This window comes from Barbus barbus (genome assembly GCF_936440315.1).
Source record: "Barbus barbus genome assembly, chromosome: 33".
NCBI classification, from domain to species: Eukaryota; Metazoa; Chordata; class Actinopteri; order Cypriniformes; family Cyprinidae; genus Barbus; species Barbus barbus.
In genome coordinates, this window is record NC_136761.1 from 7,192,717 (window position 1) to 7,315,577 (window position 122,861).

The 122,861-nt window shown below is 38.0% G+C and overlaps 10 protein-coding genes across 25 annotated transcripts in view; 2 read left to right on the plus strand and 8 right to left on the minus strand.

Annotated features, from left to right (window-relative positions):
- The window catches only part of LOC306853285 (C-terminal-binding protein 1-like), a 22,617-nt gene extending 13,720 nt beyond the window's left edge, over positions 1 to 8,897 (minus strand). The window contains exons 1-3 of one of the 4 annotated variants that reach the window (XM_079390570.1): positions 8,631 to 8,897; positions 7,261 to 7,318; positions 6,904 to 7,063 (exon numbers count right to left, since the gene is read on the minus strand). In XM_079390570.1, coding sequence (XP_079246696.1) covers positions 6,904 to 6,961 — 58 coding nt within the window. In that variant the 5' untranslated portion in view covers positions 6,962 to 7,063; positions 7,261 to 7,318; positions 8,631 to 8,897. Of the gene's footprint in view, positions 1 to 3,596; positions 3,730 to 6,832; positions 7,064 to 7,260; positions 7,319 to 8,621 lie in introns of those variants that run through there. The other 3 variants (XM_079390571.1, XM_079390572.1, XM_079390573.1) reach the window with 3 other exon arrangements.
- Positions 8,898 to 11,777: 2,880 nt separating this feature from the next.
- Positions 11,778 to 31,001, minus strand: LOC306853617 (ankyrin repeat domain-containing protein 13D-like). The gene is made up of 16 exons (XM_079391154.1): positions 30,110 to 31,001; positions 29,894 to 30,029; positions 27,953 to 28,077; positions 27,760 to 27,805; positions 27,381 to 27,524; positions 27,117 to 27,306; positions 25,378 to 25,444; positions 25,192 to 25,273; positions 24,971 to 25,032; positions 24,068 to 24,198; positions 23,819 to 23,976; positions 22,742 to 22,855; positions 22,493 to 22,665; positions 19,683 to 19,762; positions 19,371 to 19,595; positions 11,778 to 12,285 (listed from the first exon to the last, which is right to left on the minus strand). The coding sequence occupies exons 1-16, from the start codon at positions 30,191 to 30,193 to the stop codon at positions 12,222 to 12,224; spliced, it is 1,881 nt and encodes a 626-aa protein (XP_079247280.1). The 5' UTR covers positions 30,194 to 31,001; the 3' UTR covers positions 11,778 to 12,221.
- A 1,286-nt stretch (positions 31,002 to 32,287) lies between these two features.
- Positions 32,288 to 46,070, minus strand: LOC306853618 (lysine-specific demethylase 2A-like). 7 transcript variants are annotated; one of them, XM_079391160.1, is made up of 23 exons: positions 45,871 to 46,070; positions 44,945 to 44,983; positions 44,147 to 44,285; positions 43,834 to 43,912; positions 43,701 to 43,747; positions 43,415 to 43,593; positions 42,969 to 43,075; positions 42,759 to 42,852; positions 41,325 to 41,478; positions 41,124 to 41,239; positions 40,915 to 41,041; positions 40,563 to 40,831; positions 40,391 to 40,468; positions 40,041 to 40,307; positions 39,122 to 39,259; positions 38,963 to 39,043; positions 38,548 to 38,811; positions 37,405 to 37,437; positions 36,365 to 37,254; positions 35,174 to 35,337; positions 34,945 to 35,091; positions 33,330 to 33,542; positions 32,288 to 33,235 (listed from the first exon to the last, which is right to left on the minus strand). In XM_079391160.1, the coding sequence occupies exons 2-23, from the start codon at positions 44,978 to 44,980 to the stop codon at positions 33,054 to 33,056; spliced, it is 3,804 nt and encodes a 1,267-aa protein (XP_079247286.1). In that variant the 5' UTR covers positions 44,981 to 44,983; positions 45,871 to 46,070; the 3' UTR covers positions 32,288 to 33,053. The 7 variants fall into 7 exon arrangements, with proteins under 7 accessions (XP_079247286.1, XP_079247287.1, XP_079247284.1 ...); XM_079391161.1 differs by having other exon boundaries at positions 39,128 to 39,259; positions 45,871 to 46,056; XM_079391158.1 differs by having other exon boundaries at positions 36,365 to 37,284; positions 39,128 to 39,259; positions 45,871 to 46,056.
- A 392-nt stretch (positions 46,071 to 46,462) lies between these two features.
- On the minus strand, positions 46,463 to 76,217 carry LOC306853116 (syntaxin-3-like). 5 transcript variants are annotated; one of them, XM_079390309.1, is made up of 11 exons: positions 75,850 to 76,211; positions 64,925 to 64,999; positions 64,731 to 64,830; positions 61,582 to 61,656; positions 61,244 to 61,314; positions 61,058 to 61,166; positions 60,803 to 60,876; positions 57,800 to 57,934; positions 54,079 to 54,189; positions 48,219 to 48,298; positions 46,463 to 47,124 (listed from the first exon to the last, which is right to left on the minus strand). In XM_079390309.1, the coding sequence occupies exons 1-10, from the start codon at positions 75,877 to 75,879 to the stop codon at positions 48,221 to 48,223; spliced, it is 858 nt and encodes a 285-aa protein (XP_079246435.1). In that variant the 5' UTR covers positions 75,880 to 76,211; the 3' UTR covers positions 46,463 to 47,124; positions 48,219 to 48,220. The 5 variants fall into 5 exon arrangements, 4 of the variants coding, with proteins under 4 accessions (XP_079246435.1, XP_079246434.1, XP_079246433.1 ...); XR_013782710.1 differs by lacking the exons at positions 46,463 to 47,124; positions 48,219 to 48,298 and adding exons at positions 51,398 to 52,099; positions 57,559 to 57,658; XM_079390307.1 differs by lacking the exons at positions 46,463 to 47,124; positions 48,219 to 48,298; positions 54,079 to 54,189 and adding exons at positions 51,398 to 52,099; positions 52,389 to 52,480; positions 54,339 to 54,449 and having other exon boundaries at positions 75,850 to 76,217.
- Positions 76,218 to 79,008: 2,791 nt separating this feature from the next.
- On the minus strand, positions 79,009 to 82,683 carry LOC306853349 (GTP-binding nuclear protein Ran). Of its 2 annotated transcripts, none has more exons than XM_079390665.1 (7): positions 82,351 to 82,683; positions 81,762 to 81,830; positions 80,568 to 80,652; positions 80,329 to 80,454; positions 80,061 to 80,248; positions 79,485 to 79,655; positions 79,009 to 79,390 (listed from the first exon to the last, which is right to left on the minus strand). In XM_079390665.1, exons 2-7 carry the CDS (start codon positions 81,792 to 81,794, stop codon positions 79,346 to 79,348), a joined length of 648 nt encoding a protein of 215 aa, XP_079246791.1. In that variant the 5' UTR covers positions 81,795 to 81,830; positions 82,351 to 82,683; the 3' UTR covers positions 79,009 to 79,345. The 2 variants fall into 2 exon arrangements, with proteins under 2 accessions (XP_079246791.1, XP_079246792.1); XM_079390666.1 differs by lacking the exon at positions 82,351 to 82,683 and adding an exon at positions 82,000 to 82,324.
- Positions 82,684 to 84,750: 2,067 nt separating this feature from the next.
- Positions 84,751 to 86,499, minus strand: LOC306852911 (NADH dehydrogenase [ubiquinone] iron-sulfur protein 8, mitochondrial-like; the record flags this gene model as incomplete). The annotated part of the gene is made up of 5 exons (XM_079390028.1): positions 84,751 to 84,882; positions 85,063 to 85,191; positions 85,482 to 85,544; positions 86,300 to 86,364; positions 86,457 to 86,499. 5 exons carry the CDS (start codon positions 86,497 to 86,499, stop codon positions 84,751 to 84,753), a joined length of 432 nt encoding a protein of 143 aa, XP_079246154.1.
- Positions 86,500 to 91,438: 4,939 nt separating this feature from the next.
- On the plus strand, positions 91,439 to 102,370 carry LOC306853380 (uncharacterized protein). Of its 2 annotated transcripts, XM_079390739.1 has the most exons (11): positions 91,439 to 91,535; positions 91,803 to 91,915; positions 92,425 to 92,521; positions 93,907 to 94,014; positions 94,092 to 94,198; positions 94,318 to 94,432; positions 95,661 to 95,726; positions 95,814 to 96,003; positions 97,402 to 97,562; positions 99,059 to 101,408; positions 101,451 to 102,370. In XM_079390739.1, the coding sequence occupies exons 2-11, from the start codon at positions 91,803 to 91,805 to the stop codon at positions 102,200 to 102,202; spliced, it is 4,059 nt and encodes a 1,352-aa protein (XP_079246865.1). In that variant the 5' UTR covers positions 91,439 to 91,535; the 3' UTR covers positions 102,203 to 102,370. The 2 variants fall into 2 exon arrangements, with proteins under 2 accessions (XP_079246865.1, XP_079246864.1); XM_079390738.1 differs by having other exon boundaries at positions 99,059 to 102,370.
- Positions 102,230 to 107,329, minus strand: LOC306853382 (cell cycle checkpoint control protein RAD9A-like). The gene is made up of 11 exons (XM_079390741.1): positions 107,082 to 107,329; positions 106,902 to 106,972; positions 106,698 to 106,820; positions 106,361 to 106,475; positions 104,778 to 104,877; positions 104,442 to 104,548; positions 104,261 to 104,367; positions 103,612 to 103,676; positions 102,921 to 103,028; positions 102,645 to 102,843; positions 102,230 to 102,553 (listed from the first exon to the last, which is right to left on the minus strand). Exons 1-11 carry the CDS (start codon positions 107,113 to 107,115, stop codon positions 102,431 to 102,433), a joined length of 1,152 nt encoding a protein of 383 aa, XP_079246867.1. The 5' UTR covers positions 107,116 to 107,329; the 3' UTR covers positions 102,230 to 102,430.
- A 46-nt stretch (positions 107,330 to 107,375) lies between these two features.
- LOC306853126 (uncharacterized protein) lies at positions 107,376 to 116,038 on the plus strand. The gene is made up of 3 exons (XM_079390322.1): positions 107,376 to 109,159; positions 114,059 to 114,310; positions 115,357 to 116,038. The coding sequence occupies exons 1-3, from the start codon at positions 108,335 to 108,337 to the stop codon at positions 115,555 to 115,557; spliced, it is 1,278 nt and encodes a 425-aa protein (XP_079246448.1). The 5' UTR covers positions 107,376 to 108,334; the 3' UTR covers positions 115,558 to 116,038.
- On the minus strand, positions 115,647 to 120,607 carry LOC306853125 (P2X purinoceptor 3-like). Its single transcript, XM_079390321.1, has 12 exons — positions 120,365 to 120,607; positions 119,481 to 119,616; positions 119,305 to 119,376; positions 119,138 to 119,207; positions 118,888 to 118,984; positions 118,692 to 118,769; positions 118,333 to 118,474; positions 117,212 to 117,348; positions 117,040 to 117,133; positions 116,887 to 116,952; positions 116,730 to 116,807; positions 115,647 to 116,647 (listed from the first exon to the last, which is right to left on the minus strand). The coding sequence occupies exons 1-12, from the start codon at positions 120,496 to 120,498 to the stop codon at positions 116,504 to 116,506; spliced, it is 1,248 nt and encodes a 415-aa protein (XP_079246447.1). The 5' UTR covers positions 120,499 to 120,607; the 3' UTR covers positions 115,647 to 116,503.
- Positions 120,608 to 122,861: the final 2,254 nt, after the last annotated feature.

Sequence of the window (122,861 nt, forward strand, 5' to 3'; positions counted from 1 at the left end):
ATGTTTGTGACCAAAAAGTTTTGGTGTCTGTCCATTGACTTTCATTGAAATGAAAAAAAAAAAACTATTACACGAAGACGTTTCTCAAAATATCTGCTTTTGTGAAGGTCAGTCATTCAGGTTTGGAACGAAATGAGGGCAAGTAAATGACAATTTTCCTTTTTGATGAACTCTCTCTTTAAGATGTAAATTTCAACATTTGTGAGCCCTGCATTCTATTCTACTCTATTACATTATATCTTGTGGTAAAATAAGTATTGTGCACCTCTCTTTTCATAGTGATATCACTACAATAATGAAATGCCTCAAGGTCTGAAAGCTACTTAAAGCTACTTAAATCAACAGTCAACAAATTGTAATATTGTAATAATTTTAATATCCAATTTAAAGCACAACTGCTTGAAATGTGTTTTGAGGCAACTTTAATTTTAGTGTGATAATCTGCAGATATCGGTTTTCTGTAAAGACCATGAAAGTTTAGTTATTTGGCCTATTTATTAGCTGATGGTCTATCAATAACGCAACTAAAGGTCTGCACTCACCTTCCATACACCGCTAAGAAACATGTTTTATAAAGAATCTAGTGGCCCATTTTGAGTACATGCCTACTAAGAACCTGTCACTTACAAATGCATCTCTGCACATTAAAGCATTGTTGTAAACAGTTGTTTTAGATTGAATTGAGAGATGCAGACAGGCTACAGAACATAATAGTTGGCAACATAGTATAAAAGACACTGACAATGCAACACAGCATCACTACAAAACAGAATGCCAAATTAAAGAGAATTGGTACCACAGGCAAAAAATATTTTTAACAAACATCCTTCTCACAAAGCAGCACTGTATTCACTGCATATATGGCACATGACAGGGACTATGTATGTGAAAGCAGGTATGTTAGTACAGTCACAACTGACTGCAAAAAAGCAGTGATGGCTTTTTTTTGTTAATAGTTGCACATTCTTTTAAATCAGCAGGGTAAAAAGCTGACATGTCAGACAATGAGGAACTCCTGCCTGTCACCGCCAAACACAGAACAACTACAGGAAGGACATTTCTGAGCAAATGCAAAAACAAATCCAGCCTGGGACATTTCCCAAACCTACGACTTATGCAAGAGAGCAGGATTCCCAGGATGAGACACGAAAGGATGCAATAGGAGAACTTAATTGATCAGTGCCACCAGACTCCCATCATGCATCAGGATGGTTCTGTGCACCGCGATCATTAAACTGCATTACATAACAAACAGTGCAACAAACGGCAAAATTCATCATGGTATCACTGAAACTGCCCATTTTAAGAGATGCAATGAGGCGGCTTGTACCAGAATTATAGCACAACGAGGTGTGAGATTTTGTTCATCATATAATTATGATCTCATTATCACACTTGTCTAAGAATAGCAGTGTGGAAATTGGTGTTGAACCATTCATCCAAGAACTCACAAATCCCAAAACCTATTTCTGTAAAACGATGCAGGCGTAAAACAGGAGGGGATAATGATACGCTACATTGTGAGTAAATCACATCAAGCGATCTGTGCTATCGTTCAGTTCATCTGAATGGATGCACAGCGCACCTGTATTTGACATACTGTAAACTGCAGTGTGAAGGTGCTTTGTCTCACACACGCGCAAAGAAATAAACAGAGCGAGAGTCTTACATAACATGCAGAATTGACGCGCTACATGTAAGTGATGCTTTTAAGAACTGCAGGGTTCTCCGGTAGAGGGCGGAACTAATGCGCAAACGACCATCTCATTGGCTGGTGCTCACCTATCATCGTCCCCGTTCAGCAAATCAGTTTGAGCGAACGCACACAACCTGGTTAAGATTCATGAATCCAGCAGCTCGTTAAATCCTTAAGAGCGTTTTTATATTGCTCTTATTAGTAGAATTTATTATTATCATCATCATCTCAGTATTATTGTTAGGTTTTTTTTTCATTTTTTATAAAAACACTGAATGACCAAAAAGGAACCACCACAAGTCCGAAGTTCAGTTAAAATGACTAATATGCATCATTCTATCATTAAATGTGCCATTTAACAAACATTATTTAAGGGGCAGTCGTGGCCTAATGGATAGAGAGTTGGACTTGTAACCCAAAGGTTGTGGGTTCGAGTCTCGGGTCCGGAAGGGATTGTAGGTGGGGGGAGTGAATAACCAACACTCTCTCTATCTTCAATACCACGACTGAGGTGAGACCCTTGAGCAAGGCACCGAACCCCCAACTGGTCCCCAGGTGCCGCAGCATTGGCTGCCCACTGCTCCAGGTGTACGTTCACTACTGTGTGTACACTTGGATGGGTTAAATGCAGCGCCATACTTGGCCACACACCACTTCCTTTTTTTCTTATTTTATACAACATACTAATATACTGTGTGCGCGCATATATATATATATATATATATATATATGTGTGTGAGATAACTATTTGAAAATCTGGAATCTGAGGGTCCAAAAAATCAAAATACTGAGAAAATTGCCTTTAAAGCTGTGCAAATTAAGTTCTTAGCAATGCATATTACTAATCAAAATGAAGTTTTGATATATTTACAGTAGGAAGTTTACAAAATATCTTCATGGAACATGATCTTCACTTAATATCCTAATGATTTTTGGCATAAAAGAAATGGATAATTTTGACCCATACAATGTATTTTTGGCTATTGCTACAAATATACCCCAGCGACTTAAGACTGGTTTTGTGGTCCAGGGTCACATATACACACACACACACACACACACGTATATATATATCCTATACACACCGTCCGTAGAGGGTTGAACAGCCATGTTACATTCTACGATTTTGAGACTCAACGCCCCCCTTCCATCACTGACAGGTGTTGCTGCACTGGCGGGTAAGATGGGGGTGGGGTAAGACGCCTCCGTGACGTTCACTAAAACGCACACTCGTGTTATCACACTCCCCTGCACGGCAAATGATTAAGGGGTATTAAAAGACAAATATTTGCACTCTTTCCCTGCAAATCAGTGCTGTGTGGAAAAGCACACAATGTGATGGCGGCAGAAGAGCACGTAATATATAAAACAGGCAAGAGGGGGAGGAATAAAACAGCTGAGCGGCAAAATTCAGTCGCAAGGAACAATGCAAACACTTATTGCTGTAGGGTCAGGGCGAGAGCGGCGCTGAGAGCACAGATGCCGTGTGTTGAGTCCGCGCCAGGCTGCATGAGAAAGAGAGAGGGCCGCAGCACAAGCATGGCCATGCAAACAATGCCATTCATTCAGCGCTCGTTTCTCCTCCGCTTCACCCCCCTCCCAAACCTTCTCTCGCTCTCCCTCCCTTGCCATTTCACCCCCCACATGGTCCTCACACGGTCTCAAGGAGAGGGGGGGAAGGGTGGGTGGATAATACAGCTGCACCACACCCTGCCTCCTGCTTGGCCAACACACACATACATACACTCTTACTCAAGCTGCAAGGACACGCACCAGACGCGGCAAAAAAGAAAATCATGCCTGCTTCTGACACCACACCCATGTGAATTACTGCATCTTCGAGGAAACACACACACACACACACACACGTAACATCAAACAGGTACATGTAGGTCCAAACCTTGCATCATGAAATCCACGCGCCTGTCTTCTCTCCCCTCCTCTCCTTTTATCGCTCTCTCTCCACCCTTTACAATCAGTGTCAGGCTGTTTCTGCCTGGCAGACTCCCATCTCCCATGTCACCCACACTGGCCCCTCCCCCACACTGACGGGCCAATCAGAGGCCTGGGCTTTGAGCGCCGGCCAATCAGCACGAACCTCCACGGCATTGACAAGCAGCACTAGAGGCAGTTAAACAGTTGTTGTTTTTTAAAGAGACAGAGCCTCGTTCTGCTCACATCTACATGACCCCGCTCTTCTGAAGAAACTCCGCGGTTATCCTCATCACCCGCCCCCTCCGCTCTCTCTTTTGCTGTCACTTGGATAAATATCACTGCCATCTGCAGCCATAAAAATGCATTTAAATATCAGGAAAATTATCAGCAAGATTTTTTTTTTAAAACAAGGCTTTCTGCAATGCAAAAATCATACTCTCTGTGCAAATGACACACTAAATATTCTCACAGGATGTTATCTGCATACAAAACGACTCGCTTTGCTTAATAGAAAGGTTTGACCCGAGGCTACTGCTGATGAGACTTGCAACAGACAGTGAAGCTGTCGCTTACAATCTCCATGTAAATTGCTTAACGCCACAAGACACTCTCCCTATTTGAATTAGCATTTAAAATGCCACAATTAAGCAATAACATACAATAGGCTGTGCCATATGGTTAACAATGTCATTTTCAAAGGGCACAACAGGAGCGAAGGTCTTCTGCTCTTGAACGACTGCCTTCAGTCAATGTGGAATTCTGTATTCTTGCATTCAGTAAATGCTTAACCCTCAATGTTAAATACCGCACAACCTTTTAGGCCTTATTACTTATAAAATGGTTAGCACAATAATAAAAAAAATATATATATTAGGGACACAAATTAAAACTCCTAACAAGCATCATCCAACTGCCAGAACATAGTGTAGTAACTGTTATAAAATACAGAAGCAACTGAGCTTTTCTTCTTGCATTTTGACGTATATCCGATTATTAGGGATGTAACAATTAACCGCGAGCCCGTTGAAAATCGATTCAAATCGGTTGAGATGCTAACCAAATTGCGATTCAATTAGGGGTAGGAGTTTATATATGAATGCATGTCTGAGAGGAACTTACTGTCTTTAGAAAAGTTTAGATGGTATTTTTCTCTTTTCATCTTGCCTCTGTATAATGCATATTAAAGTTCATAAGTGTAATGCTGCTTGTTTACAGCGCAAACCAGTGGTTTACAGTGGAAACGCTTAAAGCGCCACCTATCAGGTTTCACGCTGATATTTTGTATGTATAGTTTCACAAAACTGAAGTCAGAGCATTCGGGTTTTTGCTTCAAATTTCTAAATTATACAATCTAATTAAGATTAAAAACAGCTCATGTTGCATGTCTGCGCATACATCTTGATTAAAATGCAGTGGTTGCCTCTAATTTTAAATGGAAAGAGCATAGACAAAGCGTTATTTTGTTTATTTGAAGAGATTTATTTTGTGTTACTTATTTGATTTGGGGCTTGTTTTAAAATTTCAGTTTAGTTTTGTGTACATTTACATTTTGTTATATAGCAGACATTTATCCAAAGCGACTTACAAATGAGGACAATAGAAGCAATCAAAACCAACAAGAGCGCAATAATATGCAACTGCTATATTAATATATTATTATAGTGTTATATTTCAATTTCACAAAGAAACGTGCAGCCTTTTGTCCAAGCAATAATAAATGGACACATTTAATTTATAATTTGTCTTAAATCTCATTTTGTAAAAAAAAAAAAACCGAATCGAATCGTTACAACCGATTATCGAAAACAAGAAAAAAAATTAAATGGCGGGAACTTGGTTCTTAGATGCGAGCGTTTCACTCAAAAGTGGAGGCAGATGAAGGAAAGATCGCAAGGTTTTTTTGCGGACTACAAATGACTGGGAGACCCAGTCATTTTGATTAAAAAAAAAGTCAAAGTTTTTTTTTTTTTTAAATTAAACATCAATAGATGTATTAGACTGATGTTATTGTGAACAGGTCATATAGAAAACAGAGTAAAATTATTTCATTCCATGTACACTATTCATATGGTGTGTAAAAAGATTGGTCCCATTTTTTATTTTAACAGGTAATTTTTAATGCCATTTATCTCAACTGCAAAGATACAGGGCATGCAAATGCAGGCCCAAACCTGAAATCACAACACGCAGTTTTGAAGTTTCCCAAATTGCAACTTTACATACAGAATTACATACAGTGTTCACCTAAAAGTCTTTGTTATGCCAAATTGATACTGCACATTTCACTAATCCGATCAAACAACTACCCATCAAACACTGGGGCCGTAACTAAGGATCCATCTAAATTTTAGCGAGCATGTCTAAAAACAACATCTACATTAGTGGCTTCAGAATTCCTCTTTGAGGAGTAGCTGCACCTGCCAAAAAACACAAAAGGGACTGCAATATACAGCCTGCCCCCTCGCTGTTCGTTACACTCCTCCAAATGAGCATCTTTATGAGATGAGACTACATTTGCCAAATCTAAAGAGCTAGCTTTCCCTAGATTGTATTAAAGTGTCAAATGGACAGGAACTCCATTCATTCAGTAGTAATGAGCTATTTAACACAGTACTCACAGGCACTGTTTTTTATCAGCATTGTGTCGCCGCACACAGACAGGAAGGAGAAAAGATAAGAAAACAGAGCTCAAACTGCCTCGCATCTCCTGTACCTGCCGGACAAACATGCCAAACATTCGAGAAACAACCATATCACCCATCCATGACTCAGTGTCTGTTAGGTCACAGGACACACTGACAGTATTGACAGTGCCAGACAATTCAATCAAGGTTTACAAACATAAAATAATGAATCACTTCTCTATAAACATTTGAATGAGAATACATTCAGGGCAATACATGTGTTGAATAAAGTAAATCTGATTAACTACAGCGGCAAATTACAAATACATAAGACTACTAAAAATGCAATGCTGAAAGCCAAGATTACATTATCATCAGAGCACATCAAACCAAAGATATAAATGATGTTATCAAAACAAAATATCTATATATACAGGTGTCTGTGGTTAATGGATAACTATGTAACGCCCACGTTCAACAAACCCAATCAATTTCCAGATAAAATCAAGTCCCACCCTCAGTTTCTCTTTTCACATTATGGATGTAAAGTGGTGCAAATGATGACTTTAAAAGAGACCTGGGTTGCTGAGAGTCATTAAGATCTATTTTTATCCATCTCATCTGATTGCAGAAGTCTTATCTTCTCACCCTCACAGATGCGGTCCAGTCTCTGCCGCTTGACTTTGTGTTTGTCCATCAGAGCCATCGACTGGCAGTTCTTCAGTAAGACCAGCTACGGCCACAACACGACGAAAGAGGGGGCACAGCACCGAGTTCAGTCCAGAAACCACCCAAATCCTTGAAACACCTGCAAAGATCAATTTCACACGTTAAGATTGAGACCAAAAGCGTTCTGACTGAGCTACTAAACACACCACATCCTCATGCCAAATGCATTTCATCTAGTGTAAAATACTACTTATGGGAAAGGTTACCAATCACCCACATAAGTTACTGATACCGAGAAATAGTGTGGGGAAAATGTCAAACAACGAAACTGCCCACCTGATGACGTCAAAGCCAATCAACTACTCCGCTGACGTCACACTCTTTATAATGGCAGCTGAAAACAGAGAAAAATAGTCTTCAAAGATGGTTTTTTTTTTTTTTTTTTTTTTTAAAGGAAAATCCAAAGCTATTATCTGCTGAATATGTAAATTCTCATATTGAATGCAAAATTCTTCATTCATAAATAAAAATGGCTTAAATCGCCTTTTTCTTGTTGAATTGGACTCTCGTTTCATCTCTTATACTTACAAATAACAAAAAAAGTGTAATTTATGTATTAATCGCAACTTTCCGAAAAGGATGCAATTTTATTTTTGTACTTGAAAAATGTATAGAAAAAACCATAATATGACTAATACGCAAATCCAGAATATTTGTTTTATTATTTTTATGATTGCTCTTTGTTGGAATATGTCTCGCTTCCCTGTTTCTGTATGTTTCTATAAGTTTTGCAATAAAAAAATAGTTTAGCATTAGTTATAAACAGGAACAGAGCATATAGTTCAGAGCACAGTAAGTGTTTTTTCGCTATTTATAATAAACCTAGACACGTCTAGAGGCGTCAGAAAGGGAAATAACGCCCATTTCTTCACGAGCGTTAATGTTGTAGCTTCATCTAGTTTTAAACTCACTTATTTAGGACCAATTCACTGAAATTTCATACTTAAAAGTTCTAGATAACTTTGTAAAACGAACGTGTTTTCAGAAACAACATTATTTAACCTGTTTTGAGCGCTCGGTTGAGGAAACCCGCATCACTTCTTCAACTTGTGTCTCATTTCTTTGAGTTATTTCTCTCATTAAGCAAGTCTGTGAGAAGTAGCTCAGGACTGAAGACCACAGAAAAGCGCATAAACTGTGTGAAATATTTATAAATCCTGCGAAGCGTCGTATCGCCGCGCCGCATCTTGAGACAGACGGATAAGTTAACGGTTTAAACACTCGAGTAAACCGATTAAACTAGTACTTTTGGTTGGTTTTAACTTTTAACGGAGCGTTTTAGTTTTGTCGCGTCGCTGCAAGTTCTTCAGTTAGCGCTGCGCTAGCTAATTAGCACATGCAGCAAGACACACAATTAAACCCCAAAAGCATTATATAAAACACTCGTACGAGCTTATTTGTGGTTTTTAATCGCTCTTATAACTATATTCGTCTCTTGTAGCGTTGCTCCTGTGAATGAACACACCGAGAAAGGCGCTTAGACTGGTTGCTAACTGAGCTACCAAACATTAAACACACACACAGTGTGTGAGAGAGAGGTACACAGTCATAATAACACACGGCAGTCTCTCTCACACACACTCGAGAGTCTGGTGCGAGTATTGTGTCAAAGATGAGCCAGAAGCAGGGAAACGCACCGCACTCACCTGGAGAAAGCGGCTCGGTGTCGTCACGGTAGGCGAATCAACTCTTCCCCGCTAACACTCGCCATGAAACCCGCACAGAAAGGAAGTCGAGGCCGCAGACAACGTGCTGAGGAAAGAGCGGAGACATGAGCGCTGCACAGACGAGCGCCTCCTACAGGCCAGATTGTGACAGTGCGGGGCCCTGGAGCCACTTGGGCCCTGAGCCTGAACTCACTTCCTTTCTTTATACATCCAATTTATTCCCAGACTGCTATGTAGGAGATGGAGGGGCTAGATAGGCGAGCAGTCTCGCCCCCTAAATTTGCATTGTGTCACATGATCATATACTGTCAAACCAAAATTATTCAGACACCAGATATCATTTTTTATATATTTTTACTAGTGCTGTCAAACGATTAATCGCAATAAATGTTGGTTTACATAATATATATGTGTGTACAGTGCATATTTATTATGTATATGTGACCCTGTACCACAAAACCAGTCATATCTATACATCATATGAAAGCTGAATAAGCTTTCCATTGATGTTTGGTTTGTTATGACTGGATAATATTTGGCCGAGATACAACTATTTGAAAATCTGGAATCTGAGGGTGCAAAAAAATCAAAATATTGAGAAAATTGCCTTTAAAGTTGTCCAAATGAAGTTCTTATTACTAATCAAAAATTAAGTTCTGATATATTTATGGTAGGAAATGTACAAAATATATTAATGGAACATGATCTTTACTTAATATCCTAATGATTTTTGGCATAAAACAAAAATTTATAATTTTGACCCATACAATGTATTTTTGGCTATTGCTACAAATATACCCCAGCGACTTCAGACTGTGGTCCAGGGTCACATATATAAATACACGCACATGCATGTATATATTTAATAAAAATATGTAACGTTTATATATTAAATATATTTATTTATGATATAAATTATATTAATATAAATATATACATGTAAATATTTTCAAAATATACACTGCATGTATGTGTATTATATATACATAATAAATATACACAATACACACATTTTAATTTAAGCAAAATGTTTATTTTGGTCTTAAAATATACCAGTGCCTTTGTTTTGTCTCAAGATACACACCTGGGGGCTGTTTCATAAAACAGGTTTACCAAATAAGTCAGGTTTATTTCAGTTAGTCTGACTTACTGTCAATTGATTTGGTTCAAAATAAGTCTGACTAACTGAAATAAGCTTGGCTAGTTTGGTAAACTTGTTTTATGAAACAGGCCCCCAGTAATGTTTTTTTCTAAGCACTAAGGTGTTAATAAAAATTACCTAAATGTCGTAATTGAACAATGGCCTAATCCTGGCTTAGTCTAAGTCCTGTCTGTGAAACCGGGCCAGATCAGTTATGTAAGTGAGGATAGCTAAATAAAGTGAACTGTGACATATTATACCCAACAATTCTTCATACAGTGGACTACCAGTAAAATGTATAAGAATTTGCAAAGACTCTTAACAGAAGGACGGCATTATCAAGATGAATTTGTTCTGACAGTTTAACTCTGAGTTCTTGTCATATTTTATTACCATTTTCTAAACTATAGCGAATAAACTGGGATAGTGTGAGAAATGTTGAAGGTGTCTGAATAAATTTCGGTTTGACTGTATTTAAGGCACTCATATAAACAACTGGCTGTTGAATCCATTTTTATGCTGGTGAACTGCACCAATGTATAAAAGCGTGTAAATTAATTTGAGCATGAATTATTAAATGAAGCATTTCCCCTCAACCGTAGCTGTGGGTTAAGAGTATCAGACGCTTGAGGTAAAGTGTGTCAGTGGTTCAGCTAATAGTGATGGTAAGCACTGTATTCAAAAACAGTAAATACTAGGATGTAAAGTTGTTCTCAGAGAGTATTTTTAAGATGCTGTGTAAATGTTTTATAGAATATTAACTAAATTAATTTGAACTTGTTAATGAATTAGCACGCCACTTAAACCATGAATATTTGTCTATATCTTTAAACTATAACAGTTGGTTCTGAACCTTTTTGACTTGAAGGCCCCCCATTGCTCAACACAAAAGATCCTGATATTTCCTCTGATGTTACTGCTTTATGACAACGTTGCTTGCTTTATTCAAACTTTTATTAACGGAAACAGGCAGTGTTGACATATTGAATAATGTTAAATAATTTAAACAAGATTTTATGTGATGATTCAAGATTGCGAATTCAGAATGTTCTTATTTGAGGGAAATTTTTTGTTTAAATCTCCACACACACAGCTATAATTATGGGGACATTCCATAAGCATAATGATTTTTCTACTGTACAACCTGTATTTTCTACCCCCTTACCTAAACCTACTCCTCACAGAAAACTTTCTGCATTTTAGATTTTCAGAACACTTCATTCTGTAAGATTTATAAGCTGTTTTCATCATTTCTTCATCCTTTCATAAATTGCAGTGACTGCCCTAAAATATGAGATTCCAATGTTTCAGGAGTTTAGGACAAAGAATAGGACACATGCTTATTCGATAACTGTTTTATTTCCTATTTGGGTTTATGCATATGCTTTATTTCTTTAAGATTAACTATTTTTGCCAATGTTAGATGCCAGTGTTTCCTGACATAATTATGCAAATATTTGATTTCAAAAACAGTATCATAGCTACTACACTTATTCTTGTTATGGTTTTAAATCTGTATTTAACCTCAGAATGATCTCAAAGTAAGTCTGTTTTTGTGTTTGTAAGTCTGTTTTTAAATTCCTTAATTTAAACAATGTTTTAATTAATTAATTAAATAAATAATTCCAACCACCATGTGGCCCCTTGAAATTTTGCCCACTGATTGAGGACCACTGACCTAGTGGAGAATACCTTTTGATTTGTTGATGTAACGGATGATTCAGTTGTCTTATATAACAAAATGACAGTGGTATACAGGAATAATAATAGAAACACTGTATTACGAAGGAACTCTGCAGCTAAATCACACTACACATGCATGGTCTGTGTGGAGAGCAGCTTTTCTGAAGGCAAAGGCTATTCGAATCCCCATTACATAAGTGACACTAATATATTTTAGGTGTTTCTGTCAGTTTCTTTGTCTGCTGTATATGTGTTAGATGGTTGCTTCCCCATGCACACAAAAACTTCATAACGGAGATCATTGTTGTGAAAGTGTTTGAGCAACATTTAATACTTATACTTTCATGTTTTGATCATCCACCATAAGTAAACTCATTATTTTATGCAATAAAATTTTCAGTACTTTACCTTTATGCATTCTCATAGTCATCAATGTTCATAATTTATATTCACATTTTCATCTGCATCATTATACGATGAAGTTAAAGTTGACCTTTTATCACTCAAAAGACAGTGTAACTGAGAGGATATCATTTACATTTTCATGCTGTGCTCTTTGATTTATCTTATGAATTGTTTCAGTCCTGGCACACACACTCTCTCCGATTCCTCTTTCTATTCCATCTTTATTATTTTGGAAAAGAAATAAAGAGCAATGAATCTAGAAGAATAATAATTTAACATTGCAGAAAAAAAACCACAACCAATAAATTACTCTGTTAAACCCACATCAAGCATTGCTACAGTTACTTCTCTGTGAGAGACAGCTGTAGTATCCTCTCCAGCTCTTCCTCCTCTTCCCTCCTCTCCCTTTAGGGAACAAAAAGAGGAGCGTGATTGGCTGATACAAATTAGGAAATACATAAACTCTGTTCCACAGTTTCTATATGAAATTAAGATTTTCTCTACTGAACCCATGCAACGACACGTGGTATGTGGAAAATTCATTGAAAATATAAAGAACAACATTATAATAAGTGTTAATGTTTTTGTGACTGGAATAGTTCCTGTATGTAGAAAAGGCCAGAGGAAAAAAGCAAAACAAATTATTCTTTTAGATGAAAAATGTGTCATAAATGTGCTTGTCATGTTTTATATAGTATACAAGAACAACAAAAACAAAAATCTTGAACAAAAAAATGTACATGTGCTTGTCAGTTTGTATATAGTGTAACAAAGCAAAACATAAAATTAAACAAAATACAATAAACTTTTTTTATATAAATATGTATAGTAAATGTGCTTGTCGTGTTGTTTATAGCACAACAAAACAAAAATCAAATGAATTTCACTTGGATGAAAAATTGTGCTTACCAGGTTGTATATAATGCAACAAAAAAACAAACATAAAACAAAGACAAAAATGACAAACAAAACAAAATTTTCTATTAGATAAAAAAAAATGTGCCTCTCAGGTTGTTTATAAAGCAACAAACTGAAACAAATGAAAAAAAAAAGACAAAGAAAACGTACTCTGGTACTAACGTAACCTCGGTTTCCTGAGATACAGGAACGAGTACTGCGTCTCTAGACGCTATGGGGAACAAATACAATCCCGCCATGAAGAGCAACGACTGATACAAACTGGCCTTGAGCAATAAGGCTCAGAGGGACCAATTATGAGCAGGAAGAATCCTGCAGGAGGCAAAAGGACTGAACTCCTAGAGGTCAGCCCGGCCTAGATAATCATTCCAACGGTCATAAGTACAGCCTCAGCACTAGCAATAGGCCTAAGTGGTTTCTTGAAGAATCAGGCAATGCCTGAAAATAGAACGCTTAAATAGGCGTGCCAGAACCTGTAAGGCCGGAACATCCAAGTTATAGAACCTGGCAAATGTGGATGGCCCAGCCGGCCGCCGCACAAATGTCTGCCATGGACACACCACTAGACCACGCCCAGGAAGAGGCCATGCCTCTAGTGGAATGGGCTCTAACTCAAATGGGGCTCTGGAGGTCCAGGGAGGAGTATGCTAGTGCAATAGAGTCAACCAAAAATCGAGATATCCTCTGCTTTGTGACCGGAGACCCTTTGATGCGACCGCCAAAGCAGACAAAGAGTTGTTCCGATTGCCTAAAGGGTGCGGAATGCTCGATGTAAGTTCTCAATGCCCTGACGGGGCTGAGAAGGTTAAACCCCTGGTCCTCCTCAGAAGGGGGAAGCGCAGAGAGTGTAATAACCTGGGCCCTAAACGGAGTGTAGAGCGCCTTAGGGACATAACCATGTCTTGGCTTTAGAACGACCTTAGAGTCGTTAGGCCCAAACTCAAGAAGGCAGGGCTTACCGAGAGAGCCTGCAAGTCACCAACTCGCTTCACCGACGCTAGCGCCAGCAGCAGAGCGGTTTTGAGCGACAGTGTTTTTAAGCTTGCAGATTGTAGTGGATCAAAGGGGACGCCTTTGAGGGCTCTCAGGACCGTGGGCAGGTCCCATGTAGGGACTGTGAGGGGTCGGGGCGGATGGAGCCTCCTAGAACCCTTCAGGAAACGGACAACCAGGCTGTTCCGGCCCACCGACTGTCCAGTTATACGAGCGTGAGAAGCTGCTATAGCTGCCACATAGACTTTGAGCGTGGAATGGGAACGGCCCTTATCCAACAGATCTTGTAAATAGGACAATATTACTGATATGTCACATGTTGTCGGTTCTTCGCCGTGGGCCTCACACCAGACGGAGAAAACCGACCTTTTAAGGGAGTAAAGGCATCTCGTAGATGGGGCTCTAGCCTGCGAGATGGTATTTAGGACATTCTCAGGGAGATCTATTGATTCCCATCGAGAGCCCAGAGATGCAGGTCCCACAACTCGGGCTGGGGGTGCCAGATCGTTCTGTTCGCCTGAGAGAGGAGATCCCATCTCAGGGGAATGGGCCACGGAGCCGCTATTAGCAGCTGAGATAGCTCTGAGATCCAATAATGGTTCTTCCAGAGTGGGGCCACCAGGAGCACTCTGTGCTTGTGCTCCCTGATTCGTCTGATTACCTGATGGATCAGAGCGATCGGGGGGGGGGGGAAGCATACAGGAGGTGGTTGGGTCATTCGTGGGCCAACGCGTCCTCATGCTTCGAAAAGTAAGTTTGGCAGTGAGTCTGCCAGATTTTCTGAACCGTCTGTGGGTGGAGCATCCACTCCTCTGAGGGGACGTTGTTCCAAGAGAGCATATCTGCTCTTTGGTTCAGTATGCCGGGCACATGAGCTGTTCTCAGTGAATGCAGGTTGAGATGTGCCCATTCCAAGAGGCGCTTTACCATCTCAAAAAGGCGTTTCGAGGTGAGCCCGCCCTGGCGATTTATGTATGACACCACCATCATGCTGTCTGAACGGACTAGCACGTGGTGTCCCTTCAGGACTGGCAGGAAGATCCGAAGAGCTCGACATACTGCTGTCATTTCGAGGCAGTTGATGTGCAGCTGGCCTTCCGCATTTGTCCAGGAGCCGAAGGTCGGTCTGCCATCGCACAGAGCCCCCCAACCTTTGTTGGAGGCATCTGTCGTGACAACCTTTCTTCTGTAGACCAAACCCATTGTCACGCTCGAACCACCGTAGGTCCTTCAAGGGGGCCAGGGCTGACACGCAGGCCTGATCCACCCTGATGCGGATGCGTCCATGACGCCACGCATTGGGTGGAATTAGAGGTTTCAGCCAGTATTGAAGGGGTCTCATTCTGAGAAGGCTCAACCGAAGTACTGGCGATGCGGAGGCCATGAGGCCCAACATCCTTTGAAACGCTTTGAGTAGGTAGGAGGCTCCAATTCTGAAGGAAGCTGCGAGCTGCCGTATAGCCAGTGCACGATCTGGCGCAACTTTCGCCCTCATGCGGGCTGAGTCGGAAACTGTCCCCAGGAACGAAGTTCGTTGGCTGGGGAACAGAGAGCTCTTGGCAAATTTGATCCTGAGTCCCAGGCGCTCCAAGTGACTGAGGAGGAGGAACCTGTGGGTTATTAGCTCGGCATTCAACTGTGCTAGAATAAGCCAATTGTCAAGGTAATTCAGGACACGGATTCCCATCTGTCTCAGAGGAGAGAAGGTTGCTAAGCCACTCCCTCAAAGGCGCATCACAAGAAGAAAAAGTAAGCATCTTTCAGATCGAGTGAAAAGAACCAGTCCTCTGGGCGAATTTGCGAGAGGATCTGCTTCAGTGTGGTCATTCTGAACAGCCGTTTCATGAAGGCACGGTTCAGATGCCTGAGATCGAGGATGGGCCGGAGGCCGCCGTCCTTTTTGGGGACAAGGAAATAATGACTGTAGAAGCCCGACTCGCTCTGAGCTGGAGGAACTATCTCTATAGCCCCTTTTGCCAGCAAATTCTTTACCTCTGCTCGCAGAACGTGAGCGTTGCTGCTCAGCACTGAGGTGGAGGCCACGCCGCTGAACCACGGGGGTCTTTGAGCGATTTGAAGTGTATAACCTCATTCTATAATGCCCAGGACCCAATGAGACACTCCGGGGATGGCCCGCCAGGCCTCGGCCCATGTGGCAAGGGGTTGGAATAGTTTGGGTGGTGAGTCGCCTTGCGGGGACTCGACACACTTGGTAACTAGAAGAGGAAATTTGCTCTCTTTTTGAAAATGTTTGTTTTTAATTTTTCTCGCTATAACAGCGGCTGTGTGTGAGGGCGCTTTTGGAATGGACCCGTGATTTTTTTTGTAACAAACAAACTGCCATTGGCACCCGGAACCGAACGGGGCGCTTGAAGGCACAACAGAGGGCGTTTCAGGGTTGGTCTGGCGTTTGCGAGACTTTGCCCCCTCTTCTTTCTTTCCAGCAGATCAGGACGACGCTGGGTGCACAGGGTCCAAGGTCAGCTTGGGCTGGGGTCCTTGTTGCTTAGGAAACGGGTAGCGCTTGGCAGAGCGGGAGCGCTGTCGAGGCTCAGGCTTCTGAGCGGGCGACGGCGCAGGTTTAGCTGGTTGCTGCGCTGGAGCAGGGGTTGGTGCGACTCGTGGCCGTTGCAGAGCTGGACCGTTTCGGCAGGAAGTGTCGCATGGCCTGGGACGACTTCTGAGCCGCGGTGAATCGCTCCGCAAATTCCTTGATGGCAGGTCCAAAGAGCCCCGTAAGGGAAACCGTGGAGTCAAGGAAGGGGAACTTGTCAGCCTCCTTGATTTCGGTGAGGTTTAGCCATAAGTGGTGCTCCAACACCACTAGGTTGGCCATTGACCTCCCTATGGCCTCTGCTGTGGCCTTGGTGGCCCTCAGAGCCAGGTCAGTAGCGCTGCGCAGCTTCCTGAAAGCGGCATCAGGTCCGGACTCATCCATGGTCTGGAGGAGTTTGGCCTGAAAGACCTGGAGCACAGCCATGGAATGAAGCACTGAGGCGGCCTGCCCGGCGGAGGAATACGCTCGTCCAGCGAGGGCAGAAGTCGTCCTGCAGAAAAGTTCAGAATCCATCCCTGGCTTTGAGTCGCTGGGCTCGGCAGACGATGAAGGGGTGGGGTAAACAGTAAAGCCCGACATCTCCTCCACGTCTGATGCTATTAGAGACATGCTGGACCAACGTCCCTCGGCTGGTGTGAGTGACGTTGGTCCGCGTGCTCGAAGAGGACGGGAGAATCCTCTCTGCTTTGCGGGGGCGAGGCACGCGGGATCTGAGCCGGTGTGAGCTGAGCACTTAGTCCCTTTGCCCCGCTGTTTTTTCCTCACAGGTCCCTGGGAGGGCATGAGGGGGCGGCTTTAATCTCTAAAAAGAAAGCGATCCGAGCGCACAGAGTGGCGAGACTCATGTTCACGCAATGTGAACATTCCATCTCGGTCAGAGCGGCTTCCGCGTGAGGTTTACTCAAGCAGGAAACGCACTCTGTTTCTGAATGAAACCAAAAACAAATCCAAATTTTCTCTTGAATAAAAGATGTGTAGTAAATATTCTTGCTATTTTGTGTATAGTGCAATCAAACAAAACTAAAAAATGAAACAAAATAACAAAATTTTGTCTTTGATGAAAAAATGTCTAGTAAATGTTTGTCATGTTGTTTATAGCAAGCGTAAACATACGTCAAATATCCTGTTTTTGGACCTAAAAATATGCATCTGGCCAGGATTTCTAAATCACCCAAAATGTCCAGGATTCAGCTTTTACTTTCAACAGTTGCCATTCATTGTTCGCATTTTTGTATTCAAGCCCTGCGCAGCACTGTTTTCTTAATCCCACTCTTGCTGAGTTTCTGAACATTACTGCCTGCTCATGCAAACATTCTAATATTGCATATAATTTTCTGGCATGAGGGAGCCGCTATCAATATGCAAAGTATTTAAATCTCTTCTGAATGAGCGCTCACTGTTCACTTTCACTTTCAATTTGGTGATCACACTCACTCTGTGTAAAGGGAGCACATCTTATAAGATCAGATATCTGCTGAGAAGCAAATCCTTCAGCATGGTCTGTCAGTCATCTCTCCTTACTCTCAACCATGATCAGACTCCTGCAGCTTGTGTTGGATACAGGCTTGCCAAGTCTGCGTTTTTTTGGGCTATTGTTGCCATAGGTTGATTTCCTCCCATGGGTTAAAGATTTGAAATATTGCATAAATTACATTTGACAGAAATGTTTGTAATATTGAAAAATTTAGCATTCTACCCATGATAAACTGTGGTAGATGTTAAGTTTTGTGAAGGATTGCCACTGGTAAGAAGCCTTTTAGCTTGTTTATGATCAAGCTGCATAACAATGACTGCAAAACATGTATTTTAGGTATGGAAATGACATATTTTGAGTTTTAATATTATATACGCCACCCCCTAACCCCCACTGTCCTCTTTTTTTGAAAATTGAAATATGGTCACCCTATTATAGCACAACAAAACAAAACAAAACAAAAATGAAACAAAAAACAACAATAAACAAAAAAAATTCTCTAAGATAAAAAAGTGCTTCTCAGGTGTTCATAGAGCAACAAAATGAAACAAAGACAAAAAAAAAATTATCTTGGATGAAAATGTGTAACAAATGTGCTTGTCAGGTTGTATTTGGTGCAGCAAAACGAAAATATGAAACAAAAAACAAATCCAAATTTTAACCTGGATGAAAAAATGTGCAGTAAATGTGCTTATCAGATATAGTGCAACAATATTTAAAAAAAAAAATTCTTGGATAAAAAAAAACGTGTACAAAATGTGCTTGTCATGTTGTATTTGACAAAACAAAAAAAAAACAAAAAAAAAGCAAAAAAGAAACAAAAGAAAACAATTTTCTCTTTGATGAAAAATATGTAGTAAATGTCAGGTTGTATATTACTGCAACAACAACAAACAAAAAAAATATTAATTTTTTTTCTTGGATAAATATGTATAGTAAATGTGCTTGTCATGTCTATAGCATAACAAAACAAAACAAAATGAAACAAACAAAAAAAAACAACAACAAATTTTCTCTTGAATGAAATGTGTAGTTAATGTGCTTATAAGATTGTATAAAGTGCAACAAAAATAAAACAAGAAACAAAACAAAATGAAAACAAAACAAAGGCAAAGAAAACAAAAAATAATTATCTTGGATGAAATGTGTGTAAAATGTGCTTGTCAGGTTGTTTATAACACAACAAAAAAACAAAAATTAAAGAAAACAAAATTGTCTCTTTGATAAAGAAAAAATGTGTAGTAAATGTGCTTATCAGGTTGGATATAGAAACAAAACAATAACATAAAACAAAACAAAATTAAAAACAAACCAAAAAAAACAAGAAACAAAACAAAATTTACTCTTGGATCCATGCAACACTGTCTTAGAATTTAGCCATAAAGATATTTTAAGGAAGCATAAATATGCAGCCAGCTGTTTGCTACAGGCTTCGTGTCAGGAGCCAACGATGCCCCTGAAATCCCGTCTAGATTTTAGCTCAGTAGATTTAAGAACAGAGCTTATGTTTTTGGATCCTGTCATTTTTTGCTCCTCCATCATTCGTACCTGTCTAACTCCTCCTGTTCTCTGCAGGAAAGCTCCATCGCGATGCGTAGCTGTTCATCAAAACTGGTGGCCACAGCAAACGCCCCCGGCACCCGAGGCTCGGTCAGTGAGCTGTAACACGGAGGTGAGATGGGTGCGGGATCAGACGGGGATAACGGCGGGCCAGCATCGGACTCGCCACTCTCCCCTCCAGCCAGTGACAAAGACAGAGATTCCTGAATCGCCCTGTCAGAGACACAATCACATTTCAAATAGCTGAATAATTGATATGCACATCCTCACACTCAACACTCAATCCACACACACACACACCTCTCAAGCTGAGAGTCCTCCTCATAAAGCGGAGGCTGAGAAACTGGACGAGTGTTAGTGAGAGCCTCCCATATGGTCACCTACAGAAACGCACAGGAAAAGAAAGAGAAATGAGGGAGTGGGTGGAAAGCTGTGGAGAGAATGATGAAAAGTCGATGTCTGCTAATTGTTTAGTATTGACTAGAGCTTCACAATTACTCATAATAATTATAAAGACTATGAAAAAGGCGTAATCATGAGAAGTAAAGGATCTGTTTAGATCTGGGGCCAGACGTATAAACATAGCCATGATGTTAAGACTGTCTTTAATTAATAACTAGTATAACCAGCAAAACATTTAGATCACTAACTCAGACAAGTTGTAGCAGTTTATGCAACCGTGTTTTTTTGCAGCATAGAAATGCCTTCTGTGCATATTTATGATTTTTAAAATTAAATTAAAGTTGTAAATATTTAGACAGGTTGAATATGCGGTTGCATTCTTGGTTATAGCACAAAAAATCAGATGGTGGTTAATAAATGATTCACAGGTTTATTATATAATGTTTTAGTGGTTGGTAAGTTTAGGTGGCTGGTTTATGGTAACAGCTTATTCTGGTTAAAAATGACTAAAAATTACTTCAGAGATAAATACTGTCAGAATATCTAAAGTGAATGAAAATTTTATTTTGCATGAAAAACTGGGAACTGGGAACAGAGCTTATGTCTTTGGATTCTGCAATTTATATATATATATACAGTTGTGGTCAGAATTATTGGAACCCTTGGTAAATACGATCAAAGAAGACTGTGAAAATTAACCTGCTTTGTTAATCCTTTTGATCTTTTATTTAAAAAATTCACAAAAAGCTAACCTTTCATTGGATAATAAGAATTTAAAATGGGGGGAAATATCATTATGAAATAAATGTTTTTCTCAAACACACGTTGGACACAATTATTGGCACCCCTAGAAATTCTTAAGAGTAAAATATCTCTGAAGTATATTCCCATTCATATTCACAATTTTGAGCACTCCAGGGTGATTATGAACATGAAATTATCCAGCCATGGCTTCCTGTTTCACAGAAATATAAATAGAAGGGAAAACAAAGCCCAAATTCCCTTAATCATCCATCACAATGAGAAAAAACAAAGAATATATTTCTGATGTGCAGCAAAAGATAATTGAGCTTCACAAATTAGTGAAGTGGCTTTAAGAAAAGAGCTAGAGCAGTGAAAATCCCCATTTCCACCATCAGGGCAATAATTAAGAATTTCCAATCAACAGAAAATGTAATGAAACTGCCTGGAAGAGGACGTGTGTCTATATCGTCCTAATGCACGGTGAGAAGGAGAGTTTGAGTGGCTAAAGACTCTTCAAGGATCACAGTTGGAGAATTGCAGAAAATAGTTGAGTCTCGGGGTCAGAAAACCTTAAAACAAATTGTCAAACAGCCCCTACATCACCACATGTTGTTTGGGAGGATTTCAAGAACAATTCTCCTAGCTCATCCAAAAATAAACTCCAGCATATTCAGTTATCAGACAGGACTGGCACTTCAAATGGGACTGGCTTCTATGGTCAGATGAAACTAAAAAATGAGCTTTTTAGCAGCAAACACTCAAGATGGGTTTGGTGAACACAGGGATAAAAAGTACCCCATGTGTACAATGAAATATACTGCTGTATTTGTGATGTTGTGGGCCTATATTTCTGCTGGAGGTCCTGGACATCTTGTTCAGACACATGGCATCATGGATTCTATCAAATACCAACAGATAAAAAAATCAAGTGACTGATTCTATTAGAAATCTTATAATGGGCCATGTTTGGATCTTCCAACCGTACAATAATCCAAACACAAACCTCAAAAACAACACAAAAATGGGTCACTGAGCACAAAACCAAGCTTCTGCTGGCCATTCCAGTCCTCTGACCTGAACCCTGTAGAAAATGAGTGAGGTGAACTGAAGAGAAGAAGCACCGTCATGGAGCTGGGAATCTGAAGGATCTGGAGTGATTCTGGATGAAGGAATGGTCTCTGATCTCTTGTCAGGTGTTCTCTAACCTCATCAGGCATTATAGGAGAAGATTTAGAGCTGTTAAACTGGCAAATGGAGGTTTCAAAAAGTATTGAATAAAAAGGTGCCAATAATTGTGTCCAACGTGTGTTTGAGAAAAACATTTATTTCATAATGATATTTCCCCCCATTTTAAATTCTTATTATCCAATGAAAGGTTAGCTTTTTGTGATTTTTTTTAAATAAAAGATCAAAAGGATTAACAAAGCAGGTTAATTTTCACAGTCTTCTTTGATCATATTTACCAAGGGTTCCAATAATTCTGACCACAACTGTATATATATACACAATAATTTAATAATCACATTGCAGTATCAGTTTATGAGTGGCTTAACAGAAAACAAACCCAAATCTGACTTTCTTTTCACCCAAAAATAATGTGTAGATTATTTCACAGTCATAGGGGAAAATACAGTTCTAATAGCAGGAATCTAGTTTACTTGCAAGTTAGTGTCTGAATATGAACTCTGAACATCATTCTTCTAAAATAAACTGGATATCCTTGAAAAAATACAAAAATAAAATAATCAAGTGATTCGTGCTCTTTCAAATCATATAAACCTAGCACCTTGGAAAACATCTGTTTCCAGGCAGACTGATAAAAACATGCAGCAACTCTCAGAAGTTGTGTACAGCCAGCCAATCAGAACCAGAGCTTGCTAGATCGAGAAAGTGCAGGGAATATTTTGTGTGTAATGCATTAGAATGACGATCCATGGACATACCATGTGATGTTATGCCATTACCTGATCACTCTCTGTTCCAGCGTCCAGCAGGCTCTGCTGTATGGCGAACTGGAGTAAATTATCATCCTCATCCCTCATCGGTTCACTGCGGCCTGGTCCGAGTGTGGTGTATTCTGGGGGAGGCTCAAACACAGACGGGTCCACTTCACACTGCAGAGGAGGAGGAGTCTGACCTGAAAGCAGTGAGGTGAGGCTAAATACCCGACACAGTCACAGTCAGAGCAACTTTAGACCTGAAGAGATGCTTACCGGCCTCTGTGGCTCCTTGAGGAGATTGTACAGTAACAGAACTGACCGGTTCATCGCAGCCGCACAGATTGCTGAATGTCACTCGAGCATTCAACACATGGAAGAGAGGAATTTCTAAGAGTCAGGACAATGATTAAAGTCAGTTTAAACTGCCGTTTACAACTATTTTTGGTGTAAAACAGGAAATTTCTTGAGAAAATAAATTAAAGGAACACTCCACTTTTTTTGAAAATAGGCTCATTTTACCACTTCCCTAGCGTTAACCAGTTGAGTTTTACCGTTTTTGAATCCATTCAGTCGCACTTTTAGCTTAGCTTAGCATAGATCATTGAATCTGATTAGACCATTAGCATATCGCTCAAAATGACCAAAGTGTTTCAATAATTTTCCTATTTAAAACTTGACTCTTCTGTAGTTACATCGTGTACTAAGATCGGCGGAAAATGAAAAGTTGCAATTTTCTAGGCCAATATGGCCAGGAAGTATACTCTCATTCCGGCGTAATAATCAAGGAACTTTGCCGCCGTACCGTGGGTGCAGCAGGCGCAATGATATGACGCAGCACCTGAAAGTAGTCCCCAGCTAGGTAACTAGTTACGATATAGCTGGGGACTACTTTCAGGTGCTGCGTGACACACAGCAGGAATATTAGACTGCTGTCACTTTAAGAGCTTCCCGGATCCAGTATACTGTTACATGCGAGTTTTTCCTTTCTCGGCTGTTTTATTTCACTTAAGACCTAAATTATTGTGTTTACGAGGAAACTTGCAAAGACGTGCATTTTGACACATACAAGTGTATGTATTTAACACAGTTGAGGCCTTTAAAGCAGTAAAAATAACTTAATGGAAGTCAATGAAGTAAACAGTTAGCAACTGTTTGCTAACCAATATTCTTCAAAATATCATCTTTTGTGTTCCACAGAATAAAGAAATGAGTAAATGATGAGGGTGAGCAAATGATGACTGAATATTTGGGTGGACTGTCCCTTTAAGAAAGTAAATAGCAAACGATTTTGATTGCATGTTGACTTTAAAGATATAAAATGATCAATCAACTCGATGTGACACTTCTCACCAATCTTTACAGGAAAGCCAGGTGGTAGGCGTAGGGTGATGAAGTCACGCAGCTTGGCAAAGTGGGCGTTAGAAATAGCCATGAGGTCAATGATGGGCGTCACCTGCTCAGCCAGCGAGAGAGGATGAACTTCACTCAACCACAGTGTGGCCTTAAACCTGAGCGAGGTAACGAGACAAAGCAAATATTCTTAATTCACATGCAAACGGTTCAAATCATGACACTTTTGAGTTGCCATAGAGACGGTACCTCTGCACTTTGCTGGTGAGCTCAATGGGCCGCCCGATATCTCTGCCATTCAGATTAAACTCTGCATCGAAGTACTCCTCCGCTGTGATAGCTGTTGGGTTATGAGGACTAGCGCACTGAGAAACCTGACTCTAGAAACACAGTGAACAAATGAATCAGTGGTATCTCCAAATCAGCACATTCACAAATAGACTCTGTAAACAATATATTTAGTTTTTAAGCTCACCAAGGCTGCATTTATTTGATCAAAAATACTGCAAAAACAGTGAATTATGTTGTGAATTATTATTTTCCATTTAAAATAACTGTTTTCTATGTTAACATATTTTACAATGTACTTTCTTCCTGTGATCAAAGTTAAATTTTCAGCATCATTACTCCAGTCTTCAGTGTCACACAATCCATCAGAAATCATTATAATATGCTGATTTCAAGAAACATTTCCTATTATTATAAATGTTGAAAACAGTTGTGCTGCTTCATAGTTTTGTGGAAACCATGATAGATTTTTCAAGGTTTCTCTGATTAAAGTTCAAAACAACAACATTTTAAATGCCTTTCATTTAAATCATTAACCATGCTCAATAAAAAATACATTTCATTCAAAAACAACAAAAAAATCTAACTGATCCCAAACATTTGAATGGTGGCGTATATGTTTTATATATGTTTCAGGCTATTTCTTTTAATGATTATATTAATCATTAACATTTTCAAATAATTTTTTATCTTTAAATATGGTGTTAATTTATTTCTTATATATTTATCATTTATAGTTTTGTCATTTTAACATTTGTTTAGTAAATGTTAAAAAAAAACTAAATATATTGAAATTCTAAATTAAAATTAAGATCATATGCAACTGAACTGAACTGATATGTACTGATCAGGGATCACACTCACCCCAGTATTAGAGATGTGCTGCTCAGCAATACCAAGAAACGACTGTAGAGGAGTCCTAGATCCTGACAGAACAGAGAGGCCAGGAGTGAGTAGAAGGTGACAGCACAGAAAGGGAAATGCATTTGAGAAAATATATGTATATGTACATAACTATATGTACGTGTATTTATTAGTGAAATTTACTGTCAGCATATTTTTTCTGTTTGTATGGGTTTAAGTACCTTTACTCCTACACTTGTCCTGATCAGAAAGGTGTTCAGTCCGAGAACGTGTCACTAACTCCACATTACTGGCACTGTAAACCTACAATCATACAAGTATAAAAAACAATCAGGGAGGTCATTTTGTCCTCTGCACAGGTGTTTTTAGCAAGGCTCAGAGTTGAATGCCTCTTAAAGTGGACCCACCTTTGCTTCATATCCACTGACAACCTCTGTCTTCTCAGAGCGCCATCCCCAAATCCCAGACTTATTTCTAGAGTCAGACAGAACAGGGAAATAGATATTTACCTTTCCAGAGGTAAAAACTATAAAACTCACTACCTAGAGAAATAGATTTTTAATGCTAAATTATAAAGCTTGAAAGACAGACCAACTGTGAGCTTTAAAGGGGTCATGAACTGAGAAATCAAAATTCCCCTGATTTTTTGACATTTACGAGGTCATTGTACTATACAAACATCATTCACGTTTCAGAACTCAAAACTTTCTTGTTAGTCTAAAAACAGCTTATATTGAAGCCAGTCTGCTAAAACAACAGCTTGTGGAATCAATGTGCCACTCTATGATGTAATAGTGTGGCTAAACACCGCCTCTGCAGAAGATGATCAACACCTGCTTCTACATCGCTGCCTGTTTAGCCCCGCCCACAGACTATACATCGCTGCCTGTTTAGCATGTCTACACAGAAACCAAACAATAAACTTTATTTGATGAACTTAATTTTGAATGAATATCCAGACAGCATCAGTAAGAACTCGGTCCTTTGTTCACTTTTACAAACAAGGCAAAATTCGATGCAGGATTTTCAGAACGATTAAAACTAAAAGACGATGCTGTTTCGACTATATTGAATCAGACAGTAACGTCACAACAAACAAGTGTGAGTAACTGCTTTTATTACGTGATCACTACTGCTTTGTCTCTTCTTACAGATCACTTGATATGTATTGCATTATTGAGTTTTTAACCTAAATTACAGCAGCGTCCACAAGGAATGTACGCTGCCAAACATACACAACTGTAAGCCAATCACAGCAGTGAGCGTTTACTTCCGAGTCTTCAATCTTCCATGCCTATTCAAACAGAGCATTCTGATGAGGGGTATCGAAAAAGGACAGAAAATAGCCAAATACTTCTAAATTATGATGCTTTTTAAAGTAAAAATCTTGATAACATTATAAGTGGACCTCAGAGAACAGTACAAAATAATAAAAAAGGCAGTTCATGACCCCGTAAGGTTGTTAAATCGATGATATATGCTTCTGCTGAAGCCATCCTTTGTCATTATTTCAGTTTATTTGTAAAATAACAGTTGAATTTAACAGTTGAATCTATTGTGATGGGTAACTACATTACCCATGATGCCAAACTGAAAATTCCTCCAATCAGAGAGTCGTGCAAAACAAATAAAGCCAAATAAGCTTGCAGGAATGAAGCACCACAAATGATGTAATCGAGTTGTTGCCACTATGCTGTCACAATACTGTAATATTTTGCGTATATATGCATATTTTGCAATAAACTTATAATAGTTTATTCATAAAATAATATATTATAATATAATGACATATATATATATACTTAAATAAATAGTTGCATATTTCTCCATCGTTTTTAATTTGTTATTTGCAATCCTTCATTAAAGCCATTAAGTACACAGTCTTGTACGTTTTGTCTTTTTGTCTGATTTCAAAGTATAATTTTTTTTGCTTCAAATAAAGCTTTGTAATGTTGTGATTCTCCTCATAGCTGGCTGGTTTGGCTCATGGTTTATAACACTTTACCAAAGGCTTTTTAAAAATCCCTATGGGAAAAATGAATGGAAAAAATCTCCAGAACCAGCGCCACTAAAAGACTGGCCAGGCTCTAATGCACTCCATACAGACTTAGACTAATTAAATCTGTGGTAAAGCCTCTTCCTGTACCTCTCGAAGGCAATGTTGCGTGTGTTGAGATGAGTGGACACTATAGGAGAGGTGAGTCTCTGGGCCGTGTTCTCCTGCGAGGGCAGCATGGCGGCGAGCAGAGAGGGAGCGTCCCGCGGAGACAGAGACAGCGGTTCTGTATACACCACCTGCTTCTCGTGGTCCACCTCCATCACCATGGCCCCGCTTTCTGCAAAACACACAAACCACCTCAAAGAACTGAACTCTGTGTGAATCCTGCATGAATGTGTGCTGAAAACTCACCTCCACCTTTAAAGATGTAGCTGCGTCGACCCTTAAGCCAAGTCATGTGCTCAAAGCCCAATAAAGTGGTGTCGACCCTCAAACACGAACCGCTTTTCCATACACGATACACATCGCTTGGACAAACTTTCGATACTAGAGGAACTGAATAATTGAGACAGGACATCAACTGACTGTCAGGAACAATTGATCACAGGAGCTGAAACGGTTAAAGCTGCCATATAGGTTGGCTTGTTTGGTTTTATTTAAATTTCTTGCCATATCAGCTTCTCAGGGTATAAAATGACAGATACAGATTCAACATTTAATATACGTTGAGACATAAGTAAAGGTGAAAGAGTTTGTGGGTCTTTCCAAACTCTTTAGTTTTCAAACTCACCCCAGCTAGTAAATTCCCATTTCATCTCCACGTAGAAATCGCGTGCCTGCATGAAAGACAACATGTTAGAATGCCTTCTGAAAGAGGATGGCAAATCAAACCAATACTGTACCTGATAAATTTATGAAAATTTACCCAATGAATGCACATCAAATGCATCTTCAGTCAGGGTGTATGTGTGCATGTGGATCACCTGTCTCAGTTTGCTCAGCAGCTCAGGAATACCAGCCAGTCTCTCTGTGGCTCTTCTGAAGTCTCTGTACTGAAGAATCAGCTGCACCAGCTCAGGGTCTCCAGTGCTCACTGCCTCCTGCAAAACTGCACACACAGTTCAACACAGCCATCACTGCCATGCACCACACCAATGAGATTTACTGAAGATGCATATGTTGGAAGACAAGGAAAAGTTCTTAAAGGACAATGAAAATTACAGACGAATGACCTTTTTGTGTGATTCCAGACCTGTGTGATTTTCTCTTTTTTTTTCTCTCTGACGAATATAAACAGAAATATTCTCCAGAATCCCATGGCAACTCTTTTCAATAAAATGAAAGAGAAAGGGGACTGGGGCTGACAAACTCCAAAAATGAAAACAACAACAAAATAGAAGTATCAGCTTGTGTTGTATATTCCAAGATATACCACAATAGCCATGTTTACATGCACTCTAATAATCCATTAATAATCCGTAATTGGACTAATGTCTCAAATGGACTAAACTACCTTGGTGTAAACGCCGCAATTGAGCTCTTATTGAGCTAGATTTAAATTGAATTTTAATTGGATTGAAAGAGGTGGTGTAGCCCTGAAATAATATGATCAAGTGGAAAAAAAATTAAGCATTGAATGCATGCATTTTCTCAGTCGGATTCAAAGACACCGTGCACATGGTGCAGTGTTGAAATGTGTATGAGCCTTTTTATAAGTAGCTATTGACTGAAATCTCAGTCTGCACCTCACACAAAGTTATAGTAAGGCTTTACAAGTCATTGTTATTTTTTTTGACTATTCATTCTATTCTTTGACTATTTTTATGGTGCTTTTGTTATTTTTGAAGCTTATGTTGCAGATCACTTTGATACAGTTCAGTTTTTTGAGTTGTTGGATACACTGGTTAACTAACCTATCATGTTTTTTTTAACATTTTGTGACTTTTTATCATTTAAGGTCATGAAAATGCCTGCAAATATGTATAGTGGAATGCGTGTACAAAATGTCTATTAGTATTATGATGTTTGTGGGTTAAGCTGCTCAGACCGAAATAAAATACATATATATATACATCACCATTCAAAAGTTTGGGATCAGTAATTTAGTTTTTTAAAGAAGTCTCTTATGCTTATCAAGGCTTCATTTATTTGACCAAAAATACAGTATAAACAGCAATATTGTGAAATATTATTACAATTTAAAATAACAGTTTTCTATTTTAATATACTTTAAAATATAATTTATTCCTATGGTGGCAAAGCTGAATTTTCATCAGTCACAACAGTCTTCAGGGTCACATGATCCTTCAGAAATGTGACCCTGGAGCACAAAACCAATCATAAGAGTAATTTTTAAAGAAATTGAGATGTATACATTGATGTTTGGTTTGTTAGGAGATACAACTATTTGAAAATCTGGAATCCGAGGGTGCAAAAAAAAAATCTAAATATTGAGGAAATCGGCTTTTAAAGTTGTCCAAATTAAGTTCTAAGCCATGTACATTACTAATCAAAAATTGCATTTTGATATATTTACAGTAGGAAATGTTCAAAATATTTTCATGGAACATGATCTTTACTTAATATCCTAATGATTTTTGGCAAGATAAAAACAATAATTTTGTCCCATACAGTGTATTTTTGCTTATCACCACAAATATATCCCATCACAAATCATTATAACATGCTGATTTATTATGAATTTTGGGTGCTCCTTAATATTTTTGTTGTTGTTTATAATATTTACAACTGATAGATTTTTAAAAAATATGAATAAAATTATATATACTTTTTTCATAGTGATTTTTTGGTGAAATGTATGGAATCCAACTAGCTTTTGAACATAATAAAAGCCCATCTCTTCTCTTGCTTGCTTGAGTAAAGTCACACAGGTTTGGGAGATGCACGGATTGATGAGCGTGTACCTGTCCAGCCCTGTGTGTTGCTGTGTGTGGGATTGGCGCTGTGTCTCAGAAGCACGCGCGTGGACTCCAGGTGCCCGAGACACACTGACAGCTCGAGCGGCGCGCGCCCGCGCGGATCCAGCCGCTCCATGTCATGCTGTAACACACAACACAAGGCTTTACAGAGGAAAACACCCATGGTTTAAGACACTAAACAGCTTATACAACTCCATGTACCTCCTTTTTCTGAAGCTCTCGGTCCAGTTCTTGAAACTGGTTGTTCCACACCAGATAATGTAAAGGAAACGCCTCTTCAGCCATTTCAGTGATGCTTGATTTAAGTTTTCAGTTGTTTTTATTTTATTTCACGTGGTTACGTTTTATTTTTGGACGCCGAGTAGGTTTTTAGGAAATGTTTGTTGGGTTGCGGCCACCTTGGCATCTAAACAGATAACTACACAAGCGTTTATTTCATTTGATAAAACGTGTCGTTTAATCTGCTCACTGAATTAATTCCCTCAGGTCTCCAGATGTCTCATTTACACTCATTACCGTGTTATTCTGCTGTAAATCCTCCCGTTTGCTGAAAATATCCACTGACAGTCAAGCCAACAGCTGCTTAGCTAGCGAAGCTAAGTCAAAATGTATGCAAGTCTTTATAAAATATCCTCTTCGAGGCTAAAAGGATTGAAAATTGATCGGTAAAAATGAGCGGGGTTCCGTTAAATGAGGTAAAACCGAGAGCACGGATGAGTTAGAGGTTTATTTGCAGTAAAGCATCCTTGCGTTAGCAGATAGCTTCCCAGCATCCTCCTCAGGCTAGTGCTGCTGGACACTGACACATGATGTTAACACTATCCTCTGAAAGGGAAAAAGACAGCTTTCCATTATATTCCACCCGGGCTGAGCTGAACCGGTGGGAAAATCCGGATAACCCACCGCGGAAAGCGAGCAGAGGCCTAATTTCCATCCATGTTCATGTGAAAAATGCTTCGGATGCAGGCTTGGCTGTGCTGATACCCTCGGTCTTCATGGTGAATGAGTAACTCATTAACATCAGCATGCACTGAATATATAAACTCAGCTGAGATCAGATAGCATCACATGCTGAATTTCTGCTAAAAACATCTAATGCAGCTGAGATGAGCTTGTCTGAGGTCAAACCACATTAGATAAAAATTGTGTTAAAGATCAAATAATGTCAGATGGATGTGGTATATTTTTAAACAGTTTATAAACTCAACTGAGATCAGATAGCATCACGTTGCATGTAGTTATCTGACATTTAGAGTGCAGTTTATAAATTTGATATGAGACAGCATCAAGCTGAATTTTTAAACTTAACAGCATCAGAAACATTTATCTGACATTTAATAACATCAGACCGGGATGTGAATTCATAAACCTTTGAGATCAGACAGGATCATGTGAATTTATACACTCAGCTGAGATCAGACAGCCTTGTATTCTACATGTCTGAAACCACACAGCATCACGATCACAATTTATAAACTCGTCTGAGACGAACCAGCGTCATGCACTAGAATTTAGCACCAGAAACAGAATTGATCTGAGATCAAATAACATTAAGACAGACACGGGAAACCCTTATGAGATCAGACAGGATCATGTGCTAAATTTCTAAACTCATCTGAGATTAGATGGCATCGTGTCTTGAATGTATAAACTCATTTAAGACCAGATACAGAATGGCATGTCGCTGAATTTATGAACATTTGATATCAGATCGCAGCAGACCAGAATGTTTTGAATTTATAAAACCACCATAAAATAGACAGGTTGTACTAATGAACTTCGCATTTGACCAGTTTATAAATCAGGTCTGATCTGAAATCAGACGGCATCACGAAGCAGATATTTATCCCAGACCAAATAACATCAGACAGGGATTTCTTAAAAATCCCTGTAAAAGACAGGATCATGTGCTGAGTTTATACACTCATCTGAGATCAGACAACATTGTGTCCTGAATCTACAAACTCATTTAAAACCAGACAGAATCTGAATGGCATATTGCTAAATTTATCAACTATTTTGAGATCAGACTAGGATCTACTGAGTTTAGAAAGTCTTCTGAAATCAGATTTTTACACTAGGCAGAAATAATAAAAACCATAATCTTTTTACCCGTTGATGGTTGAATGAAGACATTTGTTCGCTAAAGGACTGGCTGCCAAAATTCTATAATGAAATAAATTATCATATGCATTATATGACTACACAGGGCAGCTAGGTCTTAATAGCCATTGCACACATTCATTTATATCCAGTGTTGCAAGTCATCTAAACCAGTCGCACAGCATTTAGCTAATCAGTTAACAAAGCAAAAACATTGTAAACGTTTTCAACAAAACAACTTCAGATTTCAGTATCTCCAATTAATTCAAATCAATTCGAGCTCACATTTGTATCATTTTTATTTTCTTGGAAAAAAAAAAAAAAAAAAAAAAAAGTGAAAAAGCTTCTGAAAATAATTATAATGCTACAGATTTCTTTCTGTCGTACTACAGGAGAGGAATACATTTACACAAGGGTGTTTATATATTTATATATCTCTATACTCTCAGGTATTAAGGAGGGAGAGGACTTAAGAACAAAAAGGTATTCCTCAAGTAAAATGATATTTAAGGGGGTGAGTGGGAGGGGAAAAAAAAATGCAATGCAATACCTCCACACTGCTGAGGATAAATGGATCTGCGTCAAGATGACAGGATCTGGACAATGGATTAGAGTATCGTTCAACAGTAGAAGCGAAGGTTTTTAAAGGCAGACAGAAAGCTGCTCTGAAATAGAAATCAAACTGTAAAGGAATAGCACCTGTTGATCTCTTTAATAGAAGAGTCCATGGCATGACAGGCCTGAGAACCGATTTGATTGCCAATTGCAGTGTTTGGGTGTACACAGAACAAAGGGAAATAGTTAACTACAAAAGGATACTCATCACCCAGAACTATTTATACATAAGCCCCACCCTGGATGCTTTGAGCTCCTCCCTCCTAAGCCGCTATACATGAAACCCAGTCCTCTGTAAAAACAAAGCCTCCCTACAGACCTACAGAAGCCATCACACACACATACATACATACAGACAGGCAGACTGTGTTCCTTCTCAGTCACACAAATATTCACAAAGTCTCTCTCTCCCTGAGGAGGGCAGGTTTTACGATATCCTCTGGATGAGCTTGTCATCTGATAGGCAGTAGAGGGCATTGACAGACAGCTCGGAGATAAAGCTTTCACATGCCTGCCGCGAGACCCCTTTGCAGCCGCGCAGGTCCAGTACGGAGAGACAGGACAAGCGCCGCAGGTACACCAGACACCGGTCTGTCAGGCGGCAGCAACCTGATAACGTCAAACAGGGAAGGTTTTTTCATTCATGTTTAATGTTTGACGACTCAGTTGAGAACTGTAAACGGGTTGGTGTGTGTTTGCGCACCTGCTAAGTTGAGGTGTGTGAGCGTGTTGCGTGTGGAGGAGCCCACGGCGCTGAGGAGGTTGAGAGCACCATCTGTGATGGGACAACTCGAGAGCTCCAGACGAGTGAGCAGAGGCATGTGTCTGATGATCAGCCTCAGCGTGGCTTCAGTCACCTCCAGACCGCACAGCCACAAGCACTGCATGTTCTTCATCTGGGAACGGTTGTCACTGCCTATGGACACATACACATGGGTTTCAAGCAGGGGTCTGCGATATGCATCGCTTACCATAATTTCAGTTTGCACATCATTAAAAATTACAAGCTTTCTTGAGCTTTTGTGTCATCTCCAAGCAACATTGGGGTGCTTCATTAGTGAATGAATCTGAACAAATCAATTTAACAAATGATTCAAATGAATCAGCCAGCTGAATGAATGATATGAACAAATTACTAAAAAAAAAAAAAAAAAAAAAAAAAAAAAGTTCATCCAAAAATGAAAATTTGCTGAAATTTACTCACCCTCTGTCCATTCCAGCTGAGTTTGTTTCTTCATTGGAACAGATTTTGAGAAATTTCACAAAGCATTTAGCTTTTCACTTCACAAGACATAAATTGATGGACTGGAGTCCTGTGGATTACTGTGATGTTTTTAATCAGCTGTTTGGCCTCTCATTCTGACGGCACCCGTTCACTGCAGAGGATCCATTGGTGAAATAGTGGTGTAGTGCTAAATTTCTCCAGTTCTGTTACCATGAAGAAACAAACTTATCTACATCTTGGATGGCCTGAGAGGGAGTAAATTCTCAATTTCCTTTTTTGGGTGAACTATTCCTTAAAGACAGTGACTTGCCACCACCCACTAGTGGTTTGTTTCATTCTTAAAGTATTAATTTTCTTAAAACCATTTCATAATTAAATATTACATTTTTTAAAAACGCAGTTGCAAATGCATGCAACCTACTTTTGAGCTGCACCAAAGAGTCTGTGTAAATAAATACATTTCCAGATGCACCTTCTGTGTCACCGCTGGAGTGCAAAGATTAATTTTGTTGATTTCATTTTATTTGTACTTACTACTTACTTACTCCTCTTCATCCCATGAGAGACATGAGACTGTGTTTTATTTGTAACAGTGTCTTATTCTAATTGAAATGATTGTTAAAAGTAACAATTTGACAAAAGATGATACATGCATGTAATAAAGTATTTTAAAAAAATGCCCATAAAAAAGGTAAAAATGTCCTTTGAAATTAGTTTAGGGGACAAAAAGTGCCTTGTAGTGGAAATTTGAAATACTGCTGTGAACTGACCACTGCACATAATGACAAGCTTTGGCAGTCAGCTGTTCATGACAGGCCTAAACCAGCCATGGCACCAGCACAAAAACACACTCTGCTAAATACTGTCTAATTATCATTATCATCAAAATCCCAGAAAATACTGAAATATTTTTGTCAATATAGCACACCCCTAGTTTCATGTAATATAGGAAATAGCAATAAATAACAGTTGAGCTGTTTTAAGTCCCGTTCACAGCAAGAATAATAACTATAAACATAATATTAGCATCCACACCAGCGAACAATATCTTTATCGTTATCGTCCTTAGTGTGAAGGGGGCCTTTGGGATTACCTGGTGGGTTCAGCAGCTCCCTGATTTGTGCATCTTTGATGCCATCGGCCCTGCTCAGGTCTAAAGAGCGTAGTAAAGGACAGCTTGGAGAGCTCAGTGCTGAGACCGACACCCAATTACACCCTGATAGCACCAGATCTTTAAGGCCTGTGAGAGAGCTGCCTGTGAGTCACATCATAAAATGTACAGTGTATAAAAACAGATGTAGTGGTGATGTGAGAATAGGCACCTGGCAGGCGGTTGATGAGCCAGCTGAGCTGCTTCTTGGAGATGTTGGCCCAGGAGAGGTCCAGGGTGACAGGCTGCCGTTTGATGATGCCCGTGAGGGCCTGAGGATTTATAGAGCGGCAGCGGCTCAGACTGATCCGTGTCCATAAACGCTTGTCACAGCCCCTATAATCACACCACTGTATTAGAACACACACACACACACACACACACACACAACTTTGCTCTGTTCCAAAGACTAGTGAGCTGCCTTCACAGGCAACATTTAAAGGCATCATGGGCAAGGTATCTTGTTTGGGTAAAATTCTGATGCAGCATAAAGTGTATACTTCATGATGAAAGTAATTCCAGAATGCATTGCATCAAAAATCAAAGATGGCCAATAAAGAGAGGGAAATGTTGATTATAAATAAACATTTCATGCAATGCCGAAAGATATTGATGACTAATTTACACAATGTGTATGCAGTATGTTTATGATTAGAGTGGCATGCTGTTATCTTAGCAACATGTTAAGGTCAGATTTTTTGCAGAAAAGTATTTTAGGGCTGCACAAGTAATACGAAAAAGATCAAATAGCCTAATTATTTAATTGCTATGGTTGTGACTTAAAATAATATATTCACTGCATGTTTCAGAGTGAAGCGTGGCACTGTGTTTATTTACACACGAGTCAGTGTTTTTAGCATCAGAGTGGCTCGGTTCACTTTAATGGCTGCTCTACACATACTCCCATCTCTGCATCAGTTTATGTGCACTTGAAAATGCAGCAACCATTTTCCCAAAATTGTAATGATAAACATAAACTGCCCATTATCAATGTAAAGAGAAGCTTTAAGGGTTCCTTGCATTTTTCCGCCAAAATAATTGCTTGATGGCTTAATGTTAAAAAATAAAGACAGCCATATTTATTAGTACCGTCATTTTACAGTTGTACTGTAAACATGTTTAAAAAGGTTTTGTTTGTTTTTTCCATTGGAGAAATATATGCAATACAGATAGTCCTGGCAAAAATCAAAAGATCCTCCATTAAATAGCATTTTTTAACAGTGAAATTACAATAGCTATTATTTATTTTAAAAATATGCACAATATACAAATAAGTACAGCATACACAATACATTTATGAAAAGAATTAAAAACAACAACAACAACAACAATAATAATAATAATGTGGTAATTGTGTACTCACCATTTGTACCAATTCTTGCAAACAGCCATGCAAACACACAGCTCTGCACGGGTCAAGTAGCGGAACACGGACACCCAAACCTCTCTCTCCCAGCCTGGCTCATTCCCTCCGTTCTGCTCCGTCGAGGGCCGCAAGGTGGAACTGGGGCAAGAGTCTGAGGATTTCGCCTTTTCCGATCGAATCTTTTTCCCAATTCTCTCTCGAGTCAGCCGGTGAGGGGAATCTTTAAAGTTTGATCTCAGACTCCGCACCATGTGGGAGTGTTTGGATGCGCTTCTGGTCAGAGTGTGTGGTGATGATGAAAGAGCATGTGATTTGTTTACGTGCAATCTGTCTGCAGGTGAATGAGGACCGTCTGAGCGAGGGGTGCCGTTTCGCAGTGGGGGACGGAGCAGGGCTTTGTGGTTTTGCGGAAGGCTTCTAGAAGACAAGTTGGCTTCCAATTTGGGAACAATGGCGCTAGGGTCGCGCCGACCCCTCGATGGCTGTAACGTCACTGTGACGCAGGACCCCTGGCCTCTGACATCATCATTTAGCACCACAGAAGTGTCAGATGGAGTCGCCTCTCCTCCCTCACTGCTCCCCTCGCTCTCTCCGTTTCGATGACTTTCTCCGTTCTCGTCTTCACCAGCTTTACCCCCTCGTCTCTGAGGACGGTTCTCTTTACCATTATACTGTCCGTTCTCTTTCCTCTCCTCCTGTTCTTCTTCCACAGAGTCATCTCTTTCAATCTCCATCTCCATTCTTTCTCTCAGGCCTCCCCCTCGGCCACCGCCTCGGAGTCGTACCCCTCTTCCACGACAGGAGGACATCCCTCGGCCACGGGAAATGCTCCGTCCGGGTACCGCTCTGACTACGCCCCCTCTCTCCAGACTCCGCTGACGCAGGAGCTTTGGAGAAAGAGAGACAGACGAGCGGGTCTGAGAGACAGACAGAAATAGAGAGAACGAAAGCACAGCCGAGAGCGTGTGAGAATGGTAAAAGCAGGATTAGATGCGCTGCGATGAGGGAAGCAAATGTTATAGGCTCAAAACACTCACCGACTGGAGGATTTTGTTCCTTTCTAATTTTATCTGCAAAAGACAATAAGAAATCAAACATGCATTACATGCAGGGTTTGACAATCACCATAAAGCCTGATTCACATTGCAACTTAATTTGGCACTGGCCACTTGAGACAAGAAGGAAGCGTCAGGCCAACCAGAGTCATTTATGTTTTACGTGAAATTAATGGGCAAGTAAATCTGAAAACAGATTTAAGTTAGAAGAGGTAAAAAGCAAAAGACCCTAAATATACAGGTGTACTTGATATCTTGTTGTTTGGCCACAAGGCTTTTTTTTATATATATATTTCTAATAAATATGAATATATTTATTAGAAATGTATTTATTAGTCTTTGGAAAATATTACTACTTAAATTGAATATAATATACAATAAAATAAATTCCCAGAAACTATGTGAAGTAAGCCAATGAGATTGGAGCTTGTAGTTTTGAAAAAGTGCCTTTCATTTTTGACTGTCTATAATAATGCTGTCGGTTCTCATACTGTGTTCTAGTATGTTTTCCTTTTAATTTTTAAATTAATATTTTGATTCAGCAAGGATGCATTAAATCAAATCAAAAGTAACCGTAAATATCTATAATCGTACAAAAGTTTTACATTTCAAATAAATTATCTCCTTTCAAACTTTCTATTCATCCAAACAATCCTGAAAAATATGTATTAAAGTTTCCATAAAATATGCAGCACAATGGTTTTAACATTTATAATAACTGGAATTGTTCCTTTAGGAGCAAATCAGCATATTAGAATGATTTCTGAAGGATCATGTGACACTGAAGACTAGAGTAATGATGCTAAAAACTCAGCTTTGAATCACAGGAAAAAATGACTTTATAATATATTTAAATAGAAAACAATTATTTTATATTGTGATAATATTTAATTGATTTACAGTACTTTCGATCAAATAAATGCAGCCTTGATGTGCATAAGAGACTTCTTTCTAACACATTTAAAAAACCTTACATTATCATTCAAAGGTTTGGAGTTGGTCTCTTCAACTTTTGATTATAAGGTTGTCAAACATGTTGTCCAACAAATGTAAATATAATGAATGGAAAGCAACATCATATCTGTAAAACACATGTACTGTATGTGCACCTGTTTGCATACTTACCCTTTTCCTGAGCTGTAACTCCAGCGCTCCTGCTCTCCTCCTGTTCTGCTGGTGCTGCAGCAGGAGTCTCTGGGAAGGGGGCGGCTGTCGTCTGGAGCGGGTCAGAGGCAGGGATGGGGGGGAGAGGGGCCGGCGACCTCTGCGCCCTATACGCAGACCCCCCACCCCAATCCCCTCTCTGTATGCCCGCTTAGCTGGAGGACCAGACAAGCGACTGCCGTTAGACACGCTGCTGTCTGTCTCCTCCTCACTACTACTGGAAGACTTCAGGGGAAAAAAAACAAATACAAATTACACAATTAGTCTTCAGATCCAATTATCATCTAAAGAGTAAGTCAAGCAAAGGCCTGTTTAAACAGGTTGACTTGTTGCAAAAAAAAGAGAAAAAGACAGATGGCAAAAGCAGAAAACATACCTCTGTTTTCTTGCCCTGGACACATTTTGGACATTCCCAACAACTGGGAAGATCCTTATTAATAATACCCTCACCGGGCACCTGCAATATACACGTGGTATTAACACAGTACATATAACAGCTAATTCCATACAAACAAGATGTGGGACAGACACGTACATGTACCTTTATACATTCTGGATGAGTGATCTGAGCGCATTCGGAGCATTCCATGAGTGTTTGGACGGACTCGGAGTCTTCAGACTCCTGATAGCCTTCCTTACATATGGCACATACTGCAGTAAGAGGTAGAGCCGGCTAGAAACACAACACGAGTGTGAGACACAACACTCTCTAACATAGCACAGTGTACAGAGTTCATTTTTACGCAATTTATATTTTTTTGTTTTAGTTTTGTCTTAGTTTTTCTTGACAATCCTTTCCTTTAGACAACATTAATCAAACTGTAATCATTCATTCATTAATAAGTCAATTTTTTATATATATACACACACTATACCATTCAAAAAATGTTGGGGATGATACATTTGTTTTTGAAATAAGGTCTCTTATGCTAAATTCAGGCTGCATTTATTTGATTAAAAAACACACACAGTAAAAATACTAATGTTATGAAATATTATTACCATTTAAAATAACAGTTTTCCATTTTAATATGCTACATTTGAATATTATTTCTAGTATTAAGTCTTCAGTCATCGGTGCCACATGATTTCCTTCAGAAATCATTCAAATACCCTGATTTGCTGCTGATTTTTTATTATCAAAGCTAAAAACAATTGTACGGCTTAATATTTATGGAAACAGTGACACATTTTTTCAGGATTCTTTGATAAATAAAAAGTTCAAAAGAACACCATTTATTTGAAATAGTAATCTTTGACAATAAATGCCATTACTGATACTTTTCAATAGATTAAAAAATCTATTGAAAATATCTTACGGACCCCACACTTTTGAAAGGTAGCGTAAATGTAATGGACAAAACTTTGACCAAATTTTCTAACACTAAAAAAAACTAAAAGCCTTTCTATCAGTAATTTCACTGATGACATTAACACTGAACACAGATACTCACTGCAAGACACTGACGGAGAACACAGCTCTTCTTGAGTCTGCCTGGTCCTCCAAACTTCCTCATGTCCCGACAGTAGTTGCAGTCGCCACACTCGGTGCGCAGACAGGCCTCGCAGCGTTTGCAGCGCACACGTCTGCGTCTCAGAGCCGAGATGGAGGAAGACGGCTTTACGGGTCGAGGAACCGGCGGCAAGATGGGGCCTGAGCCGGGAGCACGCGGGCGGTACAGCATAGACAGAGGCGCCGGCGGCGGCTCATACCACGAGGGCTAGACAGAAGCAGACACATTTTTACTTCAACTCACTACATCTGTACATGCTGTATGAACAGTGGTCATAGTGTATAACCTACCCTTTTGGGCCATTTGACGATTGGTTTTCCAGTGTAAGACAGTTTGGGGTTATCATTGGCATGTTCCTCCAGCAGCTTCTGTTGGGACAGAAAGAAAAAGAGAAATGAGCTTATGTTCCCAAAAGAACAACAACAACTATATTTATGTGGCCACATGGTGTTATGTTCACACCCGTATGTCACTGAGCAGTGCTGGGGCGTTTCTGATGCCTGATGGAACACATTTCTTGTGTGCTGGCAATTCCTCCAACTTGTGCAGTAATTCCCAAAGCCCTTCCAGCTCAAAGGGCGTCAGGTGAACTTTCACCCCTGGACGAGCAGGAGATGCTGCCTCTTCCTCTGGCTCCTCCGTCACCATCTCCTCCTCCTCCTCCTCTTTCATTACATTTTCTTCTTGACCATTAAAGCCTCCTTGTTTAATCACATCCTCCTTCTTTAGCCCTGTGAAGCACAGAACAGATGTGCCAATGTAATTACGGTTGTATTGATATGTTACTGTACACATTTATGGTTTGTGCACTGACCAATGCCCAGTGAGTGCTTCTGGAACTCAGGTGTCAGGTGAGATGTGTTGGTCAGACAGTACAAGTAACGCTCCAACACATACCAGCACATCTCAAAGTAGAAAGGGTAGCGGAACTTAGCAGGGACCTGCATGGATAAACCACAGAGACAGTCAGAAAAAGTTCACAAATGGGCAAAGGAATAATCGAGTGCTTGTTTGAGTGCTCACCCGTGTACGGTCTTCAATGTTGAAAATGTTGAGCTGCATGGGAATGTTAAAGCTGTGCAGAAAGTTTCCCCCAAACACCAGAGTATCCATTGGAGTGTAAACTGCATGGATCCACCCTACACACACAGACACAGTGGTTTGGTCCAAGAAAACCTGGGAGATTCTTACCTGAAACATTTAATGTATGATAAGCATGTGTACCTGAGGGGATCATGAATGTGTAGCCTTGCTTCAGTTCAATCCGTTGGCACATCGAGGCTTTATCGCCGAGAAAGATGTCACCCTGTTTCCCTGACAACACCCAGTTCTCATAGAGCTCTAGGTTCTGAGGTGTGGGTGGGATCAGCCAGAACACCTGAGATCATTCAGAACAAAGCCAGTAAGGACAGGCAATTATGAAACACCAGACTGACTGACACATAGGTTTGAAAAATGTATAAATGCCGCATTTATGGAGAACAAGAGGCTGATCCAAAAGCATCAAAGAACCCGACAGCAATTAGAGCGGAGAAAGACGATTCTCGCACATTTAATGGTTTGAAGTACTAAGAAAGCACAAATCTCTAACTATGCTACTGGTCAAAAGTTTGAGGTCGATACAATTTTTTTTTTTTTTTAAAGAATCGAATACTTATTCAGCAAGGACACTTTAAATTGACAGAAGAAAAAAATGACAGAAAAGACATTTATAATGTTACAAAGATTTCTTACAAAACAAATGCTGCTCTTCTGAATCATGAAAAAATGTGTTTCTAAAAAATATGGAGCAGCACAACTGTTTTCAATTGATAATCATACATGTTTCTTGAGCAGCAAATCAGCATACTAGAATGATTTCTGAAGGATCATGTGACACTGAAGACTGCAGTAATGATGCTAAAAATACAGCTTTGATCACAGGAATAAAATACATTTTAAAATATACCCAAATAGGAACGTTCATTTTGAACTGTAATAATATTTCACAATATTACTGTTTCTACAGTATTTTTGATCAAATTAATACAGCCTTGCTGAGCAGAAGAGACTTAAACATTAAAAAAAAAAAAACATTCCCCAACAGAAAACTTCTCAACGGTAGTGTATGTTCGGAATAGCTATACTATACCAATATTTTTTCTGCAGTATATAGAATTTAAACTGCACATAATATTGTCTATAAGCAGCAATACCTGGATGGCCCACTATATTGCCAAAATATGCAGTATACAACAGAAAACACTGCATGCAATAACATATCCCACAGTGCAATGTGACTGACCTTTTATTTCCAGCATGACAGCTGAACTCAAAGTAGTTACAGTCATGATAGCTTTCATGACTTATTTAATTAGAATAGACAATGTTAAGACATTTTAGACTAAATTGGATTAATTTGCTAAATATTTCCCACGACAATTAGACGGCACTCCATGAATTAGCACCAAATTAAACATGCAACTTGTTGAAATCACATAGAAGAATAACACTATTTGAAGTGTTTAGTACTGCATTATGCATTCCGTTTCAAATACTATTTCTGTTGAAGTTGGAAGTACACAGTATATATAGTAGTATAGTAGCAAGTATTTCATTCTGAACTCAGCCTCTTTGTCAGCAAACAACACAGTTTTGTACCTTTAAGAAAGCACTCACCTTCCTTCCCCTGAGGATGTGATACCAGACTGATGTGCCACCAAAGTCTATGTGGAAATCTGTGAAGCATCCCTCGACACTCATCAGACAATACCTGAAAAACACATGGCTGGTATGATCAACCTTCATAAACCAAGTTTATGTTGCCCTAGCGTTCAAACAAAAAGGTTTAAATAAAATTGTATGACTGAACAAAACAGAACAACTTACTTCTGTACTTTAGGGTACTGCATGTCTATAATGGCATTGGTTGAGTCTCTCTGACTTTCTTTAAGATGCCGTGGCCACATGTTGTCCACCCAGTCGATCATATCAACCTAATGAAAACACAAGCCAAGACATAAACTGTTTTGCACACAAAAAGCTATGAATGTTTTTTTTTTTAGCTCAACTGAAAATGTATTTTCCTGACAAGACAACTAACAACAACAATCATACAATTTGCTTCAATAATGCTTCATCTGTTTTTATTGCATCCTATATTAGGCTTCTTTGATATTTTAATCATTTATTATTATTTTTAATAATTTAATTGCATTATTGTATTAGTATTACTATTATTTGATATACCCCCCCCCCCCCCAATATTCAATAGTGCCATCAGCACAGGTATTTCGCAAAAAAAATCAGTTGACAATAATTGCGTGTGCACATACCGAGGTGGGTCTCTTGACTAGATGTTCTAGTTTTGTGTGACTGAACTCCAGGCTGATCACATTGTACAGTTTTTCACGTTCAGACGGCGGCGTCTCATAGTATCTCCTCCACTGCCCCATTGACATCTCAATGCCTTTTTGAGTGGTCACATCCATCACGTCAACCATCCTGCGACTGCCTATCAGAGTAAAGGAAGGGGAGGGAACATTAGCAGGCGTCACGGATAATAAAGATTTAAGAGAAGGCATGAGAGAGAGATAGAGGAACAAAAACTTCTGTTCTTACCCACAAACAATTTCACATCACTCACACTAAAGTCTGGGTCAGGCATCCTACAAAAGACAGATAATATAAAGAGCTGATAAGTTTCAAATGAGTTCAGGGAATACAAGCACAGGCATGAAGAAATAAGCCATACTTTATGCCAAGACCATCTGCTTTCTTGAAGATAATGGGGTCCCGGAGTCCCTCCCGTTGGATGTATTCCAAGGTGAAGTCTGCAAAGAACACCATACACGGTTAACATGGATCTCCAAATATGCAAGTTTTTACAATGCTACATATTTCAAAGCAGCTTAACAGATCATGCTGCTTCATAACCAAATCATAGTTGGCAGTGGCAAAGAAAACTCTCAATACGGGTTAGCTAGGATAAGAGGAACTGAAACTCAGCACGGAGCTCACCATACGTCAGTGCAGGATCTAAACAACATACAAAGTTTAGCACACACCTTTCCCATCCATAATTTTGACAAGATCCGAGTTGAATCGGTCACTTTGGAGTTTCTCTTCAAGGTCAAAGGACCTCTTCCCTTCGATTTCATCGTCTGAAATGCCATCATCTTGGTAACGCCGTCGCGTGCCAGTCCGCTGAACACAGAATACCAAATAAAACGATGAAGAAACAATACTCAGATTAACAAACAAATCCTGATTCGCATTAATACAATATTTTTTTTTACTACGACACACTTTGACTTAAACATTTACAGATCAATGGTAAACTCATATTTCATATTTTCACAAAACCAAATTCAAACTCACCAGCATTTTCCCACAAAAAAAAAAAATCCAAGGTTGACCATACATCCTCTTTTTCTGTGCATTTTAGGCAATTTAGAAATCCCAGCCAGGACATGTGCAGGAAAAAGAGGATGTATGTTCATCCAAACTTTCCTTATCTTTAGTTTCAAATGCTCCACCATAGCTTTCTGGCCCAAGTGAACATTAGAAAGGGTGGATCCCCATTTAAAGTAAATATTAAAGAAACCCATTTATTATTTTACTGCTGCTGTGGCACAGTCTATGTGATAAGGCAGTGTAAACACATGAGAAAGAGGTTTTGACAGTCTCTTCCCTCAGGCGTGTGTTCACTGTAATATCAACAAACCCCTCGGGTGTGAAGCCAGGCCTAGAGCGCCAGCTGTCGACGGTATAACGCCGTTACAGCTCGGTTAAAACTACAAACAAACGTTCCCCAGACAGCAATTTAGTGCACATAATAGCTGTTGAGTAAATGAGAAACTTACCAGGCGTTTGCTATAACGGGAACTCTCCTCTTCCATGCTCTGAAAAAAATGAAAGGATAAATTGCAAACGTTTCTTGCAGACGCTGTAATAAATTACATCAGGTGCAGCGAGCATAACTGCATTAATGAATCAACAGAGCTGAAACCAACTTGAATCACAGGAATAATACCAAACAAATCACCAACCTTCATGAAAAACGACTTAACTTTAAAGTACCAATTGATTACCTACCTCTCATACGTTAAATATGCGTTAAACAATGCTCCACAGAAAATGTAGTTATCAAGACACTACATTTCATACGAATCATAAAAGATATTAACTGCAGCTGCAGACTGAAATCGGGTGCAACCGGTTCATGTGTCACAAACCCCCTTGAGCTGCCTAGCTAACAGCAGTCTGTGCATTAGGAGGGAGTTAAATGCTGTCTTGGTAGGAGGCTCACTAGGCTTTGAGACACACTCATTATATAAACCAGCAGTACGATCAGACAACAGAGCCCGTTTAAATGCTCCCACTCCCCAGGTAATAAATCAAAACAACATATTTTAAAAGCCAAGCTATCGAATATTTTTATCTGCAACTAGTGAAGTAAATAAACAGCGAAGAGCTGTGACAGATAACTGACATTTATTGCAGTTGAAGCTGCTCTAGTTCTGAAGCGGTTAGCTTGAGCGGACGCTCCGCTACTTCTGACCGAGAACCAGTAATGTTAATATAATTCAACCTAAAAATGGGCTTATTTTCATCACAAGGCTCAGTAGTAACTGCTCTATTACTGAAAAGCATATGGTGGGTTTAAAATAGCAAAGTCAAGCCGCTGACAGTGGAGGCTAACCAGCTAATTCACTAGCATTGCCATTGACAACCCGCGCTAGCCCGTTAGCCTGCTAGAAACAAAACAAAAAAGACCTTTAAACAATACCTAGCCTTCTACTTTCGCTTTCTGTCGATAGCGTCGAGTCGCTCTCTGGAAATAGCCTTAAAAATTCCCGTTGGACTGCAAATTCATCCTGTGTAATTGTGTCGTTCTTTACTTGATATTCTTATTTTTGTGCGATAAAGTTAAATCAATCCGCTTTCATCCGCCATTTTCAGATTATCATGATACACACACTCCACTACTAGCTACTCATATGACACGCCCCTTAAATAAACAGCCAATGAGATAGCGGGAATGCAAACTAGACGAAAGATGATTGGGTCAAACGGATGCCAATCATGCGGCAGCTTCTGATTGTTAACGCCCCTTGCTCGTTCATTATATTTCGCGAGCCAATAAATGTTGGTATTATTGCTGATAACGAGCAGTTTATTGGCTGCGGAGTGAAAATCGGGTCATTATGGCAGCCTATTGCTGGCAAGAACATTTGTGTTGAAATATAAACCTATCAACGGACAAGTCAAAAGCCTCTGATTGGTCGCTGCTGGAGATTAAATCCACATCCAACAAAATGTATTTAAAAATGTATTTTTAGTATATGAATTAAGCACATTAAAACAAAAACACGTTTCTTAAGTCTCATTTTAATAGATAGTTAACAGAACACATGAAATACAGCCATCCCTTATTGAAGCATTCAAAAGAGTGTCGTTTACTAGTTAAAAACAAACAGCAACACCAAAACACACAAACAAACAATATATAGGTACATAAGACATATGACTATGAGGAAAAACTAAACAGAAATAGAAAAAAAATATCTATCTCTCTCGGGCTGCTTTGTTTAATAATTGTTCATGTTGTAGTAGAGCCCTCCACACAGATGTGTGTGTGCAGCAGGAGGCCCTCATGTGCTCTGTGTGTGTGTGTGTGTGTGTGTGTGTGTGTGAGGGGTTTGTCTGCATTAATTTTTTTTTATTTAACCTTTATTTTACCAGGAAATAATCCCATTGAGATTCAGAATCTCTTTTTCAAGGGAGTCCTGGCCAAGACAGCAGAATAATAGTTCCATATTAACATATACATTAAAAACAAAAAACATTTAACAGAAAAAAAGAACAATTTGCAATCCAACATCATCTCAACATAATTACCAGTTGCGCTCAGTAACACCACATGTGCATTTAGTACTCAGATAGTCCTTTATCCTAATTTTAAACTGTGTCATTGTTAAACACTACACTGCTCTGAAACACAGGAGATAAGGGGAGCTGTGGTCTTCAGGTCACTTCAGCCCTGAAAGATAGTAAAAGTGAGATGAGATGAGCGCACACATGGACTATTAACACATTCAGATGGTGTTAAGATGTTTTTTTGTTGTTGTTGTTAATAAATTAATGCTTCTATTCAGCAAAGACATATTCAACTGATCAAAAACGATTTATAAATTCTGTTCTTCTGACCTTTCTGTTCATCAAAGAAAAAAGTATGATGGTTTCAACAACAAAAATATGATGCAGCACAGCATTTCAAAATTCATAATGAATAAATTCATAATCAGAAATGTTTCTTGTGCAGCAAATCAGCATATTAGACTGGTTTCTGAAGGATTGTGTGACACTGAAGACTGGAGTAAGGATGCTGAAACTTCAGCGGTGCATCAACGTGATAAATTACATTTTAAAATATATTAAAAAAGAAAATTATTTTTAATTATAATAAAAAATCTAATTTTTCAGCCTTTCCAGGATCACATAAATGCAGCCTTTAATAATAAAAAAGTAAGGTTCAAAATTGGGCATTCACAGTGATGCACAGAAATAACTGTTTTGATGCACATATGTGACCCTGGACCACAAAACCAGTCATAAGGGTCCATTTTTGGAGATTTAGCTGAAAGCTGAAGAAATGCGCTTTCCATTGATGTATGGGTTGTTATGACTGGACAATATTTGGCTGAGATACAACTATTTGAAAATCTGAGGGTGCAAAAAAAATCTAAATATTGAGAAAATCGCCTTTAAAGTTGTCCAAATGAAATTCTAAGCAATGCATATTACTAATCAAAATGAAGTTTTGATATATTTACAGTAGGAAATTTACAATATATCTTCATGGAACATGATCTTCACTTAATATCCTAATGATTTTTGGCATAAAAGAAAAATCTTTAATTTTGACTTATATAATGTACTGTTTGCTATTGCTACTACAGACTGGTTTTGTGGTCCAGTGTCCAAATCATTATAAAATTAAAATTAAAATACACAACACTTGTGGAGAAAAACACACATTCATAAAACTGGACTGTTGACGCAACATCTTCTATTTTCATGTGACAACTTGCCCCAGTCTCCCTTATTAATGTGAATGCTAATTGGAATGCTTACCATTAAGAAAAGAAGCTGTAAAGGTAAGAAAAGACAACAATCCCCAGAATCACACAGCAAAGCATGATCATCATTTTCTTCTACAGAGAGAAAGACACATGTATGAGACAGTAAAGACAAATAATAGAGAGAACAAAAGAATAGGAAAAAGTACATAAAAAGGGAAGTAAATTCATGCCACTAAGTTCTAAGTTCTCACAGCAGATCACGTCTTTTAAAAAGTTTATAAAAAAAAAAAAAATCATGCACAAATCTTTTAAACTGACAGAAGGTAGAAAGAGGAATAAGACAAAGGAAAGGTTTAGGTTTAAGGCCTCTGTGTGTGTGTGTGTGTGTGTGTGTGTGTGTGTGTGTGTTTGTGTTGAAGAGAGCAAGTACTCACTTACCATCAGGTGTAGTGAGTCACATTCATAACACAAACCTAACAAGAAGTTCTTCTGTGCTTCCTAATAACATGATTCTGCTTTTTGCGCAAAGAATATGACTTCAGTCACTCAACTGAGCCTAAACCTGCCCTGCCAGCTTCTTACTGAGGCTTTTTAACTTCCTCTCTGTGTCAGTCAGTAATGGATAGTTCAAGGCCAAACAAATTATAAAAGCTTATATTTGACCCTGGACCACAAAACCAGTCATAAAGGTCATTTTTTCGAAATTGAGATTTATACATCATCTGAAAGCTGAATAAATAATCTTTACATTGATGTATGGTTTGTTAGGATCTGACAATATTTGGCCGAGATACAACTATTTGAAAATCTGGAATCTGAGGGAGCAAAAAAATCTAAATATTGAGAAAATCGCCTTTAAAGTTGTCCAAATTAAGTTCTTAGCAATGCATATTACTTATCAAAAATGAAGTTTTGATATATTTACAGTAGGAAATTTACAATATATCTTCATGGAACATGATCTTTACTTAATATCCTAATGATTTTTGGCATAAAAGAAAAATCAATAATTTTGACCCATATAATGTATTTTTGGCTATTGCTACAAATATACACTCTAAACATGCAGTAATGGTTTTATTTAGAACCATAGCATTCTTTTATGCCAAGATGGTTCTTTGTTAGAGTTTAGGGTTCTTTGTTCCTGCCCTTTTGTTTGTCAAATAACTGTCAAAGCGCTTCATTACTGATTTTCTGGAGCTCAGCCATCCAACTACATAGACTGTCAACACTCTCAAAACGTAAATAATTACTTTCTTAAAATGTCTATAAATTATAACTTTCAAATGCTAATTGGTTTTTCTATGTCTTTTCTCATTTTAGTTTGAGAGAACATGTACGTGCGACCAGCTCTATTCAGTTAAATATATTCTCCTCTTCTTCACTAAGAAACAAAGATATTGAATTTATGATCCATTTTATTGACATTGAGACATTGGGAAGTGCTCACATACTACTTTTGGCCTTCATAAACAATTGTTTTCACATAAACAAATGCAAGGAGACACATTGTATATCTAAACTCAATTTTGCATTTCAGATGCTCCAACCTCATCATCTGCAGAGAGAAACTGCCATTCAATCACACCAAATTACAGATGATTAACTTAAAGGCATCATAGAGGATAGTGAAGATATCTTACTGGAGCTTGGTCTTCAATACGCTATTTTATGTTCTATTTTGTTTGACTTTTTTAAGCATTTATTTATGTTCACTGTCCATTGTAATTCATTATTCCATGTATTCTACTGATAACTGTTGTCATTTTTGCTATAATTTCACGTCAATAAAAAAAAAAAAATTGACGTTGTTGTTGTTGATTTGATGTAAAACCCTAATAGACACTTATATTATAAGATATTACAAGTATATTATAAGATAGGTAAGATATAAGACCAGGCAGAAAGAGGGTCAAAAAACAATATTAATAAATAATACTAATATTAATGATTATTGACATACTAATATTAATGAAAAACTATCATTAAAAGTTTATTTATAACACCATTAAGGTCCTATATAGAATTTCCAAAGCATGGTTCTGTATGGAACCCTATAAAAAAGGTTCTGTTTAGCACTAAAAAGGGTTCTGCAAGCCGAAGAACTCTTTTCTGGTACTGTTTAGAACCATTTTTCTTAAGTGTGTACCCCAGCGACTTAAAACTGGTTTTGTGGTCCAGGGTCAAATATTGTCAACAATATAACAGACCTACTGCCATGAAATGACTTGTCACCAAACAGTGTGTAGAATATTACTGATAATGCACAGATACTGATACAGCATGTCTTCCAGGAGAATTGCACTGGCAAAAAAAATACAAATATGTCACAAGACATCACAAATATCTTACGTTAGAGAATACATTATTGAATAAAATTAGTGTCTTAAATTCAGAGGCTGCATTTTAAGACCAGATGCATCACAGCGGTGCGATGAAAGTGGTCCCAATTCAAAGTATCCCTTAAATGCTGCCTCGAAATGCATCCTTTGTTTCCAGGTCAATGAAGGCTACAAATAATGAATCCTTCATGGCCCAGACTATCCCAAGATTCATTATGCGCTGGTGATGACAGGATTTTTAAAATTTGAGAAAATGCCAGATTACACTTTCAACTTAATCCAATCTAATGTTACAAAAAACACTTTAAATTGGTTTAAATGTTGGCATTCTAAGATGTGATTTTATAGTTCGTTGATACTTTTTATTATCTACATAAATGGACCAAGGTAAACATATTTAGACAGGTTGTGAACCATGCAATCTTCTGTAGGCTAGACTTTTCATTTAGCAATCTTTGCACCCTTCGAAGGCATGGCCATATATCCCATTCTTTCACAATGTACTTCATAAATTTTGTATTTTACACTGTTTCAACACTGCTACCCTGACATTCCTCTCCTTTTAATAATTTAAGATAAAACAATCCCTTAAGAGATCTAAAAATCTGATATATTTAAAGAAATGAAATATTGTTTGGACCACATTTCTAAATAAAATAGCTTCATAATTAAATTATGATTAAAAATCGGATAAAAATATTGTTCTTGGCACATGATGCATGCTCTGAATGTGCAGTGGTGCACTGATATTTGCTAGCTAAAGCTGCTGTTAAACATATTAAATATTAATATTCTAAATATTAATATTATTTATTTCTATAATGACAGTTTTCTGATAACGATTCCCATGAATCCATCCATTAATTTCTCAAATATGAACAAAATACTTAGAAAACATATAATGTAATTTATTTCTTTGGTTAATTCCCATACAGATGTGCATCACATTAAAAACATACACATGTGGATTTCTTCCATTTTGGACGACCCATCAAAGCTTAGCTTATTGTGTTCATTTCACAGGGATCCAAAATAGAAGCTGAAATCATTTCGGAGTCTCCAAGGCCTTTTGATCAAGAACAGTTCAGTAGCTCAACCAGCAGATGTAGCCATTGATGTGTCTTATGAAAACATAATCCAGTAAAAACATTAAGGCGTAAAACAGAGGTTAACTTTCCCTTGTAAGTCTCATAAAAATCTATTCTGTGCTCATGGATTTGTCCATGTATTTAAAAGGTGCTTCATTCAAACGTCATTCCTGGCATGTAGTAGAAGTTCCTTAAACATTTCCCATCACATCCTTACAAAAAAAAAAAAACCTTGTTTCCTTGATCATTATTACGGTTCCAGCAGAGTAGATTCCCATTGGTTTGTGCTGATGAAGGGAGGGGACACGGGTGCAGGGGGCGGAGCTTTCATCTTGACGTACTTCCAAGGAAAAACAGGGAGGATGGAAAGGAGAGGAAATGATCATCTGTAATAATGAAGAGTTCATGAGCAGCCACAGAGGTTATCATAGAACCTGTGTGAGGATGACGATGAGGATGATGATGAGCACCACAGCACCAATCACACCCAGTATGATCATCTTCTACAAGAGACGAAACAAAACATGATCCATTAATCCAACAGATCTAACATCTAAAGTCTTCAACCCCTCACCACCATAACAAACCAAGGAGCCTAACAGAACCAAAACGCACAGAGAACATAGAAATGAACTCCACAACCAAACGAAAGGATGCTCAGGAGATCCCAAATCCCAGAGAAAGCATGCTTTTACATCCATGAGGAAGACTAGAGAAGATGAGCTAAAATGTCTGCAAACACCCACACCATTCCCATTTCCCAAACCTTATGTTCCTCTGAAATTTACTTACCAGAGCCTTTATTTCAGACCTAGGGATAAACCCACTATCAAAGCAATAACTGCCAAAACCGCCAAAACCACAGACACTATAATAATTATTTTCTGTAAAGAAACACATCTGTTAGCATTTACTGTAACATATGAATAACAAATAAACAGCTCACTCAGATATAATGACACAACATCCAATCTGGCCCAAAACATGATCTTAGATGGAAAAATATTCATATATGATATTCATTTCAGGACTAGGCATTGCATTTATGGAAAAGACATAAAGGGTTAGTTCACCCCAAAATGAAAATTCTGTCATTAATTACTAACCCTCATGTCGTTACAAACTCGTAAGAACTTCGTTCATCTATCAAAAAGTATTCTCGTAGCTTCATAAAATTACAGTTGAACCACTGATGTCACATGGGCTATTTTAACGATGTCTTTACTACATTTCTGGGTCTTGAATGTGTCAGTTGCATTGCTGTCTATGCAAAGCAGAAAGCTCTTGGATTTCATCCAAAAAATATCTTAATTTGTGTTCCGAAGATGAACGAAGGTCTTACGGGTTTGGAACGACACGAGGGTGAGTAATTAATTTTTACAGAATTTGTATTTTTGGGTAAATTATATCTTTAATATCTAAAAAACTATCATTGAAGATTCCAAAAATATATTCACATTTAAGAAGAAGAAAGAAAGAAAGAAAGAAAGAAAGAAAAAGAAAGAAAGAAAAAAGAAAGAAAGCTTGTGCGCCACTATGGCATGCTCATCATGTCTTGGTTTACATTCCACGCACAATAAAACTTCATGTTTAATCATTACTTGTTGCAGTTTTGATGCAACGCTTTGTATTCTTTTTTAGGACTTTTGTTCATGCCTCAATACGTAACTCTTAAATTCATTTTTATATCATTTTATGTGATTTATTACTATATAAGGGACAGTTCACCCAAAATTTACTTTCTGTATGACTTTCTTAATTCTGTGGAACATAAGATAATTTGAGAATATTTGTCATTTTGCCCATACAATAGAAGTCAATGGGATCCAGTGCTGATCGGTTCCCAACACTCTAAAATATATTATATCAATATCAAAATATATTATATTGTGTTCCACAGAAGAAAGGAAGTCATACAGGTTTGGAACGACATGAGGATGAGTAAATGATGATGTTTTCATTTCTGGGTGGAGCGTTCCTTTAAATTTTATATGAAAATCTTTTGTAACTGAACAATGACAATAAAGAGAAGCCGTTTCAGAGACGAAGTATTTTTTCTACACATGCTTTCTGTCATTTTATCTGTATAAAGCAGCAAAAAGACCAAAATTGTTACAAACCCCTGACTTCGTGAATGAAGGTGACAGATCAATAAATGCTAACTTTGGCTTGCACCAAAAAAAGTAGTTTTTCCTCACATTTTAACACAGAACGGCTTTGTTAAACTTTGTCCTTCTCAGCAGTGTGTGTGAACGTTTTGTTGCTGTTATTATGTCATGAAAAGTGAACACGTGTGGCTTAACGTTGTTTTTTTATCACCTGCGATACTCTGAAATGCTGTAATGGGAAGTTTCAGGGCGTATCAGGATTAGTAATAATCACTGTGTTTGTTTGTGTGCGTGTGATGTCAGTGGGTTCGGACACAGTAAGGAGAGGCAGGGCGGGACGGAGGGGTGGGGCCTGATATTAATCATGAACTCACACGTCGAGCCTCCTGCTGATATTTAGCGGCTTTTTTAGTGTCAGCAACTGCCCGCTCCACAAAACCCACTGACTGGTCCATGTTGCTCTCAATCCTGTCAATTATACCGCCCTACAATGGATTTTGGGTGAAGAAGAGAGAAGGAAAAAGAAAGAGAAAAGGAAATCGAGAAGAGAGAGAAAGAGAGAGAGAGGTGGGGGCAAAAACAGAAGAGAAAAAAAAAGCAGAAGCCACATTGACTGTTACAGTGAGGTCCGTACCTTCCGGGATTTACTCTGATACTTGACTGCTTTCGTGGTCTCAGTCTTTGCCGCTTCAACGTGATCGACTGCTTTACCTACATTCACCTCAATGTTATCAACCATGTTGCCCTGAAACATAATAAAAAATATGTGAAAAAAAGAAACCTATGAAAAACACATACAGGGAGTCTTTATCTTAAAAAATACATATCTACAAATACATATACCCAGGTGCACCATGCAGACACATAGAGGGGGAGGCCAGGGCTAGTTGTCACACAGGAAAGTAATTATGAAATTGGTCTTAAAGCGGTAGTACACCCAAAAAACGTTGTTTCAACCTCAAGTTGTTCAAAACCTGTATGAGTTTTATTTTAGGTGAAACGTAAAAGAAGGTATCTTGCAGAATGTTTGTAACCAAACAGTTAATGGTAAGGAAAAAATTACTATGGAAGTCAATAGGGACTAGAAACTGTGTGGTTACTCACAGAAAGAAAGAAAGGGTGAGTAAATGATGATAGAATTTTCATTTTGGAATGAAATATCTCTTTAAAGCTGCAGTCCGTAAGTTTTGCCTCTTTGTCGCCATCTCTGTTTGAAAACCTGGAATTGCAGTTACTTGCGGAATTATCTTTCTTGCATGGGGTTGTACTCCGGCATGGCTCCAGCACGGATTAATCTAATGTTTTGAGGAGTATGTGTGGCTGTCAGTCACCACACTGGTGAGGATACTGTACTTAGGAATCACAAATTCTAGCCTATGTCTTGGAATATATGACCCAAATAAAACTTTTCACCGTATATTGCCATCTGAACAAGTAAGTAACAAGTCTGCCACATTGTTCTGACCAACTGCGGAAAAAAGCATTACCACAAATCGCACTACCAATGGTGATTAAATCTAACGATCGGTTAGCTCATATCACATCAAACCATGCAAATTATTATTATTATTGTTATACTTTATTCTCAAATTATTAATGTTAACAACATCCGCATTGCGTGACTATGGGTATAGTGTGTATTAGCGTGTAGATTTCAGTTTCTGTACGGTCTAATATCTAATTGTCAAACCATTCAATTTTCAAGAAATACTTTTAACCCAAAAAGCAAACTATGCTCCCTTCAAACTGGTTTTCTTTAAAATACAAATCTTGTGTAATCCCAGGCTATCTGTAATCAGAAGCACATTTAAAACTGGAGTATAATTTAATTACATTCACGTTGGTTTCATAAACACATAATCCTTTCTGGATTACAATCTGCCATCAAAATGATACATTTAATTATCCCAGTTGCTGTGAGAAAAGGCTATAAATGATCCGCCACCAGCAGGATCCTCACATGCAAAAGCCTACTAGCCGGGACAACTTCTTTATGTTTACAGACGTGACGTAATTGTCACAAATCCGGTTCGTGGTATTCCGTCCGACTGCCACAAGAGGTCGCCTCTCCATCATATTGACTTTCACACCACACAGACTGTTACATGTCACTCCGGACTACAGTTCCCATCATCCATTGCACTGATTACACACACAGCTGAATGCACTGATTACACATACACAGCTAAATCCAATCAGACACACTTTATAAACCTTGGATTTCCTCTTTCAGATCGCTGAGTATTGTTTAGCGTATATCACTCTTCTAGCGATAGCTACATTACAGAGCCATTCCAAGTTTCCGTTTCTAGTTCTAGTTTAAGTCTAGTCATTTTGTGTTGCCTTGTTGTCTGGTTCCTGATCTTCTCCCTGTGTATCTTAAATGAACCCTTGGCCTGCTGTTTCGGACCTCACCTCTCCTGGACTATTGCTCGTGTTATTTGGATTATCCCTCATGTCAAGCCTTCTGGATCTTGTTCGCCGAGACCCACGCTAGCCCTAGGAATATTCTTTGCCTTGCCTGTGATGTACCTGTGTTATCTGACCCTTGCCTGTTTCTTGACCACGCCTTTGTAAATAAAGCCTTGCACATGGATCCGCACGTCTCACATCTTGTTCGAAACGTAACAGAAATGACACAGTGCCATACTCGAATTTCCCATGAAAATCTACCTGTACCACTCAAATTAGAGAACATTATTATAAGCTTACCGTTGTGAATCGGGCTAAAGTAAGGCGATAGTTTTGAACACTGGCTGGTTATGTACTTGCTCAAATATTGATTTCGGATCATTTTTAACCCAAAAAACTTACGGACTGCAGCTTTAAGCAGTCACTGTGTGTAAAGATCTTTTTTTATTTTCCAGGGCAATAATGGCAATGTCCAATATATCTTTCTAGTCAGTATTTTGGCTATATAAAAATTGGCTTTTAAAACCAATCCCGTCCTGATTCACTGGAGTGAAAAGAGTGACAACTAGCTCCGGTCTGCCTTATTCAATGTTGACGCTCTGTAGAACAAGGACTTGAATAAAAATGAATTTACTAGAGAAATACCAGAAGCTTACCTTTCAGTTTTTCTCCATAGCAAGCAGTTAATGAGCAAAATAACAGTGGATCGGTCAATAATTTATCAGAACTCTTTAGATTGTCTTAAATTAGCTCTGCTCCAAAACCTAGTGAACCGCCTCACTTTATAGGCTACACAGACAAACTGCAATTAGCTAATAAGTGATAGATTAGAAACACATCTGATGGGCAGCAACCCAGTTAAACACTGTTTATGCACAAAATATACACCACCAAAATCTGTGGCCAGCAAAACCCTTTTTTTTAAATAAAGCAATGATGCACTAAATTGATCAAAAGTAATTTTCAAACAATTTGTGTATCAAATAAATGCTGTTATTTTGAACTTTATATTCATCAAAGAATCATGAAGCAGCACAACTGTTTTCAACAATGATAATAATAATAATAATAATTTCTTGAGCAGCAAATCAGTATATTAGAATGATTTCTAAAGGATCATGTGACACTGAAGACTGCAGTAATGATGCTGAAAATTCAGCTTTGCATCATGAATAAATTACATTTTAAAATATATTCAGTTATTTATTTAAATCTTAAGGTATTTTAAAATTATAATATAAAGAAGTATAATTGTGCTAAATTTAAAACATCATGTAGTTGTGCAGCTCACTAGGTTTTTGGAAAAGAGCAACTGACTTTCATTACTTCTAATCAAGGTGAAGTTGTAATGGACCAAATAATGTAAATGAATGAAAGGAAAACAGTCGGTGAGGGAAGTAAAAAGGTCATGCAAACAAAGAGGACAGTTAGAGAGCACTCACATGTGAGAGAAAGGGCTGATGGGAAGTCAGTCCGACCTGCTGCATACGGCTTAGCAACCAACAGAACGAGTTTGAACAAAGAGGAAGAGAGACAAGGATGCTACAGACAACAGAGAGAGAGAGAGGCAGAGAAAGACAAGGAAATGCATGACAATGAGGGGGAAGTCAGAAAACACTGACAGTATGAAAAGATGGAGAAAAATGATGGACAAACAGATGCATGATGAACAGAGGAGTGTACCTGGCTCTCCACCAGCATGGCGATGTCCACAAACATGTCGTGCAGCTCCTTTATGCTGCTCTCCAGACGTACAATGTCTTTGTGACGCGCTTCAATCTCACTCAGTGCTTGTTTGGAGATCCCTGAATCCACAATCTACAACACAAACGGCAGATTTATCACGGTGTAGCATGAATACTCAACTAAGATTTTGAAAGTGTGGGGAGTTTTGCTCAGTTTAGAGAGAATTATCATAGGAAACGGTCACAGGATCTAGTGGAGATGGAGTCTAGATCTTGTGGAGATGGAGTCTAGATCTTGTGGTCTTGGTTTTGAGACGTTAATGTGGCCAGAGTCTAATCAATATGGTCTAAGACAAAGCTCTCAGATTCAAATTACCACTAGCCAAGTGGTGATATGACCAGTTAAATGGTTACAACAAATACCTCAGAGGGAACATTATGTTAAAAGCAACATGCTGCATCGTTACATTGTTATTTCTAATATAAAGTAACCATTTGCACTACATTTTACTTCATATGAAAAGTAATGTGTTATTTGCATGACATTTGCATTATAAAGTGTGTAGGTGGGCAACTGCTCTACTGCTGTGAAGTCGCCACAAGAGCTGCTTTGAAGTAGCGTTTACAGTGGGGGAAATAAGTATTCAACACTTGAACTAATTTTTTTATTAAACACATTTCAGGTTCAGCAATTCACATGAAATTTTGACCAGATGTTGGTGTTAACTCAAGAAATCTACACAGAGAAAAAATATTGAATATTACAATCCATAAAAAAGTTGTGTGTAATAAAGTGAAATGACACAGGAAAAAAGTATTGAACACACTAACTGAGATTATACTTAATACTTGGTGAAAAAGCCTTTGTTTGCAATAACAGCTTCAAGACGCTTCCTGTATGAACAAACTAATCGTTCACGGTGCGCAGGTGGGATTTTGGTCCATTCTTCTAAACAGACTGTCTTCAAATCTTGAATGTTCCGCGGGGCCCTCTTGTGAATCTTGATCTTCAGTTCCTTCCATCAATTCTCTATTGGGTTTAAGTCTGGTGATTGACTGGGCCGTTCCAACAACTTTATTTTCTTCTTCTGGAACCAATTCCGAGTCTCCTTTGCAGTATGTTTTGGATCATTGTCCTGCTGGAATGTCCATCCATGTCTCATCCTCATCCTCCTGGCGGATGGTAACAGATTCACCTCAAGAATTTCCCGGTACATGGATCCATTCATCTTCCCTTAAATAACATGGATTCTGCCAGTACCATGAGAAGAAAAACAGCCCCATACCATGATGCTTCCACCTCCAAACTTCACTGTTGGTATGGTATTTTTAGGGTCATACGCAGAGCCATTTCTCCTCCAAACATGGCGTGTGGTATTATTGACAAAAAGTTCAATTTTTGTCTCGTCTGACCAGACTACATTCTCCCAGTAATTCACAGGGTTGTCCAAATGTTTTGTAGCAAACATCACACGAGCTTCAACATGCCTTTTCTTCAAAAATGGAGCCTTCCGAGGTGAGCGTGCATGGAGGCCGTGGCGGTGGAGTGCATTGCCTATAGTTTTCTCTGTGACAACTGTACCTGCTGCTTCCAAGTCTCTCTGTAGCTCTTAGAATTTAATAGCTTTAAGAATTTAAAATGGGGGAAATAGCATTATGCAATAAATGTTTTTCTCTAAACAAGATGTCCAGGACCTCCAGCAGAAATATAGGCCCACAACATCAAAAATACAGCAATATATTTCATTGTACACATGGGGTACTTTTTATCCCTGTGTTCACCAAACCCATCTTGAGTGTTTGCTGCTAAAAAGCTCATTTTTTAGTTTCATCTGACCAAGAAGCCAGTCCCATTTGAAGTTCCAGTCGTGTCTGATAACTGAATATGCTGGAGTTTGTTTTTGGATGAGCTAGGAGAATTTGTCTTGAAACCCTCCCAAGCAACATGTAGTGATGTAGGGGCTGTTTGACCATTTTTTATTTAAGGTTTTCTGACCCTGAGACCCGACGATATAGACACACATCCTCTTCCAGGCAGTTTCGTAACATTTTCTGTTGATTGGAAATTCTTAATTATTGCCCTGATGGTGGAAATGGGGATTTTCACTGCTCTAGCTCTTTTCTTAAAGCCACTTCACTAATTTGTGAAGCTCAATTATCTTTTGCTGCACATCAGAAATATATTCTGTGGTTTTTCTCATTGTGATGGATGATTAAGGGAATTTGGGCTTTGTTTTCCCTCCTATTTATATTTCTGTGAAACAGGAAGCCATGGCTGGATAATTTCATGTTCATAATCACCCTAGAGTGCTCAAAATTGTGAATATGAAAGGGAATATACTTCAGAGATATTTTACTCATAAGTTGTGTCAATAATTGTGTCCAACGTGTATTTGAGAAAAACATTTATTTCATGAGATTTTCCCCCATTTTCAATTGTTTTATTTCAATGAAAGGTTAGATTTTTGTGATTTTTTAAAATTAATGCAGGTTTATTTTCAGAGCCTTCTTTGATCATATTTACCAAGGGTGCCAATAATTCTGACCATGACTGTGTATGTATATATATATTTATTTATTTTTTAAGGAACCCTGGTGGTTCTATTAAGAAAACAAACTGTTGTTGAATTGTAGTTGTTTTATCTTCTTTTTAAATCATTTTAAGTCATCTTTAGGCTCCCTGGTTGACAACCAAAAAAACAAATTTACAAAGCTGTCACTGGGATGGGACCCGAAGGTACAAAAGCTAAAGGGTACATCTGATATTGTATATTATTTAACTCGTACATACTAGTTACTATATTTACTATATTATTTAAACTGTACAAACTAGTACCTTTTGAAAGGCCTTTTGACAGCTTTGTACCTGTTTCTGAGTGCTGGTTTAGATTATGGATCTCTTGCACTGCCTATGGGAGCACGTTATGAGGAAGGGAAAGGTTTTGAATTGACCTCAGCTCTGCCACACACACACACACACACACACGCACGCAATGTTTACCCCTGCTGTGAAAACAGCTGCGTTTCCTCCCTCCAGCATCTCCTCCAGCTCCTCATCAGTTGTGGCTTTACCAGCTAGAGCGAGAAGCAGAACAAAAGCAAGTCAAAGACAGAAAAGGGGAATAGCACAGTGTCAGTTTGACACGGTTCAACCACAAGCTTGAGAAAGAAACGTGTTGTACGCAGTACACTGTTTGATAAGAGCTGTCTCATCCACTGCTGTTTAGTGAGGAGTGAGTGTGCGGGCCACACTTACTGATCTCTAATTGTCTCTGAATGCGACCTTTGCTTTTCTCTCTGAAGTCCATCTGAGCTTCATTGTATTTGGTCATCACATCAACAAACTTCCTGGAAAGTACAGCGTGCTGGCAGGGCAACATGAGGGCAGAGTTAATAGCGCGTGTGTATTTGTGTGTGTTACGTGAGAGGGATGTTGACTCACCTGTGATTTGCGTATTCTTATGTCGGCCGATACTCTTTCCACTTCTTCCGTCTCGAGATTCCTTTCGATGGCTGTACAGACAGACACACAGGGTAGGGTTATTATAGTTACAGTAACTAAAACAAAAGCTTATATATATACATTTTGGATGCTGACAGAGAATAAACATTATTTTCTAAAGGTTGATAAATGGCTAACATTATTCTGGGTCAGAAGTGTTTGAAAAACCAAACCTGTTTCTTTGTGGCCTAATTTTATAACCTAACGAGAAAAGCACAAAGCAGGGCAGTATATGTATAAAGACACTAGCAGGCCTGTATGCATGTAAATACACTTACTCTTCAGTTTGTTACGAGCATTGTTGGCCATTTTCTTAATATCGTTAGTAAGCGCCTCCAAATCATCCTGTGTTTCTGTTCACAGAGAAGAAAACAGAAGTTAAGCAGAAAAATAGGAATGGAGACATGAAAATGAGACTGATTGCTGGTTTGTGTGTGTTTTGTCATTGTTAAACACTCCCAGAGGAATATTTTATTGCTCAGAGGTTGTTCTTTTAAGCTTAGGAGACTAAATGGAGTTAGGTTTCATGCACACAACCATTCAGAATTTTTATTTGAAAGAAGTCTCTTATGGAAGAAACAGTACAGCTTACTGCACTGTACGTCAATAAAAATATAAACAATATGTCCTGTAACATTTACCTCAGGAAAGCCATGCAATGTTGATAACTTATTAGTCAACTAGAGAGGAGCATTTCGCTAAATATATGCACTGTATTACATATTCATTACATCTTAACCTGTTAGCAATGTCTGCCATGAGTTTAATATGAAAATGTATATAAAAACTGGTTTGTGTGCAACTCAAACAACTCAAATCTGTGTCATTACCCAGCCATAGGTTTCTTGATTTTTTTTTTTTTACATTAAAATTCTATTTGATAACATTAAGTAATGCATTACATTGCATTACATGCATAACATTAATCAATTGTTCACTGTTAATACATATTTCTTTGTAATTTATCTAATGTTGACTTATACAGCTTGATATGTTACAAATTTATTAGCACATGTACACTGTAAAAATATAATGTTATATTAGAACGTGACAATGTTTCAGGTATTACTGGATAGCATATGGCTTCCTGTGTATTTTATAATGAACATTAAGTTAATAACAGTAAATGTAACTCAAAACAACATGATGTAAAAACAAAAGAAATCATGTGTGAAGTTTCATGCAAGGACATGTCCTTTTATTGATTTATATAAGATGTATTTTTTGGCGTTTTGCCTTTATTTAGATAGGACAGTGTCATGACAGGAAGCGAATTGAGAGAGAGGGAGACAGGATCAGGAAAGGCCCACGAGGCGGGATTTGAATTCGGGACACCCGTAGCGAAACTACATCGTATGTCGGACCGCTGCCCACAAGTCCATCAGTGCTGACATGTCCTTTTATTGTTTTTTGACAAAATTTGACAGTATTTTTGTCACAGTTAGGGTACAACGGGGTTAAAGGCACACTTTAAAGGGGTCATCAAGTTGAAATGATTCTTAATTAAAAGTCTATAACATTCTTTGGTTAAGATTTCTCAATGGTAGTGTAAAAAGCACCTTCTTTACCCTGTCAAAATCAACTCTATTTTCAGCAAGCCTTTTTTTAGTCAATGTTGCTTTAAATGCTAATGAGCTCTGCTTACCCCGCCCCTCTCTTCCGTGGGGTGATGAGCAGTGCTGTTACCTTTAGCCGCGAAACTGGCTAACTAGCACATTATTAGGAAAGGCTGTTTGCAAAGATTCATAAAAAACCCTTATACTCACTTCTGTAGGTGAGGCTGAATCACGAATGATTCGCGCGAACATATACGCATTTATGTAGATCAGGGATCGGCGCATTCACTTCAAAGTGAAAGTAACGTTAATCCTCTGCGTCTTCAGTGGTTCAGATGTCAGGAGTAAATGACGACTGCTACATTCATTATTACATCCAACAACAAAGCACCTCAATCGCTTAATCTGAGATACCTTGTCTTCCCCTGCACCGGAGTCAAACAATTTGAAAAGTGAATTTTGCATCCAATGACCCCCTTTAAGAAAAAATATGCTATTCACTGCACCTAAAATGTATAATTGCAGAAAAAAATATACATTTGTATTGAACATTAATGGAACAGCACATTTTGTCTGAAAATAAATAATAAAAGTTGTCTATTTTGTTTAAAAATCTTATAAGTGTATGAGGTGGCAAGGGGGGCCTTTTACCCCACACACGGGGTAAAAGGCACACCGTATTAATACATATACATATAAATATGATGGTTTCATTCTAAACATGGTGATTATCTCTAATATGGACACCCAACATAATATATGATATTTACCATCTGAATCTAACCATGTCATGTCAACAAATGGAAAAGTCAACGATCTATTAATTATCATGTTAATTACTGTGCGCCTTTAGCCCCAGCAGCAGGGGTGCTTTTTACCCCAAATACCATATTTTTACATATTCTTTCATTATTTAAAAACTTATCTTAAACAAAACTCATAAAAAGATGACCTTTGTCTCAAAAGATTTGAGCGATTCCCATTTGCTACTTAAATCTACAACATTTTAAAAAACATCAAATATTAGATGGAGTAAGCACAGAATCAACTTTGCACTGCTGCCCGCGATCTCGTCAAGGATCAGACAAATATTCATGTGCATCTTGAAAAGCGGATGTTTTTGAAAACGCTACGCCACATTTTTGTGCTATCTAGTGGTTTAGAAGAAAATAATATCAAAGGCGCCTTTAGCCTCGTTGTAATCTATGTTTAGTTAGTTTCATCACTTTCTTGTCACCTTCCTGTTTCCTTTTTCTCGCTTCTTGCCATTCATCACATTCATTAATCATCACAGCTGTTTGTCATTGTTGTTTCATCATCACTGTGTATTTAAGTTCCTCTTAGTTTTCTGTTCATTGATGGTTATTGTTTTCTACACACTGTTACACGTTTGGACTTCGCTCATTAAAATGACCTTCGTTTTGCATCTTCTTCATCTTCAGAATTTGCTAAAACGTGACAATTTTACAGTAAAATTACATATAATGCTATGTTAAACCAATGACAATTTTTCACTGTATATGATAAGGTAACCGTTGACTAATTAACAGGTTTTTAATGTAACATTTTTTACAGTTTTTTTAAAGAGATGTGCTGTTCTAAGCATTTTTACAGTGTTAAACTTAACATTGTTGATTGTTAGTTCATGTTAATTATTGCATGAACTAATACTAATGAACAGAACTTTATTGTGAAGTGTTATACTAATGCATTGACGCTACACACTAGTTGTTATATAACAACATTACTACAATATATCTCGTGCTCAATAGACCTCAGAGTCTATTTCACTTGAAACTACCTGATAGTGGAAAACAATGCAGAACTAGGTCAAAAAGCCCACAATGAGTGCGCATGTGAACGTCTCTTACTCTGGTCAGATGTTGGTGCAGAAAGAATAACTGAGTAAAGTTTCTTCACTTCGGCCACATTCTCATCGATCTTATCAATGCTGTTCCTGATGTCTTCAATCTGAAACAAGTAAATAAAGATCACTTAAAATGTACAAACACCACAGTGGCACACATTCAGAATAAAGCACATCAAAACACAGAGAAGGACATGCCTGGGAGAAGAACTCATCCATAAAGGCAGGGTTGTCCACGGCGATCTCAACATCTTCATCATCATTATCGCATGTCTGAAACATAAAACATAAGAAGTGCTTTACATTTTATGTATATGTTTTTTATTATTACCATAAATGCATTGAGCAGAGTTGGCCTAAGCTGGATGGGAACAGGCCACAAACAGAGGCTGTGACGTGTGACGCAATATGTTGACGATACTTGTAAGGAGAAACTGTCATTTAAAGAAATAAGGAAATATGAAACAATATGTGTTTTTAATGATCTCATGCTGTCTTTCTATACACCTGTTATCTGGTAAGCGATTCACTCTCACCAATTCACTGTCTATGCACAATGCACACTAAATTACAATTTAGTACACATTTAGAAAGATATTTAAAGGGGTAGTTCACCCAAAAATAAATATTGTCTCATCATTTACACACATTTAAGTTGTACCAAACCTGTTGAACACAAAAGAAGATATGTGACCATGGACCATAAAACCAGTCTTAAGTCGCTGGGGTATATTTGTAGCAATAGCCAAAAATACATTGTATGGGTCAAAATTATTGATTATTTTCTTTTATGCCAAAAATCATTAGGATATTAAGTAAAGATCATGTTCCATTAATGTATTTTGTACATCTCCTGCCTTAAATATATTAAAACTTAATTTTTGATTAGTAATATGCATTGCTAAGAACTTCATTTGGACAACTTTAAAAGCGATTTTCTCAATGTTTTGATTTTTTTGCACCCTCAGATTCCAGATTTTCAAATAGTTGTATCTCGGCCAAATATTGTCCTAACAAACCATACATCAATGGAAAGCTTATTTATTCAGCTTTCAGATGATGCATAAATCTCAATTTCCAAAAAATTGACCCTTATGACTGATTGTGTGGTCCCAGGGTCACATATTTTGAAGAATGTGTGCAACCAAACAGCTGCTGGTAGCCATTCACTGCATTACTATTTTTTTAAATGTATTTTTTTACCATGAAAGCCAATGGGGACCAACAACTGATTGGATACCTTCTATTTTTAAATGATTAGTGCTAATATTGAGTAACTGCTAAAAAATTACAGATAATTTCCAGGCTAGGGTATTTCTAAGCCAATAACAATAACTGACAATCAAGAACTTGTTGTGGTAGATAACCCTAATTTTACTTCTAGCATTTTAACCCTTTCAAACCCCTTTTCAGCTAGTTAATAATCTAATTTATTCAAAACCACAGATAGCAAACTCTTAAATTGTGCTTTGTGTAATTTGCTAACAAATCAAAAGTGACGCAGCTCATATTTATGAAATATGATCGTAATAACCATGACATGAATCATTGAAACACATCATAGCAATCAGACAGCCATGTGTCATCTGCTAGAATACAAGAAGCATATTTATTTCATGCACAAGTGTTTTATTTTATAAATAAATACTAATAAAATCAATAAATTGGTAAATAATACATATTTTTAATTAGGTTTTTTGTATTTTCAGTTTTCATTTTATTTTCATGTTTTAGTAATCTCGTTAGGTGCATGCGTTTATCATTTATTTAACACTTCTACTTATTAATTCGTTAATATAGAAATTTAAGTACTTAAACTTATTTTAGGCAACGTTCTAATTTTCATTCTAGCTTTTAAAATGTAAGGTTTTCGTCTAATATTTAGATCTTCATTTCAATCAACATAAAGTTTTAGTTAATATTAACTATGCTGATTCACACACGCTGATTGGAATGCAAGAAGAATGGATCTTAAGCCAGTTTTTGGTTTATTATTTTGCTTATTGCTTACTAAAACATGAACAGAATATGCCATAAAAAGCCATATTGTTACTTACATCAGATGATCTGATTAAAACAACCCGAAGCACAACACAACATGGTACACAGATCCTAAATAAATCCTCACAAAGTGAAAAGACAAGCCAACATGCCTAAAACAAGGGATATCTCCAGGTCATGAAATACATGGTATCTGTATTAATAATAACTGAATATGTTATCAATGAATGACATATTCATCATCAACATATTGTTCACCTCTTGTAAAGTCACTCGTTTATAGTCTAGTTCTCTTTAGATTTGGGTTCTTTTATGTTTAGTTAATGGGTTTTGTTATTAAAATGCAAGGTTCTTACATTAATCGTCACATGTTACAGGCCTCTGCTGACGGGGCACATTGTAAGCTGCCGTGAAACAGCAGAAGGACTGCAGGATTAGCAAATCTACATTTTATTGCATGTAAAGTCTGCTTAAATATAAAACTTGGCTTAAGTATAATGAAGTACATTCATGAAGTAGGGTAAATAGTGATTTCGTGTGGACTTTAGAAATGGTGCAACTGCCAATGTGTCTTACACTGCACTTTTATGCCAAGCACATAAAGGTGTGTCTTGTGACGTTTTATGAAGAGCATGTGGAGACCTGTACTGTTTTCCACTTAATAATAGCTTTACTGTTAAATGACATAACAGCAATTTAACGCACTGACGCAGTCAGAGAACAGAGATTGGCGTGTGGTAGCATTATAACTCAAATGCGAGTCAGAAGACACGAGGGTTGAAGTCCGAGTGAAATCACACCTTTATGACACCACTCAAGGATTTCTCTGCAGTCATCAAACTTGTGGCACCGTCACTCCACCACAGAGGAGCCAAACACACACACACACACACACACACTCAGCATTTCTGACGGCTCAAATTACACTTTCAAAAACATTCCATGGTAACTGCAGTTTCTGCCAAATTACCAGTTATATTTAGTTACTGTTATACAGTATATGCTTCATTGCTTCTGTAGAAATATGAAATTAATTGTTTATACATCTGTCACTTGATTTAATTTTTTAAAAAGACATGAACTTCTATTCCAAAGCTTAATTGGCATCTGTAGGGATTTGTTTTTAAATAGGCTAGTTATTTAAATAATAAAATACTTTTTTAAACCTAGGATGCATTAGATTTGATCAAAAGTGACAACAAAGATACATTTTATTAAAGATTTCAATTTCAAATAAATGCTGTTTTTTTTTTCAACTTTCCATCATCAAAGAAAAATGTATCACAGTTTCTGCAAAAATATGAAGCAGAACAACTGTTTTCAACTCAAAATAAAAAATCAAAATGTTTCTTGAGAAGCAAATGATTTCTGGAGTAATGCTGCTGAAAATTCATCTTTATCATCACAGAAATTGCTATTTACAATATTATAAAATTACATTTTAAAACACATTCAAATAGAAAACAGTCACATTGCTAACAGTTAATTGCAAAACAATATTACTGTTTTTACTGTATTTTTGATTAAATAAACAGCCTTGGTGAGCATTAGAGGCTTCTTTCAAAAACATAAAAACTCTTTCTGACCCCAAATAAGCATGTGTCCTATTCTGAGTACTAAACTCCTCATACATTAGTGTCTCATATTTTAGAGCAATCACTGCAATTTAAGTCAATTAAATCTGTATGAGTGTGTGTGAAAAAAATTCAGATGTAACACTTTGTAATCGTTAACATTTTCATAAGTAACTGTAATTACACATTTTTTCTCAGTAACTGTAACTGATTACAGCTACATTTATTTTATAATTAAATTACGTAAATCCATTTCATGTAACTAGTTCCACCCCAACACTGTAGATGGTTAAAACCAAATACCACAGTTTTATTGTAAAAACTAGATTTTTACATTTTCTGAGGAAAATGCCGATCATCTATCACAAGAGTGATACTGCTGTTAAGTAAGAAAGGCCTTTTTGGTACAAAAAAACTTTGCAAACTTTATAGACCCGAGAAATATAATCTAAAAATCTGAAACTGCATTTAATGAGCATCATAACCAGTGATTGGTACAATATGTAAGGTCTCAGGTACAGACGTTCGTTGTCATTACTGCTGTTTATGCACTGGTGAATCTAAATCTGTTCTCTATATTGTGATTATTTTACATGCAGCAAGCGATCAAAACTGGAGCAGTCAATTCAAGATCATCTGAAAAAAACTGCCATTATGATGATTTCCCAGACTGTTTCCCTGGAATCCCGCAACCACTCAACCGACCTGTTCAGGCAATCCCAGTGAATTCAACGTCCATAGAGAGTCCAGTTGAGAAGCAATCCGTCGACATACCCACCTGTTATGCCCCCTTCAGAGACGTATTCTGGCTGAAGAAGGCCTCTCAATTACCTCCTCATTGGCCATGGGACTGCGCGATCGATCTCATACCAGGTGAGCCAGTGCCCAAGGGTAAAATCTACCCCCTGTCACTTCCAGAACAGAAGGCCATGGAGGAGTATGTCAGTGAGGCTCTTAAGCAAGGCTACATCCGCCCTTCCACCTCCCCTGCTGCTTTGAGTTTTTTCTTTGTGGCCAAGAAGGACGGAGGCTTGCGGCCTTGCATCGATTACCGTGCACTAAACAACATAACAGTTAAATTCCGTTACCCTCTTCCTCTCGTCCCAGCTGCCCTAGAACATCTTCGTGGTGCCACCATTTTCACGAAGTTAGACCTCCACAGCGTGTATAACCTCATCCGGATACGCGAGGGGGATGAGTGGAAGACAGCCTTTGTAACACCCACCGGCACTATGAATAATTGGTTATGCCGTATGGCCTTGTCAACGCCCCCTCCGTATTCCAGGATTTCATGCACGAGGTGCTCTGAGAGTATCTACACCGGTTCGTCCTAGTGTACATCGATGACATCCTCATTTGCTCTCGGAGCTTGGCCGAACATCGCCACCACGTTGCGGAGGTCTTACAACGTCTGAAGGAGTTCCATCTGTTCCTCAAAGCCGAGAGATGTTCATTCCATCAACCCTCAGTACAGTTCTTGGGATACATCATCGACAGTGGTGGCATCCGAATGGACGAGTGGAAGGTGGATGCTATCCGGACCTGGCCAGTACCTACCAGTATTAAGGAACTCCAACGATTTCTAGGTTTCACCAATTTCTATAGAAGATTCATCCAAGGTTACAGTGCCATAACCAGTCCCCTTACCAACCTTCTACGCAATAGGCCCAAATCTCTGTCCTGGACACCAGCCACCACGGAAGCCTTTGAGAAGTTGAAGGAAGCCTTCCCCAAAGACCCTTTATTGAAGAGGTTGACGCCTCCACTTCAGGAGTAGGAGCAGTTCTCTCTCAGCAGCAGCCAAACTCCATCCATGTGCCTTCTTTTCCAAGAAACTCAGCCCGGCGGAGAGAAATTATGACATCGGCAATCGGGAACTTCTGGCAATCAAGCTAGCCCTCGAAGAATGGAGGCATTGGCTGGAAGGTGCACAACACCCCTTTACAGTCCTCACCGACCATAAAAACCTACAATACCTGCGAGATGCCAAACGGCTCAAGTCCCGCCAGGCCCGCTGGGCACTCTTTTTTACCCGGTTCAATTTCTCTATCACGTATCGCCCAGGGCCCAGAAATGTAAAGGCCGACGCCTTATCCCGTATCCATGCTCCTGAGAAAAACGATGAAGAACCAGAGCCTATCATTCCAGAAAGAATCATTGCCTGTCCCATTCAGTGGAATCCTGAGCCAGATACTCCAGCCAATGCCTCCACAGCCACTCCTCTGGGCTACTCACCTGGTGTACAGTACGTTCCTAGAACACAACGCACTTCTACCATCCACTCCGTTCACAATTCTCTGGGCACTGGCCACCCAGGGGCCAACAGCACCCTATCGCTGCTGAAGGATCGACACTGGTGGCCCAACATGGCCAGGGATGTGAGAAGATTCGTCCTGGGCTGTGCGGAATGCACCGTTTCCAAAAGCCCTCGCCATTTACCAGCAGGCAAACTCCTCCCGCTGCCTGTTCCCAACCGTCCATGGTCACACCTAGGGGTAGATTTCATCACCGACCTGCCTGCATCAGACGGTAACACATGTGTATTGGTGATTGTGGACCGATTTTCTAAGTCTTGTCGACTTCTTCCCTTGTCTACCTACAGCCATGGAGACGGCCAAGTTATTATTCAACTACGTCTTCAGATACTTCGGCATTCCAGAGTACATCGTGTCTGATCGAGGCCCACAATTCATTTCCAGAGTATGGAGAGGCTTCTTCAAACTCCTAGGTGTGACCGTAAGTCTATCATCAGGCTACCATCTGCAGACGAACGGGCAGACGGAGAGGAAGATCTAGGAGATCGGTCGCTTCCTACGAACCTTCTGCCATAGCCACCAGGACTCTTGGAACCAGTTCATTGGCTGGGCCGAGTACGCCCAAAATTCCCTACGACAAGCTTCTACTGGACTCACTACCTTCCAGTGCATACTCGGTTACCAGCCACCGCTATTCCCCTGGTCGGGGGAACCGTCGGAAGTACCTGCAGTCGACTACTGGTTGCGAGAGAGCGAGAGGGTCTGGGACGATGCTCACCATCAACTCCAACGTGCAGTTCGCAGGTGCAAGATGACAGCAGACCTCCGTAGGTCCGAAGCCCCACAGTATCAACCGGGACAGAAGGTCTGGCTGTCAACAAGAGACATCCGAATGCGCCTGCCCTGCAAAAACTCAGTCCCAGATATGTTGGTCCCTTCACCATCCTGAGACAAATCAACCCAGTCACGAAGTGGACTCCTGTATGCTATCTCAGCGACTTACCTGTTACCTACCTGCCTGTGTATTTACCTCTTGTGATCTCTCCAAGCGTTATGTTTGTCCGTCTCCTGGTTCTCCAGTCAAGAAAGCTGTCTTCAAACAGTGAGGTGTGTGGTCCTCTCTTTATCCACGAGTTCCTGTCAAGACAAGTCAGTCAAGTTATACACTCATCTCTTCATCCAAAGTATATCTGCATTCCATACTCACCGTCTCATCATCCGTTGAATTGCTCTGCTGTCAATAAACATCACTACTTTGTATTAATCTTTTGTGTGAAGTCTGCTTCCCTAACATATGATCAATGACTCACAACCAGTTTACAATGCTCAACCAGTCTGTTATTCACATTGAGTTCTCACGGTGTTAAGTTACGATGAAAGAATGCATGAGACTGAAGACATTGTGTTGCAATAACGAGATCACTGTGACATTTGTGTGTCAGTAGACTGTGCTCAGCTACATTGATGCAACAGGAGTCGTTCTAAATATATAATGCTGTAATCAACACTTTTCACAATCAGTTAATCTTGGCAGCTGTTGCAGTAAAAACACTGTAATTGTTTTCTAGAGAGCTCCATGTTTAATGTTCATTTCATATGCAAAGATGTTAGCCAATCATAGCAGCGGCTGTTTAGACTGACATCTCACAGCAAACACGCCCTTTCCTATCAGAGGGCTGAAATCAGGGTCGACAATTACCATTAACATATAAATATGATGGTTTTTGATGAAAATAGATACTAAGATTATAAACAAACCTCAAGTAAACATTATGAAATCATTTTAAAAATGCATTTCATGAGCCTTTTGCTACTGGCAATAACATTAAATTAATCGTATGCTGATAACATGAATGTTGCAGGGTGACGTATGAATCCCTGACCCAAGCAATATTTTTTTCTATACCTACAGAGCCCGTAGGACAAAAGTATATTTATTGTGGCCACAAATTATGAATTCGTTCTCTCGTTTTATTAATTAGTTCCACTGTTTTAGTTAAAACACAACCACAAATTAAGAATTTGTTCCCTCGTTTTATAAATGAGTTCCTTTAGTTTTAGTTAAATTATGGCCACAAATCAATAGCCTAATTCATTTCCTTGTTTTGATTTAATTAATTTTTTTTTTTTTTCAGATGTAAGGCTCTGTAAATACCCGTACTAATGAGGATAATTTGGAGGAAACTGGTTACTTACCATAGTACATTTATGTAAAAGACCATCAACTAAAGTCTAACATAATGAAATATTATGAAAACAAGCACTTACTGGGATTGTACTGGAGAATTTCAGCAGAACTATTCCTGCGACAAAATGTAATTTTACCCATCCTTCTGACAAAGACATCAGCTCTCTTTACAAGTTTATTTGTAGTATTAACAATGTGTTGCCAACCCAACGGGTTTTTCTGAAGGTCAAAGACACACACACACACACACACACACAAATGCAGTGTGCTGGAAAAGCTGTGAACTGAGGTAAAGAGATAAGCCAACAAGAGACTTCCTGCTGAGGGAAAATGAGAGAGAGAAAGCGTCTTACTAGGTTAAAGTATAGTGAGTTCAAGTTAACAGTGTGCCTTAAGAGTAAAGTCTATAATATATGTGATACAGTGTGTTTTTCACTCATCATTGAAGGCCTATTGTTCACGAAAGGACACAAAAACAAATTCACTCTCACACAGTGTTCAGCTGCTTAATATCCCACAGTTTCTTTAGTGCTCCAAGAAGAGCATTAAGTGTGTGCGTGTGTGTGTGTGTGTGTATACTGAGCCTATAACAATCTTATATACACACAAAGCAGAGGAGAACAGTGCGACCACACCAAGTTAAACATTACAGACAGACACAGACAGAAAAACCCATGTAATGGGAGGTTAGAGCGGAAGATCTTTAACTCTCAGCAGGATTTCCTACAGCACAGAGGGTCACACGCAGACATGCCCCAAGCAACTGATTTTAGTGCTGTTTGCTAAGACAAGTATTGCTAATACTATGGCTCATAATTAAAGTTAAAGATCTGAACAAACACCTAAACCTACAAAATGCAGTTTACTGAGTAATTAGTATTAAGCTTCAGTATTAAGGAGTAACTCTTCCAGGTCTGCTAAATGGTAGCTTAAGTCATGCAACTTGTGTTATTAAAGTGACTAGACTTATGGTTTGGCCCTGGTGGCCCTCTATCATTGTTCATTTTAGTTTAGGGTTATTTTTTTTTTAGCAAACACCAGAAAGTGTAAAAATCTTATTTCTGATATTATCGTACCTTAACAAAGAAGCATTTAAAGATTAAACCACTAAAAGGAGCGTACAAAAAAATAATTTCTGTATGCAAAACAGCACAGAAACACAACTATGACTAAATATAAATAAGGTTCGGCCATAAACACACACGCACAAGTTCCTCTTGCCTGCTCGGCAGCTTCAGGTAACAAAGTCAACAAAGGAAATATGTGAATGAGGCAGAGTCGCCACAGAAACAAATCCTCACCTCTGACCCTGCCCATAAGATCTGACACCCTCTCCAAAACATCCGAATAAACTCAGCCCTACCAACAGTACTCTAGTATCGTATCATACACTCTACTATACTGTTATCAGGCGGTAATACCATAGTACTTTGATATACCATATTCATGTATCACAAAATTAAGTGCACACTTCAATTTGCCTGAAAAAAATACAATCATACTGCCATTATATGCATGCCCAAAAAACTTTGTTTCATGGTTCATGTCTAAAAAAATTATATATGTCCAATAAAACATGGTAGTAACATGGTACATGTCTGAAAATATGACACACCATGACAAGATTCAGTGTGCAAGTTAAAAGCATCTATATCAGCACTGAATTCTGATTCTGATATATATATATATATATATATATATATATAATATTAGTGCTGTCAAACGATTAAATAAAAGTTTTTGTTTAGACAATATATGTCTTCTGTATATATTTATTTTGTATATATAAAGACACACACATACAGTATATATTTTGAAAATATTTACATGTATTTATGTGTTTATATTTATATTCATATAATTTATATTATATAAAAATGTATTTAATATATAAATATTTTTTTTTCTTAAATATATACATGCATGTGTTTGTATTTATATATGCATAATAAATATACACAGTACACACACATATAATATGTAAACAAAAACTTTTATCTTGGATGCAATTAATCGTTTGACAGCACTATGGTGGTGGTAGTGTGATGGTCTGGGGCTGTTTTGCTGCTTCAGGACCTGGAAGAATTGCTGTGATAAATGGAACCATGAATTCAGCTATCTACCAAAAAATCCTGAAGGGCAATGTCCGGCCATCTGTTCGTGACCTCAAGCTGAAGCGAACTTGGGTTCTGCAGCAGGACAATGATCCAAAACACACAAGCACATCCACCTCTGAATGGCTGAAGAAAAACAAAATGAAGACTGGAGTGGCCTAGTCAAAGTCCTGACCTGAATCCTATTGAGATGCTGTGGCATGACCTTAAAAAGGCAGTTCATGCTCGAAAACTCTCCAATGTGGCTGAATTATAACAATTCTGCCAAGATGAGTGGGCCAAAATTCCTCCACAGCGCTGTAACAGACTCATTGCAAGTTATCGCAAACGCTTGATTGCAGTTGTTGCTGCTAAGGGTGACCCAACCAGTTATTAGGTTTAGGGACAAGCACTTTTTCACACAGGGCCATGTGGGTTTGGATTTTGTTTTCCCTTCATAATAAAAAACTTCATAACTGCATGTTGTGTTTACTTGTGTTATCTTTGATTAATATTTAAATTGGTTTGATGATCTGAAACATTAAAGTGTGACAAACATGCAAAAAAAAAAAAAAAAAATCAGGAAGGGGGCCAACACTATTTCACACCACTGTATATATATAAATTTGTGGATGGTAAACTGTGGATGGATCATCCTCATCTCTCTCACCCCCATCCCCCATCCCTCCAGAGGCCCGTGACCCCCCCCCCATGAGTCAGGTGACCACATCAGCTGTCCAGCACTGTCTACTCTCCTCTATTCACTCCTTACACCACATCTAATATGACTTATGCTGTCTTTAGTGAGCACTTATTGAACATTCATCCATCTTTTTAACTTTTATATCATTTCTCTTTGGAGCAACAGCCACAAATGTACAGAAAGTACCAAAGTTACCAAATGCTCCTTCTTCATACTATAATCAGTCTAACAGCACTAAGGTTTGAGATGAACTCCATTGCGTAATGGCATTACGCGCTCGCGTTTACTGAACAAAAAGCAGACGCTTACCGCCTTCAGTTGCTCCAGTCGGTCCTTCATCTTTCAATCTATTGGTTAACACTATCTAAAAATGAAAAATAAATAGGAGAGAGTCAAATGAAACGGAAAAAGTGTGCGGTAAAAGTAACTCCGCGTATTCCTGCTCCTCTGAGTCTTGTTATTCCACCAAAGGTCCGTGCAATATGGCTGCTCTTCTCCAAACCAGTAGTTTTTTTCCTCTAAATCTATCCGCTCAGAGGATTAAAACAACAGTTGTGTTCAGTCTGCTTAATCTGTCTTCCTCCCTCTCCCTCTCTTTTCTCGTTCTAATCGGTCTGAAAGAGCTGCTCTCTCTCTCTCTCTCTCTCTCTCTATGTCTCTCTCTCTCTCTCTATTCCCACGGTCACGCCCTGCGCGGACACCTGTGCGTGCGACTGTAGTGAGGTGGCCTATTTTAACTCTGCTAAAAGTACTTTTCAAGTGTCTGTACTTTATCAGAATGTTTTTCTTCAGAAAACAGGTAAATCGAACAACAACTTTTATTTATGAAATGTAGTGCAGTATGCTTTGGGATGTAGTGAAGTCAAAGTTTTCCAAAGAAAAACACTCACAGATACAGATGCTACTTTGTAAATGTACTTGAGTAAAGTAAATACTTCACTAATGTCCACCTCTGGATCTCCATCCTGAAACTATTTCAATGTGCCCATTTTTAATTTCTTTATATGCTATTTGCTGGTAACAATACACCTCTAAAGACTGGAGGTCTGGTCAAGTTTGACTGATCAAATATATATTCTGATATTGACTAGAATCTGTTTCAGTTTTACTGAATCCATTGTATGGGACATTTCATGCATGATCTTTTTGAACATCAAATGGCACCGATTCCATTTGTGATAACTGTTAGATGATTAAAAATACTATAAAATCAACCTAACATGAAGAGGAAGTGATTATAAATATCAAATATCTGTAATTCCCCCAAAATAGGGAAATTAAATATATTTTAAAAAATAATAATTTTGGCCTGTCACATCTTGAGGTCTTGAACTTTCTTGGCTATATCTAATTATAAAAATATCATAATTTTCATATAATTATTAAATGTATATATTAAAGTAAATATTTCTTAATTTCAATGAAAATATTTGTGATTATGAACTCATTTTAATTACATAACATTATTTTCTCACACATTTTGTGCATTGTTGCCTATTCCATTTTAATACATTGTTTTGTATTGCTTCATTGAATATTTATTGCATTTCCAGAAAGTTGACACTGCTTTTCATTGAACATTTACTGTAAATGTAAAATAAATAAATAAAATACATATATATTTTTATACACAATTTATCCATAATAGCTAATAACTTTACAATTATGACTACAGTAATCATTTAAATAACACAAACTATATTGCATTAACTACTATCTATATACTAGTAGGTATTCATATACTAGCAATTATTCTTTAGTCTCTATTAAATATTATTTTCTTTAAAAAAACCACAATGTCAATTCAATGTGATTTTGTGATCCAGATATCAAATGTGTTTCTGACATGAAATTCCAGTTATACTCGCAACTATTTATTACACAGGCTATTGTACTTAATGTACTTATTGTAAGGGGTTTTCATGCCAAGACTGTGGTGTGTGAGATATATATGTATATATATATATATTTTTTTTTCCACACACACACACTCTCTCTGTCTCTCAGCAGATGGAGTTAAAGATCAATGAGTATAGGCCACTTCACCACACATGAAGCAGGAGAGCTGACATTCATTAACCCTCTCTGCTCTATCAACACTAAGCGGATAAGGAAGCGCAGTCAAACCCATCATCATGGCTGTCTGTGATCACTAAACCTTTCCTTCTGAAAGTTTGTGAATCCAAAGGCTCTCACATGAGATAAATGACTATCTTCTGCCCTCTGCTGGTCAAAAACAAAACCACGAGCTTCTTACATTTGAAGAAGCTCATATTACTTTACAGTAGTAACTGATTATTGGACTACTGTATTTTGACAGAAACTATGGTTGCAATGCCTTTGTAAAGTCAGTCAATAGAGATTAAGGCAGCTTTTGATATAATACTACTATATTTAAATAAAATCATTAACGTAAATATAATGCATAAATATATAATTGCTTAAAAACTGATATCGAAGTCTTGGCTCTGTTAAATGTTCATCATGGGCTACACAAATCTACTTTGATAAATAACATTTAAATCACTTAAACATACATTGTATTTTTCCTTAAATTAAACATGTCTAAATGGATTTTGGCCTGTGGCATCTCCGAGGACTTATTAAATGTATGCATCCACTTAAATTCAACTTCATAATTTTAAGTTATTATTATCCAAGTATAGAACGTGACAATATTAACATGTGCCAAAACACACTTCTACTAGTCCATATCTGATATTAATTTTAACATTACTAAATGCAATGCAACCATTTAAATATTGTATTAATTTAGCAAAAAAATTTTACTTTTCCCCATTGTTTTTTTTCTTGTCTAATCGATTGTGATGTTTCCATTTAATATTCATTGCATTTTCACAATTTTAAGCACCTCTTTTTATTGATTTAGTATACTGTTAAATATACTATTTATAAAAAGTGACATTTACTAACTTCCCCAATACTGATTAGTGCCCATTTCAGGTTTACTGGGATAGTATTGATTTACATTCTAGTAACTATCCCAACATACACAAAAAGAGAAAGGTTGAAGTAAAAAGGTTTGACTCTTCAGTATAAACAAAATGAGGTTTAGCCTTGCACTGAACACGGAGTCAGTTTATGCAAGACACCTCACCCATATTTAAAACCACATCCTTTCTTAAACTAGGTACATACTGTTCTATTTTCATGGACACCATAGTTTGTCTTTAGACTAGCCTGCAATTTGCACTACAAAAAACCCCCCCCACAAAAACCACAGTATTTACATATCACAATCAATGACTAGCAACGTCACATTTTAGACCAGAGCATTACGGTGCTTCCTTGTCCAAGAACATGCAAAACAAACTTCCAGAAAAGTGCTTGACATGTAAACTGAATGGGAAAAGGGAAATGATCAGTCCTTTGTTTCACAAGTAGCCCACCACAATTTGAAAACATACACTCCAACAGTTATTTCGCTCAAAAAAGACCAAGCAAGGATTATATTGAGAATGTTTTTATTCCAAGAATTCCTCTAAGTGCTTAGAGCCTTACATAGAGAAATAAGCACTGGGACACTCAACCTGCTCTCACACCTTCGAGTGAGTGAGTGTGTCAAAGTGTAGGCATGTCTGCATGTGTGTGTCTGGTGGCAACAGTTAGCATGTCTACAATGAAATGAACCACACAATTTACTCAAATTCAAAACACAAAACAAACCAAAAATTGAAAAATAAAAATATTCTGCGCTGGGGTTTTATGGTAAAAGGGGCAGGGGGAGGAACAGTCACCAGGAAATCCCAGTGGCATTGCCATAAGGAGTTCAGAGGCTAACAGGTTAAAGGTCGTCATCTTCATCTGGGAGAGCTGTTTCTGATGCCACCTAGAAGAGAAATGACAATTACAGATCAGCACGGATGAAACGGGAACACTTTAGGGAGCAGCAGCAGCAGGTATATTCGAGATGATGCACTTACTTTCAAGTCGTGCTCATACTGTGCAGCAAGTGATGGATCCATAGCAATTTCCGGTGGTGCAAGGGCAGGCATCTCAACAAACTCCAGATTAGGGTCGCCAATCAGCTTCCGTGCGAGCCACAGGAACGGCTTTTCAAAGTTATAATTACTCTTGGCAGAGATGTCATAGTACTGAGAGAGAGAGAGGAGGATACATTGATTTAGCCTTACATTTGCAGTCAATAACAGCCTTTACTAATGCACTTATTGTCTACAAGCTGATAACCTGAATTTGGTATGTGTAAACATACCTAGCAATAAAGCTCTGATTCCGTTTAAGGAATAATGAAAAAATAGGGGCGGGGACACAGATTTATGAATTGGTTGCTGATTGGATAAGTGGAGGCAGATAAGCATAACCAGAGAAGTCTGACAATTTACCGGAAGATCCAGTTATGATAATTAAACATTACAAGCTCAAAGCATTTTTGAAAATTAAACAAGCATGCATGAATTATTCATAATAAAGGTCCATGACAAGCATTTCGAAAACAGTTTCGAATTTCAATTTCTTTGAGTTGAAGAGGTGCTCTTTACCTGTAGATTCTTCTTACGATGGAACACAATGCTCTTTGCTTTGACCTTCCTGTCTTTGATGTCCACTTTGTTACCGCACAGCACTATGGGAATGTTCTCGCACACGCGCACCAAGTCACGATGCCAGTTGGGCACATTTTTATAGGTCACTCGAGAAGTTACATCAAACATGATGATTGCACACTGAGCTGTAATGAGAGAGATGTACATGTTAAACCACTGCCGGACGGTAAAGGTGTATAGTGTGTATATGATAAAAGCTGCATACCCTGGATATAATATCCATCTCTTAGGCCTCCGAACTTCTCTTGTCCGGCTGTGTCCCATACATTATATTTGATGGCTCCTCTGTTAGTGTGGAAGACCAGGGGATGGACCTCAACTCCAAGTGTGGCTAAGAGGAGAGAGAGAAATTTAAAAGCCGCCCATTGCTGTGACTGTCGCACCAAAGCCACACATTCCTCCAGAAGAGTTGTGTCGAGATGCCACGTGAAGCATAAGACTTACCGACATATTTCTTTTCAAACTCCCCAGTCAAGTGTCTCTTCACAAAGGTGGTTTTCCCCGTACCTCCATCTCCTACCAGAACCAGCTGTGGATGTGAAAGACCGTTTGCATGAGTGACCAACACTCCTCCCAAACAACTAGTGTCATATAAAGCCACAGCAGCAAGGAAATACTATACTGAATCCATTTCGAATAAGTTAAGGCTTTAATAATTAAATGCTGTTTTGCGAGATTCATCGTAAAACTACAGAATTCCGGTTTTCCTACACCCTTAACAAATATTTAAATTAAGGCCATAAGGTAACCCGTATAATCCCATCTGTCATTCACGATCAGAATTTGATTACAAATTTGAAGGGTTGATGTATTTTAAGCAAAATTGAATGATAAATTAATCTTTATTTCATGTAAACATTATTAAACGGCTGGTCACATGAACAATTATATTATAACCGGGTTTGTTATAAATGTTATATTGTCTTAGGAGGTGTGATTATGTATTATTGGCATATAATTGGGAAAAACTGTGCCAATAGCAGATTTTCTATGATATTTCTGTGACAATTGCGGTCTTATTTTGCATAATCTCTTTATCAGGCAGTCTTAAATCTACACAGCATAGTTTTTGCTCGTTTTAATCAGAATTAGTTTACATAAAGAATAATATTTGTTTAAAATAGTTTAATTAAAAACTAACAGTTGAGTTGAGGCTGTGAATTATCAATACTGTTGCATATATAATTTTCATATTATGTCAGTGGGGATATTTGAGGAAACAAACAGACCCATCTTGAGTGATCACCTAATCAATTTTCATTAGAAAATATTAGGTTTTAAAAGTATTAAATTCCTCTCAGCGCCACAATAGCCTTACAGTAAAATAAACAAAGTTGTGACTTTTGGCTAGTTTCAGTAGCATTATTAGCAGGAACAAACAGTACTTTTTTTTCGAGAATGTATGTAATTTGTGATAACTGTCTACTTTAATGTGTAAAACACATAGTAAATTACACAGCAGAACCGAAATGACAAGAAAAACAAACTCTCCTTATATATATTCTCAGTCTCTTATTTGACAAATCTGCTAATTCACCTCCAAGCCGTCTAGCATTTCATTGCGCTAACAAGTTAGTTAAACAGTCTTTAATTCATTACTACAGCCAGTCGTCGCTTTAAAAGTTGAAGTTTGGTTACCTTGAACTGAACTTGCGGCTCGTTTTCTGCCATTGCTGTGTGTTTGTTGGTCTTTGTGCTGCAGTCACTCTGCGGGAGAGATGGCGGGACACGGTTAGTCATTACAGGCCGCACCAATCACAAAACACGGCCTCAATTACACAAAACTACTCAACAACACTACTTTCTCGCTCATATTAAAAGTCAAACAACATATGAAAGTCAAAACAAACGACTGTGTTCACCAACGAGCAACTACCGCGTGTAAATTAAAGGATGCGCGCCGACACACGAGGCCGCTGCTTCTGGAGCCGCTTATAAAGGCCTCAAACAGGCCATCAATGCGGAAATCAATACATGACGCATTTAAGAGCGAAAATGTGGAAAACGACAGAAATTCTCAAAGAGGCGAACAAAGCGAGCGTTGCTCCCGCCAGCATCGCGCGGTGCTGCGACAGAGACGAGCCGCGATCAAACACTCCGAATAAAAGCGATCCGAGCGACTCTAGATGACTCCAGGAATCATCGAAGGCTTTCGGGAGTGTTTTGTGTTCGGTGGAAAGCAAAGCGTCTCTGTGAAAGGCGCGGAGCGGCGGCGTCCCGTACTCACCGGTGCTGAAGCGATCGAGGAAGAGAGCAAATGGCTGCGTCCGCGCGGGATTCAGCATGGCTCACATAAACGCTTCCACCCACCACGTGACGCAGCGGCGCGCGATTCACTGCGTTTGTAACAATCTGAAGACATTTTCCGAAAAGATTTCTAATTAAAGTAAAATAATGCACCACATGTTGATCAGAGGGATGTGATTGGGGTCACAGAGTAAATATCATATTTTTTTTCCTGACAAAATCAATATAATGCAATATTTCTATCTGCTGAATGTAGCTTTTGCATATTCCAGGCTTGATTACTGCACTGGAGACATCGCATGCATGTGCGAGTGGGGATTATTTGATTGTTGGATTTTAAACCAGCAGGGTTGAGCAATCAAAAGTAAGCTGTTTTATGGATGGTAACTGTAAAATTATTACTGAAATCTTATTAGTAATTGCAAAAAATGTTTCAAAAAGTTGTTTCAGTTTAAAATAATAACATAACATTTTTTTGTGTAGTCAACTTGAAATTTTAAGTTACTCAGTGACAACTGGAATATTTTAGTTGACTGCAGTGGGGTAACAAATTATTTTATTTTACAGTGTACTACTAGTTACCGCAAAAAGTAATATTATTACAGTAACTAAATTACTAGTAACTAGTTACTGCCCAGTAATCAGATTCCAAAAATTAAATCCTTGTAATTAGAATAAATTAGCCCACTTTTTTTATTGATTACATATTATTTACACAATAGCAGTAATTTATTGATTCTCCATAATTCCTCTTTTTCATCTTTTAAATGTTCCTTTCTAAAATAGCCTACTGCTTATATACACTGGACATTCATATAAGATCAGTCATTAGTGGCTATTGCATTTGACCACTGAATTTACAAAATAAATAAATAAAATATAATAAAAACGTGGTTAAGAAGCGTTACATTGCATCACTGATTAACACATTCATTTTTATTTGAATTATCACTCAGTCGGTTATTTTACCATGTATTACTTTGTCGTTCAAAATGCCCAAATATGAACTTTTTTGACATCTGATCCTCTTTCCCCTAATATATTTTTATTTGAAGTCCCACTCAGATTAAAATTTTAATAATGAAGTATCACATTTGCATGTTTCTGCTTCTCTGATGTTGATTATGGTCACATGCATGCAGGTAAACAAATAAAATATATGTTTTTTGTCTTTTTATTGTGATTCATTTTACAATTATTAATTTTAATTGAACATTTTTATGATTTAGATTTTCATTGAACTCATAAACCCCCTGCAGTTGCTTCACAATCCCAGTTTGGGAAACCTTGATATAATGTAGCCTAATGTTTAATACACCTCATGTTGTTGATAACAACATATGGAATATATGATCCTACTCTTTATGTATTTATATCACTATGGTACAAGAAATACAGAAGGTGCTGTTATGTACAATAAAATATATTATGGAATATACAATGTGCATTATCATTATGTTAAGCCAGGAAATACACCATAGTTTGTTCATTGTTTTATTTATAAATCACTTTATCATCAGAGAATAAACAAATATGTGAATTTTAATATTCACATACAACTGTGTATAACCCATTATGTTTGAATGCATAAACATTTAATGCGCATTGTTGTGTTTTTCTTGCTTTGCTTGTTATGTTATACTAGATAAAATTATATATAAAGAACAATTTAATATAATATATAGGCCTACATAGAAAATGTTAAAAATATTATTGGATGTATACAGTCTTTGAAGTTTATATAATAATGTAGGTCAAACACGATACAAGTAAAAATAACCAACAAAAATAGTTGTAATCTAGTTAAGGTCTTATCATTGTGTTAAGAAAAGAATTGCACTGTATTTTATTACTTGTTTTTTGTCATTAAATCACTTCATCAAAGAATAAATTAATATGTGAATTCGCTGTGAACATTCATAATTGTGTGTAATATGTTCTCCTGAGTATAACCTTGAATGCTTACAGATATGTAATACAGATACATAAACATTCATTGAACATTATGTTGTGTGTTGTGCTTGCTTTGTGCATTTAGACAGCAAATATATTCATACTTTTTATGGTTCTATGCAAAGTGCCATTTTTACCTTGTAAAAAACAAAGTTGAGCCGACTTAAAATTTTAAGGCAACCAGCTTCAGCGGGTTTTTCAGTTCTCTCAACTTACTCTTGTAGGAGATTCTCAACTTTTTGTATAAACTTAAAACAACAAGTTGAGAAAATTCAAAAATCTGATGAAGCTGGTTGTCTTCAAAATTTTAAGTTGGCTCAACTTTTTTTTTTTTTACAGTGCAGTTATGATTCAGGCAGCTTCTGAAATGATGTTTTCTATTGCATGTTTTGCAGTTATCAGGATGTTATATCTGAGCTTTAATGGTTCATCTGTACAGGTAATCTGCCTGAATGTTAGCAGCAATCTCAGCTTCCCATCGATCTCCATTATTCAACAATTTCTCCTTATTATACAGCAGCTCTTCATGAGTCTCAGTGGCATATTCAAAATTAGGGCCCTGGCACAGAGAGAGGAGAAAATTATTACATTATCAAAGTAATCAGTGTATAACTTCAGCTGTTTTGGACTAAATGTCTTCTCTGTGATGTGTTACGTCAGCTATATCTACTGAATCTACAGTATATATGTGTAATAAAACTATTTGTATCTTATGTCTCAGTGTAATGCATGTGTGCACCTCTACGATTGCATCCACAGGACAGGCCTCCTGGCAGAATCCACAGTAGATGCATTTGGTCATGTCAATGTCATAACGGGTTGTTCTTCTGCTGCCATCTGCACGGGTCTCTGCTTCTATAGTGATGGCCTACAGGAGACAAAAGCACTGCTGACCCACATCCTGCAGAGCTAATCGCTAAACCAACTAAAATCTACTTGAGATCAAATAGACTTTAACTGAAATACAATAAAATATGAAACTAAAAACTTAAGATAAATCATTTCATTTCAGCTACAGTAGTTGCCAAGAATACACTTCTTATTTTCATTTAGTTTGAACTGATGTATTAATAATTCAGAACAACAAAATGTAAAAATGTTGAATATAAAAACTATAATAGTATCTCATTGATACTACAATAACGCTGTTATATATACCTGAGCAGGACACACAACCTCACACAGTTTGCATGCAATACAGCGCTGTTGGCTTGAAAAAGCCTAGCCAGAAAGTGTGTAAAAGTTTTAAAAGCTTGAAGTTTGATGGTTTTCAGTTTGAAATAAGTAAAATAGTTTTAAAGATTAAAGTTTGAATGTTTTAAAGGCAATATAGTCTATCAGAAGAACAGACACAGAAAAACAGATCGCTGGGGTACCTGGGGTGGCTTCTAGGGTGGTTGCTAGGGTACTCAAGGTGGTTGCTATGCGGTTGCTAGGGTACTTGGGGTGGTTGCTAGGGTATTGCTATGCAGTTGCTAGGATACCTGTGGTGGTTGCTAGGTGTTTGCTATGGTACCCGGGGGTGGTTGCTAAGGTGTTGCTATGCGGTTGCTAGGGTACATTAATTAGACTCAATCAGACTTCCCTTCTATGTACTATTTCTAACCCATTCAAACTCATCTAATATTTCTAATAATAATAATAATTACATAATAATAATAATATAATTGTAAAATAAAATAATAATAATATAACAACAAAAATAACAATTTGTTATGATTGTTATTATGTATTCAACAACACAAATTTATATATTGCAAAATCTCAGCATGTTGGTCCAAATGCAAAACAAGTATCAAAAATACAGGCAGAAAAAATGTAAACAAGCAGACACCTCTGAACAGTTCGGCCCACAGCAGTGTTTGTGCTGTGATGGACTTCATGTCCATAGAGACAGAGAGAAGAACACTGTAGGATATTGTGTATGGCAGCAGTTTAGGGTGTGAGAATGCAGGTCTGTGTGTAAATGATCTTACGTAGCATCCCCGGTGGACGGTAAGGCTGAAGGGACAGACAGGTCCAAGTCTGGCTGCGAAAGTGCCTTAATGAAATAAAACAAATTTGCATAAACATCAAATTTCCCTCTATGGCAACTCCAGTAATCTCACTGCACAGACTAAACAATAAACTCACCTGTGCGGCATGAGGAATACAGTATGCGCAATGTCACCTCCATCCAAATCAGCTAAACAGAGACAAATATTTATGTTCATGATTAATATAGTTTTATGTCAGTGGTGCAAATATACCTCTTATATTGAAATTGAAGCAGCCGGGGCTTCATGCCAAATGAACAGATCTGTGCCATAAGCCTGCTGCTGCTCATCTCCTCCTCTCCCAATCTGTCAGACCTTATGAAACAACTTGTGTCATACAAGTACATTAATGTTTTACAAATGCCTTCTGTAAACATAACACACTGTTTTGAGACTAATAGTTGCCTAATTGTCTACTAAAATGTAATGATAAAATTATCTTTAGGCAAAGATGCCGACTAAAGCAAGCAGTTCTATATTTGTAAAGTTTTTTAGTTATTGTTTTTATTTATCCATTTTTATTTACCATTCTTTACGCTTTTAAACCCCCCAAAGTAACCCTAACCCAAGTCACATATTGTCCAGCTGTCCTTGGTCGTCTAGTTAGGTAACGCTAAACTGCATTAAAAACAATGTACGTTGATTAACTATTCAGATTAGTCCAAAGTATACAGAGTCACAGTATTGAACTCAGGCCGGTTGATAAGTGATTACAGGATCTCTGCAGCACTTGTGTTTTTAAGAGCCCATTGGTCACATGGTGTCAACACTGACAGCCACCGACCACACGGCAGAGCTCCATCCTCTCCTGAAGAGACACCTGTGGAGATCTGTGAGGAGGAGAGAGGAGACAAGACCGAGAAGAAGAGCAGGTTTCGGAGGTTTGCCTCTTTATTCTGCTGTTTCTCTCCCCACAAATCCACCAAAGCTCAGGTGGAGCAGGACACTGATGTGTCTCCATCCAGGAGCTGCTGTATTGATGGGAAATCAACATGAACTTTAGAAAGTCAGCATATCATTTACACACACCACCAACACATCATACAAATGCAGATAAATAACTTTTCCACTATATGTGATTATAAGAATATTTCAAGATTCAAGTAACCAAAAGTGACTCCTGAATGAAGAATTAATGCGAGTATGCAATATTTGATTAAAGCGAGCTTTTGGTTGATATTGCTGTCTTTAGATCAGACTTCTCTACAGGACGTCTTCTGTAGTGTAGAGGACAATGATCATCAGGAGTCTCCTTCCAGTGCTCCTGAAGACCCCTCACTGCCGAGGAGCAGCTAATGCAGGACGTCCAGCCTCGAGATCAGGACAGTCCAGTCAGTCCGTCAGCAGATGAGAGACATCTGAGACGAGATCACGAGGAGCGAGGGTGATTTTACTGTCATAACCCACAATATTACATACTGCCTCTAAATAAAGGTTTGTTTTTAATAATATAGCTGCAACAGCAGCAATAATTCTTTAGTTTTTTCAGTTTTACACCATTTATCTTTTTACCAATTCACTTAAATCGACTTGAAGTGCAACAACTGAATTTAAAAAATATACTTATCAATGTAGTTCTCAATTAAAATGAATTAAAAGTAGAATTATAATAATTATATGAGAATTAGAAACAATGTTAAAATAGTTTTAGAAAAAGTATGGCATGCCATACTGCAGGACACTGCTTTATTAAATAATAATATAACTATAAAATAAAAATAATACTATAATTATATTTTAATAGACCTCATTTGCTGGACAAATGCCAAAGGACGGACTGCTGTCCTCTTTCATGGAGGATGGCACTCCACTCTTAGTCTTCGGCAATTTCAACATTCACCTAGACAGGCCTTATGCTACAGACTTCCAGTCACTCCTAGCTTCATTTGATCTCAAACGCCTCACCACTACTAGCACGCACAAATCAGGTAACCAACTCGACTTAATTTACACACGCAATTGTTCTACAGATAACATTCTGGTACAACCACTACATATCTCTGACCATTTCTTCATTACATTTACTTTACATTTTGCTACCCAGGTGCCACCATCTCCCTTACCGGTTACTTTCAGACGCAACCTACGCTCCCTTTCCCCCTCCCTTCTTTCCTCTGTAGTATCCTCCTCTCTTCCCTCGCCTACCCATTTCTCTTCTCTGGATGTAAATGCAGCTACTGACACTTTATGCTCTACCTTAACCTCTTGTCTAGACGACATCTGTCCTCTCTCCTCCAGGCCAGCACGGGCTGCTCCTTCTAACCCCTGGTTATCCGATGTTCTTCGTGAGAATCGGACCAAACTCAGAGCGGCAGAGAGAAAATGGCGCAAATCAAACGATCCGTCGGACCTGAGCAGGTATCAGTCTTTGCTTTCATCTTTCTCTACTGAAGTCCACACTGCCAAATCCTCACATTTCCACAACAAGATCACCAGCGCTCCAGACATGCGTAATCTCTTCAGAACATTTAATTCTCTCCTCTGTCCCCCTCTTCCACCTCCCACCACTTTGATAACCGCTGATGACTTTGCCTCTTTTTTCACAGACAAAACTAGAACAATCAGTAACCAGTTCTCAACTCCACAGGACCTCCAATCAAACCACATCCACTGCTCTAACTCCCATCTTCTTCTTCTGTCCCCTCACCGAGGCAGAAGTATCCAAACTTCTCCTCTCCAGCCATCCTGTGAGGATGGCCTTCAGGTGGCTGTGAAATTAACAGCGAAGACAACCTGGAGTAGAGGATTCACCTGGAGGAGATGCTGTCCCATGACTGGTTCAAGGTAAGTCTAAGACAAGCTAAAATTATTTGTTTGTTTGTCTTTTTGTTGATTTGATTTGATCAGAATTCCTGCAGCAACTGTTATATACTCAATCCATATACACTACACAGATGTCTTATACACAGATTTTTATACCTTATGAAGTATTTGTGTGTGTAATTTAATTGTATAATTTCTAATTGTGTTTCAGGTCCTGTAGGTCGTGGTGAAGAGGGTCAGGCTTGTGTCTGGAGGACTGACACAGGTGACATCTCCATTATCTCCAGATTTAGCGTGTTGCGGGGCTGGCAGGCCTCGGTTGCATCTGGCGTCTTGGCTTGAGGCGGTAGTTTTAGCGTCTTGCGGAACTACTCGCCTAGGGATGTGAGTTGTAAATGGTTAGTTTAATTTTAGTTAAGTTTGTTAAATACTGCACCATCCAATCATATTATTAATAATGCAGAGTGTCCCAGATCTCTGGGAAAAAAAATATAACCCCCAGACTATGCTCCTGCGGGAGTACAGTGTGAGAACAGGAAAAAAAACACCTCAGCAACAGAAGCACATAATCATAACATAGACATATGACTAGCAACAGGGGGAGAGTTGATCCAGCTCTGGCAAGCAGCCATCCGGTCCTGCAGCCTAAGTCACAGACCCGCTTGTCAGGTGGCGGTGCGAAGCGGCAAAGGCGTTGGATTAGGGTGGGAGGTGAATGCATATCAGTATATGAGTGGAGTTCGTGTGTTCGTTGGCCTGGTGAGTCGTCACGCTGGAATTCAAAACAAGTTGCCTCAGTCCACAGATTGTAATAGCGACACAGCAGGTTGCCACGGAAACAGCCTTGATCAGGACCCCGACAGAGTCAACAACATCAGGTGTCTGGAAGGGGGGAGGAACGCAAGAGAGCGTCTTCACTGCAGTGCTCTTCCGGGGTTGTTTACACCAGCAGTGACCTTGCTGAGCCAGCTGGTTTAGGGGAGCCGAAAGAAGATAAGATTGCGATTGTTTGGTCTTGGATCGAGTAGCCGCATTCCAATTACACCTATGTATCACATTAAAATGACTTTGATTTTGAAATACACAAAAATGTGTTGCTTTAAAGGTGAGGTAAGCGATTTCTGGAAGCCACTGTTGATATTTTAAATCACCAAAACAAACACGCCCCTACCCCAAAAGGGTCTTGCCCCTATTTTGATAGCTCCGCCCCACACATACATACGGCAATGTGACCCAGGCAACGATTAGATCTGTGAAACAAAGCAAAACCAATGTTACACCGTGTCTACGCGAGCGGCACGACAAAACACTATGTGACGTGCTGACACAAATTTCAAATGATTTTCAACGGTCGCTTTATCGCGTCTAGTGTAGGCAGGCTTTAGCTGTTGCGGTGCGCCGCGTCCGGTGTAGACATGGTGTTACTCACCTATCGAGAAGAAACAAAGCACTGTCGCACAATCTCTATCTTTCTGTCGCTCGGGCTCGGCTCGGGTGTTCACCGAACGCTCTCTCCTCCACATCATGAGTAGACACGCCCCTTACTGCTGATTGGCTACAAGTTTGTTTTGGTACTCGGCCCGACTCAGTTTTCTAAAGTGTTTTTGAAAAATTACATACCCCACCTTTAATAGGAAAATGTGATAATCTGGAAATATTAACCACTCCTTCAGTTCTAGAGAGGTTAAGCCTCTCGTATTACCTGTTTATATTTATCCTCTTGAATGAAGTTTAAAAAAAAAAAAAAAAAAAAAACTCACCAGGTAAGTAATATCAGGTAAGTAACAATTTTACTTTTTATTTTATTTACAACATAATTTAATTTACAATTGAATGTTGTTTTTAAAATAACTAGCTGTCCCACAATAAAGATGCGGTTACCAACATTCAGCAAATTTTCATGGACAAAATCCATCCAAAATTTCAATGAGGAAGCATTTGAAGTTTTGTATGAAACGCTTCCCTTCTGATCTGCATGGTGTGGTTCAGGTACTTCTAAAATAATATTGTGATATTAGCCATATGGAATATATTTTAAAACAAAGCCAATGACAAATTCTCAGAAAGTTTCCCAATTCATTCTCCTTCACTCTAGTCCTGCAGAGTGACAAATAAAGTACAAATATTCAATGTAGTCTCTCGATTAATGTGACACTACCTGATGTGTCAACACCAGGGCACTAGTGAAACTGTACTTTCAGTTCTTTATAACGGTTAACGCAAGAAATCACTGGGCTATTTGATTTTCATAGTAAAAGAGGCCCTTTCTTCCTACATCAGTTATTCAACCACACACACACACACACATGTACAACCACACACTAGCTGACTTTACAGCGGAAGTCTTTGTCTTGAGTTGTCTTCCCTCCCATCAGAGGACAACGGCACCTTTGAGTTTGGCAGAAGCGTGAAGGTAGCTTTTGCTTTATAGACTTTTATCGCACAATTGGCTAAGTTTTTCAGTTATTCTACTGTATTAATGATGACTCTGTGCTTAATGTGCATTAATAAATCCAGTTCAGTTCCAAGTCAATGCATACTACAAATTATACATCAGTACATACAGTGCCATGTATATTGTGTCATGCAACTGAATTTGCTTTTAAAATGGCGATTGGCATAGAAATCCATTCGTTATCAAACATGTTTCTGAATGCATTTCTCTCTCCTACACACATAGATGTCTGTTAAACCAGACGATAGCAAGGATGAGGAGGGGAATCATGGGCTGGAGGTCACGGTTATGGAGACGAACCGCTTTGGCTTTATTCTAGGGAATGGAGAAACTGACAGGTCAGTGTTGATGTCTGTTCTTCACGGCTCATAGTTTGGGTGGAACCCGATTTAAGTGTTTGTAACTGTATTTGTTTGCTGTAAGCCCTAGTTGAGCACTGTGTGTGTGTGTGATTATATAATCTGTGCTCAAATCATTTTTGTAATGCGCTACTAATCCTGTATTACCAGTATTGATAATTCATAACTTATGATTATACATTACCGTTACCTTCCGCACCTCTTACTCTCATATTCTCCTTCTCAACATCCTGTCATGTTGCCATAGTGATTTCTAGCCTGTCAGAGTGTGGTTTCCTGTTTTCTGAGTGTTTGCTTCTTGTGACACTCATGCTTTGCTCTGGTATGGGGACGTGCTTTAGTGAGAATGAGTTAGGAAGCAGGGTAAAGGTGTGTTATTTCTGCTTCAGTGTAAAGTACTTTTCACACTGATTGTACAGTGATGGTGACAGTGAAGTATGCTGCTGTACTGTGAGTGTAGTGTTGCTGATTGTGTGTGTTGTTGACAGGGATGGTCCATGTCCTGAGTTAGTGAGACATCGAGAGTCCAAGTGGCTCAGCCTCATGACTCAATGGGAGCAAGTGATGGAGAAAAAGAGCAACAAGGTGTGTCTGTCTTCCTGTTGTATACTTAAAAATTGTATATAATAAGAAAGGTCAAAGACACATTTAAAATATTAACTTGTGGGCCCCATCCATATCTAGGTACCAGAATATCATTCAGACATTTATATTTTTTTATTCAAACACAGGGTCCCAATATCTAAGCTATCTAAGCACTATGATAAAAAATATAAAGACAAAACAAATTCATATCAGTTGTAATGTATAATAAAAGCATTGTCAGGCTAACTCTAACATTGTGGTGGCAAGATTTGCATGACCATGCACCACCTTTCTTCAAAAAAAAAAGTTTAATCAAGTGCGCATTGTTTTAGTCGTTCAAATACTCCAAATAAATTTTCATAATTTTTTTTATATCAGCTAGTCTCGAGTTATCAGTAAATATGTTAATAGATTTGAACTATACTTAGTATGAAATAAATGTTTTAAATACATTACGTTTTTACTAGGGTCTACAGTTAAAATTGTAATTAAGTGCTTTACATGAGTGCTACGTTAATCAAAACATCAAAGATAAATGTAGGCTACTTCTGTCAAGCATGACAAACATTATTATTTATAATGTATTTTAAAGTAAAACTTTTAATTTGACATTAAGTGGACTTTTACTTGTGTTTCTTAAGTGTGTTAATACAGTGTACTTTTTTCAAGTACACTTAAGTGCCCTTTTATTTAATTAATATTATATAATATATCTGCTAGTAGGTTTTCTAAAATAATACACTTTTAAGACTTTAAGTGCTCATTCTATACAATTAAACACATTTATTTTTCACAAGGGACTGAGAAGAGAAAGAATAATAACATTCGGATTATTTCCAAGTTTAACAGCTGTAAAGGCCTGTAAAGGCCTATATGGAACTAGAAATCGATAAATCAATAATCAGTTATTGAATTAGAGATGTGTCAGTTGCCCAGTCATTTCACAAGCTGTCATTGGTTCAAGCTGGCCATAAAGAAAGTCTCCTGTTTGAATTAGATGTGGTGACATACCAAACCAACAAACTAGTTTTTAAAAATATATGTCAGCTGATTATGATCTTTATTCTTTGAGCATTGATTCATCTGTTGAGTAAAGTGTGAGACCTCATTTGTTAGCCGGCCAACATATGATACAGGATGTTGAATGTTAGATACTGCAGGCTGCAAATGAATGCCAAATTCCTCTGTATGTACCTTGTCCAATCATTAAAAAAAGATTTGGTATATCATTACATAGGTGATTACTAAAAACAAATGTTTTTTATCCAATATTTTTGACTTTTTTGCTAACATTTCCAAAAATCTAGATGAGTTCTGGAGTTATTTTCATAGCACGAGTCTTACAATAGCCGACTGCATGGCTCAGCTCACTTCCTTTGTCTCAGGTCAAAGGTCAGTGCCAGAAGGGCATCCCAGCATCCGTCAGGGCAAAGGGCTGGCCACTGCTCTGTGGAGCTAAGGATAGAAAAGGAAAAAATGACATGCTCTACAAAGTAAGTGACTGGTCATATTTGTATCATATTTTTTATACTCTTATATAAGCCCTGTGTTTCCTCTGCGACTCGTCTAGCATCTAGTTAAAGCTCCAGATCATCAGGGATGGATCGATATCATCAAAAGAGACACAGACAGACAGTTTCCCTTCCATGAGATGTTCCAGTCCAAAGACGGCCATGGGTACTGTACTGCCCTTCCCTTCCCTTGCAATGTGCTCTATAGCACTATAATTCACAAGATTAGTCATAAAACGTCCTTTCTCATTCGTGTCTGCTTCTGTCTGGTGTCTGTATGAGCAGTCAGAAGGACTTGCTGGAGGTCCTGAAAGCGTACACTCAGTATCGTCCAGACGAGGGCTACTGTCAGGCGCAGGGTCCAGTGGCTGCTGTCCTTCTGATGAACATGCCTGCTGAGGTACTGCTTCTGTCATGATTATTTACCTGGCTATACAGTAAATGACACAGAACTAAAACAAAATAAATAACCAAATAACATGCAACATTTATAATGTTCACTACCAGCTACTTAGATTTATTAATAATGTTTTTAGAAGTCTCTTATGCTCACCAAGCCTGCATTTATCTGATCAAAAGCACAGTAAAACTAATATTTTGTAATATTTTTACAATTTTAAATAGCCGTTTTCTATTTTAATTTATTTTCAATGTTTATTCATGTGATGCAAAGCTGAATTTTCAGCATCATTACTCAAGTCTTCAGTGTCACATGATCTTTCAGAAATCATTCTAGTATGATTTGCTGCTCATTTATTATTATCAATGCTTTATATTTTTGTGGAAACAGATTATTTTTTTATATGATTCTTTGATGAATAAAACATTAAAAAACAGCATTTATTTGAAATAGAAATCATATTGTAATTCTAAACATCTTTACTGTCTCTTGATCAATTTAATGCATCCTTGGTGGGTAAAAGTATTCATTTATTTAAAAAAATGTTACTGAAACTAATACATGAAACTTTTTATTAGCTTTTTTATATCATGTGGAGCAAATTATGCAGGGATAATTTCAGACAGTAATGTACTACCATTTATTGCCACATTATTACTATTTGTAAAGGGATACTTCACCTATTGTTTTGAAGGGGCCACAAAGAAGTTTTGCCTTAATTAAGGCCAAATTGCCTTAATTTGGAGACTTTTTGTACTCTTATGTCTGTTTTTTTTCTCTGTCATTTTATCTGGCCAATATTATAAAATGATAGTTTTGACAGAGGACGTCTCTTACTTAGATATTCAACTGCAGCTAGATCTGCCACTTAACACCATATTGAGCAAAACCCAACACAATGGTAGATCTACAATAGCCTAATATCAGTTCACAGTATTAAACAAGCTACCAAACAAAGCAGGTAATGCTATAATCACTAACATAGTGGACTAATGGAAAAATACATTGGTTATCATCACTTCTTTTATTATGACTAATTAATTAATGACTCATCTCTATTAAAGAGAAAAGAATCACTTGATCCGATGTTTAAAGTGAATAAAATAGCCTTGCCAGCCTATTATATTATTTACAGGTCACAGCGTTTTATCAATCCTCAGATGGTCCCTTCAATGTTTAATTCCATGAGTGGTGTGTTAACATGGCCTAATTGTTTGCTTTGTTTTAGGAGGCGTTCTGGTGTCTAGTTCAGATTAGTGAGCTCTACCTCCCTGGATACTACAGCCCTCTGCTGGTAGGGCATCTTTACAGTAACCATAAAAACAACTGTTAAATGTGCGTTAAAATTTATAAATAGGCTTTTGTTTCTCTTTCTCTTCAGGAAGGTGTTTTATTCGATGCTGCTGTTCTCTCAAGCATTTTAAAAAAACTGTGTCCAGGTGCACACAAACACCTGCAGAATCAGGGGGTGGAGCCTCTGATGTTTGCCACTGATTGGCTGATGTGTCTGTACAGCCGTCACCTGCCCTTCGACACTCTGCTCAGAGTCTGGGATCTTTTTTTCTGCTATGGTTTGTTTTCAACTATATTGCTTTGTCCAAATACCCTTACTTGCGGTTTTGGGCACTTGAGAGCACATGCGAGTGACAGGAAGTAAGTGCGCAAGACTGTTCCAGGTCTTAAAAATGGCAAAGCGCAGTGCCCTTAACGCACACTAAACCCACACTATCTGCTATTCGAGGCTTAGTGTATCCCATCGTGCATCATGTTCTGGAAATAAAGACATTTAGAAGTTGATTTTAAAATGCAAAGTATTTAAAATTAAAATAAATCTATGTAAACACTTGCATTTTTACAACACTATAAGTGTCCCATCAGGTAATGAAAAGTTCGTCACACACTTGTGTTCTTCATCCTCACTTGAACACTTGGGCCAAACACAGGAAATACGTCATATAAGTTGTCAAGTGGTCAAGTGCAAAGACCACAAGTGTGGGTATTTAGACAAAGCTACTTTCTGCATGATTTAAAGATGCACCTAGTAATTGTTATTTGACTTTGGTCTTAGACATTGTACTGACACCTGTTCGCTTGGATGGTGAATCTTGCAAACATTTTTGAATATTAGATGCCATTGTTGGAATATTTTTTCCTATTTATGCAATTTATTCTGCAACAAACAAAGTGTCTGTACTCGGAAATATTTTCCCTTTCAAAAACGTCTGTTAAAGCATTATGACATGAATCAAACCAGTGCTCCTGCTTGATTTATGTCTTTACTGTCATCTTTATTTGTGACCCTGGACCACAAAACCAGTCATAAGGGTCAATTATTATTGAATAAATAAGCTTAGTTTCCATTGATCTATGATTTGTTATGATAGGACAATATTTGGCCGAGATATAACTATTTGAAAATCTCCAAAAAAATCGAAATATTGAGAAAATCACCTTTAAAGTTGTCCAAATGAAGTTCTTAGCAATGCATATTACTAATCAAAAATTAAGCTTTGATATATTTACAGTTAGAAATTTACAATATATCTTCATGGAACATGATCTTCACTTAATGTCCTAATGATTTTTGGCATAAAAGAAAAATCAATAATTTTGACCCATACAATATATTTTTGGCTATTGCTACAAATATACCCCAGCGACTTAAGACTGGTTTTTTGGTCCAGGGTCACATTTAATATAATGCATCCTAGCTGAATAAAAGTTTTAATTGCTTAACAGAGATGATAGATAGATACATAATCAAAACAGGGCGTCAAAACAGCACAACATGCATTATGCAGAATATAAAAAGTTTGCTAGGCCACTAATACTACTAGAGTTCATCATTTAAAACATGTCGGAAATCACATCCATTTTGTATTTTGTTTTATGAACACCTTTATTACACCTCTTGCCATGTTGAGCTGTTGTCGAGTCCATGCATTGAGCACAGCTTGTGTGTGTTGCAGGTGTGCGGGTTTTGTTTCAGGTCGCTGTGGTGCTGGTGCGCCGATGTCTGGGGGAAGGACGGCTGCGAAAAGAGTGTGATGGACAGATGGAAACGCTGGAGAAACTGCGAGGTGTTAAACAGCATGTCCAAAATGAGCAGGCTGATGCCTTTATCCATGAGGTAATATTACTGATTATTTCAGCTCATCTGAATAAAGGCCTGTTCACACCATAATGAATCGTCTGTGCAGAATTTGGTGCGATTTTAATTTGAATGACACATACATTCGCATGCCATCGATGCTACAGATTTTTACTAATCTCTTTTCCATGGCACTACGAAGAAAGCTGGCCAACCAATAAGAACTGGTGTTGTTACAATTGGTTTCTCCCTTGAAATCGTGTCTCCATTAAGGTCCTAAGTGTTCGCTTAGACGCAAAGAATGTTTAATGGATACAAAATCACATGTTATAATGACCATCAATGTCTGTTTTAGTTAGCTTATGTACTAGCATTGCCTGCAGATACCTGTTTAGCCTGATAGCTTAGCTTATACACCACTCATCTGCTTTACATAATCACAATATTCACAAGGAAAATGACAACTATAAACTGCGCGCTTAAAAGCGTTCATGTATTTAGGTGTTAAAAGTGTAAATATTTCAGTTATGTTCAATTATTTATGTACATATCGCTTTACAGGGTTAGTTCACCCAAAAATGAAAATTACCACATGATTTACTCATCCTCAAGCCACCGTAGGTGTATATGACTTTCTTTTCTCAGACAAATACAATCAGTTATATTAAAAAAAAGTCCTGGCTCTTCCAAGCTTTATAATGGCAGTGAATGAGTGTTGAGATTTTGAAGCGTGCATCCATCCATCATAAAAAGTGCTACACACGGCTTCGGGGGGTTAATAAAGGCCTTCTGAAGAGAATCACGCACGTCATCCGCTGGAACGCCACTCTCTCGTGAACACTTGCACGACAGCAGAAGCTGGAGGTTACAGTTGATAAAGTTTTAAATATGGATAATTTTGCTTTAGAAGGCTTTTATTAACCCACCGGAGCCGTGTGTAGTACTTTTTATGATGGATGGACGCACTTTTTTGTGCTTTAAAATCTCAAAACCTATTCACCGCCATGATGAAGCTTGGAAGAGCCAGGAAATTTTTCATGTAAATTCGATTGGATTCGTCTGAAAGAAGAAAGTCATATACACCCAGGATGCCTTGAAGGTGAGTAAAACATGGGCTAATTTTCAGTTTTGGGTGAACTAACCCTTTAACTATATCAGATTATATAAATATAAAAGACAAAAAAGTCATATTGGGGCATATTTGCCCCCTCATCTTGAATTTTGGGGAATTCTAAATAATAGACTAAATCAGGCAGTGAAAGCATGAACTCTAAACGTGCTTGTGCAGTAGTCTAACCTACATCTCATAGTGTGCGTGCATTCTCTTAGTGTATAATTGTTTGGTTTTTGCGATGTACACAATAATGGCTAATTGCATATGATTTAAACAACAATTACCATATTATCGTAGACGATATATATCGTACACCCCTAATGTGACTACGCAAAAATTTAAATCCGAACATTTGTGTTGGAGTGAACAGGCCGTTAGTCCTGACAGACCTATTTACTCAAAACCACTATTACATCCTCAGGTATGTTCGGTGTCCCTGTCCTTGGCGGAGCTGCAAAAACAAACTGAGAAAGAGATGGAGAAATGGAAAAAAGAGAGACCAAACTCAACCTTTGACCCGCGAGGGCGATGTCACGGATACCGGATGGTTTGGGAGAGAGCACAGGATAAACCAAAGGAACAAGAAAAGAAGGAGCGATCGAAGGGGAGCCTTTCTTTTCCTCTCACGCGTTCAGTCTCTTCTCTTTCTCCTTTGATTCTGCGTAAGAAATGGAGGAAGAGGAGCAGTAAGACTGACATGGAGGAGTGGGATGGAGGGGGAAGGAACTTTTCGCGAAGCGTGATGGAGGAGAGCGACGATGAGGAGGTGAGGAGGAGGAGTGTGTGTGGTATCGTTGGGGAGCAAAGGGCCAAACGGGACAGGCTAGCAGACGAGCTCTGCTCAAACAAAGATCACAGCACACATCCCAAAATCTCAGTGGTGGTGTCCTCCAGCATTGACTGCAATGTTTTTGAGAAAGAGCATACAGAAACATCTTTGAACCAACAGAAGGATAATTTAGAAACAACACAAGGCGATGAGAAAGAAAGGACCGCTGGTTGTGTGGTTGAGGAGAGCATACAGACACATGACCATATACAGGACACAAATCAAGATGCTCAGAGTACAGAAACGCAAGGACATCAGGTTGAACAGAATAGAGAAAAAGACAAAAATCAAGATGATCAGAACACAGAAGCACCAACAAACCAAAATGTACAGAATACAGACAATCAGACATGTCAAGATGAACAGACTGTGGAGACTGAGGGAATTTTAGAGCCACGTGAAGAAAGTTCATCACAAGAAGAAGACATACAGACTGACTCCAGTAAACAGGAAGAGGAAATGCAACCAGACAGCAACATCCAGGAAGAAGAAATACAAACAGAACACTGCAAACAAGAACAAACAGAAGATAGGTTGCCAAACACCATAATGACTGAAGAAAATGAGGAAAATATCCCAGAGAGAGAGGTACAGATACATGTTGTTCAGGAGGAAGAGAGGTCTCAAACATCTAGTGATCAACATGAAGAACAAGAACATTCAGAAAGGCAGAGAGAAGAGCTGTGTTTGTTCATAAACACAGCTATAGAAGATGATGAGGAGACTCAGCTTATTGGTGAAAACCATACTGATGCAGACAAGGAGGAAGGGCTTCAGCAAGAGTTTGATCTTCTCACTGAGGAGACCACAGAGATATCGGACCCTTCAAAAATGTGTGAGGAGAAAGATGATGAGACACTGGAGGATAAAAGACAAGATACAAGCTTAGACGAGAGCAATAGTCACTCTCATAGTGGTAAAGAGACATTGCAGCCACCTGAAATAGTGCTAACATCATTCTCTTTAAAAACTGAACAAGAAACTGAAACTGAGCATCTAGATGGACCAGCAGATCCTGAAGAGCAATCCCAATCAGGCGACCAAGAGCACAGTGAAGTGGATGCTACTGTTACTTCCAGAGAGTTGGAGCATTGTTCAATAGATTCCACTGTGGAAGATGCAGAAGGATTTGGCAACCCAGAGCAGAGTGAAGTGGGTTCTGCTGATGACACCAACATCCTTGAACCTCAGGAGGAGGATGCAACATCAACACACTCCGATGACACGTGTTGTAACAAAGAAATCATTGAGATCAGTCCCAAAAATAGTGAAGTAAATAAATCACCCGAAGCTGAAAACATAGTATGTTGTGAAATCAATATTGACGAATCAAGCAACCTCACAAACAATGTAGAGGATGATACTTGTAGATCTGTCCATGCAGAAAGCAATGAAATGCATGCTGCTCTCGGTTCAGAAAACCTTGAATGCAGCACAATAGATATTACTGCTGATTCGGGCAAACTAGAAAGCAGTAGTCTGGAACTAGCTGCTGGATTTGGCAACCCAGAGAGCAACAGTGTCCCTGTTACAAGTGAATCTGGAAACCCAGAGCAGAGTGAAGTGGATTCGGCTGATGGCAACCTTGAAAACAATGATGTGCATGTTACAGCTGAATCTGGCAACCTTGAATGCAACATGACAGATCTTACCACTGAAAATGAAAAAACAGAAAGCGATGGCATGGATGTTGCTGTTGGATCTGACAATTCAGAGAGCAATATAGTTGGTTCTGCTGTTGAAAACCCAGAATGTAATGATGTACAAGTTACAACTGGATCTGGCAACACAGAGAAACAATTGGTGGATTCTGCTATTGGAACTGGCAACCCAGATCACAAAGAAGTACATGTCGCAACTGAAACTGACAACTTAGAGACCAACAGAGAGCATGTGACCACTGGATCTGACAACCCAGAATGCAATGATGTGCCATCTATGAGTGAATCTGGCAACACGGAGAACAATATAGTGGATTCTGCAGTTGAATCTGGCAATCCAGATTCCAAACAAGATATCACAACCAGATCTGAAAACTCAGAGACCAGCAAAGAGCATGTAAGCACTGGATCAGGCAACCCTGAGTGTAAAACCGAGGATTGTGCTGCTGAACCTGGCAACACTCGTAACAATGAATGTGCAATACCAGGAAACAGCGAGGGGATAGAATCCGCCTCTTCAGTTTCATCTTCAAAATCCCCAAACCCAAACGTCCCAGCTCACCTCCGTGCGTGCAGGACTTCTAGCTCGCGGGTTTCCTATCCCACAATCCTCTCTGAGGACACCTTCAAAGAGCCACAGCAGCAAGAACACACGCATTCAGAACAGACAGCACCCACACCGACACAGGACACACACGCTCAGCCCAACTCACCGACAAAGTCAGACCCTCCAAAACGTCTGGGTCTGTTTCGCCGTCTCCGAGGGGAGACCAATAAAAACCCTGTACCCAAAATCCTCATCCAGGACTTTAGCGAGAAAGAGGAGAGGCTGACGGCAAAAGAGAGGAGGAGGCGGAAGAGAGAGAAAGAAAGAGAAGAGAAAGACAGAAAGAAACGAGAGAAGGTAATGGAAAAGGACAAAGAAAAAGAAAGGAAAAAGCCTCAGACAAGAGGAAAGAGCTTCCAGGTGCTCAGCAGGAAGGGGGCTGATAATGCCGTGACGCCCAGGAACAGTGACTCTCAGACGTCTCACGCCAGGAGAAACTCTGCTCCTTTTTCTGATGGATATTTTTAAATAATCAGAGACTCGATCACATATTTTGTATTCCGCAGTGGGAGTGAGATGTTTTAATGTGACTTGTGCAATGATTTGATGTGGTTTGTTCTATTCACTGCTTCATCTCTTGGTTTAAAACCATAATTATTTTCATAGAAAAATAAAATCAGGAGGAGACATCTGTGTAAATGTTATTCAGCAGTCTTTGTGAGGTTGGACGTGGGAGTGAGTTCAATTGATGGGCGGTTATGACGTTTCTGTCTGATATTCGTCTTCACTGTCACTTGCGAGCACTTCCTGGCTCTGCATTGTCTGATTGGGCAACTGAGAGGGAGTGGGCAGAACTGAACTGAAGAAAAGTGAACAAAACTGAAAGACAAGAAAGCAGGGACTGAATATTAGTGGGATCTGGGCATTAGGTGTTATATTTTTAAATAATTTATTTAAATGATTATTGTACCTTTTTGTTGGGAGGTCCTTCTGCAAGTGCTTCCTCCTCCTGCTCCTCTTCACTGAAGGAGTGCTTTCTGTTATTGGTGGGTTGTGGTGGGGATGTGGGGACTTGTGACGGTCCAGGAAGTTCACTGGTCTCCATGGCAATGAGAAAGGAGTCCATGTCGTCGCTCATGAAGTCGTCTGTTGGTTGTTTTGTGTCAGGGCTGAGGGGAATAAGTACCAAATATAACTCTTTATAAAGCTTTTAAGATTATGCGCCATATTTTATGATTTTACTTACTGTTTTGTGTTGGAGTTGACGTGGTTCTTTGGATGCGAGTCTTCTGACAGTGTAGCAAGGACAAAATTAGCCTCCAGAACACTGTCTGTTACACTCAGGATAACTGGACTTAAACACAACCACAAACACACACAGGTGAGAATACACAAATACACTGCTATTTAAAAAGTTTGGAGTAAGATTATTTTTAAATAATAAATACATATTTCTATTTAGAAAGGTCAAATTAAATTGATCAAACGTGACAGTAAATATATTTATAATGTTACAAAAGATTCATATTTCAAATAAATACAGTTATTTTGAAATTTCAATTTATCAACATGGAAAATAAAAAATATTTCTCAAGCAGCAAATCAGCATATTAGAATGATTTCTGAAGGATCATGTGGCACTGAGGACTGCAGTAATGATGCTGAAAAGTCAGCTTCCCCATCACAGGAATACATTACGTTTTAAAATATATTCAAATAGAAACGAGTTCTTTTAAATTGTAATAACATTTAACAATATTACTGTTTCTCCTGTATTTTTCAGCCTTGGCGAGTCATCTTTTTAAAAAAAAATTAAACAATTTACATATCCAAAATTTTGATTGGTAGCATACATATCAATTTTAAATATTTTAAAATAAACAAAGTGAATAAAAAGGTGAACTTGGGCTATAGGTCAGAAGCAAATAGATACTAACCTTCCTGGCTCATCAAAATACATAGAAACTGGAAGACCAGACGACTCAGCAAATACAAGCAAACCCTGATGGAAAACCAGAAAGATAAAAAAAGTGTTTTAATGCCATTTTAATAGCAAAATCAAGGTTAAAATATATTCAGAAATTGAATAGTTAAAGTTTTTTGTTTAAGATCCATTACTGACTTTGGATTTACTTCAAGAAAAACAAAAAACACAAAAGTCAAAAATTTTATTAAATAAAATTTGACCCCATTTATGTTTTTGTTCCTTATCTTCTTGTGCACGATTAATCATGCTATTTAAAAACAACAACAAAAAATATTTCATATATATATATATAGGGAGGGAGAGGAGAGAAAGAGAGAGATCCAATCAAACTACTTGCACTAAAAACCAGTGTGTTTATAATTATGACAATACATTAAAAATAATATGATAAGAAATACCAGCTTGCAATATCAAGCAGCAGTGCAAGCTGTTTTGTACAGATAAAAGTAACTGGAAGCAGATGAAACCGGAAAAATAAGGTGATATTGGGGCCTTAAATATTGTTTCACTCAGTGACATTGTGCTAGATGTGTTGTCTTCACAGCAGTCTTTGGGATTGAATATGTGAATGTTTGTGGTTTGTGTGAGAACACACTCACCCTGAGCTCTTTGAGGCAGAAGGTGACGCTGGTCTGACTGCCGACGGCAAAATGGTCAAACTCCTCCGAGCTCAAACACAGCTCAGTCATCATTGCTCGTGATGCGTCTGAGAGGAAAAACTTTGTTTGACTTGATTCGTTTCATGCATATCAGCAGAATATAGACTGACATGGCTGATACCTGCATCATCCTCCACGTGGTTCCTGAGCCACACGCGATCACTGCTCACCGACAGATTCACCTCCTCCTGAGACGGAGGGAAATGCAGAACTGTGTCCACCATCAACCTACAGAGGACAACAGAAAATGATTAAACAGACTCGAAATGGAAATGCAAATGGATCGATATTACTCTAGTCAACATTTGAAGTGGATCAAAACCTTTCATCAAAGTTGTCCTAAAACCTAAAACCAAAATGCGTTCTTGTCTTAGGACAACTTTGATGAACTTAATTTTTTTGGATCCACTTCAAATGTTGACTACTGTAATATTGAGGTATTAAAATGAATGTAAACCTGGGTTGAGCCTGTAGCACGTTTGCACAGCTCTCTTTATCAAACACGGCCTGCAAACTCTCACAGTCCTGATAGGACAAATTGTGTGTTTTCAAGAGCCCTGTAATAAACACACACAGTTTAGGTGATCATACTGTAAAATATGCCATTTCTATGCAATATTTGACTCAAGTTTATTTATAAAAAAACAATGTCTTACTGACTGATTACTAGGCCATAACAAGGGTTAATCGAGTTAACTTTATTTGTATAACACTTTTTAAAATACTCACTTTAAAGCAGCTTTACAAAAAATCATGTTTGTTAAAGGGGTCATATGATGCGATTTCAAGTTTTCCTTTCTCTTTGGAGTTTTACAAGCTGATTCAAAACCAAAGAGATATTCTTTATAAAAGTTAAGACTCTGCCAAGCCCCCCTAAAACGGCTCATTTAAACACGCCCCTACATGTCTACGTCACGGTGTGGGAAGATTTGCAAAACACCGCCCAAATGTTCACGCAATGAAAGAAGGTGGAACTATTATTCTCGCTGTAGTGTTGTTGCTGCCGCCGGCGCCGTGTCCTGGAGACGCTGTGTTTCGTTGTGAAAGCGAAAGTACTTTGTTTGGGCTTCCAAAAGAGGACACAACTAGAAATCAATGGTTAAGTTGTATTTACAACACTGTTCCAGAACAGTTCAACCCAAATATTAGAGTGTGTGCAGCGCATTTTACAGAGGACTATTTCCTGAACCTGGAAGAGTAGCCTACAATGCTGGCGTGCTCAAAGGCTGTTTCTATAAAGTGGGGCAATTCCAATTTTGCAAGGACAGTCTGGTGCTTCTGACTCACAGCCTGTAAGTATGTTGTCATATTTAAAGAATTTGCCACTGACGATTCAAACGTGAGTTTTGAGCTGTGTACAGTGGTGCTTGTTGTTTGTCATTTCTCCGATCACAAATGCAGACATGGTAATGTTTACGCGGCGTGATGCAGCGACGCGTAAAAAGACAGTATAAGTCATTATAATCAGTAATTATGTCCCCACTGGATGCAACAAATACCTCGTTTATAATGGGTTTTATTGTTTTTGTGTAATCGCGCCGGGACACGAATCACAATACGGTAAGGGGCGTAACATTTCCGTCTCTCGCTTGAGGTATTCGGCCAATCACAACGCACTGGGTAGCTGGCCAATCAGAGCACGCCTCGCTTCTCAGAACGATGACATTTGTAAAAATCGGCACGTATCAGAAAGAGGAGCAACAATAATGTACAGTATGTGGAAAATAATGTGTTTTTTGAACCTTAAACAGCATAAACATTGCATTACACCAAATACACAAAATAATGTTCTTTTTAGCAACGTCATATTACCCCTTTAATATTTATACTATCTCAATATGTTCATTCCTCATAGTCTCATAGATTAGAGCTGGGCGATAATATAGTTACATTTTGTCACAATATATTTTCTCGCTTTATGTGAGTATACTGCATGTATGCAGGTAAAGTTTAATACTTGCATATATAACTCTCTCTCTATATATAGGTGTGCGATAATATATTTTGCATTTAATTCTACTATCAAAAAATGCATTTTACCATGTTTACAGTGCAGAGTTATGGTCAACCGACTCTTTTCACTGTTCAACTGAATACGGCATTTTTCTACAGAGCGGTCCAGAGACGCCAGGGACTTGAACACAGCCTGAACGCTCTGAAGAACAAAGACAGACTAGCAGCAAAACATTTACATCAAGAAGATTACGCAGTACATTTAGAATTTTCTTTGATGCCACATTACTTTCCAGCATGAGTGAAACATTTGTACATGCAAATTATTAATATATAGTACAAGTGATGAATGGACAGGTATTTAGCTCATAAAAACATAAAGAGGAACTGAGGGGATGAAATGAGCAGGAAGAGGAAATGTTACCTTGATGGGCATCTTGCAGCGAAAGCTCTGGTCTGAAGGAGCCTGATATCTCTGGAAGAAGAGAGGAGACAGCAGGAAGCAGGCGAAGGCTGACCGGGAAGAGTTGACTGACCGCAGGGCCAACTAAAAACACCAGTCACAGACCTCACACATGGTTTTAAGACTTCACATCTGACTAAACAAACACTGGAAACAAACGCATACCCCATCCTCCAAAGGCTCCAAATACAGCTCCTCTCCGATTCTTGACAGGGAATGTATGGCTTTTGCTAAAACTACAACAAGAGTGGATCATTATACTTATATTCATGAAGTCATTTTATGTTTATTTCATGCAACTTTAAAAATGTCTGAACAACTCTCTCGAGCTACTTCAGTTATTACCTTTCACGTTTCCTCCGGTTGCAACACAATCCATTATATTTTGCTTGTCAACAATATTCTTTCTAAACTAAGTCTACATGAAGTATTCACCGGCTCGAGTAACCGGCCACATGATGCGTTAACTGCTATCGCATAACATAAGGTACATCATTCAAAAAACACAAAACTTGTTATAAGCGGATAATTGAAGAATCTGGCAGGAGTGCGCCACTGTTTACTTCGAATCCGACACGTGGCGCGTATTTTCTGCTCTGGCCAATCAGCGCCAGGGATCACATAGACCGCGTGTGCGTCATAACAAAGCGCCCATATACAAAACTTATATGAAATGAACAGCATAAAACACAAATGCGTAAGGAAAGAGGTTAAATATGAGCAACAGGTTCTGCCGGGTTAAATGACAATATTAACCACAATAGTTTAAATCAAAATAAGAACAGAAATTCACAGCAGATTTATATAAAACAGGTGCATTCTCACTTTCACAATACAGTTTAAAAAATGCAATATTGTGTATATTAGTGGAAGTTAATATTGTTTGATGCATCTGTTATTAAACTAGGCTATTTAAAGTATTTAACTCGAAAGGTTACATCATTTATTTGATGTTTACAGCTGTCTTGATTTCACATTACCATAATTATTTCATTGTAACTATGTATTTAACTTTATATTTATGTAAATAGGAATATAAATCTAGAGCAGTTCACCTAAATACCATAATTACTACAATTAGGGATATGATAAAACAAGTTATTTCGCATTAGAGAATTGCCGTTTGTTGGCTGCTTAAAAGAAAATGGGGGACCGATAAAATGTAATTACTCCACTTTCTGGTCCAGTGACTTTGCATCATATTTGGATGTCAACATGTTCTCAAGAGTTATGAGCAGCTGATCAGAGGGAGTGACAAAAATACAAACTGTTTCATCCTGACACACTTGTCTTACCTGTCCATCTGGCTGTCGGGCACACCTTTTTCTGGCTTTTGCACTATTCTTTATGACACTCCTTCCTTCTGCAACATTCAGAAATCGTGAAAAGATTACAGTTTTGAGAGCTCGGATGGAAAACAAGAGGATCTGAATAACTGATGGACATGAATACTTGTGTGGACTAACATGATGATATAAATAAAGGATCTGTGGAACTGTACAGCCTTACCAGTAACTATCATGGGTGAAAGTTGAGCGTCTAGAGTGAGTCAGCTTGTATGCGTACACATAGCCAATATCTGTGAGTTGTCTCTACTCATGTGTGCGCATGTGGTACCAGAGAGTCTAATGGCGGAGTTGAACCCTGTCTCAGACACTCATGCACTACTGGAATCTATGCTTCAGAAATTACGACTGAACGCTCAGACTAATAGTAGATCAGTCACTGATATGCAAACATGCAGTCCGTCTGGAGAATGCAAGGCTGGACAAGTGGAAGATTCATCTAAAACAACAGTTTATCAGTTTGGGGTTTGGGGTCCGGATGGACGCACCTCAGTCTGGAATAAGTGGGGAAATCCTTGGACTCAACAATCATCTCATTTTGAGAATGCATTGACTCCTGATGCTAAACGACAGGTCAGAAGGATTAGTAAAAACAACTCGGGATTCTCTGGTAAACTTAAACGTCCACCATTGATTTGGGGGGAACACAAGAACTTTACATCAGAGAGGACTGGTGATTTCACTTCAAGGGTCGGAGACGATCAGATGCCCGAGCCGGAGAAGAAGCAACAGTTTTCTCCGGACAGGGAAACCAGCTCAAATGTGCCATCTTTATACAAAACACAAGCCTTCCAAAACCCTCCTGACCTTTTAGCTCCAACGCTAACAACATCATCTACAGTGCTGGAAAAACCAGAGGTCAGAGGTCATATTGGCACATGGAGCTGGGGTGCTGGAATTGAGAGAAATGAAAGCACCAGATTTCATGAGCAATCAGGACAAACGACAAGTAGGAGGAAGTTGGGGGAGGCTAAAAGGTGGGCTCAGAATGTGAAAGAGAGATGGAGAGAGAGACACAGAAGCACACTGACCAGACAAAGACATGATGGAGAAAGACAAGCACAGAATGAAGTACAAGTGAGTATTTGTGTTTGATATATCCTAGTGAAAAAAAAGTATACTAAGTATACTTGCAGCCAGACTAATTGTCTGTATACTTCAAGTGTGTTAACTTGAAGTGTGCTATTTTGAAACCACCTTTTTTGTACTAAGTGTATTTTAGTTGTAATAAAATTATACTAAAGTATAACTTTAAGTCTATTTAGTGTACTTTTGATGCTAAATTGGAACAACTTCAAGTATACTTAGTACACTTTAAGTACACGCCTATTTTCATGCTTGATTAGTGATATTAAAATGTACTTTTTTGTATTACGAGTACATTACAAATGAATTATGAGTGTCTTTGAAGCACACAAGCAATATACTATAAATGTATGTTTGAGTAAAAATATACTAATTTCCCCACCAATGCTGAATCCACTTTTTAAGGTCATAACAATAAATACATAAATTCAATGACAGACAGAGACAGATTATTAACAATTCAAACAGTTTATTTACACCTCAAATGGTTTTAGCATTGCAAAACATAAAATGCACCAACCATGTTTTTAAATAAAACGAATGCTGAAAAAAACAACAATTCAAAAATGGTAAAACTCAACTGTTTACCTCTTGGGGAGGTGTAAAATGAGCCTATTTCCCAAAAAAGTGGAGTGCTCCTTTAAGTAGGAATAAAGAAGCTTGGAATGCTTACCTTTTTCTTTTCGTGACTCTTTGAGTGAGCTCAGGAAACACACTAAACATATATACATAAATATTTTTAGGAAACACACTAAAAATAAATACATATTGCCATAGCCTAAGCAACAGTTATTACATTAAAAAGGCTTAATGTAGGCGTAATATGAAAGATTTATGTACACTGAAAAAATTATATTTTTTTAAGATAAGTGGTTGCAAACAATTTATTTTAGCTACATTTTAATAAAAATGTTGGAAGTTAGTCAACTAGTAACAACTTTTTTATACAGATATCAGTGCCAATTGTTGTTTTTCAGCTTTATTTCTCCATACAATTTATAATGATATGTTATAATATTACAGTGATATAATATTAATGCAAAGTGAGTGAACTTCAGTTTTTGGCCTTGCGATATAGACAGTGTTTATTTGACTGTATACACTTTATAATGCATTCACTTTATACTATTAAATGCCTTGGAAAATGCATAAGAATAGTTGTGCCCCAACTGACAGGGTCCATACACAGTGGTTTATTTATATAGCACTACTAAAAGAACCCCAGGGGTTGCCCACAGTGCTTTACATAAAAGCAAACAACCAAAACACCTTCACACACATACAGTTGTGGTCAGAATTATTGGAACCCTTGGTAAATATGATCAAAGAAGACTGTGAAAATTAACCTGCTTTGTTAATCCTTTTGATCTTTTATTTAAAAAAAAATCACAAAAAGCTAACCTTTCATTGGATAATAAGAATTTAAAATGGGGGGAAATATCATTATGAAATACATTTTTTTCTCAAACACACGTTGGACACAATTATTGGCACCTTTTTATTCAATACTTTTTGAAACCTCCATTTGCCAGTTTAACAGCTCTAAATTTTCTCCTATAATGCCTGATGAGGTTAGAGAACACCTGACAAGAGATCACAGACCATTCCTTCATCCAGAATCACTCCAGATCCTTTAGATTCACAGCTCCATGACGGTGCTTCTTCTCTTCAGTTCACCTCACTCATTTTCTACAGGGTTCAGGTCAGAGGACTGGAATGGCCAGCAGAAGCTTGGTTTTGTGCTCAGTGACCCATTTTTGTGTTGTCTTTGAGGTTTGTGTTTGGATTATTGTACGGTTGGAAGATCCAAACATGGCCCATTATAAGATTTCTAATAGAATCAGTCACTTATGGATTTTTTATCTGTTGGTATTTGATAGAATCCATGATGCCATGTGTCTGAACAAGATGTCCAGGACCTCCAGCAGAAATATAGGCCCACAACATCACAAATACAGCAGTATATTTCATTGTACACATGGGGTACTTTTTATCCCTGTGTTCACCAAACCCATCTTGAGTGTTTGCTGCTAAAAAGCTCATTTTTTAGTTTCATCTGACCATAGAAGCCAGTCCCATTTGAAGTTCCGGTCGTGTCTGATAACTGAATATGCTGGAGATTGTTTTTGGATGAGCTAGGAGAATTTTTCTTGAAATCCTCCCAAACAACATGTGGTGATGTAGGGGCTGTTTGACAATTTTTTTTTAAGGTTTTCTGACCCCGAGACTCAACTATTTTCTGCAATTCTCCAGCTGTGATCCTTGAAGAGTCTTTAGCCACTCAAACTCTCCTTCTCACCGTGCATTAGGACGATATAGACACACGTCCTCTTCCAGGGAGTTTCATTACATTTTCTGTTGATTGGAAATTCTTAATTATTGCCCTGATGGTGGAAATGGGGATTTTCACTGCTCTAGCTCTTTTCTTAAAGCCACTTCACTAATTTGTGAAGCTCAATTATCTTTTGCTGCACATCAGAAATATATTCTTTGTTTTTTCTCATTGTGATGGATGATTAAGGGAATTTGGGGTTTGTTTTCCCTCCTATTTATATTTCTGTGAAACAGGAAGCCATGGCTGGATAATTTCATGCTCATAATCACCCTAGAGTGCTCAAAATTGTGAATATGAATGGGAGTATACTTCAGAGATATTTTACTCTTAAGAATTTCTAGGGGTGCCAATAATTGTGTCCAACGTGTGTTTGAGAAAAACATTTATTTCATAATGATATTTCCCCCCATTTTAAATTCTTATTATCCAATGAAAGGTTAGCTTTTTGTGAATTTTTTAAATAAAAGATCAAAAGGATTAACAAAGCAGGTTAATTTTCACAGTCTTCTTTGATCATATTTACCAAGGGTTCCAATAATTCTGACCACAACTGTATAGACAATCTGACAATCACATATAATCTATTATGCAGTTTAACTCACATAAGCTGCCACCCCAAAGTGAGCTTTCAGAAGTTTCTTAAACATTGACAGAGATTTAGCAGACCTGATATGTAGCGGCAACTCATTCCACAATCTCGGCCCCATTATTGAAAAAGCTCTATCGCCTTTTTGATGACGAATTGTCCTAGGCACTACCAGAAGTTTATAATTTTCTGAGCGCAATACTCTAGGGGGTTATAAGGTGTCAAGAGGTTTGTGAGGTACAATGGTGCCTGGTTGTTTAATGGTTTATATACAAAAATTAAAATCTTCTTTTTAACTCTAAAACACACAGGGAGCCAGCACAAGTTTGCAAGTACTGGGGAAATAGAGTCAAATTTCTTTACCCTTGTAATCGAGCCAAGGATGCAGCGGAGACGCCCCCATACAGCAAATTACAAAAATCCAGACGTGACAAAACAAATGTGTGAATAACTCTAAAAAAAAAATAAAATTTGGTTTTAGCTATGAGGCACAGATTATAAAAGCAAGCATGTACCACAGAATTTATTTGCTTTTACATTTTTAAATTATCATCAATTTGAAAACTAAATCTCTTACCAATGTTTTAAAATATGGTGCCAATGGGCTTACGTCTAAAAGTGATTTAGTAGAGTCTTTTGGCTGGCCAGAAACAATGATCTGTCTTTTCTTCATTTAACATTAGGACATTTTTTGCAATCAAATTTTTTATATCGTCTAAACACGCTAAAAGGGAAGCCAAAGATTTCGTTGGGTGTTTGAGTGGCAAGTAGAGTTGGGTGTCATCAGCAAAGCAATGGAATGATACTCCATGCTTTCTAAAAATGCTACCTAAGGGGAGCAGATATAAAGAAAACAGTGTAGGAGAGAGAATTGATCCCTGTGGGACCCCCCATGGTAGTAGTCTTTTCTTTGAAATTGCATCCCCATAATTAACTGAGAAATATCTGTCGCTTAAAAAAGATCGAAACCATTTCAAGACCATGCCTTTCAGACCTACCAGATTTTCAAGGCGAGAGATGAGAATTTCATGATCTATCATATCGAAAGCCGCACTAAGATCCAATAATACTAGAATAACACAGTCTCCCTTATCTAGCGCTAAAAAGATATCGTTGAAAACTTTCAATAGTGCCGACTCTATACTGTGAGCCGCCTTAAACCCAGATTGAAACATTTCTAAAATATAATTTTCATTTAAAAATGCAAGTAGACGGTCACGTCTCACACACTTCATACAGTCACTTGCAAATCCCACGGGGGCTAATTAAACTCAATAATAATGCCAGAACCTCAGTGCCTTTGTTTTAAACTTCAAACTTCTTTACTGGACTGATTATCAATGACTGTTGGGTAAATTTCCTTCTCCACACTGTGACGTGATGTATCAGTATACCCTTATTCTCTATGCCATTTGCAGTGCCCTTTAACCTGAACATACTTGCTCCCTTAAGACTGGAATCTCTCTTTACATGATTCATACTCTGTTAAGTCCACTTAGAAGTCCACTTACATTTGAATACAATGCACCTAATGTGATAAAAACATCCTTAGCAACCTTGTAAGTGTCAGTCTGGATCCAACCCCTAAATGATCTGAGATGACCGAACACCTGAGAAAAGATAATGCCAACCCCTCAGAGGATGCCAACGCTCAGACAACATACAGAATTACCAAATGACCACTGGAACTAGTTGAGACCTTACAATCTGACTTTGCTGCAGTTAAATTGAACTGCTGGTTTGTTGGCCAGAGGCCAATGTTTGATATTGATATTGTGATATGTTTGATATTGATATTGTGATATGTTTGATATTGTGCAGTTGCTTTGACACAATTTACATTGTTAAAAGCGCTATATAAATAAAGGTGACTTGACTTGACTTGACTTGTAAGCAGAAGCCATAATGATTTATTGTGTTATTATTATTTACAATGTTCTTTATTATTTCCTTTCCTTCTTTTTCTCAGTCAATAAAAAGATCATCTGTAACATCCCATGGATCTCTGAGCCGAAAAAGAGAGCACTGGACGAAAAGGAGGGAATCGTTTGAATACACAACACAAGAGATGGGGCATGAGGAGAACGGCGGCTCTTTCACAGCTACACAGCTGTCTTCAAACTCTGTCCACAGCCCTTCACCCGCATCGTCCCTCAAATCACTGAACTCAATCTCTCAAGACTCAGAGTCCTTTGAAATTTTGGAGACTGCAGTCAAAAAGGTAGGATATGTCAGATGCTAATGTGCATTCAAATAAGCCAGTTTTGCCTGATATCAACTGACTTTTATAAATAATAAGATCAGTAACTTTGATTCACCCCACAGAAGAATTATTTAGAACGTATTGTTTTGGGTTTGAACATAAAGGGAGTTTGTTACTACAGACCACAGAGACATGTGTTACTGTGTTGGGATAGTTGTGGTTTTAGTGCCATTGTTGAATTAATTGTTGGGTGGTACTGAATTTTCAGTTTGTTGTGTAGAAACTGAAACTGATATGAGGACAATCATTAGAAATTTCAGTAAGCTTATACACTACCGTTCAAAACTTTTCTTTTTTGAAAGAAATTAGTGTTTTTATTCGGGAAGGATGCATTAAATTGATCAAAATTGACTGTAAAGATATTTATAATATTAAAAAAAAATTATTTCAAATAAATGCTGTTCTTTTGAACTTTATATTAATCAAAAATACCTGAAAATGTATTACGGATTCCACAAAAAAAATATGAACTGCTGTTTTCAACATTGATGATAAGAAATGTATATCTTGAGCAGGAAATCGGTATATTAGAATGATTTCTGAAGGATCATGTGACACTGAAGACAACGATGCTGAAAATTCAGCTTTGATCACAGGAATAAATTAAAATAGAAAACAGTTATTTTAAATTGTAATAATATTTCACAATGTTACTGTTTTACTATATTTTTGATCAAATAAATGCAGCTATTTATTTGCTATTTTGGAGCTTGACAGCCCTAGTTTATTATACCATCTGAACGAGTGGCTGAGAGAATATATTCTTGAGAAATTCACCTTTGCATTTCACAATAAAAGTCATACAGGTTGACATGAGGGTGAGAAAAGGATGACAGGATCTTGATTTATGAGTCAACTATGGCTTTTAGTTGTGTTAGCCTGCTATAGCTGGCCATTTGACAAGGCAGTTATTTTCAGTAAGCACATTCTATAATTTGTGAATCAATTGCAATCACATTAGTGTCCACATTTACATCCTGTCATTATTTCTCTTCTTCTCCCAGATGAGGATGGAAGACACTCGACGCGTTCGATTCTCTGAGGAGGTTATCATCTTACCGCCAACCTACTTGCCCGAGTCTGATGATGATGATGACGAAGAAGAAAATGATGATAATAATTGGCAAGAAGAACCTTCTCCCCGTCATTCTTTTCCTAAGTGGATTGTATCTTTGAAACCCAAAAGTGGAAAGTACAAATTTTAACGCTCTTCTGACAATTTTGCAGCTCGCATAAACTGAGACTGTATTTCCTGAGGCAAGAGTGACACAAATAATCAACAATTATCATTATTACGTTCTGAAAAAAATCATTTTAATGAGACTGTGATATGCCAGCATTAATTTTATATGCCATTACATTAAGTGATTTTTAAAAAAATAAAAATGAAGTAAAATGTAATAAGAATAACAATATAAATATTTAACTTAATGTGCAAGGATGTTGTGCAGTTTGTTTTCTAAGGTAACAATACTTGCATTAGTTCAAGTAAATAAAGTCAACAGTATGAAAATCAAGATGATTTAGACAAATAATTGACATTAAATACACAAAATAACCATGTATACATTTAGCTTCTGAAAAGAATAGTGTATATACTCACATCGTCATTTTCTTTCTTCGTTCATTTTACATGCTGAACAATTATCTATTATTTAATGAATAAATTACTGTTCTTTGTAAATTGAATGTACTGCTGCTTATTTACTGTTTGTATATATTCACTATCAGTCAGTGGCTTGAATGACTTTTATCTAAGGAAGCTTTGTGATATTTGTGAATTTCTTGAGAAAATGAGACGTATCTTAGACCAGATGTAAAGCAGTGTCAGCATGGAAACTCCTTTAATATTTTTTAAGCTCAAATATGAGATGAGAAATACGATGTTTTGTTTAATATATATATTTTTAAAATATGTTTCAAAGTTGTGTTCATTCTAAAATAATAATGATCAGGTGTATACAGATTTTTGACTGGTAGTGTATGCGTAGATGTGTGTTTTCTCAGGGTTTGTGGTTGACTTAAGAAAGCCTTTGTTTTAACAAACCAAGACCTAAAGGTTCACACACTTAAAACTACGATTTGTATACTGTTACTTGAAGAAAGTGCGTAAAATTACAAATCTAGAAGTAGGAATATTATTTGAAAGTCTCATTGTTTTGACGGGCTGTGTAACTCCTGTCGTCCGATAGAAAAGGTCCCTGAGTCATTTGAGCTCTTCTCCAATGCTTTGATTGACATCTGGCTTCCCTCATAGAGTCTGTTGTTTGCTGACTCGGACACGACACCTGACACCTGTTCATGAAGATGACAGAAAGATAAGACATCTCTCTATTTTATCTCTACATACTTACACGACTAAATTCAACTCTGGCACCTCTTCAAATTTCTTTGCTTTGTACTCATCTGCCCCTTTATGAAAGTTGAGAAGGATGATGTCACAGAACACAGTAGCCTGCAAAAATATACCTCAGTCAGATATTATGTGCCTAACATGTTTTTGCCAGCATTAATGTGTGTCACAATTGTCTTACCAGTCCCACTGAAGTGAAAGCTGCCACCAAATTAATCAGAAACGGCACAGTGTTAAACTTTCCTGCCTGCAAATAAGCAAAGTTAGACACGCACAAGTCCATATGTGTCACATAAACTGCTTTACAGCATTTAATTCTATACAATCTACCCACATTGCCAGACACGATTATTTCAAAGCGAATTGCTTTAGCTTTATGAAGCGTTCGACGCTCAGTCCCATCTTCAGACTGATAGTATTTAGCAAACCTGGAAGAGACAAAAAGAAAATGCAGTTGCAGAAAAGCTAAAGACAGAATAATGCATGAGTATATGTTCATGTGCTACCTGAAGTTATATCCTTTAGAGGCCATGCTGTTCTCAAAAGCAGCATCCAAGCGTGTGAAGAAGTATTTGGGATTACAGTGCATCACATTATAGTCCAGATTACACTTCCAGTTGATGTTAATACCAATCTCTCCTCCCTGACACAAAAACACACATCAAACAACACAAAAACATTGTTTACTTCCTATATACATGCCCATCATTTGACCCAGGCTGTGAAAACCCAGCTAAAGACATTTTTTGGTGATTTCCTGCTTTCTACATAAAATCACCTTCATAAAGTAAAGGACATTCTGTGAAAATGTAATGTTGATATCTTTTATACTGAGTAAGACCATGTCAAAGATTGATATCATAGTGAAATTAATGGTTGAAATCAAACTTTGATGCTTGTTAGCTCATAATTAGATTTTGAGACTGAATTTCACAGAGAGGGTCACATACACTATATTGCCAAAAGTATAGGGTCACCCCCTTCTAATGAACATGTTTGACTACTTTAGTAATTTCTATGAGTACAAATCTTAATGTTAAAGCATATAATGATATTCTAGGGAATTGTGTGCTTCTAATTTTATAGCAACAGTTTGGACAGGACCCTTTTCTATTCTAACATGACAGTGACTCTGTGTATAAGACACGGTTCAAAAAGACATGATTGATTCAGTCAGTGTGGAAGAACTTGACCGGTCTGATCCCAGCTGAACACCTCTGGTGTGACTTTATATGCAGACCTTGAGCCAAAAACTCATCACCAAATTATGCAGATGTGAATGTAAATAAACTGAACCCAGCACACACTGCGTCCCCAAAACCCACTGCAACTCTCTCACGAACCCTCAAGGCTTTTTCTCCATTTGAGAAGCCCTGCTCTAGGGGTTCCTCCATATATTGTGTTTTGAAGCTGATCTCGATGGCTCTGCAATAACTACACATTCTGGTTACTGAACAGACTGATGTTGTTGTGTGACACACCAGACATATGAGCTTTTGCTCTAACAATCCAGCAGCAGTCAACTGAGAGATTTAATGGATTGTTTATCAAAATAATGAAATAGATCTCTTAATAAACTGAAAATAGGATGAGCGGTCAGATGAGATGTAAAGCTGAGTGGACCTACTTTGTCAGTAATGCTGTCCAAACTTTGATTGATGTGTCTCAGGATATCTCCCACTTTAAAGACCGGACAGAAAGGATGGTCCACTGGGTCGTAATGACATCTCTGAATGTAAGGCTGGTTTAGGCTTGAAGGGAAATTGCCTCTGTCAAGTTAAGAGAGTGAGAAACAGGATGAAGCAATGATATAATAACAATAATATTATTAAATTAATGTGGCAGATGAACACCAGCACTATTTGAAAATTTTTGCATAATTAATTGTGGTAAATCTTAGATTGCATTGACAGGCCTAATTTAAATTAATTTCAGAAAGAAATGGCTTCTCACCATAGTTTTTTGATTATTGTAGATGAAACTCACCTAGTGACGTTAAACAGAGGGAAGCGAATGCTGTTCTTGATGAAGATGGTGAAGTTTTCCACCTCTCTCATTGGCTTTCTAAGAACGAGCAGATTAATTAATGCATTTCACAAAACATGTTTAGTCCAATCAATTTTGGATTACAAGATAGGCTAACTCCCCTGTGTACAATATCGAAATTGCACGTGTTTCTTACTCTGAAACTTTGTCATTCTCTGCAGGGCACCAGCCTTCAATTTCACACTGTCCTGTTGTGCCATTAATATTGTTCAAGCACGTGCCCGTTATAATACCTGTGATATAGGAGACATACATCTGAAGCAATCTAGAAAGTTTCAGCATGCTTCAATCACTACCATATAATTATGCATTGTATAATGAGTATTAGTAGACCCGATAGTGATCTCAGCTTTTAAGACTGAACTCAGAAGAGACAATGAACTCACCATTTCCTAGATTTGAGCCCAGATTTTCCATGCAGTCATCATCAGTAGTGCAATTAAACTTATCATCAGTCTGACAGACAAGAGATGAGTAGAAAGAGTGCATGTGTTAAAAGTACACAAGAGAGCATATTTAAAGTACATAAAGTCAGCTGAGGTTTGTGTGTCACCTCAGGGCATCGTCCTTGCGTCTGATTGGCTGTGATGATCATGCTGGTGATGACAGAGAAGGAGGAACCACCCTGAAAAATGTGCAGAAACGTTGACCTCGGGCCAAGACTTCACAGAGAGCGGAATATGAAATGCATAGTTTCATATTTCGGTATTAAAATGGACATTTGCTGACCTGTGAGGGAACTACATAGTCTGCCACGTCCATCACTCGGTTGTTAAATTTGCCCAGGCCCTTCACTTTGGTCATGACCGCAGACTCAATTCCCGTGTCCCGCAGCTGATGTCCTTTTTCATGCATAAACACCCAGCTGAAAATAGAAACACGCACACAACAACAAATAAGTGATCAAACATGTTCCTTATTGAGGTCAATAATTAATTAATTAATTATAAAAATACTTTTAATATTATCTGATCTGCTAAAAAGATCCTCTAAATGGATAATATGCAGGCTAATATAAATAATTTTTCATTAGTTTTTCCCTTAATAAATAAATAAATGCTTAAAACAACTCTCCGATAATACATCGCAATATTATCAATTTATCATTTACACACACACACACACACACAATATGCATTAGTATTTATGTGCATGCAAATCAGTATGTAATTGATGTAATAATATATAAAATACATGTAAATCATCAAACAATTTATCATGACTATCATTTTATAGATAGATAGATAGATCTATTATACCACGATTGTCACTTTGTTTATTCAAAGTGTTTATTCAAAGTAAGTCACTTTGTTTATTCAAAGTGACTTACAAATTAATATGATATAATGTACATACTTTTTTAAATTTATTTTTTATTAATCATTAGCTACTGGTGCACTTACAGCCATTTGCCACTCAGTAAACACATTTAATCAATTACATTAATTAATAAGTCCCAAATCTTTATTTTATGTCATTATTTAAAACATTTACATTCATCATCACAGTTTAACTACATTTTCTGCTCTCAAACACCATCAAGTACAAGCTCTTCAATTAGTTAAATAAAAAATGAGTTCAAATTAATATTAACAACAATAATCAACACTTACCAGATAAAATACAGAATAATTAACAGCTGGACGATACGGTTGATGATTCCAACAGACCAGCTCTTCACCACAACCGATTTGGCTGTTTCATAGACGAAGAAGTCAGAGATGAAGTGCAGGACTCTGTGAGCCATAGTAGAAGTGTGTGTTGTGTAATATTAACAAGTGTAAGCTAGAGCAACTCAGCTTGAGCTGAGATCAGGATAAACCAGTGTGTTCCTCACTATTGTTCGTCTGCTGAATGAGAGATCTTATTTTACTTGATGTATTAAAAAAAAAAAACACATTTTCCCTCCCCTTTTTGTGTTCATGCCGCTCCTCTCTGTGGCCCCCAAGGGCCTTGACTGTCCATTTCCCTAATAGCCTGCTCATTTGCTCATCTCTTTCCAGCTTTATTTTAGGGAAATGTCTGTTTTTTTACAAACCAAACCTTTTATAAATATAAACACATTACTATGTCTAATTATAACAGCTGATTTGTGAAAGCGTCTTAGATACGCAAAAGGGCACGCATATGGTCTTTTACTGTAAATAAAGCATGAATTTAATGTATTCTTTATTGTAACTCTGCATTTTGTTACATTTTGCCTTTTGTTGGACGTTTTCATCACACATGTTGGCACTTTTTTCACATGTAAGTGTTTCAAATTGTACATTTTTACAAACTTCAAACTGTTCAGCCTTGTGGCATTGCTATCTAGCCAATCATTCAAAACCTGCTATTGTTTAGGATTGTAAATGTTTCCTTTGAATTAGAAATAGTCATAATAACTGTTTCCAACCCAAGTTACGAATTAAACTTATGTGCAACATTGGAATATCGCATAAAGCATTTGCGAATAAAGAACCTTTTATTGAGTTGAGGAGAGCAAAATCATCACTTCCTGATTAACTTCCGCTAAATATGATGAAGAAAAACTAGCATTTCAGATGCTGTGCGATCTGATCGGTCTGTTGCTTGGTCCAGTTTTATGTTGTCCCATTGCAACGTCACATGACTTTTTGGATGTGCATTAAGGAGTTTATTCGTAAAAGTGTTTCCATCGTAGTTTATGCGCATGTTTTCTTGCCAGATAAGAAATTTATCCTACTTAGTTGAGCGCATAAGCTTTTTTATGCGCATTTTCAGAATTTATGCACACCTTGGTGTTTCCATCCAACGTTTTTTAATGCGATATCCGAAAATGTGCATAAAAATAGGTGGATGGAAACATAGCTGTTTTCAGGGCTGGATTCACAATATGGGCAAGGGGCACCATGCAACTGATATAAGCAATGTTTTCTCCTTTTTGGACAATTTAAAACAAAGATTATTGTTACATTCAATGCTTCAATCACAGAAAACTCAGCAGAATAATCTTCTGTATTTTGTAATTGTCACAAAACATAATAAGATTATGCAACACATAATAAGATTATACAAGATGCAAATCATCCTTATAGAGGTGCTGAATGAAGCAAGTTACAGTATACACTTTCGTACTTGAACAAATAGTGTTTTTAACTTTTATAGATAGATTTATGCCAGTGGACCTGAATCTGAAAAATGGTGTGTATTGATGTTTTTTCTGCGGTTGAATCAAGATACCTTCTGATGTTCATTCACGTTTATTTCATGCTATAACTAGTATAGAGGAAGAGATGATCGGTTCACATGCCGCTTGAAACTGAGGTGCTACAGCAATCTGTCACGAAACTTTAAAGGGCCACAAAACAGTATTTATTGTTTGAATTTCTTAAAAATGGCAACATTTAAAAGCTGATACTTTCATACCAGAAGTAACCTGCTCTGTCTTGTCTGTCGGCGTGTTGTCAGTTTCCTCTTTGCTCCGTGATGTATTTTTTACTGCGTGAGAACATGTGTAATGTGAGAGAGGCATGTCTTGTCAGACGTGCAACAGTAACTAATGGGGCAGGTCTTTATGAATGGTCAATAACTGAACAAAATACATAAAACATGAACTGACAACTACATGAACACATAACAGTCCTATTTTGTTCAATGTTTTTTGGTCCCATAGAAATATATATGTAGTTTTTTTAACGTTCCTATTCATTCAGGTTGAACAAATACAAAATTGCCACCTCATAACAAAAAATAAAATAAAATATTGTATACAGTAATGCCATTTTCCATTTGCTATTGTATTTTATAGTCTTAAGACAAGTTTTCTTGACATACATGCTGTTTCACTGTGACTAAATAGTTACAGTAATAGTGTTACAGTAATTTGGCAGCCGTGGCTCACATTTGACTCTTTCTGTAATGTCCACTTCTCTAATCTGACTTGAGTCCACAAAGATAGTTCATTAATTTTGCAGAGCATCTTGCTCTGTATTGACAAAGAAAATCTATAAATAAATACACCCAATATTTGTCATTTAAAATGTACCACTGAAAGTAAAAATAGGATCAAAATGATTTTAAAAATCCCAATTTGCCATCACACTGTCTAACCCATATTTACTGATTCCCTGGTCTACTGGGAAATTTCTG

Coding starts and splice junctions, on each gene's coding strand:
- LOC306853349 (XM_079390665.1), bottom strand. CDS start 81,794: ATGGCAGAAAACGAGCCGCAAGTTCAGTTCAAG. Junction 79,656..80,060: donor ATCGTAAGAAGAATCTACAG/GTAAAGAGCACC, acceptor TCTCTCTCTCAG/TACTATGACATCTCTGCCAA. Junction 79,391..79,484: donor AGTATGAGCACGACTTGAAA/GTAAGTGCATCA, acceptor TTTCTCTTCTAG/GTGGCATCAGAAACAGCTCT.
- LOC306853382 (XM_079390741.1), bottom strand. CDS start 107,115: ATGGATTGTGTTGCAACCGGAGGAAACGTGAAAG. Junction 106,476..106,697: donor GCTGCAAGATGCCCATCAAG/GTAACATTTCCT, acceptor TTTGTTCTTCAG/AGCGTTCAGGCTGTGTTCAA. Junction 103,677..104,260: donor TCTGCCTCAAAGAGCTCAGG/GTGAGTGTGTTC, acceptor GTTTTCCATCAG/GGTTTGCTTGTATTTGCTGA.
- LOC306853125 (XM_079390321.1), bottom strand. CDS start 120,498: ATGGCTCACAGAGTCCTGCACTTCATCTCTGACTTCTTCGTCTATGAA. Junction 119,377..119,480: donor ACTATGTAGTTCCCTCACAG/GTCAGCAAATGT, acceptor CACATTTTTCAG/GGTGGTTCCTCCTTCTCTGT. Junction 118,770..118,887: donor GAGAATGACAAAGTTTCAGA/GTAAGAAACACG, acceptor GCTCGTTCTTAG/AAAGCCAATGAGAGAGGTGG.
- LOC306853116 (XM_079390307.1), bottom strand. CDS start 75,879: ATGAAGGACCGACTGGAGCAACTGAAGGCG. Junction 61,315..61,581: donor TGCTCGTAACAAACTGAAGA/GTAAGTGTATTT, acceptor CTGTCTGTACAG/CCATCGAAAGGAATCTCGAG. Junction 54,450..57,799: donor CCATGCTGGTGGAGAGCCAG/GTACACTCCTCT, acceptor ATTATGTTTCAG/GGCAACATGGTTGATAACAT.
- LOC306853618 (XM_079391155.1), bottom strand. CDS start 44,504: ATGTATGGTCAACCTTGGATTTTTTTTTTTTGTGGGAAAATGCTG. Junction 44,286..44,459: donor TTTTTTGTGGGAAAATGCTG/GTGAGTTTGAAT, acceptor TTCTGTGTTCAG/CGGACTGGCACGCGACGGCG. Junction 43,748..43,833: donor GCAGATGGTCTTGGCATAAA/GTATGGCTTATT, acceptor TGTCTTTTGTAG/GATGCCTGACCCAGACTTTA.
- LOC306853380 (XM_079390738.1), top strand. CDS start 91,803: ATGTCTGTTAAACCAGACGATAGCAAGGATGAGGAGGGGAATCATGGG. Junction 91,916..92,424: donor GGGAATGGAGAAACTGACAG/GTCAGTGTTGAT, acceptor TGTTGTTGACAG/GGATGGTCCATGTCCTGAGT. Junction 96,004..97,401: donor GGATCTTTTTTTCTGCTATG/GTTTGTTTTCAA, acceptor TGTGTGTTGCAG/GTGTGCGGGTTTTGTTTCAG.
- LOC306853126 (XM_079390322.1), top strand. CDS start 108,335: ATGTGTGCGCATGTGGTACCAGAGAGTCTAATGGCGGAGTTGAACCCT. Junction 109,160..114,058: donor AAGCACAGAATGAAGTACAA/GTGAGTATTTGT, acceptor TCTTTTTCTCAG/TCAATAAAAAGATCATCTGT. Junction 114,311..115,356: donor TGGAGACTGCAGTCAAAAAG/GTAGGATATGTC, acceptor TTCTTCTCCCAG/ATGAGGATGGAAGACACTCG.
- LOC306853617 (XM_079391154.1), bottom strand. CDS start 30,193: ATGGCTGAAGAGGCGTTTCCTTTACATTATCTGGTGTGGAACAACCAG. Junction 27,307..27,380: donor CTACATCTTTAAAGGTGGAG/GTGAGTTTTCAG, acceptor TGTGTTTTGCAG/AAAGCGGGGCCATGGTGATG. Junction 19,763..22,492: donor CTGGAACAGAGAGTGATCAG/GTAATGGCATAA, acceptor GCGTTTCTGTAG/GTGACCATATGGGAGGCTCT.